Source organism: Mustela nigripes, chromosome 14, assembly GCF_022355385.1.
Source record: "Mustela nigripes isolate SB6536 chromosome 14, MUSNIG.SB6536, whole genome shotgun sequence".
Classification (NCBI taxonomy): Eukaryota; Metazoa; Chordata; class Mammalia; order Carnivora; family Mustelidae; genus Mustela; species Mustela nigripes.
In genome coordinates, this window is record NC_081570.1 from 102,592,674 (window position 1) to 102,698,141 (window position 105,468).

At 44.6% G+C, this 105,468-nt stretch overlaps 2 protein-coding genes across 3 annotated transcripts; one reads left to right on the forward strand and one right to left on the reverse strand.

Moving 5' to 3' along the window:
• Window positions 1-23,062: 23,062 nt before the first annotated feature.
• Window positions 23,063-32,287, forward strand: LOC132000700 (3 beta-hydroxysteroid dehydrogenase/Delta 5-->4-isomerase). Its single transcript, XM_059374393.1, has 4 exons — window positions 23,063-24,097; window positions 24,196-24,414; window positions 28,452-28,616; window positions 31,075-32,287. The coding sequence occupies exons 1-4, from the start codon at window positions 23,902-23,904 to the stop codon at window positions 31,884-31,886; spliced, it is 1,392 nt and encodes a 463-aa protein (XP_059230376.1). The 5' UTR covers window positions 23,063-23,901; the 3' UTR covers window positions 31,887-32,287.
• Window positions 32,288-48,375: 16,088 nt separating this feature from the next.
• On the reverse strand, window positions 48,376-77,433 carry ZNF697 (zinc finger protein 697). 2 transcript variants are annotated; one of them, XM_059374394.1, is made up of 3 exons: window positions 77,061-77,433; window positions 51,246-51,526; window positions 48,376-49,847 (listed from the first exon to the last, which is right to left on the reverse strand). In XM_059374394.1, exons 2-3 carry the CDS (start codon window positions 51,487-51,489, stop codon window positions 48,451-48,453), a joined length of 1,641 nt encoding a protein of 546 aa, XP_059230377.1. In that variant the 5' UTR covers window positions 51,490-51,526; window positions 77,061-77,433; the 3' UTR covers window positions 48,376-48,450. The 2 variants fall into 2 exon arrangements, with proteins under 2 accessions (XP_059230377.1, XP_059230378.1); XM_059374395.1 differs by lacking the exon at window positions 77,061-77,433 and adding an exon at window positions 57,531-57,606.
• Window positions 77,434-105,468: the final 28,035 nt, after the last annotated feature.

A 105,468-nucleotide genomic window follows, 5' to 3' on the forward strand; every position in this document is an offset into this window, starting at 1 on the left:
TTCTGCCTGCCTCTCCATCTACTTGTGATCTCTCTCTGTCAAATAAATAAATAAAATCTTAAAAAAAAAAAAAAAAAGATAACCATTTGAAGAGACAGAACAAGCATTAGAACAAGACTCAGATGTGGCAGGGATGTTGGAGCTATCAGACCAGGAACTTAAAACAACTATGGTTAATATACTAAGAGCTCTAATGGACAAAGTAGACAACATGCGAGAACAGAGGGGTTATTTAAACAGAGAGATGAAAATTCCAAGAAAGAATAAAAAAGAAATTGTAGAGCTCAAAAACACTAACATATCTGGAGAATGTCTTTGACAGGTTCATCAACAGACTGGACATGATAAATGTTTCAGGCTTTGTGGGCCATAACAGTCTTGTATTTACTTACGTCTGCTGCTGCAGCATGAAAGCAGCCATAGACAGCTCATACACAAATGGGTGTGGCTATGTGCCAATAAAACTTTACTCACAGAAGCAGATGGTGGTCTGGACTTAGCTTGCAGGTTATAGTTTGCAACCCAGTTTAGACCAATAACACAAATAATATAAAATATTAAGCATAATGCACAAAGCATTTGTTCTCATACTCTTTCTCCTCTTTGCCTATCTGGTATCCCTCTAATATGAATAATTGCTCCCATCCTCCTTATTATTATTATCATTTAGAGTATTAATACATGGGCATTGTGTTGAGCTATGGGTACTGCATTTTAAAAGGTTAGTGCATTCTTTTAAAGGCATTGTGCTGTTTACGGAAAGTTCTGGCTGATCGATTGATTGATTTGTTGATTTACAGTTCTTTCAACACGTGGGAGGAAGGGCTGCTTAGCTAGGCTAATTAAGCTTCCAAGTTTGGTAGGTTATTAAACAAGGGCTTATGTGGAACTAGTGAGCATTTCCCCTTACACTTGTAGCCTGCTGGCTGTCAACATTCCTCCCCCCACCGGTCATTTGCCATCTCCAGAAGGCAAAGTATACATATTGCGACATATCATACACTGTTTTTCTCCTGCCTCTTATGAAATCAGCTGAGCACCGGATAGAGTGTGAATTTGAACCAGAAAATTCTATTATAGCGAATATCATGGATTTTGGAGGCATCATACATTAGACAGTGGCTGTACTCAGATGGACCACGGTAGGTGTGCCTGGGATGTGGTCTGTAAAGAGGGCAATGTGATGTTTCCTTTTATTTCTCATGAGCCCCTTATCTTCCCTCCATTTCCATACTATGACTTGAATGAGAGTTACCAACCTTTCTTTTTTTTTTTTTTTTAAAGATTTTATTTATTTATTTGACAGACAAATCACAAGGAAGCAGAGAGGCAGGCAGAGAGAGAGGGGGAAGCAGGCTCCCTGCTGAGCAGAAGGCAGAGGCATTAACCCACTGAGCCACCCAGGCACCCCGAGAGTTACCAACCTTTCTATCAGATTTTCAACATCCTTTCTTAATAGGTTTCTCTGAGTCTTCTAATCTAATCTAATCTAATCTGTTCATCTGGTTCCCAGAGCGGTCTTTTAAAAATGCAATTCACATCATGCCACTGTGTGACTAAATTCCTTTTTGGGCCTCACTCTGTTCTTAGGAGAAAACCAAAGTCATTGCCATGAATTTCTCTCAAGTCTATGCATGTTCTGGCACCACTTCACCTCTGCAGTTTATCTAACTCCACTCTGCATGCTTTGGCATTTCAGCCACACTTGCACGGTTTACTTCTGTAAACAAATTCTTCATACTGGCTCCCACCTAGGAACCTTTATTTCTTTTGACATGCTATTGTACTATAGAACTTCTGTTTACAATTTTGATTTCTTAATCCTTTTTTTTTTAACCTGTTAATCCCTTCTTCCATTTCTCCTATCCCCACCTCTGGCAAACACTAGTCTGTTCTCTGTATCTATGAGCTTGGTTGTTTCATTTTTGTTTTTTAGATTCCACATATAAGAGAAATTGTACAATATTCGTCTCTCTCTATCTGACTTATTTCATTTAGATAATGCATTTGAGGTCCAGCCATGGTATTACAAATGGCAAGACTTCCTTCCTTTTTATGGCTGAATAATATTCAGTGTGTGTGTGTGTGTGTATGTGTGTATCACAGCGCCTTTATCCATTCTTCCATCAGTGGATGTTGAGGTTGTTTCCATATATTGACTTTTGCAAATAATACTGTGTTAACATGGGACACAGACAAAATGAGAGGACAGATATGCTCCAAATAATATATTCCAAAAGAATAGAATAAAACCACAGAAAAAGATAAATGAAATAGAGATAAGCAATCTGCCTGATAAAAAGTTCAAAGTAATGGTCATAAAGATGCTCACTGAACTTGACTGAAGAGCAGATAAAGTCTGTGACAACTTCAATAAAAAGACAATATAAAAAAAACTAGTTAGAGCTGAAGGATACAATAATTGAAATGAAAAAAATACACTAGAGGGAAACAAAAACAGAGGATGAAGAAGAATGGATCAATAATCTGGGATACAGGGTGAAAGAAAGCAACCAAGTTGAACAGCAAAATTTTTTAAAATGAGGATAGGTTAAGGGATTTCTGTAACAATAGCAAGCATACTAACATACATATTATAAAGTTTCCAGAGAAGAAGAGAGAGATAAAAGGGCAGAAAACTTATTTGAAGAAATAATAGCTGAAAACTTCTCTAACCTGGAAAAGGAAACAGAACAGGAAAGACAAGGAACCACAGAAACAAGATGAACCCAAAGAGGTCCACACCAAGATGCATAATTAAATTGTCAAACCCTTAAGACTGTCAGCTGATTTAGGAAACTTTGCAAGCCAGAAGGAAGTGCTGAAAGGAAAAAGTGCTGAAAGGAAAAAACCTACAACCAAGAATACCCTGCTTCATAAGGTTATTATTTAGAATTAAAAGAGAGATAAAGAATTTCCAAAACAAACAAAAGATAATGGAACTTATCACCAATAAAGCAGCCTTATAAGAAATATTAAATAGACTTCTTTAAGTAGAAAAGAAAAGGCCATAACTAGAAGCAAGAAAATTATGAAGGGAAAAAAAATTCACTAATAAAAGGAAACATATAATAATAGATTAATCATTTATAAAGCTAGTATGAAGATTAAAACACAAAAGTAGTAAAATCAATTATATCCACAAAAATTAGTCAAGAGATACACAAAATTAAAAAATGTAAAGTGTGACATCATATATATAAAACGGGGAGTGGAGAGTAAAAATGTGTCTTTAAATGCATTCGAGAACTTAAGCAAATATCAACTTAAAATAAACTGCCATAATCAGACAACAAAGAGAAATAAAAGGTATCCAAATTGGCAATGAAGAAGTCAAACTCTGTCTCTTCATAGATGACATGATACTTTATATGGAAAACCCAAAAGACTCCACCCCCAAACTACTAGAACTCATACAGCAATTCAGCAACGTGGCAGGATACAAAGTCAATGTACAGAAATCAGTGGCTTTCTTATACACTAACAATGAAAATACAGAAAGGGAAATTAGAGAATTGATTCCATTTATTATAGTACCAAGAACGATAAGATACCTGGGAATAAACCTAACCAAAGAGGTAAAGAATCTGTACTTGAGGAACTACAGAACACTCATGAAAGAAACTGAAGAAGACACAAAAAGATGGAAGACCATTCCATGCTCTTGGAGCGGAAGAATAAACATTGTTAAAGTGTCTATACTACCTAGAGCAATCTATACTTTTAATGCCATTCCGATCAAAATTCCACCAGTATTTTTCAAAGAGCTGGAGCAAATAATCCTAAAATTTGTATGGAATCAGAAGAGACCCCGAATTGCTAAGCAAATGTTGAAAAACAAAAGTAAAACTGGCAGCGTCACGTTACCTGATTTCAAGCTTTACTACAAAGCTGTGATCACCAAGACAGCTTGGTACTGGCATAAAAACAGACACATACATGAGTGGAACAGAGTAGAGAGCAACTCTATGGTCAAATAATCTTCGACAAAGCAGGAAAAAATATACAGTGGAAAAATGACAGTCCCTTCAATAAATGGTGCTGGGAAAATTGGACAGCTATATGTAGAAGAATGAAACTCGACCATTCTCTTACACCATACACAAAGATAAACTCGAAATGGATAAAAAACCTCAACATGAGACAGAAAACCATAAGAATCCTAGAGAAGAACATAGGCAGTACCCTCTTCAATATCAGCTGCAGCAACTTCTTTCAAGATAATGTCTCCAAAGGCAAAGGAAACAAAAGCGAAAATGAACTTTTGGGACTTCATCAAGATCAAAAACTTCGGCACAGCAAAGGAAACAGTCAAGGAAACAAAGAGGCAACCCATGGAATGGGAGAAGATATTTGCAAATGACAGTACACACAAAAGGTTGATATCCAGGATCTATAAAAAACCCCTCAAACTCAACACACACAAAACAGATAATCATATCAAAAAAATGGGCAGAAGATATGAACACACACTTCTCCAATGAAGACATGCAAATGGCTATCAGACACATGAAAAAGTGTTCATTATCACTAGCCATCAGGGAGATTCAAATTAAAACCACATTGAGATACCACCTTAACACCAGTTAGAATGACCAAAATTAGCAGAACGGGAAACAACATGTGTTGGAGGGGATGTGGAGAAAGGGGAAACCTCTTCCACTGTTGGTGAGAATGCAAGTTGGTGCAGCCTCTTTGGAGAACAGTGTGGAGATTCCTCAAGAAATTAAAAATAGAACTTCCCTATGACCCTGCAACTGCACTACTGGGTATTTACCCCAAAGATACAGATGTAGTGAAAAGAAGGGCCATCTGTACCCCAATGTTTATAGCAGCGATGGCCACGGTCGCCAAACTGTGGAAAGAACCAAGATGCCCTTCAACGGACGAATGGATAAGGAAGATGTGGTCCATATACAATATGGAGTCTTACGCCTCCATCAGAAAGGATGAATACCCAACTTTTGTAACAACATGGACGGGACTGGAAGAGATGATGCTGAGTGAAGTAAGTCAAGCAGAGAGAGTCAATTATCATATGGTTTCACTTATTTGTGGAACATAACAAATAACATGGAGGACATAGGGAGATGGAGAGTAGAAGGGAGCTGAGGGAAATTGGATGGGGAGATGAACCATGAGAGACTATGGACTCTGAAAAACAACCTGAGGGTTTTGAAGGGGCAGGGGAGTGGGAGGTTGGGGGAACCAGGTGGTGGGTATTGGGGAGGGCACGTATTGCATACACTGGGTCTGGTGTAAAAACAATGAATACTGTTATGCTGAAAAGAAATTGTAGAAAGAAAGAAAGAAGGAAAGAAAGAAAAGGAAGGAAGGAAGGAAGGAAGGAAGGAAGGAAGGAAGGAAGGAAACAGTGGCTTTGAATAATGATTTAGACCAGATGGACTTAACAGAGATATACAGAAAATTCCATCCAAAAATAGCAGAATACACATTCTTTTCAAATGCATGTGGAACATTGTACACGTTAGATAGATCACATGTCAGGCCACAAAACAAGTCTCAATAACCTTTAAAAGACTGAAATCATGCCAAGCATCTTTTCTAATCACAATGGAATAAAACTAGATATTAATTGTAAGAAAGAACTAATAGAAATATAAACACACAGAGGCCAAATATGTTATAAAACAAACCAATGGGTCAATAAAAAAATCAAAGAAAATTTTTAAAAAACCTTGAGACAAATGAAAGTGGAAACACAACATTCTAAAATCTTTGGGCACAGAGCAAGCAGTTCTAAGAGGGAAGTTTACAGTGATACAAGCCTAACTCATGAAACAAGAAAAATCTCAAACAATCTAAATTTACACCTAAAGGAAATAGAAAAAGAAGAGCAAACAATGCCCAAAGTTAGTAGAAAGAAGGAAATAATATATACAAGAGCAGAAACAAGTAGAATAGGGGTGCCTGGGTGGCTCACCTTTTAAGTATATGACTCTTGATTTCGGCTCAGGTCATGGTCTCAGGGTTGAGACCCATGTTGGGCTCCACAATGGATGTGGAGCCTGCTTGGGATTCTCTCTCTCCCTTGCACTCTGCCCCCTCCTCCCAAAAAAGAAATTGAAAAAAAAAAGGGGTGGGGGGAGAAAAGATGGATGAAACTAGGAGCTGGTTTTTTGAAAATATAAATAAAGTCAATAAAACTTTACTTCGACTTATCAAGAACAAAGAAAGAACCCAAATAAATAAAATCAGGAATGAAAGAGGGGAAGTTACAAAAAACACCACAGTAATATAAAGGATTAGAAGAGAACAGTATGAAAATTATATGCCAACAAATTGGAATACTTGGAAAAAATCTATAAATTCCAAGAAACATACATTCTTCCAAAATTGAATCAAGAAAAAATGGAAAATCAGAACAAACTGACTACTAACAACAAAATTGAATCAGGGATCAAAAAAACTGACATAGGAAAGTCCAGGATCAGATGGTTTCACAGGTAAATTCTATCAAACATTTAAAGAAGAGTTAATACCTATCCTTCTCAAAATATTTCAAAAAAGAAAGAGGAAGGAATACTTCCAAATTCATTTTATGAAGTCAGCGTTACTTTGATACCAAAAGCAGACGAAGACACTACAAAAAAGATTACAGACCAATATCCCTGATAAGCATAGATGCAAAAAATCTTCAAGAAATGTTAGCAAACTGAATTCAAAAATACATGAAGGGGCGCCTGGGTGGCTCAATGGGTTAAGCTCAATGGGTTAAGCCTCTGGCTTCAGCTCAGGTCATGATCCCAGGGTCCTGGGATTGAGCCCCACATTGGGCTCTCTGCTCAACAGGGAGCCTGCTTCCTCCTTTCTCTCTGCCTGCCTCTCCACCTACTTGTGATCTCTGTCTGTCAAATAAATAAATAAAATAAAATAAAAATACATGAAAAGAATCATCCACCATGATCAAGGGGGGTTTATTCCAAGAGTGGAAATATGGTTCAATATGCACAAATCAATCAAGGTGATATATCACATTAGTAAAATAGTAAAATAAAAGATAAAATCATGCTATTATCTCAATAGATGCATAAAAAGCATTTGAAAACATTCAACATCCACCTATGATAAAAACAACAAAGTAGGTATAAAAGAAACATAACTCAACATACAAAGGCCATACAGAGAAACCCATAGCTAACATCATACTCAATGTTGAAAAACTTTCAGTTTTTCCTCTAAGACAAGGAAAAAGATAAGGATGCCCACTTTCACCACTTTTATTCAACATAGTACTGGAAGTCCCAGCCACAGAAATCAGATAAGAAAAGACCAAAAGTCATCCAAAGTGGTAAGGAAGAAGTAAAACTGTCACTATTTGCAGATGACATGATAGTATATATAAAAAACTTTAAAGACTCTACAAAAAAAAAAAAACTATGACTAAAAAATGAATTCAGTAAAGTATCAGGATACAAAATCAATATACAGAAATCTTTTGCATTTTGATGCACTACAACAAAATAGCAGAAAGGGAAATTAAGAAAATAATCTTATTTACAATTGCATCAAAAAGTATAAAATATCTAGGAATAAATGTAAATCAAAGCCTTGTACTCTGAAAACTGTAAGACAATAATGAAAGAAATTGAAAGCAACACAAGTAAATGGCTACATATACCATGCTCATGGATTGGAAAAATTAATATTGTTTAAATGTCCATACTACCCAAAGTAATCTATAGATTCAATGCAATCCCTATCAAAATGCCAGTATTTTTCACAGCACTAAAGCAAAAAATCCTAAAATTTGTATGGAACCACGGAAGACCCCAAATGGCCAAAACAATCTTGAGAAACAAAAACAAGGCTGGAGGTATCACAATCCCATATTCCCAATTATACTACAAAGCTATAGTAATCAAAACATTATGGTACTGGCCTAAAAATAGACATATAGACCAATTGAACACAAATGAGAACCTAGAAATAAACACTTCTATGGTCAATTAATCTATGACAAAGAAGGCAAAAATATGCAATGAGAGAGCCTGTTCAATAAATAGTTCTGAGAAGACTATACACCTACATGTAAAAGAAGAAAATTGACCACTTTCTTACACAAAAATAAACTCAAAAGATTAAAGCAAAAGCAAAAATAACCAAATGGGACTACGTTAAGCTAAAAGTCATTTTGCACAGTGATGGAAAGCATCAACAAAACAAAAAGGCAACCTACAGAATGGGAAAAGGTATTTGCCAATGATGGATAAAACAATGGGTTAATAACCAAAATGTATAAAGAACTCAGAGAACCCAACATCAAAAAAGCAAATAATCAGATTTGAAGAATAGGCAGGGGACATGAATAGATATTTTTCCAAAGAAGACATATAGATGGTCAAAAAGAAAAAATGCTCAATAGCACCAGTCACCAGGGAAATGCAAATTAAAACCAAAATGAGATATTATCTCATACCAGTAAGAATGGCTAGTATCAAAAAGACAGGAAATAATAAGTATTGACAAGGATGTGGAAAAAGGAACCCATGTACACTGTTGGTGGAAATGTAAATTGGTACAGCCACTATGGAAAATGATATGGAGTTTCCTCAAAAAATTAAAAATAGAAGTACATTATCAAATAATCCCACTACTGAGTATTTACCCAAAGAAAATAAAAATACTAATTTGAGAAGATATGTGCATCTCTATGTTTACTGCAGCATTATTTACAGAAGCAAGCTATACGTATTTTGGTAGGTGAATGCATAAGGAAGATGTAGTATATATACAAAATGGAATATTACTCAGTGATAAAAAAAAGAAAAATCTTGCTATTCATAACATGGAAACCTAGAGGTTATTATGCTAAGTGGAATAAGTCAGACAAAGAAAGGCAAATACTGTATGATTCCACCTATACGTGGTATCTAAAAAACAAAACAAACAAACAGAAACAGAAACAGACTCATGAATACAGAGAACAAACTTGTGGTTGCCAGAGAGGAGGGAATAGGGGAATGGGTGTAATAGGTAAAGGAGAGTAAGTGGTGCAAACTTCCAGTTATAAAATAAATAAGTCACAGGGTGTAAAGTACAGCATAAGGAATATAGTCAATAATATTATAATAATTTTGTACAGTAACAGATGGTAACTACACTTACTGTGGTGACCATTACATAATGAAAAGAATTGTCAAATCACCATGTTATACACCTAATACTAATATAACATTGTATATCAACTACATGTCAATAAAAAAGGCAATGTGTCAAACCTCACACAAGAAGAAACAGACAATCTGAATAAGCTTATGTCTATTGAAGAAATTGAATCAATAATTAATAACCTGACAAAACAGATACTGCCTGGTCCAGAAGGGTTCACTGGTAATTCTACCAAACATTTAAGGACGAAATTAAACTAATTTTCTACAGTCTTTTCCAGAAGAGAGTTGCAAAAGGAATATGTCCTAAGTCAATCTGAGACCAGTATTACCCCAATAGCAGAACCAGACAAAGACATTAGAAGAAAAGGAAACTATAGACCAATATCTCTCAAAACATAGATGCAAAATCCTCAACAAAATATTAATATATCGAATTCAACAATATGTAAAAATTATTATGTACCACAACCAAGTGGGGTTTATCCCAGGTGTGCAAGGCTGGTTCAATATTCAAAAATCATTTAACATAATCCATCACATTTATAGGCTAAAGAAGAAAAATCACATGATTATGTCAATAGGTGCCAAAAAAAAAAAAATCATCTGATAATGTTGAATACCCATCCATAACCAAAAGTCTTTGCAAACTAGGAATAGAAGGGAAATTCCTCAACTTGATAAAAAAAACATCTACAAAGAACCTTCAACTATCATCATAATTAATGGTGAGAAATTCAAAGTTGTCTCACTAAGATGAGGGTCAGGGAAAGGATGTCCCCTTTCACCATCCCTTTTCAACATCATGTTGAAAGTCCTGACTAGTAAGACAAGAAAAGGAAATAAAACATGTACAGATTAGGAAGGAGTAAATAAAACTGTCTTTGTTTGCAAGTGACATGATTACCTAAGTAGAAAATCCAAAAAAAATACACCAAAAAAAAAAAAAATCTTCCTAGAACTAATAAGCAATTACAACAAGGCTTCTAGATATAAGGTTAACAACAAAAGTCAACCACCTTCTTATATACCAGTAATGAACAAGTGGAATTTGGAAATAAAACACAATTCCATTCATATTAGCATCCAAGAAAAGTAAATACTTAGGTATAAATCTAACAAAATGTGTACAGAACTATATGAGGAAAATTACAAGACTCTGAGTAAAGAAATCAGAGAGGAACTAAATAAATGGAGAGATGTTCCATCTTCTGGATAGAAAGACCCAACATGTCAAGATATCAGCTCTTTCCAACTTGATCTATAGACTGAATACAATCCTAGTAAAAATCGCAGCAAGTTATTTTGTGGATATTGACAAACTGATTCTAAAGTTTACATGGCTAGTCAAAAGACTTGGAATATCAATATAATATCAAAGGAGAAGAAAAAGTTGTAGGATTGTCACTGCCCAAGTTCAAGGCTTATTATAAGTCTACAATAATCAAGACAGTGTGTATGCGTGAAAGAAAAGATAAATAGATTATCATGGAACAGAATAGAGAGCCCAGAAATAAACCCATGTAAATATAGCCAACTGATCTTTGACAAAGGAGCAAAGGCAACACAATGGAGAAAAGATCATCTTTTAAACAAATCGTGCTAGAACAACTGAACACTCACATGCAAAAAAAAAAAAATCTGGACACTGATTTTACACCCTTCACAAAAATATTAACTCAAAATGGATCACAGACCTAAGTGTAAAATGCAAAACCAAATACTCTTAGAACATAATGGACGAGGAAATCTAAGCAGTCTTGGGTATGGCAATGACTTTTTAGATACAGCACCAAAGACACAATCCATAAAGAAATCATTGATAATGTGGACTTAATTAAAATGTAAAAATTCCCTGAGAGAGAAATTGTCAAGAGAATAAGAAGACAAGTCACAGACTGGGAGAAAAATTTGCAAAATCAATATCTAATAAGGAATGTTATCCAAAATTTACAAAGAACTCTTAAAACTCAACAATAAGAGAATAACCTAATTTTAAAATGAGTAAAAAACCTGAACAAACCTCTCACCAAAAAGGACACAGAGATAGTGAATAAGCATAAAAAATGATGCCCCACACCATAAGTCTTTAGGGAGCTACAAATTAAAATGACAAGATACTACTTCATACTAATTAGCTCAGCAAAAAATCCAAAACCTTGACAAGACCAAATGTTGATGAGGATGTAGAGCAACAGGAATGCTCCATGTTAGTAGTAGGAATGTGAAATTGTACAACCACTTTGGAAGAGAGTTTGGTAGTTTCTTATAAACCCAAACATATTCATACCATCAGATCCAACAATTGAATTCCTTGGTATTTACCCAAATAAGTAGAAAACTTTGTCCCCACAAAAACCTGCATGTGCAGGTCTGTAAGAGCTTTATTAATGATCAACAAAATTTGAGAGCAACCAACATTTAGTAGGTAAATGGATAAAATGGGGTACATCCCCTCAATGGAAATACTGTTCAGAGCTAAAAAGAAATGAGCTACCAAGCCATGAAAAGACATGGAGAAACCTTAAATGCATATTACTGAGTGAATGAAGCCAATCCAAAAAGGTGCATACTCTATTATTCCAATGGTATGACATTCTGAGAAAGGCAAAACTATAAACACCGTAGTAAAAAGATCAGTGGTTGTTAAGCATTAGGGGAGAGGAAAGGGTGACTAGGTGGAGCACAAAGAATTTTTAGGGCAGTAAAAGTCTTCTATATGATATTGTAATAGTAGAAGCATGTCATTTTGCATTTGCTATAAGCCATAGAATGGACAACACCAAGTGTGAACTCTAATATAAACTATAGACTTCCAGTGATAGCACAATATGCAGCTTAATTGATTGTAACAAATATACCACTCTGGTGTAGGATGTTGACAATGGGTTATGTGCATGTATACATGGGAATTCTTTGTCTTTCTACCTGATTTTGCTGTGAACTTAAATGTCCTAAAAATAAAATTTATTTTGAAAATGAAATAATACACGGAGGTTCCACATATAAGGGGCTTGGAAGTCACCACTCCATCCTAACAATAGGTGAAAACCTAAACATATTGAAAATTCAGTAACTCTTCTTGGATCTGTAAAAGAGGGGACATTACAGGGCAAATAGCTGCCCCCACAACTAGAGAGACAGGCAAATATGGAGAGTCCCATTAATATGGGAAGCTTTCTAGTACCCTTATTTCTGTGGTCTCTGTTCTCTTCTATTTCATTTTATGTATTAGTCCATAAGGTTTTAAAAAACGTTAAGACATTTTGAAGATCTTGATTTGATTGTCTATGTATCCTTTCATTCATTCATCATTCATTCATTCAGCAAACATTAATTAAGTGCCTATAATGTGTTGAATAGTGTGCTATTTCTTTTTTATTTTATAAACATATAATGTATTTTCATCCCCAGGGGTACAGGTCTGTGAATTGCCAGGTTTACACACTTCACAGCACTCACCATAACATACCCTCCCCAATGTCCATAACCACTCCCCCCTCTCTCAAACCCCCTCCCCCCAGCAACCCTCAGTTTGTTTTGTGAGATTAAGAGTCACTTATGGTTTGCCCCCCTCCTAATCCCATCTTGTTTCATTCATTCTTCTCTTACCCCCTTAACCGCCCATGTTGAATCTCCACTTCCTCATATGAGGGAGATCATATGATAGTTGTCTTTCTCCTATTGACTTATTTCGCTAAGCATGATACCCTCTAGTTCCATCCACGTCATCACAAACGGCAAGATTTCATTTATATTGATGGCTGCATAGTATTCCATTGTGTATATATACCACCTCTTCTTTATCCATTCATCCGTTGATGGACATCTAGGTTCTTTCCATAGTTCGGCTATTATGGACATTGCTGCTATAAACATTCGGGTGCACGTGCCCCTTCAGATCACTACCTTTGTATCTTTAGGGTAAATACCCAATAGTGCAATTGCTGGGTCATAGGGTAGTTCTATTTTCAACATTTTGAGGAATCTCCAAGCTGTTTTCCAGAGTGGTTGCACCAGCTTGCATTCCCACCAACAGTGTAGGAGGGTTCCCCTTTCTCCACATCCTCGCCAGCATCTGTCATTTCCTGACTTGTTAATTTTAGCCATTTTGACTGGTGTGAGGTGATATCTCATTATGGTTTTTATTTGTATTTCCCTGATGCCGAGTGATATGGAGCACTTTTTCATGTGTCTGTTGGCCATCTGGATGTCTTCTTTGCAGAAATGTCTGTTCATGTCCTCTGCCCATTTCTTGATTGGATTATTTGTTCTTTGGGTGTTGAGTTTGTGAAGTTCTTTATAGATTTTGGACACTAGTCCTTTATCTGATATGTTGTTTGCAAATATCTTCTCACATTCTGTCAGTTGTCTTTTGGTTTTGTTAACTGTTTCCTTTGCTGTGCAAAAGCTTTTGATCTTGATGAAATCCCAATAGTTCATTTTCATCCTTGCTTCCCTTGCCTTTGGCAATGTTCCTAGGAAGATGTTGCTGCGGCTGAGGTCGAAGAGGTTGCTGCCTGTGTTCTTCTCAAGGATTTTGATGGATTCCTTTCTCACTTTGAGGTTCCTTATCCATTTTGAGTCTATTTCCGTGTGTGGTATAAGGAAATGGTCCAATTTCATTTTTCTGCATGTGGCTGTCCAATTTTCCCAACTATTGACAAGGCTGTCTTTTTTCCATTGGACATTCTTTCCTGCTTTGTTGAAGATTAGTTGACCATAGAGTTGAGGGTCTATTTCTGGGCTCTCTATTCTGTTCCAATGATCTATGTGTTTGTTTTTGTGCCAGTACCATGCTGTCTTGATGATGACAGCTTTGTAATAGAGCTTGAAGTCCGGAATTGTGATCCCACCAACTTTGGCTTTCTTTTTCAATATCCCTTTGGCTATTCGAGGTCTTTTCTGGTTCCATATAAATTTTTAAATTATTTGTTCCATTTCTTTGAAAAAGATGGATGGTACTTTGATAGGAATTGCATTAAATGTGTAGATTGCTTTTGGTAGCATAGGCATTTTCACAATATTTGTTCTTCCAATCCAGGAGCATGGAACATTTTTCCATTTCTTTGTGTCTTCCTCAATTTCTTTCATGAATATTTTATAGCTTTCTGAGTATAGATTCTTCGCCTCTTTGGTTAGGTTTATTCCTAGGTATCTTATAGTTTTGGGTGCAATTGTAAATGGGATTGACTCCTTAATTTCTCTTTCTTCTGTCTTGTTGTTGGTGTAGAGAAATGCAACTGATTTCTGTGCATTGATTTTATATCCTGACACTTTACTGAATTCCTGTATAAGTTCTAGCAGTTTTAGAGTGGAGTCTTTTCGGTTTTCCACATATTGTATCATATCATCTGCAAAGAGTGATAATTTGACTTCTTCTTTGCCGATTTGGATGCCTTTAATTTCTTTTTGTTGTCTGATTGCTGAGGCTAGGACTTCTAGTACTATGTTGAATAGCAGTGGTGATAATGGACATCCCTGCCATGTTCCTGACTTTAGCAGAAAAGCTTTCACTTTTTCTCCATTGAGAATGATATTTGTGGTGGGTTTTTCATAGATGGCTTTGATGATATTGAGGTATGTGCCCTCTTTCCCTACACTTTGAAGAGTTTTGATCAGGAAGGGATGCTGTACTTTGTCAAATGCTTTTTCAGCATCTATTGAGAGTATCATATGGTTCTTGTTCTTTCTTTTATTAATGTATTGTATCACATTGAGTGATTTGCAGGTGTTGAACCAACCTTGCAGCCCTGGAATAAATCCCATTTGGTTGTGGTGAATAATCCTTTTAATGTACTGTTGAATCCTATTGGCTAGTATTTTGGTGAGAATTTTTGCATCTGTGTTCATCAAGGATATCAGTCTGTAGTTATCTTTTTTGATGGGATCCTTGTCTGGTTTTGGGATCAAGGTGATGCTGGCCTCATAAAATGAGTTTGGAAGTTTTCCTTCCATTTCTATTTTTTGGAACAGTTTCAGGAGAATAGGAATTAGTTCTTCTTTAAATGTTTGGTATAATTCCCCCAGGAAGCCATCTGGCCCTGGGCGTTTGTTTGTTTGGAGATTTTTGATGACTGTTTCAATCTCCTTACTGGCTATGGGTCTGTTCAGGTTTTCAATTTGTTCCTGGTTCAGTTGTGGTAGTTTATATGTCTCTAAAAATGTATCCATTTCTTCCAGATTGTCAAATTTGTTTGCATAGAGCTGCTCATAGTACGTTCTTATAATTCTTTGTATTTCTTTGGTGTTAGTTATGATCTCTCCTCTTTCATTCATGATTTTATTTATTTGGGTCCTTTCTCATTTCTTTTTGATAAGTCTGGCCAGGGTTTTATCAATCTTATTAATTCTTTCAAAGAACCAGCTCCTAGTTTCATTGATTTGTTCTATTGGGTTTTTCTGTTTCCATTTCATTGATTTCTGCTCTGATCTATATGATTTCTCTTCTTCTGCTGGGTTTAGGGTTTCTTTCTTGTTTTTCTCCAGCTCCTTTAGGTGTAGGGTTAGGTTGTGTACTTGAGACCTTTCTTGTTTCTTGAGAAAGGCTTGTACCACTATATATTTTCCTCTCAGGACTGCCTTTGCTGTGTCCCACAAATTTTGAACCATTGTGTTTCATTATCATTTGTTTCCATGAATTTTTTCAATTCCTCTTTAATTTCCTGGTTAACCCATTCATTCTTTAGAAGAATGCTGTTTAGTCTCCATGTATTTGGGTTCTTTCCAAATTTCCTCTTGTGATTGAGTTCTAGCTTCAGAGCATTGTGGTCTGAAAATATGCAGGGAATGATCCCAATCTTTTGATACCAGTTGAGACCTGATTTAGGACCCAGGATGTGATCTATTCTGGAGAATGTTCCATGTGCACCAGAGAAGAATGTGTATTCTGTTGTTTTAGGATGAAATGTTCTGAATATATCTGTGGTGTCCATCTGGTCAGGTGTGTCATTTAAGACCTTTATTTCCTTGTTGATCTTTTGCTTGGATGATCTGTCCATTTGAGTGAGGGGAGTGTTAAAGTCCCCTACTATTATTGTATTATCTCTCGAATTCTCCCCACGTGGTCTAGTAGCTGTTTGTCCATCTTTTGCTCAGCTTCTTTATTCTCTGTCATTTGGTATTCTATATCACTTATTCTTTCTTCTGCCTCATTTATCCTAGCAGTGAGAGCCTCCATTTTTTATTGCACCTCATTAATAGCTTTTTTAATTTCAACTTGGTTAGATTCTAGTTCTTTTATTTCTCCAGAAAGGGCTTTTATATCTCCTGAGAGAGTTTCTCTAATATCTTCCATGCCTTTTTCAAGCCGGCTAGAACCTTGAGAATCGTCATTCTGAACTCTAGATCTGACATATAACCAATATCTGTATTGATTAGTTCCCTAGCCTTTGGTACTGCCTCTTGTTCCTTTTTTTGTGGTGAATTTTTCCGCCTTGTTATTTTGTCCAGATAAGAGTATATGAAGGAGCAAGTAAAATGTTAAAAGGGTGGCAAAGACCCCAGGAAAATATGCTTTAACCAAATCAGAAGATACCCCAAATCATGGGGGGAGAAAGGTGATAAAAAGAGGTTCAGGAAAAAAAAAGAAACAATTAAAAAAAATGAATAAAGAAAAAATATAAAGAAAGAGGGGCACCTGGGTGGCTCAGTGGGTTAAGGCCTCTGCCTTCGGCTCAGGTCATGGTCCCAGGGTCCTAGGATCGAGCCCCGTATCGGGCTCTCTGCTCGGCAGAGAGCCTGCTTCCTCCTCTCTCTCTCTGCCTGCCTCTCCATGTACTTGTGATCTCTGCCTGTCAAATAAATAAATAAAATCTTTTTTAAAAAATTTAAAAATATATATATATAAAGAAATATATATATATAGATAGATAGATAGATAGATATAGATTAGATAAACTAATTAAAAAACGTTTAAAAAGAAATGGGGAAAAGTTAAAAAAAATTAGCAGTAGAAAAAAAATTTGAAAAAGAAAAAAAAGAAATAAAAGCAAGTTAAATTAACAGCAAGACTAATGAATCATGGGGAGAAAGCCATGAGTTCAGTGCTTTTCTTTCTCCTCCTCTGGAATTCCGTTGCTCTCTTTGGTATTGAACCTGCACTCCTTGGTAGGTGAACTTGGTCCTGGCTGGATTTCTTGTTGATCTTCTAGAGGAGGGGCCTGTTGTAGTGATTCTCAAGTTTCTTTGCCCCAGGCAGAATTGCACCGCCCTTACCAAGGGCCGGGCTGAGTAATCTGCTAGGGTTTGCTTTTGGGAGCTTTTGTTCCCTGAACGCTTTCCGTAGAGTTCCGGAGGACAGGAATGAAAATGACGGCCTCCCAGTCTCCAGCCCAGAGGAGCGAGAGCTCTGAGCCCCACTCCTCAGTGCGCCCTCAGAGAATAGCACCCAATAACTCCCAACTCCCTGCCCTCAGACCACGCTCCGAGCTCACCCAGGCTGCGACCAGTTCAAGGTAACCCCGAGCTGAGAGCTCACGCCTCAGCTCTGTCTCTGTAGCCGGCTTCCCCATTCTAATACCTGCAAGCTCTGCGACTCTCAGACATCCCTGATCTTTCTGTGACCCTGTGGGACTTGGGGCCATGCTGACCCCACGTGGGCTTCACCCCGGTTTAGCTTCTGGAGCGATGTCCCTCAGCATAACAGACTTTTTAAAGTCCCGATTTTGTGCTCCGTTGCTCCGCCGCTTTGGAGCCGGCCCCTCCCCCCGCGGTCTATCTTCCCATTGCTTTGGAGTCACTTCTCCACCAGTCCTACCTTTCAGAAAGTGGTTGATTTTCTGTTTCTGGAATTGCTGTTCTTCTTCTCTTCGATCTTCTGTTGGATTTGTGGGTGTTTGCAATGTTTAGATAAGCTATTTAGCTGATCTCCTGCTACCTGATGTAGCCTCAGCCTGCTACTTCTCCGCCATCTTCGTGTTCCTCTAGTGTGCTATTTCTTATGGGAATATAAAGGTGCATAGATATACACACTTCATTCAGTCAGACATTCAATGGTTTTTGAACATCTACTATGTGCCATGCACTGTGCTAAGTGTTAAGGATTCAGCAATAAAGGGAGCATCCCATTTCAAAAATGGTGTGACAACCACAACGACAAACTCTTGTCCCCACTGGCTTTAACACGTCTCTAGTGAGATCTTCTTGGTACAACTCCTTGAACAGGTGAGGGTTTTGTTTGTTTGTTGGGTTTTTTTGGTAGTCACTCTCTTAACTTCTTTTGGACTCAATGCACTCCAAACAGACTTTCAATCCAACATATTCCAGGAGGACTTGCAACACGACTTTTCATGGAAATTCCACTTATCAAGTTAATTATTAAGTCTATGTTGCCAAAATCGAAGGTCATTTTTTTTTTTTTTTTTTTGTCATTGCATCTGATGCCCCACCGCCATTCAACATGGTTGGCCACACTTCCCTTCTTGAAATACTTTCTTCACTTGACTCTCACAGTGGCACTCTTCCATTTCCCTTCTGTCCCACAATGTTCCTGCTCAGGCTCTTCAGCTGGACCCTTTTCCTCTGTTTGGCCCTTAAACGTTGTTATCTGTCACAGGATTTAGTCCTGAGGACTTTCCTTCTATTCCTGAATACTCTCATTCTCTATTTCATCTAATCCTGTGACTTTAAAAAATTATTGTATACTTCCATTTCTCAAACTTACTTCTCTAGATGGCATAAGGGCATAATTGTCCCAAAGTGATCCAGGAATTTAACAAGGTACCAAGAAGTGGGATCCACTCTCCCCAGCATGAAGGACCAGATCCTGAATGGCTCTCTGTGGAACCAGTGGCTTTCTTCCCCGAGGAGAGGGAAACAGTTCCCGTGAGCTCCACTGACTCCAGGTGTTGGACAATTGATTTTTCTTACAACTTTTATAAACAACTGGCTTTCCAAACCCAGACTGTCTGGCACGAACATCACATGCGTTGCTCCTTCGATAAAGCTGCTTTCTGTGGTTATACGATACAAATGTGATATACAGTATTAACTGTATACAGTATAACCTATGTAAATATAGCCAACTGATTTTTTATTGTCAAGAGAATGAGAAGACAAGTCACAGACTGGGAGAAAAACTTACAAAATCGGTATCCAATAAAGAATGTTATCCAAAATTTACAAAGAACACTTAAAACTGAACAATAAGAAAGTGAATAACCTAATTTTAAAATGGGTAAAAGACCTGAAAAGACTCCTCACCAAAGAAGACACAGACATAGAGATATTTTTATAATATAATAGTCTCCTTTATAATAAAGGAGGCTAGTGTCCCTACACTGGAATGTGGACCCACACTGGGCACCACTTAGGCATCAGTGTAGAATGAAAGGATGGGGAAATCATGCCTTCTGTTTATTCGCCAAGACTTGGCCTTTGTGAGTTTTCCTAATAACAGCATATTGATTAACCCATGCTATGGCATTTTGGGGAGTTCTTGGCAAACCCTGATGTCGAATGGTAAAGATGCAGATAGGCCACATCTTACATGACATGCCCTGATCTTCCTTGAACACCTGTCTCAGCACTATTTGTTTAAAAAAAAAATCCTCTTCTTCCATTGAATTTACTTGGTATCTTTGTCAAAATCAAGTGGCCATATGAATTTAAAGTATTAACTCATACCATAGGCAAAAATTCCCTCAAAATGGGTCATAGGCTTAAATGTAAAGGCTAAAACAATACACCCTTTGGAACAAAACATAGGTGAAAATCCTTATGACCTTGGGTTAGATAAAAACATGAGTGATAAAAGAGAAAAAATTTAGGGGCACCTGGGTGGCTCAGTGGGTTAAAGCCTCTGCTCTCAGCTCAGGTCTTGATAACAGGGTCCTGGGATCAAGCCCCACATCAGGCTCTCTGCTCAGCGGGGAGCCTGCTTCCTCCTCTCTTTCTCTCTGCCTCTCTGCGTACTTATGATCTCTGTCAAATAAATAAATAAAATTGTAAAAAAAAAATTTAAAGATTTATTTATCAATTTTAGAGAGAGAGAGTACCTGAGAGCAAGGAGAGGTGCATAGGGAGAGAACCTCCAAGTAGACCCCCTACTTCGGGTGAAGCCCCGTGCAGGGCTCAGTGTCACCACCCAGGATATCATGACCTCAGCCAAAACCAAAATCCCACGTTTAACTAACTAAGCCACCCAGACACCCCCAAAGAAAAGAATTTTTAAATGGGATTTCACCAAAATTAAAAATGTTTGTGCTTCAAAAGAAAGGAAATGAAAAAGATAAGTCATAGATTGGACAAAATGCTTTCAAATCATTTATCTGTGGAAATAAATAAAAAGAAATTTCATTTAGGATGGAGTCCGTAGGCCAGCAGGGGGAGGGCTTATGCCAACCACTCATTGTCAATTGCATACCAAACCAGGAGATGTACCTTGCAAGTAGATACCACTTTACTGCCCAAAAAGGCTTTCCTCCTCCCCCAGAAGGAGCCCAACCAAAGAGGCTGTCACAGCTCAATCAATGGAAAGTTACTATCCTTCAAAATGGCATTTCACCCCAATGGACCTTCCATTAAAGCATCCCAGCTTCCCCTTTTCCTCTATAAAAAAGGCATTCCTATTCTTTGTTTGGTGCACTAGTCTATGGTTCTGTCCTAGCTTGCTTATCTGGGACTGCAATTCTCTGCTTTTCCTGAATAAACCCATTTTTGCTGGTAAAATAACTGGCAGTTTTATTTTGTAGGTTAACTTACCTATTAAAGAACTTGTATCCAGAATATGAAGTACTCCTACAACCCACCAATAAGAATATAAATAACCCAATTGAAAATGGGCAAAATATTTCAATAGATATTTCACCTAAAAGGTACAGGTACATCCAATAAACACATGAGAAGCATCACTAGCCATTAAGGAAATGCAAATCAAAAGCGTGATGAGACACCACTTCTCACCCACTAGGACAGCTATAATTTTAAAAAGGTGTATAATGATGTCAGGAAACAATGTGGAAAAAAATTGAAACATTCACTCAATACTGGTGGGAAGGGTGGCCATTTTGAAAAAAGATTGGCACCTTCTTAAGTTAAAGATAAATTTACAATACGTCTCAGTGATTTCAATCCTACCAATCTACTTGGGAGAAATGAAAACATAGGTCTACACAAACACTTTATGTGGGTATTCACAGCAGCTTTATCTGTAATCGTCCAAAAAGTAGGGAAATCCCAATTATCCACCAACTGGCGAACCAATAAACCAAATATGGTGTATCCATACAATGGAAGAGTATTCAGCCCCTGAATGGAATGAAATACAGACACACGCTACAACAGAGATGAATCTCGGGAGTAAGAGTATGCTAAGCAAAATGAACCAGATACAAAAGACCAAATATAGTTTGACTTCAATCATATGATGTCCTGAAAAGGCAAGTTTGCCGAGTCAGAAAGGCAGTTGGAAGTTGCCTAGAGCTGAGGAGTGGAAATGAGTGGCCGCTAATGAGCACAAGAGAAACGTTCCAAAGCAAGATTGTGGTGATGGTTACACAAGCCTATAATTTTACTTAAAATGGTTGAATTACACACTTAAAACAAGTGGATTTTATGGCATGTAAATTATATCTCAATAAATTTATTTGGAAGTAAAAGAAATGTGATTTTGTGGCCCCCATCTGCCTTGCCCTTCATTTATTTCTCATTTTCTATAGAATTTATAGTTATTGGTTCCACTCAGAGACTCTAAACCCTTGTTCTTGCTCTTAGGCTGAAAGCGATTCCCAGAGGGACACTGGCCGAATTCTATCAGCCTCCAACACTCCCGACAGCTAGGGTAGTGAGTACCCTAGTGTTAAACCGGATGGGGGTTGTGTGTGGTTCACTGACAGCATGACTCTAGCAGGCAAAGCTGTATGACACACATTGGTGGCCCCAGCTTGGGCTCCACAGGTCTCAGCAAGACCGAGGGCCTTTAGCTAATGCTGACAGCTTCAGAGAACATGCTCCTACAATTCAGGGACTAAGCCAAAGTTCCCTAGGCAAGTGTGTTGGTAGCACGAGAAGTCAACTTTCAAGTGGGAAAAGGAGAATGTCCCCAACACAAGGAAAGGAGAAAGAGAGGCCCAGAGGAGGGTGTCAATCTTTGTAGGGCATTTCTCCCAAGAATTGAAGAAAACATTCTTCTTGAGTGCATGTCGTATTTTTGCCAGGACCTTAGGCTAGACTTCAAAACAGGTCTCCATAATTATCTAAGAGTCAAAAGCATACAGAGTGTATGTTCTGACCCCGAGTATTAAATTAGAAATCAATAACAACAGAATATTTATAAAATCCCCAATTTTAGAAATTAAACAACATATTTTGGGATAACTCATGTATTAAAAAGGAAATCACAGGTAAATTAGAAAACAGTTTTACCTGAATGATGATAAAATCCAATACACCAAAACTGTCTGATGTGGCCAACCCAGTGCTGAGAGAGACATTTATAGCTTTACATGTCAATAGTCACAAAAACAAAGGGATAAAAATCAATAATCTAAGCTTTAACCCTAAGAACCTTGAAAAGCAAGACTAAACTGAAGCCAAAGGAAATAAAAGGAAGCAGATAAGCAAAAGAAGCTGATGAAAGAGAAAAGGGACAAACAATGGAGAAATACAACTGTTAACTTTTCTGTAATCCACACAATTTAATTTCATATGTGTTCTATATTTAAATGTATATCTGGAACCATAAAGACTTTAGGAGGAAAAAAAAATCAAAGAGCATCTATTGGGACTAAAAATCAGAAAGTCATTGTTTCTGGGGTAGATTGGTGCGGGGAGGTGAGAATTGCCTGGAAAAGGGCAGGAAAGAGCTTTCTCAGGTGAAGGAAATGTTCCATATGTTGTCCTAGGTGGTAGTTACAATGATTATGTAATTTTTTTAAAAGATTTTTATTTATTTATTTATTTGACAGAGAGAGATCACAAGTAGGCAGAGAGGCAGGCGGAGAGAGAGGAGGAAGCAGGCTCCCTGCTGAGCAGAGAGCCCGATGCAGGACTCGATCCCAGGACCCTGAGATCATGACCCGAGCCGAAGGCAGTGGCTTAACCCACTGAACCACCCAGGCGCCCCAAATGATTATGTAATTGTAAAGGGTTATTGAACTAACACTTAAGAGTTGGATGTCTTAAAAAAAAAAAAAAAAAAAAAAGATTTGGATGTCTTCATGCATGTAAATCACACCTCGATTTTTTTAAAGTAGAAAAAAAAAGCTTATGGAGTTGGTATTTGGACAGCTCTGGAGCTCCCAAAGCATTCACAGCATCCTCTGAGATTCTGCTGAGAGTGGTTTTATAACCGAGACGTCATAAGATCTGCTGTGGCCACAACTCCTTATCCAAGCCATGGAGCTAAACAGTTACCACTGGAGATCTTCCCTTCAGTGGTAATCTTCCTCCCCAACTCTGGAGGTCTCCAAGGAGAAACGAAAATTGAGATTCTGGATATATAGTATTGGAAGGAAATTCACTGCCCGTAGAACTTCAAGGGTGACTGAAGCTGCCGCCAATGCAAATGTCTACACTTTGCAAGACAGTAATATTTCCAATGACACTCTGAGAGGGGAGCTAATGGAGTACACCGTGGATCTTCTCCCCAAATGTATTTACTTCACAAGGCAAACTTTCCCATTGTGCTGGCAGATTTTGTCTTTTCATTTAAATCCGCAGGTCTTGGCCTCCCAGACAGCTGGCACTGACTGCCGGATGTCTTGTTGCGAGGAGAACCAAACCTTTATCACACTGTGGCCCTGAAACTTGTTTCCTGTGCCTCAGAGGAATGAGAGATATATTAAAGGTCACTACTCATTGGGGGAGGAGGGAACCTGGAAAAGGCATGAGCAAAGAGTATGTGGTAAGAGTTCAAGGTGAAGAGGCTGAGCCAGAAACAAGAGTGGATAAAACTCCAGGCCTGCCTTGGGAAATAAGGAGACCAGAACCCAGGCTCTTCCAAGTGGCTTCCAACAGTCTAACAGGTTAGCACTTTTTAATTTTCTTTCAACTGGTCCTGGGCATGGGAGTTTTGCAAAAATGGAGCCTATAACCACCTGACTTCTCTTTCTGGCCATCCCAGGGTCACCCTGTAATCTAATCTGCTCACCAGTTTTTTCATTCCTGGAGAGTGCTTCTTGGCAACCCTATTTGACCATGGCTGGGTGGAGCTGTCTTGTGACAGGTGCAGGAGGGTTTCTGGGTCAGAGGATCGTTCGCTTGTTGGCAGAAGAAAAGGAACTGCAGGAGATCCGGGCACTGGACAAAGTCTTCAGACCAGAACAGCGGGAGGAATTTTCTAGTAAGTGAACTTGAGTTCATGGGTGGGTTGCTCCATCTTAACCTCTACACAGGTATGGGGAGGGGGTCTTGTCTAGCTGATCAAGGAAAGTTGTAGCCAAATCAAGGATGATTCCCTGTCCAAAGTCATCAGAAAGGAAATCAGAGGTGGTATAATGTAAGACATACACAGCTGTCAGGAGACCGGATCTGACCCTGATCCAGAACTCGAGATCTGGATTACTGCAGACCCACCACTCTGGCCTCTAGGTCTCTTTTCTTGTCATTTATAAAATCACGTATCTCTCCCTTGTCAACAACCCTAATGTTCTGAAGATTGTGGACTTGGCAATAGCTGTGCAACACCTCCAAAGGGCAGGCAAGCACCATTATCTGGAGATCCTACAAGTAGGTCCCTGCCCCTCTTAATTGCCCTGGTCTTTCTGTGGCTTCATTTAGCATTTCCAGTGAAGGTGAAGCTGAATGTGGTGTGTGTGTGTGTGTGTGTGCGTGCGTGTGTGCCTGTGTGAGTTCACACGTGTGTATGTGACAGGATGGAGGGAGGAAGGTGGAGAGGACACACAGCGAACAGCATGGGAGGGAGCCAGAGACAAACTGTGAGGCTCCAGAGCATGGGTTCCTCATGTGTAATTCCTATACATCTCTTCTCCACAAGAAAAGTGACAGCAGAGGGGCACCTGGGTGGCTCAGTGGGTTAAGCCTCTGCTTTCCGCTCAGGTCAAGATCTCAGGGTCGTGGGATCGAGCCCTGTATTGGGCTCTTTGCTCAGCAGGGAGCCTGCTTCCCTTCCTCTCTCTGCCTGTCTCTCTGCCTGCTTGTGACCTCTGTCTGTCGAATAAATAAATAACATTTAAAAAAAAAAAGTGACAGCAGAATCTGTTCACTGCTCTGCTGCTTTCCCCAGACTGCTGCCCCGGTGCTAATGCCAACCTAGACTTTTAAAAACCTGTTTCACCCCCAAATCCTTGAAACAGCCCTTTGAGGAAGGTAGGAAGGGGCTCTCCCCCAACAGGGTGTTGAGGAAATCAAGGTATATGAAGGTAAAGCAACTTGCCGAGGCACTCTGATTAATGGACTGCAGGGCTCAGAGTAGAGAGAGCCTCATCACGGATGTCCCCGTCATATGGCTCTAAGGCTGCCTCTTGGCAAAGGGAGTCTTCAGTCTCTCCCATTTCCCCACTGTGTATCCCCCAAAGCAGCCCCTCCCCTTCCCAGCCCCTGCGGACTGGGTGTCAACATGCAGGCCCAGGGTGCGCGGAAGACCCTACCTCTCCACACACAACCTCCCACACCCCCCGCTGCCCTCCAGGACTGTACCCGTCACTCTTCTCTTCCTCATTCCTGTGCTCTGAACATCTCACATGTCCTATTTCCTCTACCCTTTGCTTCAACGGGGCCTCTGATGAACACATATGAACATACACGATCAGCACCACTTGTTTGCGATCTTTTCTTCTCAGTAATACTCACAGTCTGACAGCCCATGCGGGGAAAGGCAAGGTTCAACCAGAAGACAGTTCCCCTGTGTGACCAGTCAGGCTGCATCCGGGGCGGGCAGGGGGCTCTCTACAGATCCCAATGGAGAATCCTCACAGCGGTCTGTCTACACTAGGCATTGCGCTCCGTGTTCTACGCAGGTCAATTCATTTGCTTCTGGTACCATCCCTGGAGGATAGGTAATGTTATCCTCCTCTTTTTAAACAAGAAAGCAGGCACAGAAGGGTGTCTTAGTCTGCTAAGGCTGCTACAAAAAGATCCCCCAGGCTGGGTGGCTTCAACCCGTTAGATATTTTATTTCTCACAGCTCTGGGGGCAGAAGTCCAAGAGCAAAGCAGAGTCATGTTCTGGTGAGAGCTCCCTCGGCGTTCAGAGCCTGTGTCTTCTTGCTATAGAGGGCTCTCTCTGGGATCTCTTTTCGATGACCCCCTCATGAGGTCAAACCCTCGAGACCCTTCTCGAGAGAAGGCCCCATCTCCTGACAGCATCACACCGGCATTAGGATTTCGACGCATGAATTTGGCAGGACACAAACTCGCAGACCATAGCAAAGGCTAACTTGTTCAAGGTCCCCCCGCTGAAAAATGGCAACGCTGGAACTGAACCCCGAAGGTCTAAGTGCAGCGGCTGTGCTCTTAGCCACTAATTCGTCTAGTAGCTTCTCTCAGGGCCTCCCTACAAGGCAGCCCACACCGTGTAAGCAAGGGAGAGTTCGGGCTGCGCAGAATGCAGGAGTCCGCAGAGCCTTGAGGAAGGCGGGAGCTGCGCCTCGACCACCCACACATCGGCAGCGCCCTCTTCTGGTCTCTCCGCACCCCTGCAAACTAATAGGTTGATCGGAGCCAGCCTGCGAAGTCAGCAGAGAAGGGACAAGGGAAGAAGGGAGCGGGGCAAGGGGCGGGGAGGCAGAGATGGGGACACAATCAGAGAAAATCCTACTGATTCCCCCTGCCTTTCTCCCCCTCCGGGGCCTTCTTGGAGCTGCCCAGCAGCGGGAACTTGCCCAGGGCGGAGCAAACTTGGCAGAAGCGTAGAGAGAAGCAGATGGTTCTTCCAAGTTGTAACCCAGGAAGGAAAATTCCCTGCACTGAATTTTTCACTCCAGTTTCTCTCTCACTGTTCTCGGGTCTCCATTGCCTATTTCCATGAAACTGTTACCCTTTAAATACATACATACATAACATGCCTACAATGTATGTATGCAGATTATCCTTAATCTGCCTCAGGGAAAGAAAAAGAGTCCTGCCCTTGGGTGACAGGGGAAAGAGAACCAGGCTTGAAGGCAAGGACAGGCCTGAGTCTTCCAAGGAACTGTGACTTAGACCTGCCCCTTAACCTGAATCTACCTCAGTTTCCTTGTCTGTATAGTGGAAATCGGAATACCTATGTCATGAGATAGCCATGAAAGAAAAATCAGGACACTGTGGTGGTGTGGGCAAAGCAGAAAGCACAAAATAAGTGGAGGGTATTTATCCAAACTATTCGTGGCACCCTGTTTAGTTCACCGGCCAGTGTGAAGTGAGGACGTTACCTGAAGTGCCCCTTCCTGTGAATTTCCAAGAAGGTGATGTCCCTGAGGTTGAATCCACTGCCCTTGGCTCAATGGCCAGAATGTTAGTCCCTTGGTGGCTGACTTATTTTCGGCACTGATACCTGCTTTAGATGATATCTAATCAGGTTTTGGTTTGGTTTTTTGTTTTTTGTTTTTTGTTTTTTCAGTTAAACCTCTCATTTGGGCCCATCCTAAATTCCCTGCTATTGGCTCCATTATCCTTCTGGTCACCTACGCAGGAAATACTTGGGTTGACATGGATTCTACCTCTTCCTCTCGGCCTCCCTCCAATAAGAACCAAGAGCTGGCTGGATAGGTTCTGAGAAGTCGAGCCTATGTATCCACCCCCTTGCCTGCTGCTGCTGGGGGAGCCACCCCCTTGCCTGCTGCTGCTGGGGGAGCCCAGGCTCTGTCCTCCTCCTCTGAACTCTGCTGCAGACATTCTCTCCATTTCTCTCTCAATTAATGTCTCCATTTCATGCCTCACACTGACCCATTTCACATAGTGCAGCCCGGGTTGGCTGCACCGACCCCACAACTGTGTTTATGTTTCTCTTCTTGTTCCAAATGCACGTGTGAGTCCTCATTCCCTCTAGGATTAAATTCAAATTCTTTCCTCTTATATCCACCCTCCATAATCACCCTAACTCTCCTTTATGAATTTTATGAACTTCCCATGAATCTCTTAAAGAATTTCCATCCTAGCCATACTTGACTCCTCACTGCACGAATTCCTTCCTTCTTTCCTTCCTTCCTTCCTTCCTTTAGAATAAACTGGGATGGAAACGGGTGTTCACTCTTCCCCCAATAAATGCTACACATTCTGACGTATGTGCCTCTGTTTAACTTGTTCCTTCCATGGATTTGTCCCCCATTCCCACCCTTTCCCCCCCATGTACCTGTCCTTGAAGACCTGGGAAAACGCCACCTTTATCAGGAAACTTCCAGATCCAGAAAACCTTCCAGTGACCTGCCTTGTGTTCACACAGAGCTCCAGAGCAAGACCAATTTGATGATGGTGGAAGGAGACATTCTGGATGAGCAGTGCCTGAAGAGAGCTTGCCAGGGCATCTCGGTTGTCATTCACACTGCCTCTGTCATTGACGTCATGAATGTCCTTCACCGAGAGACCATCATGAATGTCAATCTGAAGGGTATAGTATCCCAGGGAGGCTATGGAGTGAGGTGGGTGCATGAGGCTCAGAAAACAGAACAGGAAGGAAGGAGAGGCTCCCATCCCCAAACACCTGCTGAGTCTGCCCCAGCTGCTTTTTCTGATCACTCCTGAGAGATTCAAGGCTGCTATGCTCAGTTTTTTAGAGGAGGAAACTGGGGCTGAGCAAAGCTAAATAACTTGTTCAAGTAGGAAAGCTGGAATTTAAGCCCACACCTATGTGTCTCCAAAGGCCACAAAAGCTCTTTCTAACTGAAGCTCCAATCAAGGGTCGACTCCAATCCAACCTTGAACTCTGGCTATCCAACTCTCTTCTGCTTCTCCTGGGCAAGGACCAGACCTCACAAGTGCCTTTCTGGTCATCATATTAGCCTTTCTGTGCCCCTCTGAGTTGGTAGTCACGCAGTAAGGCCAAGAGCTAGGAACTCTGTGATAAGAAGGGTCCCCGTGTCCACTATGAGTGAAGGGCCAAAGCTCCCGGCCAGTTTCCTTGTAGCAGGACTCCTGTGGGAGATCCCCCAGCCTAATGAGAACATCTAGCTCCTTCCTGCTCACCTCAAAGAAGGATTCATCTCAAGAGACCTGCAAAGCTAGTTCACAGCCGTCTGGCAGGACAGAATTACCCAGGCCTGGCCTTCCCACGGTATCTTCTTAACAATAATAGCTTGCCCATATCCATAAGAGTACTTCTTCAGCTCGCTGCTGGGTCTTTTGTAAAAGGGGCCTTTCTAGCTAGATGCCCAAAGTAAAACCCCCTAGATCCTCATTGGTAAATGGCTGGTGGCTCTTTCTGGTTTGCAACTTTCGAATCTACTTTAAAAGGAGACACAGTTTTTTAAGGGATTAGCTTAAATCCCTTACTAGTTTCACATGCAAAGTCATCCTTCTGAGCGCTGGAGGCCAGTCCCTCTAGGACCACAGCGCCCCAACCCCCAGTCCCATCTGGTTTTCATGCCCTGCGCTACAAAGTTGGTCCTTAGAATGAGTCTTAGACAGAGGCTTCTTCTCTAAAGCAACTCGTTGCTTTAGGGTCTCCAGCGTAAAGTAGTACAACCTCAAGGAAGACCCTTTCTAATTTCTACTTACCCATACCCTCTCCACTCCCACACTGCAAGGAGGGTGCTAGATTAACTGAGTTTTCCTTTTTAGCCTCTTCTGCTAATTCCTGCTCTCCACGACTCCCAACAACAGGGCATTTGAAACCCCTGAGAAGTGGTAGAGGTATCAGTTAATTAAAACCAAGGTCAGTTCCAGGTTTAAAAGATACTTCAAATAACCAGGTGGTGGGTATTAGAGAGGGCACAGATTGCATGGAGCACTGGGTGTGGTGCAAAAATAATGAATACTGTCATACTGAAAAAAAATAAAGGCTTTTGGGAAATTTCAGATACTAGATACATATGAGGACATTTACTTTCATACATGGTAATATTAGATGAGTTAAATGAATATTTCTCTGATGTGCACATTTAATTTTAAATCATCAAATTTTAGCAAAGAATTAATATTTCAAATGTAGCTTCCATGGACAAATAAACTAGTCCATAACTCAATAAATTAATTTTAGGCAAAAAAAAAAAAAAAAAAAGATACTTCAAATAATGGTCATTTCCCTCTCTGCAGGTTGATTAGCCCCACATTTTCTCAGCCTCTAGATCTGATGTTTTTTTAATGAGTCTGTCTCTCTGAAAAATCAAATTGCACAGATAAAAAAGAGAGAGAGAGAGAAATAAAAATGAAACTTTGCGGGGGGCGGTATACTTAAGGGGAAGGTGCTCTGCTTGACCTCCCTCAGCTAAAAGGATTCTGCAAGATTATCCCATTATAGGTATCAACCACCAGAGGGCACACTCCCCCTACTGGTTCTCCAGCAAGCTCAGCCTAGAAGGTCAATGTCAGGCTCCAGAATAGTAAGTAAAAGGAAGGTTTCTCACCCCCACTCTTCAGACCGGGATAAAAGGAGTCACAGTCAGAATTAGGAGTGGCCTTTGTATGGAACACTCAATCAGGACTAGGTAAAATTCTAGTCCATATTCTGAGTATGGCCTCCTAATTATATTTTATTTAAAATAAACTGTTTTTAACGAGGTGGTAGGGATAAGTGAAAATTTTCTAATGTCTTCACTCAGCAAAACATAAAATGGTGATCCTCTGTCCTTTTCCAAAATTCAAAGTACACACACAGGTCCAGGAATTCCAAAAAAAAACCTAGAATTCTTGCTCTCCAGAACCCAAAGTTCGGTTTCTTCTCACTTTTGCCTTTTTGCATTTTTCCTATGGCTATAGCATGTTCAGATCTTAGCTGGAGACACAGAGGAATGCACTCCTCCTGATCTGCAGTAACCATCTCACTTGGGGAAGGGGGTAGACATGGTCTGCAGCCATGATAGGCCCTTTAGGTTATTTGTTGACGCTGATGTTGTACTCCCTATGGGCAGGTACTCAGCTCCTTTTGGAAGCCTGTGCCCAGGCTAGTGTGCCGATCTTCATCTATACCAGCACCATTGAGGTGGCTGGCCCCAACTCCTACAGGGAAATCATCCAGAATGGCCACGAAGAAGAGCATCTCGAATCAAGATGGTCTGCTCCATACCCCTACAGCAAAAAGCTTGCAGAGAAGGCGGTGCTAGCTGCTAATGGGTGGGCCCTTAAAAATGGTGGCACCTTGCACACCTGTGCCCTAAGGCCCATGTATATCTATGGGGAAGGAAGTGCATTCCTTTATGACTGTATATACAAGGCCCTGAGGAACGATGGGGTCCTGACACATCAGAGCAAGTTCTCCATCGCCAATCCTGTCTATGTTGGCAATGTGGCGTGGGCTCACATTCTGGCCTTGAGGGCCCTACGCGACCCCAAGAAAGCCCCAAGCGTCCAAGGACAGTTCTATTACATTTCTGATGACACACCTCACCAAAGCTATGATGACTTCAACTACACTTTGAGCAAGGAATGGGGCTTCTCCCTTGATTCCAGAATGAGCCTTCCCATATGTCTGAAGTACTGGCTTGCCTTCCTACTGGAAATAGTGAGCTTTCTGCTCCGTCCAATTTACAAATATCCACCCCCCTTCAACCGCCACACAGTGACATTGTTAAATAGTGTATTTACCTTCTCCTATAAGAAAGCTCAGCGGGATCTGGGGTATAAGCCGCTCTTCAGCTGGGAGGAAGCCAAGCAGAAAACCATGGAGTGGATTGGTTCCCTGGTGAAACAGCACAAAGAGACCCTAAAAACAAAGACTCACTAATCTGGGGGTGACAAGTAGATACAGAGGTTGTTGGGAGTCGTCTATCGAGCTCTCCCCCTCTGGCTTCATACAGGAAGAAACAAGGCCACAGGCCCAGGTCCTACTGCCTCCCTTTACAAGATGGCTGCCTTACTGTTTTCCTCCTACCACCGGAAACCTTCCCCGTCCCTGGCCCAACCGGAAGCTTTCTGTCCCGCCCACACTGCAGAGGACCGACAGGGAGATTTGCTGTAGCTGCTCATACGAAAGCCTCCACTCCTGGCTCTGAGCTATTCGGGCCTCTTCCGTGTAGAATGTTGCCTGTTAGTTCCATTTCCTTTGTTACATGCAAAGTATGTCTTATCTTTTACAAATTCCTAGTCCCACGCACAGCTCAGTGGAAAGAGTAATAAATGTTTTAATGCCTAATCTGGAAGACGCTGTGGTTGACGTGAATACATACCTTCCTCCTTCCCCCTCCATTTCTAGGGATCATTATCTCCTATTTAGAAAAGCAGCATGGAATGGAGGTGGGCAGAAGCGTTGCGGGGGTGGGGATTAAGACCGACGAAGCATTTGCTATGTTTCAGGCAAATATCACTTCATTTAACTCTCTCTAGAAACCTCTGAGAGGTTTAGAAACCTTACTAAGGTTTCTAGTAAGGTTTAGAAAGTAGGAAGTTCTTCCAGTACGGTCTAGAAACCTTACTGCCTTTTATGGCTAAGGAAACTTGATCATCAGATACCACTCACTAACTGCTAAGTGACCAGGACATTTAGACTGACTAGAAAGCCCCTATCTGTCCACTGAATCTTGCAACCTGAACTGCCTAAATTTATAACACAATGGGGGTGGGGTGGAGGGCTTGGTCAGCGGTGCAACAGAGCACAGAGAGGAGGAGTGTGCCCAAGCTGCTCCTTGGGAGAGGCCGGTTCCTTTGGGTCACCTCCTTCTTGCTCAGCCCTGGGTAGGAGACCCAGCAGAACCCCGGAGGGGTAGCTGGGAGGTCTTCAAGCCCTTGCCAGATGGCCTGGGCAGGGGAAGGAGAGGCAGAGATGCCACCAGCCTCTATCACCAATGTCAACATCCTTGAAGACCCCTAGGACATAGGATGCACTGGGGCCACCTTGGCAGTTCACAACCTCTATCTAAACTTTCAAATCACATCATGAAACCACACCATGGAAACCACACCAGGAAAGTAAAGGGAACAGGTGTGAAGGCCCCTAAAACTTTGTCTCCTACCTGGTTCAAGAGGTAGAGAAGTCTACTACCCCCACTGCCCCTGCAGAATCAACTGATCCCTACTGTTTTCTCCTCTCCCCATCTATCTCTCACACTCCCTGCTGGAATGAGGCTTTATCCCTCTACCTCCTTAGCCTCTGTCCTTTCCCTCCGTCTTCCCCTTCATCACTGGCCTTTGCAACGAGCATCCTTCTCTGTTGTCCTGAGGAGAGGAGGCCAACCAAGGCAGGTCTGGGGACTTGAATGATGACACGGTCCTCAGTTGAGTAGAGGACCAACAGTTGAAAGAAACACAGTCAGGGCCAGCAGAGACTGGTGAAGCAAAAGCAGAAGCTGGTGAGGAGGTGGCTGTTGGGCTCAGAGTATGGGAGGTGAGAGCTGCCTATCTCCAGACTGGGCTGTAGCCTGTCTCTACGAACCAGAGCCACGGAAGGGTCATACCAAGCATCCAGATGGCTTCTTTCTTACCCAGGGAATGTACAGATTATGAATTCAGTTGAGTCTGATTACCCCGAAGGAGACAGTTTATGCTTTCATTCTAAGGAGAAAGGGAAAAACTATTCTGGTGGGGACGAGGGTTTCTATCACTTTTAAAACCCCAAGGGCCAGAGGACCCACAGTGGGCATCGGTATCAGAGCAGGGTGGCCCCATCCTGTGGGGGTAGGGGAGAATGACACGTTCCCTCCTGCCTCCCTCCAGGGCACAGAACACAGGGGGCAGCGCCTGTCCCCTCCTGGGCAATGCACACACCTTGACACGTGCCAGGAAAGGGAAGGAGGGAGGTGAAATCCGGGACAAGGGCTCTTCAGCTGAGTTTTTAACCTGGTGAGATTCCCTATCTAGGAACCCGCCAGGGATTCTCACCAGGAAGACGAGGAGCTCTGTGGCCAGAGGGCAAGGGAGCAGAGACAGAGGAGAGGGGAAGGAATGAGCTGGCGGTCTAGCTGAATAAGCCCAAAAGCCTTGGAATGTTTGGGCCCATGGAACTGGCCCTTCTTACTCACCCTGGGCACAGCACTGAGGGCTGCAGACCTTTAGAGCTAATGCACAGAAGCCCTCTTCCCTCCTCCCCTCTCCTCCCTCCCCCTCTCCCCCTCCATTCTCCTCCCCTTTCCTTCCATCTCCATCTCCATCCCCACCCCCGCTCCTTTCCTTTCCCGGGCCCCTCCCCCCACCTGGAGTGGGGTGAATGAGTGAATGAAGATGCAGGGAAGGGCTCCTCGCCCAGTTAAGCCCTAAGGGTGAGTCCAGGGAACGGAGCTCACCGGATGTTGGGGGGGCAGTGAGGAAGCCCCACAGAGCAGTGGGGCCTCAGCGAGGCCTTTAGGGGGTGATGGGACTTGGGTAGAAGAGGGAGATATTCCAGACAGGTGAGGAGCCTGAGCAGCGGTGCCGCGGAGAGGGTGAAGTGTAGAGGTGGGAGGGCAGGAGGGTGAAGGGGAATGAGGAGGCTGGCCTGCGCAGTGGGAAGGGTTTAGCCCAGGGGAGATTAGACAGTTTAGGGTGTCAGAGGGGACAGTGAGGCTGGCCTGAGGGCAGAGGTGGGGCTGGCAGGCCGGTGAATGGCTGAATGAAGGGCCCACAGGAAGGTGGCAGGGGGCCTGAAGGCGTGAGAGGGGGTGAGGCAGACCCGAAGGCCAGCCAGACAAGCTGTTGTAGAAACCCAGAGCCCCTGTCTTTCACTCCACGTATAAAATTCTCAATTCATTAACATGCAAAGAGCAATACTGACCTCTCATCAGTAAGTCCAGATGTCCAAGAAAGAGCCGAATATAGTCTGGGATGAGGGCAGGGCAGCTCTGGGGTTGGGATGGGCCCCCTCATCGCTGGCACCCCGACAGCTCCAGGCCGTCTGTCCCACCCTGAAATGGATGACGCTATCAGGGAAGGTCATCCAAGAGATGTGACCCCCGACTGACCCTCGGGCAGGACCAGGGCTCTCAGAAGCTCTCCAGCCCCTCCCCTGTCCTTGGCATGCCGGCCCTTGCTTGCCTTTTCCATTCCCAGAGGCCAGGTCTTGAGATAACGATGTGGTGTTGAGAACACCCGCCCAGTATCCCTGACCGAACCCAGGGAAGGCCTCTATACAAACTTTTTAAGATCTGGCAGATGGACACAAGGATCCATTCATCTCGGGGCCACCCAAGATAAGCCTCGTTAGTAAGGTCCCTTGGCTTATTACAGCGTAGCTGCCGCCTACCAACCCGGAGCAGCCTCTTAAGTCTCTCCCTGCCCTCTGACTGTAGGAACCGGGTGCCGATTACACCTGGACACCTAGGAAGCTTCCATGAGGACAGCAAGCCAAGTCTGTATCACAGGTCATGTGAATATCCGTGCTTTTTTCCTGGAGATATTTCAATGTGTTGCAATTACGAAGTGCTGGCGCAGAGCCTCCTTGGGGTGTTACTTAATATATGATATTACCTTATTACCTCTTGAAAATCTGAAAGAAATCTGAATTTCAAAACACAGCTAGCCCCGAGAGTTTCAGACAAAAGTTCACGGACCACGGGCAGCAGAATTTCATACCAGGTATTCCCTTCCACATCTCATACAATGGTCCTAATTGGACTTCGGAGGAAGGGGCAGCACAGAGAGGTAAGTAATTTGCTCGAGGTCATTCAGTGAGTTCGAGGCTCAGGTCAAGTAATCAAAGGGCTTCCAAGGGCCTACCGGAAGAGGTGAAATTCCCACACCTGCAGAAGCCAGCCACCCAGACTGTAAGTGAGGTGGGCTAGAGCCGAGAGGCCTGGCGGGGAATGACGGGGGACTGTGGTGTCCAGGAGACCACACGCTCTGCTCCTGGGAGCTGGCGGCCGCCGAGCACCCCCAGTTCAGGCCTGGGATACACCCTAAGTTCCCAGAGCTTCGGACTCTCGGACGAAAGCAAAACGTTCCCACATTTTATATGAAATCTCTCTATTTCTAAATATTGGCACCTAATTCTAAATTTCAAAAACTGTGTGGGGATCAGCTCTGGGAACGTGTGGGCGGCTGCTGCAATCGTATGTGTAATATTTTATCTCTTAAAGAGTGGGCAGCCCACCGTGTTCACTCTTGGTGGTAGGTCCTGGGTAAAGGTTACAGCATATTCTGTACTTTTCTGTATGTTTGATATTGGTTGTAATTTTGTGAATAAATTAATTTCCGTTTAAGAAAAAAAAAAAAAGAGTAAAAACTAATGAAACACATCTGCAGGCCAGACCCACAGCTAAGGCTTCCAGGGTTCCATCTCTGTTCCCAGGCGGCAGGTACCGTACACAATAAAATGTACGAAGGCCGTTAGAAAGAGGATCCCATCAGGGTAGGGGACTCAATAAAGCGCTGGCATTTGGGCTGAATACTGACAGATGGGTAGGATTTCAACAGGCAGATGTGGCAGGGGGGATGTATCCCAGGCAAAGGCAAGGAAGTCTGCCAAGAAACAGAGGTGGGAGAGGGGCGTCCCTTTTAGGTGGTGTGGACAGATCAGAGAGCATAGGTGTCAGGAGAATGGAAGACACACCTGGAAAGACATGATGGGAAAAGACCAGGGTCACCTGGGGTCACCGCTAGGAGATACTCTGCCTCCTTCCTTCTTTCCCCTCAGAGTACAACTCGGTTGCCCTTCTAAAGACCTTTTGACATTTAGTTACTTTACATGTAATATACCTTAGTGGAAAACTATACTTGTTAAGGGCAAAGAGCACGTCTCCATGTCCCCACTAGCAACGAATCTTAACAGTCAGGCTAAAGAACCTGGAGATTATTCAATATGCAGTCAGCAACCTGTTCAGCTGTCCCTGGAAGGTTACTCTGGCACTGGTGTGTAGGATGGATTGGAAGAGATTAAGAGGATACTTCAAGAATCTCAGCAAGAAATAAAGGCCTCATTTATGTAGTGTTAGCAAAAACGGGACACAGAGGGCAACTGGGGCCAGACTGAGGCAGAACGAACACACTACTACGTCAGGAAATGCCCGAATAGGGTCACAGCACCCCCTATGCCCCCATTCTCCCAAGCCAGGAACCTGGGAAGTCCTTCGCCCACTCTCCCTCCAGCCTATCAATCAGTCCCACCCATTTCCCCTCCAAAGTGCCTGCTGTGGGCGTCCCCTCTCTCCCTAGGAACACGGCATTGTTCAGGCCATCGTCGTCTCTTGCCCGGCCTCCCTGCCTCAGAGAGTCACCACGAAATCCCCTCGCATCCTTGTTGCCGGAGTTGTCGACCCAACGTCAAATCTGACCACGTCTGTGTCCTACCGAGAAACCATCCAGGACCCTCAGGAGAGCCCGGAGTGTCTTAGGATACCAGATAAGGCCCTTGGAGAGTTAGTGCCTGCCCACCTCTCTGGACTATATTGCCGCCAGTTCCTACCCTATCTCCGGATTCCCCAACTTTATGCTCTACTCCAGGAATAGGCCAGGGTTTGGCACTTCCAGCAAACAGGACGCTTTTACATATGGCTGCGCTTAAGCACTGTGTCCCTCCTGCTCAGGCCTTGCCCACCGCTCCTGTCAGCACATCCCTCCCAAGCGCTTATCCACCACCCAAAGCTTCCATCTGATCATCTGCGTGCCATGTGCACGTCTAATTGCACAGGGATTATTCTGCCCTCCCACGCCATGCTGTCTTGTTCTTGAGGGCAGCAATTAGCTGTTTCATCTCTGTGTCTCTAGTGCCTGGGCCGGTGCCTGACACAAAGCAGGCACACAGATGGACAGCGGACTGACAGGCAGACGGATGGATGGGTGGTGGGTTGGACAGAAGACTGGATGGATAGATAGGCAGACAAAATGCAAACAAATGGAATTGCTGAGATGGGGAAGGAAGGGAGTCGGGGAGGCTGAAGGAATGACAAAGCAAGAAGGAATTTAACGATAAGGTCAGGAAATTAATGAACCTGAAGAAGGGGGGGGGGGGGGGCGGAGCAATCCATCCGCACTGCATGAAGAGTGAGCGCTTGAAGGAAATGTGAGAGGGAAAGACATTTATGAAGGCAGAACGCAACTGGTAAGATTGTTAAGGGGTTTGGAAATGAGATGTACAGTCTGAAACAATGTAATGCCCAGAGAGTTTTCAAAATGCAAACATAAGGATGTTCTAGGTTTAAAAACTGAATTCAGAGAAAATCTCATTAGAAGAAAAAGAAGATGCTTCTGAAAGCATCAAGGACTCTGAGGGAAGTTTGTAGGGAGTCCTCCTTTATCAAGAGATCCCACACAAGGGTATTGAGTGGGGGGAGTGGGAGCTGGTGTTTCCAGGCATGAAAGAGACTCATTATGATGGAGTGGAGGGGGAGGGGAGGACTAACAAAACGTGGACTGGCCACTCTGTCCCCAAGGGCAGGCGACCCTGGGGTCAGTTGCAAACTCTGGAACAGTCACCAGTCTGTTCTAGAAACCTGAAGCTCCCCAGTAATTAAGAGTGCAGTCTTTCCTCAAGAAACAAAAGAACTTGCGCGAGCAAAGTCAGTCCTTCTCCCAAAATAGGGGCCGGCCACAGATAGGGCTGGCACATGGGCTCCTGGCTCTGTCGTCCTCTGAGCATGGTCTCTGCCCTTATCGAGGCAGGAATATCCTTTACACGAGGCAGGACGAAACGCCCCCTTGCACCAGCTGGAATCTGTAAAGTCGTGGGCTGAGTTACAAAGAAGCAGGGACGATGTGTGGGTATGGGGCTGGTGTAGACCTGGCCGGGCCCCACATTTGATTTTTCCCTAAGCTTTGGGAACTAAGTGACTAGTCTTGATTATGAGCATTTCTTTCATCAGTAGGTAAAACAACTCCCTCCTAATCACAGGTAAACCAGGGAGTCTCCCTATCCCCTCCAGGACAGATCAAATTGTTTGTGGGGTTCACATTTTAGAGTTAAAATGAACCCTAAAATAAACTCTAAATTTTTAGACTTAAAATAAGCTGATCTAGGGCCATAGGCCCATAGCCCATTTAGCTATGGGTTCCTTCCCTTCCTCTTTTCACAAACAAGGAAACTGAGGCCTGAGATGTAAAGTGACTTTCCCAAGGTCACCCATAAATCAGGAGCAGAGCTGGCCTAGGATGCAGTCCCTTGAGAACACACTAGAATCCCTGTGGTAAAGGAAAGAGGAATGTTTATAGCAGGGGCACCTGGGGCCAGGCAAAATAGGGTTTGAGCAGCATTGAATATGGGGGGGGGGGGATTATTATAGCTTCTGACACCTCTCAACCCGCCACCTGAACACACTACAGCCACACACACCACGCTCCCACCATGGCCTCTCCCGCCTGCAACACATGCCTATTTCCTGGCTCCCGTCCCTCAGCCAACTTGTCCTCATGCTTCAGGCTGTGCCTCCCCTAGAGAGTCTCCAGCCTTCCAGGGAAGGGTAAAGCATGTCTCTCCACTAGGCACTAGTCACAGTCCAGGTGGCTGCTTATGAACTCATCTGTCTCCCTAACTAGACTGTGGACTCTGGAAGGCACCGCGAGGAGCCTGTGCTGGCAACCTGTGCCCAGCTGTATTCCCACATCTGGCCCCGAGTGAGCACCCATTGAATATGTAAGGAGTGAAGGAAGGAAGACAATGTTTTTAAAGAAGGAGATTCTGGGAGTGCCTGGGTAGCTCAGTTGGTTAAGCCACTGGCTCTTGATTTTAGCTCAGGTCATAAGCTCTGGGTCCTGGGATCAAGGATCCCCCAATTCACCATCCCCCACCCCTGGCCATGTCCGGCTCCATGCATGGAATCTGCTTAGGATCTCTCTCCCTCTCCCTCTGTCCCTCCCCCTGCTCGCACACACACACACTCTCTCTCTCTGTCTCTCTAAAATAAATAAAGAAATCTTTAGGGACACCTGAGTGACTCAGTCATTAAGTGTCTGCCCTCAGCTCAGCTCATGATCCCAGGGTCCTGGGATCGAGCCCCGCATTGGGCTCCCTGCTCAGTGGGAAGCCTGCTTCTCCCTCTCGCACTCCCCCTGCCTGTGTTCCCTCTCTCGCGGTGTCTCTCTCTGTCAATAAATAAACAAAATCTTTAAATAAATAAATAAATACCTCTTTAAAGAAAGGCAAATAAGTGAAAGGTAAAGAAAGGGGAAGGGAAGGAAAAAGACTCTGGACCAGAATAGACGGGATTGGAGGGAGTAGAGTGAAGATTGTCCAAGACAAGTCTAGAGATTTTACCCACCTGGACTGGTGACCTTGTATTTGCTGCCCTGAGTTTGGCCTGAGAGTACAGTGCTCAGAATAGGCAGGAGAGGCACAGCCTCCTGGAGGCCAAGAAGGCGCAGGGCCAGCATAGTTGCTAAGGAAAAAGAGATAGGGATAAGAGAGACTACTTGGAAAGAGGGCAGGGGGCAGGCTTAACCGGCACCCCAACTGCCTGATCCTTCTGTGGAGCCCATGCAGCCCGACCCAGCTTGTGGAATGCTGGTCTGGCAAGAACAGAGACAAGCAGGGGCTTCCCGGGACAGGAACAAAAGTAGCCAGGGCCAGGGAGGGCTGGGGAAGACCAGTGCAAAAGAGAAGAGACTCTTCTGTCTCTGCAAACAAGAGTGAACACCTGGGCTCTCTTTCAATTTGGCCCTTTTCAGAGTGACTCAACTCTCTTTATTCTCCTGGGTCTGTGCCCTTACCGGCACACTGGAGCCCGTGGCCCACTTCTAGGTCCAGTCCCAATGATACTGGACACTGGTGAGTGGTCGCCCCCCGCTACCCCCCCAGCACCACTGTGCTTCTGCAGCGACCTGCCCCCATAACACCATTCTCTAGCCGTACGTTTGCGCAGAGCCAAAGCTGACCGAGTGGCTCCCTAGCCCTTCCCCAGCTCTGTTGGGGTCTGGCTTCTCATCTGTACAGGGCACAACACCCCTCCCGATTGTGGACGACCAAGGCCAGACCAAGCAGGAGCCCACCAGAGTGTTCCCTCCCTCCTTGGCAGTGCAGTCACAGCTGGGCCCCCAAAACTAACCCGGACTTAGACGAGCTTTCGTGTCATTCTTGTATTGAGATATGGATGCCTCCCAAGTTTTAAGCTCTGTGACCACCACCAGACACTCGAGTGGGGAGGGTCCATAGAGATGGTGTCACTTGAAGAGGAAAACAGGCCCAGAGAAATCCGAGCCTTGCTCAAGAACACAGCCAGTGAATGCCAGAGCTCTGTCCTGCACTCTTCCCTCCAAGGACGGCAGGACCGACTCCTCCATTCTTCCTCTGTCCCCGGGAAAGGAGTGAAGGCCATGGTCTCCCATCCTCTCATTCCCCTCTGTCCCCTCCACCCCCCTGCCTCAGGAGCTGGAAGTTGGAAAGGGTGCAGTCCCACAGGCAAGCAACTGCTTTTCTTCTCCTTCTAGGCCCCCATGAGCCAGGCTATGAGACAACGGTGTGCAACTGCCTTGTTTCCTAATCTTTGCACAGCCCCTACACCTTCCAGATCTTCTCCCCACACCTCACACCGACATCTTTCCATTGGACCAACAAGGCCAAGACTGAGCCCACCCGAGGTGCCCAGCTTAGGCTGCGGCAGCACTAGGCAGTGGCTCCCTTGGTCCAGCAGCTGTCAGGCTGTGAAGTCATGTCCATGACCTCTACTGTGTCCATCGATGTTAACCCAGAGAGCAGTAGAGCTGCTTCAGTGGAAACCTGGAGGTGGTCCTTGTGCATCAAAGTCCTGGCTTTACTCAGTCACCTTCGAACACTAGACCTGACAACGTGTCTAGCCGGGTCCCTAAGCAGCCCCTTGCTTCATTAACTCCTCCAAGGTCACACTGCCTCTTTCCCCTACCCTCCAAAGCCAGATAAAACGGACACTGCCTGATTTGCTGCAGCAGTGACCCTGGCACACGTCCTCCGCAGAGTCTGCTTTTCCCCGAGCCTTTGCCGGAGGCCTCATCTTACCCAGGCATTAACACCCACCGCCTTGGTATTAGAGTTCTTCCTTCTCCCACCAGGGGCCAAATCCAAAAAGTCACAACTTGCAGTTTGCAAACCGATTCACCACCGGGAACCTGGGTTTGATGTTAGGCAGAGAGCAAAACCAGCCTTCCCCTGCCCTGTTCTGGAGCCTTTGAACATGTGAAAATCTCTCTCTCTCTCTCTCTCTAACCCCTGGCAGCAAGCACCACCCAGCCCAGCGGCACTCCGCATCCTTATGGAGTGACCCTCTCTGGGTCTCTGCTTTCAATGAGCCAGCACCTCAGGGCACCTGCTCATCATACACAGGAGCTGTGTCTGGGACGTTCTGGGAACATCTCGGCAGAAGAAACCTTCCAGTCCTCGTGGGTCAGGGGAGGCATCTCTGGGGAGACTCTTCTGTGAATAAATGACGTCAAGTCACTTCCAGGGAGTCCCTAGTTTCCAGCAGCTGTGAGGCCTGGGGCCATTCAGTCCTTTCACTTAGCACAAAACCCCTGGAAATATAGACGTGTGGAAGCCAGCTAGGTTCATGAAACACCTTGCCATCCAACTCTTTGGTTGCGGTGAAGCAGGTCACCAACGGGATGCAGACGAGTCTGGGAACAGTCGCCTGGATCCCACTGGGGCCGCTAGAGACTGAAAACCATGGGAATGGGCTTTGGGTGAGCCAGGGTGACCTTGGAAACACAGGCGGGCAGCAGGGAAATGTAATCTGCAGACACTTGCGGCTCTGGCCAGGAAAGAACGGAACCCAGGGCTAGTGTGTTCAAGCTGGAGACCTGAAGCGTGAGCTCCTCCCCTTTCCCTCCAGGAGCAAAATTCAGAAAACAACTCTATTGCCAAGGGCAGCTCAGGAAGGGAGAAATGCATGGAATTTTGCTTTGTTAAGTGAGCTGAGTTGGAATGAAGATCAGAAAGAAGGAAAGGCAGGAAGTCTATGATTGGCAGAGGAAGGCCAGCAGCAGCCCGTGAGGCCCATCTGGCATTATCTGATGAATGGCGAAAACAGGCACTTCTCCTGGCCCTTACTTATTATCTACGTGGGGAAGGTGTACGTAAAAAGTAGGCCTAGCAGGCGTGGGCAGGCTGCAAAGCCTGACTTGCTGCAGCAGTGACCCTGGCATTGTCTGGCTTTGCTGTCTGCCCACACCCTTTGCCTCTATACTCTTAGCAGGGGAGAGGATGTGAGGCTTATTAGTTTTACTTACTGTAATCGCCAAGAGAGCACGAAGGCGCCTGATTGGTCCTATAGAATTCTCATTCCAGGTTGCACATAAAAGTTGCCTAGGAGGTCTATATGTAAAATTACTGTTACTTGGACTTCACCCCAAACCAACCAACCACCATTTGGTAGAATTTTTTGGTTGTTGTCAGATTTTGTTGGTGGAGGTGGTGTTAGTGGGGTGGTGTTTAGGGGCAGAAAGGGGAAGAGGAAGAGGGAGAGAATCTTACGCAGGCTTCACTCACACCGTGGAACTGATGTGGGGCCTAATCTCATCATCCTGAGACCATGACCTGTGCTGAAATCAAGATTTGGATGCTTGGGGAGCCTGGGTGGCTCTGGAGCCTGGGTTGAACCTCTGCCTTCAGCTCAGGTCATGATCTCAGGGTCCTGGGATTGGGCCCACATCGGGCTCTCTACTCGGTGGGGAGTCGGTTTCCCCCTCTCTCTGCCTACTTGTGATCTGTCAAGTGGATAAATAAAACCTTTAAAAAAAAAAAAGTGTTGGATGCTTAACTGACTGACACACCCAGGTGCCCCGGGTTTTTTTGGGGGGGTAGGGCTTGTTTGTTTTTAAAGCACCTGAGTGGCTCAGTTGGTTGGGCGACTGCCTTCGGCTCAGGTCACGACCTCAGAGTCCCAGGATCGAATCCCACATCAGGCTCCCAGCTCCATGGGGAGTCCGCTTCTCCCTCTCATGCTCTCTCTCACTCTCAATAAATAAATAAAATCTTTAGAAAAGAAAAGAAAAAAAAAAAGCTCTCCAGGTAATTCTACCATATATAGTTAAGTTAGATTAATGAAATCTTGATCTCAAACTAATTCAGCCCCCAAAATTCCAAGTTGACCAGATACATCCTCTCTACCTGGAAGGCAGACAGAGCCCTGCTCCAACAGCATGTTCAGGACCAGCATCCTCTCATGACAGAGCCCAGAAGTCCAGGTTCACTGCCATGTCTCCACAGAGCACTGAACAAATACTTCAAATACTTGATTCAGTAGTTTTCCTAGGGACCAGGAGCTAGACTGGTGGTTGCTTCAGACCTGAATAGTTAGGTTAGGGAGGAATGTTGATAAATCCTGGACTGAGTGCATGACCAGGACCCCAAATCCACCGGCCCTGCCAGGCAAGACAGGGTGGGTGGACACTCACACAAGGAGGTGGTTGTGATCATCACAAGAACATAAAGTGCCTTTCGCACTGCGTTTTTTCTATTTCTTGTGAATCCCTTCCTTACAAACTGCCTGTCTCATTGTTTCCCTGAGGTTGGGCACAGAGCAACTAAAAAACATTTTAAGTAAAAGGCCAGTCTAGCTGGTTAAGTTCCATCCAGTATTATCAACAGCCATTAAGTTACCTTTCTGAGAGCTGAGGGAAGGAAAATACTTTGTGATGTTATTCAGGAATACATTTTTTTTTTAATAGATTAGGGGGTGAGACCTAAGACTGCCTCTCTTCCCCATATCGGCTTTCCCCACTTCCTGTCAAAATGCCCCACAGAAAGGTTCCTCCAAGGAAGGAAGAAATTGATACCAGTGGCATAGCATTCACACATTTCCCAACATCCCAAAGCTACAAGAATACGGAAGTGCCCTGCTGAATTACTGGTTAAAATAGGCAGATTATGTAGACATCAACCAGTTCCAGGATGATCCAGGATCTTCCAGAACACTCAAACACAGGAGTCAGCAACCTTTGTTTGTAAATATCCAGAGAGTAAACATTTTAGGACTGTGGGCCATGTAGCCTCTGTCACAAAGACTCAGCCTTGCTGTGGTAGAGCAAAACCAACCACAGACAACATGTAAGCAAGGTTGTATGGAGAGGACCACAGCCCAGAACATTTTACTTGCAAAGGGAGATAGGCTAGACTCAGTAGTTTGCTGACCCCTGTTCTACCAGACAGTAAGCTTCTGTATATGGATCTCAGTGCCATTTAATGGATGACAAAGAAGAATGAAATGGAAAAAGACTGATATGGATTTAATGACAAATGTTCCATATGGGTTGCTGAACACCAGAACGCTGTCCGAGGAACCATCATTAAATAAAACCACCTGAAAATAAAGCAATTCTCACATATACAAGCACACACTCACACAAAACCTGTTACATTTAGGATCATTAAATTATTCACTATTTTAACAAACAGCTGTAAAATAACATTATACTGAAGGGAAATGTGCGCAAACTTCAGAAACACAGTCCAGATTGTCTATGAACACAGATTCTTCATCTGTACTTTCTCACATTTGTAGAGCCTCTTGATCCTGAAGAAACCACATGGCTCAAGGGGTTAACTTCTCATCTTCTCTTTCCAACTCAGAGCTCAAGATTGAATCAAGCCATTTAACTTACCGAAACTGCTCCAGCTTCTGCTAAGCCAAGAGCAGCCTGCACTTGACCAAACTCCCTGGGAAACAAATGATACACTTGCCTCCACCAGCATGAATGAGTTGATGGAAGGAATCTTCAAAGTAGCATTTTTAAGGGTGCATCACAGTGGGGCTTGCTGAAGAAAAACTATTATTCTTGAACTAGATACAAGAACCAGCCTCCTGACTGCATTTAAATTCACTTAATGCAGCTATGATCCCTGAAGAAGTGTAGGAAAAATGGAATCACATTTTAAATGCACCATGCGAGTGGGGATTTTGGTGGTTGGGCTGTTTTCTTCTGCTGAGGGATCTGCTCCTCAAAGGGATACTGAAGTGGTAGCTGACTCTCTTACCCATGGTACTTGAAAGAAGAGAGGTCAATGAAACCCAAACATTTCCACTGCCACCAAATTATTTCATATGAACTTCAATGCCCCTTCCCTCTTGAACCTTCTTGAAAGCTGCCCATATATAACATAGCTGATGCAGACAAGACCATACAGAGTACAATGGCAGTCAAAGGCCAAATAACCCATAAAGTGGAGAATCAAAATTTGCATGAGATTTCATAGGCACAGATTTGAGAGAACATAAAATGGCTGGAAGAGGTAGATGTGCATAAAAAAACACACAAAGGAGTAAGGTTACCTACAAATTGGCTATATTATTTTCAAAGGAGTCCTATACACTTAGTATTCCGGGTAAAGAGTCAGAATAAATAATGGACATTGATTTTGCTCAGATTAATCAACTAAAAGAAAATAAAGAATTAGTGTCTTGCAAAATTATCTATCTTTTGAAAATCGATTTGCATTTGTAAATAACAAAAAACTGATTAAGAGGGCAAGATCAACAGGCATTGTACAAGCCCAGAATTCTCAGGATTTTTTCTTTTTGGGGGAAGGTGTTTTTATAAGGACAAAAACATGCTTCCCTACAGTCCCCAAGGAGGTTCTTTGTTAAAATACAATTGATCAAGTATAAATTACCAGCATCCACAGAAAGTTTGCTATAACTGTAAAAACAATCTTGCTTTCAAGTGTGTCCAACAGTTTGTGAAGATGCTTCCATGAAAAGTACAGAACAACTAACAATCACTAGTGAAGAAAACAAGACTGCTTTCCACAACTCTAATTCCTAAAGGCTAACCTGGGGGAGGAATTTTCCGTACAGGTAACCGAAATCTGTACAAGAGTCATCTAACTACAGCCCCCTACTAGAAATGGAACAATCCTAAGATACCCTAATTATGTGACAAAGACCAGCTTTGTCAATAAGGACATCTTTGGCCCTTCTAGACTAGCCTTAAGTTTTCCATGAAGCATTAAGAATTTTCAGTGTCTTCATTTTATTATATAAATCATGACAGGTTAAGTCTTTCTAGCAGCTGACAGGAGAACACAAAAGGTTTGACCATACCTATCCCCACGGTCGTCAGCCTGTCTTCCAAACAGCCTGCTGTACTCCTGTCCTCGGGTCTTCCCTACGACAGGGGTCATAATACTGATCTACCTCACAAAGGTGTGAGAAACAATTAACGGTCGTTAAAAAGCATAAAGCACTTTAGAAATAAAAAAGTGCTATTTTGGCATTTATATAACAACCAGAAAACATTCATTGCTTGTGCTATTTGGCAATTTTGCACTTAACACCTTTCCCTGCTTGGGCCTTCCTTGTGTAAAACCTTGAGCTTTCTACTATGCCTCCCTGTGTACATAAAAGATATCTCTATTCAGACCAAAAGCCCATATCAATATGGATGGAGGTGACTGTTCGATTTTCTCCCCCATTACTACCAAGAGGGAGGGGGGCACTGGATACAGAGCAAAGGCAAATGAGACAAAGAAGCTCTGCACTCCAACATGTGAACATCTGCTCTCCTGGATTTCTCACATAAGGCCAGCAAAACTCTGAGCTAGATGACTTTTGTAGTAGGTCACTGGGGCAATAGTTGCTGATCTGAGATTCACTTCAAACAAGCAACATGCTGACCTGGAAAAGGGAAAGCCACACATAGCTGGGACTGTTTCATTCCCCTGCACTTCGAAGATCACAAGTGAGACGTGAAATACCAGGCTTGGCACACACCGAACACCTCCCATCCACACAGACCACCTTGACCCAGCATGAAGCTAGACTACTTTAAAGGAAGTGGCAAAGAACCAGGGGGAGCAGAACCAAGATTTCCCAGGTGATCTTAAAGCCTATTATGAACGGATTTCCAAACTTCAATTTTGTCCTTGCAATCAGAGTGCATAAGCTTTCCTGCCCAGTTTCCCCTGGATGCCTCAAAATAGCAGCTAACTGTGGCTCAGAGAAATGAAGGGGAATATATACTAAATATCTTCTCCCATAGCATCGACAAGGTTCCTCTACTTTTCATGAGACTACGGCTGATGTGGGGCGACAGGGCAAACAGTGTTAACCTAACACCTGGTGAGCCCAGGACAGAATGATTCATACCCGCCTTTTATTTTACCCCATAAGCCTCTCCCAACGCCCATAGGCCCCCACGGCCCGACCTACTCTACTGCCTGCCATCCTGTTCACTCCCCTAACCCCCCTTCTTCAACGTCCTCAAAGTGCCTGCTCTTCCGTGCTCTTCAACCCCTACCGCGTGTATCTGAAGACGTCATGGCTCAAGCACATCTCCCAAACACGTCCCGTTGGGGAGGCAGGCAAAAAAGAACACCCCAAAAAAACCACAGACTCGACCCTCCCCTTCAAGACCCCCTAACACCAAGACTCCCCGGTCACTCAGATTGTCCCTCCCGCCCCTTCCCCATTTCTCTCCACAAGCTCTATCCGCAGAACTGCTCCTCGCCGCATGCTCCCCACCAGGGCAGCCTCCCCGAGGCCCGGCCCCTAGCACAGGTGCAGCTTCTGGTGCTGCGCCAGGTGCGTTTTGTAGCGGAAGCCCTTGCCACAGCCCGCACACTTGTGCGGCTTGTTGCCGGTGTGGATGCGGCGGTGGCGGATCAGGTGCGAGCTCTGGATGAAACTCTTGCCGCACTCGATGCACGTGTAGGGCTTCTCGCCCGTGTGCGTGCGCTGGTGCTGCGTGAGCGTCGAGAAGTCGCTGAAGCGCTTCTCGCACTGGCCGCAGCAGAAGGGCTTCTCGCCCGTGTGCACGCGCAGGTGGTTCACCAGGTGCGAGTTGCGCCCGAAGCCCTTGCCGCACTCGCGACACACGTAGGGCCGCTCGCCCGAGTGCGTGCGCTTGTGCGTGAAGAGGTGTGAGCTGACGCTGAAGGTCTCCCCACACTCGGAGCACATGTAGGGCTTCTCGCCCGTGTGCACGCGCTGGTGCTTCACCAGGTCCGAGCGCCAGCTGAAGCGCTTGCCACACTCGCCGCAGCCGTGCGGCTTCTCGCCCGTGTGGATGCGCTGGTGGTTGGCCAGGTGCGAGCGGCGCACAAAACCCTTGCCGCACTCGCCGCAGGCGAAGGGCCGCAGCGCCGCCGCCCCCGCGCCGCTGGCTGCCGCGTGCGCCCGCCTGTGGCTCAGCAGGTGCGAGCTGAGGCTGAAGGCCTCGCCGCACTCGGGGCACGGGTAGGGCTTCTCGCCCGTGTGCAGGCGCCGGTGCTTAAGCAGGTCCGCGCGCCAGCTGAAGCTCTTGCCGCAGTCCGCGCACAGGTTGGGCCGCTCGCCCGTGTGCAAGCGCAAGTGGTTGGTCAGGTAGGTGTTGCGGCTGAAGCCCTTGCCGCACTCCCCGCAGCGGAAGGGCTTCTCGCGCGGGGGCCGGGCCAGCGCGGGCCCCGCCCCGAAGCCCCCCGCCACGCCCACCACGGCGCCGCACTCGCCCGCAAAGCCGAAGGGCTCCAGGCTGGCTGCGGCGGCGGCCTCCGCCAGGCGGTGGATGCGCTGGTGCTGCAGGAAGGCGGCGCCGGGGCTGAAGCTCTCCCCACAGTCCGGGCAGATGGTGGGCGCGTCCATGATGCTGGCCATCAGGCTGTCGAGCTCCCCGAGGTCCATGGCCATGGGGTGATGGAGCCGGCGGAAGCGGCGGTGGGCGGGCTTGTCGCCCCGGTGCCGACTCCCCAGGGAGAGATGCCGCCTCCAGGGGAGCATGGGAGGGGGCGGCTGCTCCTCTTCGTCCAGCCGGTTCTCCCCAGCGCTCTCCTCCTCCTCCTCTTCCCGGGGGCTCCGGGAAATGCTGTCGGACTCCGACAGTCCCGGGAACATGGCCATCTCGGCTACGCCGGACTGGTAATCATCATCTTCGCGGAGAGCAGCCCCTTCTTCCTCGCTCAGCAGTTCCTCTGCAACAGAAAAGGTGGCAGTGGTCGTGACTATACTTGGCGCTCGAGAGGCAAACCCGGAGGGCACGTCTCGGTAAAAGTGCAGGCCACCCTCCTGAGAGTATTCTCAACCCCTCCCCCAAGACCCCCGCGATTTCAGCCTTCTTCCCACCTGGTGCCTCCTGAGGAAGGCCTACAACAGGAGAGTGTGCTCTGAAACCCAGGCAAAGGTCACTCAACTGCCCCTTGGCTGGCCAGTTCTAACAGCAACTGTCTCTGGGGTCCAGGCCCCACCCAGGGCACCCGAGGCTCCACTCAGCAGAGTCATCTGAAGGCTTGACAGTCTGCTTGAAATGGGCTGGGTAGGACTCTGTGGGATCTCAGGAGACATTAGCTTACTCTCATAGCTCCTAATGCCTTTCAGGGCCCTGGCCTCAAAAGACAAGGCCACTCCAGCCAACCACAAGAAAAGATCACCCGTCCTAACGAGGTAATGGGCTGATTTTTAAAACAAAACTTGTTAGGGGTGGAACAACAAACCCAAACACACCCCACCTTAAGGGCTTTACTATGTAAGCCAGGCAGGAAGAATGAGCACAGGACCTAGAGCTGGGGATCCCAGCTTAGAGACTTCCAGAACACACACCTCTCTCTGGCTGCTTAACACAGAACAGAGGGCACTCCAGAAAGTTACTAAGATAATAAAGACTAGGTGTTGTGTACACTGCAGGGGAGAGCAGGAGAAGTCTGGGATGTGTCACAGGGGAGGGAATGTAACCTCATTAGTCTTGACCGCAAGGTATTTCAGTTCATTTCTGTCCCCAAGGCATGCACAGAGCAGTATAAAGCAACAAATGCCCAGAGATAGGACCAAGGATGTGGATGGAGGCAGAGGGCCAGCGCTTCCTCTTTCCAGGTCAGGAATACCAAGGGATTTGGCAGAGGCCTTGAGCACTTTGGGTGTTAGCCATATAAACCCGGTCACTTACCACTGAGTTTCCTTATCTGCGAACAAAGATGATGATGACTATAACTGCAAACATCTGGACACTTTATTAGCTCAATGCTGTGATAAGTCTTCAAATGCAGCAACTTATCTAAACTCCCCCAACAACCTGATGAGGTAGGTTCTGATATTAGCTGTGCTCCCTCTCATGTTATTGCAAGTGTTAATTTATAGCAGTGTTCTGTACACTGTAGTGCGACACCAGTGAGTTACCTTCTTCATCCACGTTTACCAGAACAGCCCCCCTCAGACTGGACTGAAGAAAAGAAGGTTCCTCAGGCTTATGGTTCTGCATAATGGTCTCCGCTAGAGGGCTCTCCCACAAAGAATGCTGCCCTGGGTTCTAACTCTAGAGGAGCTAGAAATAACTGTGAGTGGGGGCAACTTCCATGGAAATGCCAGCTTTTCCTCACCTGGGCAGATGTCAGATACCAGTTCCCTCTCTTCTGGGTCCCCTCCCAGAGCTTCATCATGTGGGTTGGAGTCCAGCTCCTGCTCTGGGGGGCCTTCTCTCTTGTTGGCATCCTGTGGGTGAGAGCCCATTCCTCTTTCTTCTGGGTCCCGTTCTCTGTCTTCAGAGTTCTCAAAATCAGAGCCCATCCCTTTGTCTGCTGAGTCCTTAGCTTCACACACACCCTGTTTATTTTCTTGTTCCATCCAGGAAGAACAGCACAAGGGAGGTGACCGGGGACCCCTGTTCCAGAAAAAACACAGATATAGGTCAGGTCAGTCTGGCCTCACCCCCTCACCATATCTGGCTTTGATTTCCATGGAAATCAGTGGCTCAGTCCAAGAAAATGTGTAGAGGTTCAAGACCTAGATAACAAATTTCTGCTCCACGTCACATTTTAAGATGCAGAGAACCAAGCACAAAAGATGCTGGGCTGGGTGGCATGGGAACAGTGGCAACTCCATCTGAGATCACATGCCAACTCCCACTGGATTGGATGCTGAGTCATCTCCTCCCATCTCCAAAGTGGATTCTCCATTAACCTGGCTTTTTAGCCTTAACAGTAGTTGTTCCCATTTTTCGGCTGAGAAAACATGAAGTTCAAAAAGAAGGACCCCGTCAGCCTTTGACTAACCTATAAGCAGTAAGGTGGGGATTAAACCAGCAAGGGCCTGCTGCTTTCCTGCACCCAGTGAGTCAAGAGATTGAAGCTCTAGCAAGTCTGCTGGGGTGTGGAAGAGGATGCAGGGGGCCTTCTGTATTAGAAGCCATCTCTACAGGGAGCCCCAAACAAGAACGTGACCCTCACGTAACAGATAACCCCATCTACAGCACAGGCCAACATGTGAATTGTAGGAAAAAAATGACATCAGATTCCAAAACCCTTTGTAGATATCAGTTTTACATGTAAAGGCCCCTTGCCAAGACGGACCAGCCGAGCCAAAAATAATCGACTTCTGCCATCCATCACTCTGAGGGCTTAGCTCAAGGCAGCAAAGCAGATTAACGGTCAAGGATCTTGAACTGTGACACTGAAGTGTCCAGCACTCTCTGGCTCAGCAGCCCCCAGACAGGACATACATGAATACCGCTGAGCAAAATGCTCTTTCCTTGCCTGGGAGCTTTTCCTGCCTTTGCAAGCTCTTGTCAGCCTGATTTCAGGGTCCAAGGCAAGGAAATTCACCTGTTCTTGTCTCCACCTCCTCTTGGGTAGCGCAAGCAGGACAATGCTACTTAACCTTTCTCCCAGGGAGGGTATCAGAAGGAAACATTAAAATGGGCTTTAGAAAACACTGTAGCGAGAAACTGATACTTGGAGCATTACAAATGTGGAATACACAGGCCATTTCTCTGTCCAATATGGAATATGAATTATTTCTCTTTTTAAGTCCTGATGCCATTCCAGCACACCTCAGACATACAATCACCACCATAATTTTCACAGACCCGTTGCCCTAACATATTCTACCCTCTCTCAGAGATGAGGATATACTCCCTAGATTACAGTGAAAAGCCAAGCCTGGCCCTTAACCATCATCAGAAAATGGCCATGTCAGGGCGCCTGCGTGGCTCAGCGGGTTAAGCCTCTGCCTTCGGCTCAGGTCATGATCTCAGGATCCTGGGATCGAGCCCCACATCAGGCTCTCTGCTTGGCGGGGAGCCTGCTCCCCCGTCCTCTTTCTGCCTACCTCTCTGCCTACTTGTGATCTCTCTCAAATAAATAAATAAAATCTTAAAAAAAAAAAATAAAAATAAAGAAAGAAAAGCAAAAAAAGAAAATGGCTGTGTCTGAAGCTGTTTAGTCATCAGTGTCCTGGAATGTAGCTAAGTTTCTTGAGACTCAATACAGTTTAAAATGACAGGTTCCAAACACCCAGGATTAAGCTCTAGGAGAAAATCTCAGTAAAGCCATAAACTTTGAAAAAGGAATATTACATGAGATACTACTGACCCCAAGTCACTTCCATCCGTAACTCTCTTTGTCTTCTGGAGCTCAGACTCTACAGACAAATACATCCCTAGAGTCTGCATATATGACATACCCCGAAGGCTAGGGGTGGAGAGGGCAGAGCAGGATTTTCAAAACATGTGACTTATTGGTTTGCTAGAGGCTAAAAGCAGAGAAGGGGTGCGGCCACTTCCAGGGAAACAATCTCAGACCAGCAAGTAGAATTCTACATCAATAGAATCATCAAATAAGCATGTTGCCAGAAATATAAAACTAAGATGGCAGGGACACCTGAGGGGCTCAGTCAGTTAAGTGGCTACCTAAGGCTCAGGTCATGATCCCAAGGTCCTGGGATTGAGGCCCACATCAGGCTCCTTGCTCAGCAGGGAGCCTGCTTCTTCCTCTACCTCCACCTGCCACTCCCCTGCTTGTTCTTTCCCTCTCAGACAAATAAAGTTAAAATAAAATAAAATAAACACTAAAATGGCAAGGCATGGTGCCTGGAATGATACAGAAGTGACTACAGCTCACCCAGAAGGGCAGGCATTGGGGGTCCACCCTGGAAAACAGAGATGCTTAGGGTTTCTCCTTTTTTTCCTTTTAAAAAGGACACCACTTTCTGATGTGATTTCTCAGGAACCAAGAGATACCAGATACCAGAAATATTAAACAAAGAAACACAGCTTTTATAGATTTAAGGGAGAGGAAGGAAAAGAGGCAGAGCCCGAGTTCCCTGGATAGGGCTAGAATACAGAAGTTCACAGGTGCCACACTCAGAAGCTTCTGAGCTCCCAAAGGGAAATGCTCAGATCCTCATTCACACCAGGAGAGGGAAGATTAGGTATGCCCTACAAAAAGTGGGGAGCTCCTGTCACCTAGAGGAACACCATGCATGGTGCAACATCTACTGAGATTTCTTTAAGAGTGTACTATGTTAGAGCAGACCTGGAAACCTTCATGACCCACAATAATGGATTCAGTTCCATTCACACCAACCCATCAGTAGGTTCCAGGCAGCTACCAAGTACTAAAGACTATTTAGAAGTAAGGAAAGGCAGTCATGATATATCGTTAGATGAAAACTAGCTGGCTTAAAAAAAAATCTCATTTATTAGTATATGCATACAATATAATATATATACACACACACATATATATTTACACATGTATATACATATTCAGAGAGGAAAATTAGAACATTATTGAGGTATTAATCAAACATCTCTTGGTCACATCTAAGGGTTTTGTACCATTTAATCTAAACAACTCAATGATGCAGGGTCTAATTTTCTTTCTTTTTCTTTCTTTTTTTTTTTTTAAAGATTTTATTTATTTATCAGAGAGAGAGAGAGAGAGAGGGAGAGAGAGAGCGAGAGAGAGACCGAGCACAGGCAGACAGAATGGCAGGCAGAGGCAGAGGGAGAAGCAGGCTCCCTGCCAAGCAAGGAGCCCGACTCGGACTCGATCCCATGATGCTGGGATCACGACCTGAGCTGAAGGCAGCTGCCCAACCAACTGAGCCACTCAGGTGTCCCGCAGGGTCTAATTTTCAACTTCAGAGACACATGAAGGAATAAGCAAAGAAGCTGTGACTAGCTCAAAGTCACACATATTGCCAGTGGCACAGCGGGGATTCAAACCCCTACAGGATAGTTCCAGTGCTCACAGTCTTAGCCAAGAGCTGGTGTATTGCTTGGGATCGCTTTTCCTTTTTGTGAACATCTCTACTTTCTACAATAAAGATATATATTTTTTTTATCAGGAGAAAAGCCAACTTTGTTTTTAATGCGATAAAGCACAATGAAGGAATAGCTACATTATTTTAGAAACAAGAAGACAAGGGCAGACGTTGTGCTTATCTCAATCTATGGAAGACAATTTTCAGAAACTTATCTAAACACTGTGGTATAACTGACGTGTCAGTCAGTAGATCTGTAAGCACATTTTGTTCCAACTCCTTTCCCATTCATTCTCAAAACAAAAACTAGCAACATGCCTTCTTGGGCAAGGCCAGGGGTGGATAATGAATGGGTGGCCAGGCACTGTGGTAGATGTGCGGCTACACTGACCTAGGTTCAAATCCTGTCAGCTACGTGACCTTGTGCAAGTTACTTAACCTTGCTCATCTTTAGAGCTTGCATGGAAAAAAACAACTATACTGCCACCTATGAGATATATATATTTTTTAACGTTTTACTCATGCATATACAAATACAGGGACTTAAGGAATCCCTAAGAGACCTTTGACCTCCTTGCCAGATTTTCAAAACTGTACCTAATCTTTTTTTTTTTTTTGAAAGATCATCACTTTCTTTTTTTCAGCATAACAGTATTCCTTGTTTTTACACCACACCCAGTGCTCCATGCAATCCGTGCCCTCTCTAATACCCACCACCTGGTTCCCCCAACCTCCCACCCCGTGCTGCTTCAAACCCCTCAGATTGTTGCTTATATCCTATAAGATTAGGAAAAGCAGTAGGCATAGTGACAGTAAATAGTAGTTATAATGTTAGGAAACTTACGCGAACTTCTTGATATAAAAAATTATATGCACACACATACCCCTCCTAAACTGAAGCTCACGGCTATTCACCAAGAAGAGCCTTTGGCAAGTACATCGCAATTTCCTGTGGCCTCACTACTCAAGACTTTATAATGAACAGCCCACCTTGCGGACACAAGAGCCAGCAGAGGGTGAGGGAAGAAGGTGCAGTCCCATAGTGGTTTGGAGATGTGGATAATACAACCTGCATTCAGAAAGTACAAGCGAGCTGAATGAGGTGTTCCATAAACCCAGACTCCACTGTAGGGGATATCCTGTCCACCCCTGCAGAAGAGACAGAAATTTAAGGGGGTGGAGGCAGTGAGGCAGACCCGATGAATCCTGCATCTAACGCTAATCATTGAACTAGCAGCAATGGGGAGGAAGGAGCCCCTGTTTCTGACTAGCACAGCCCCTGGGCTGTGTGACTTTGAGTATTTGCCCCCTCTGGGCTTCTGTTCCATGAGGAGGCTCGGTCTGAATGGACCCAAGGCCTCTTCTGGCTTGTCATATGACATGCAGGAGAGAGGTAATCTAAGGGGACATCACTGTCAGTGTCATTAGACATCTTCATGTTTACTCAACTAGCACAGCAGAGCTATGAACGCCCCGAGTGTCCACCCCCATTTCCCTGCCCCCCCCCCACCACACCTTTCTCCTTGGGTACAGATCACTCCAGGGTGGGATCAGTTATCTCTGCAAAGACTGCTTAAATCCTAGTTTCTAGAATTTGCAATATTTTCATGTCTCCTCTTTCCACCCCATGTCTCCCAACTCAAAGAAGAGTCATGTTCATTACCCTAGAAAGTTACTAGGAAAATGCTTAAGTGCCTTCTAGACAAATTCAACCCCAATGGAACGATTAATCAGATCAATGTGAAGACAATGCCATAGAAGTAAACGGGATAAAGTATGCTGGAAGGAGGTACTGAGGCAATGAGGTGGGGGGAAAGGAAGTGAAGCCAGGAGCAGGGCCAGAACTAGCATTTAACCACAGTGTACCAGTACATTTTCACAGTGGCCCCCTTTGCAGCTATGTGCAAAACCTAGCTCTTTTCCAAAAGCGAGGGCCCCACCAATTTATGGAGTCAACCGCACTTCTGGGAGCAGGCTGGGGCAGACAAACCCAGGTCATTCCCCCACCTTCTGGAAAGAAAGAGTGCTGGCCATGGTTCTCCAGGGCCTCTGGCGCAGGACCCCACATGGTCATGCCACCTCTGGCCAGGGTAGGTGGAGTAGCACGAGGTGCTCCCAGGCCCCTGCTGTGAGACGGTCTCCCCCTGGGCGCTGCAGCTCATTTGACTCCAATAATCCAGTAAATCAGGGAAGTAAACACGGAGTGCCATCTACCCAGGTCTACACATAACGAACACCACAGCTCACAGAGCTCGGCAGATGAGCTCCCAGTGACACAGCTCCTAGGTACCCTAAGGATTCCGGCCAGCGTGTCCAGGCCCCTTGCCTTGGCACTGCTGCCCGGGAAGGGCACGCTGAGCTCTGGGGGCCGGGGGAGCGGAGCATGGCCCACCTAGGGCCCTGGCAGGTGGAGGGGTTGGCCTGCGCACAGCCCTCTGCCGACAGACTCCTGGCCGGTCCAGTGGGGGAGTCATGTGCCACGGCCACTGCCAGGTGGCCAGGAGCCAGGCCGATGGGGAAGGAAGCAGCTGGGCAGAGGGCCAGGAGCAGCTCCCACTCCGCCTCCTCCAGGCTGCAGTGCCTTTCCTGTCTCCCTATCCTCTCCAGAGTGCTTTCCTTACCTCAGCTAGGGCTAGGCAGCCTCCCCGCCTACCCCGCAGCAGCCGACTGAGGCCTCCAGCCTTCACTTCCCACGCCCCCCAGGCGCACCACTTGCTCCCTGGGGAGGGTTTCCATAGCAGAGGCTGGGCAGGAACGGGCAGGGACGCCAACTGGGGAGAATGCTGGAAAAACAATTTTAGTCTGCAGTTCAAAAGGCTGAACTCATGACCATAACTGGGGTCTAACCAGGGATTCCATGGGGTTAATCATTTGTCAGTCCTCAGCACCAACTGAGTAAACAGTCAACCAGCACTAGCCTCTCTGGGGAGATGCCCATCAGGGTCCTGCCTCCTCATGATGAGCCTGTGGTTGGAAAGAACCCCAGAGGCAAAGAAATCCACCTCACCATTATTTGCCTGCATGCCTCCAGTGATCAAGGAGAGTGTGTCCACATCCAAAGGGGGCAGCTGATTTCCCCAGTCACACACCCAGACTGTCCAACCCAAAATGCCAACCTGACCAGTGGCAGACTGCCACATGAGGTGAACATTAATTTCTTACAGAAAGCCAAAAGATTACTGCAGCTAAATACTGAGTACTCACCAGACAGGAGAAGCTAAAATAATACGGTTTCCTCCTTGTGGTTACCGCTTTTTTACCTGGAGGGGAAAGCCCAAGTTGAAAAAGAGAGACAGGCTCAAACCAAGGCAACAGAGAAATCAATAGACAATCCCACTGGCCAGAGCTAGTCTGAGACGCCTTCCAATCTCTTGGGTCAAGAATAGCACAGATGTCCTTGGGGTCAGGCATTTCCTGTCTGTTGGTTGTGCTAGGGGCCCCTCAGTTTGGCCGGAGGGCCTCAGAGCTTGTCACAGCTGTCAAGACTTCACCACCACCCTACTCTGCTGCAAAAAAAAAAAAAAAAAAAAAAGCATTCCTCCAATTCAGAGATGGATTCTGGGTGCCCTCAAAGTGAGACCATCTGCCCTTCGAGGAGAAGGCACAGAAGCTACAGGTTCTCATGCGGACATTTACTCCTCCATGTTTTACAACGAACCAATTGGAATGTCCTACTTGATGTGCAGCGCATCCTTTCTTGTCATGGTTTTTTCATCACTGTGCTTGGCCTTGTACCACCACCACTACTGTATATATCCATCCTTGGCTTTTTTTTCTGATGTAGTCCTTGGGCAGTCCTCGGGAGAACTGCCTTCAGATGCCTCCTCGGTAGCTCGCTCAAATGTTCAACATTTGTTATCTCATGGAATCATCGAGCTGGAAATCCCTTAGCTCAAACTCCTACAGACGGGAAAGTGAGGCTCGGAAAGGGAAAATGACAGGGTCAGGAACCAAAAGACAGCTTGCTAGAAGACGTCAGGTCAAAATCTCAATTTTCTCATGGCCTCTCCAATGATCTTTCCATCTCTTTAATAGAAAACACCACTTCAAAAAGAGGCAGCCAGGGCACCTGGGTGGCGCAGTTGGTTAAGCGACTGCCTTCAGCTCAGGTGATGATCCTGGAATCCCTTGATCAAGTCCCGTATTCAGTTCCCTGCTTGGCAGGGAGTCTGCTTCTCCCTCTGACCTTCTCCCCTCTCATGCTCTCAATCTCTCATTCTCTCTCTCACATAAATAAAATCTTAACAAAACAAACAAACAAAAAACAGCCAGCGAGATAAATCCAGGACATATACTGACTTGCTTTTTTTCCCCCTCCACACCATTTGTCAGCATTCTCTAGAGAAACAAAACCAACAGGATGTGCATATAGAAAGAGAGTCACTATTAAGAGACTGGCCCATGGGATTATGGAGACTGACAAGTCCAAAATCTACACAGAGGGCCAGTAGGCTGGAGAGCCATAAAAACTAATACTTTGAGGCCCTTCTGCTGGAGAATTCCTCCTTACTTAGGGAAATCAATCTTCTTGTTCTAGTCAGGCCTTCAACTGATTGGATGAGGCCCACTCATATTATGGAGAGCAATCTGCTTTACTCAAACCTACCAATTTTAATGTTAATCCCATCCCAAAACTCTGTTGCAGGAACACCCAGAATGTTAGATCAAGAATCTGTGTACCTAGTGGCTCAGCATAAAATTGTTGATGCATAAAATTAATCATTACACACAATAAATCCACAATAATGCCATCATAAGTCAAAATTTACTTACTAAAAACATCTTCCTTTTTATAAAAACTATTCCTATATATAGTTGAACTGGGTGTGTATGCACTGTACAAACAGTAGGAAAGAATCAAAATTAATCTTACCCAAAGAGCTACAATGACACATATATGGGTACAAACAACACTCCCACTGCAGAGACACACACACACCATCTAATGATCTGTTTCACTGGAGGACAAGGCAGAGAGCCCACCTAGAATGTACAGCAGCTGTATGTGGGATAAGGAAGTTGTTAACAAACAGCCTCCTTCTGAAGAGTTGATGCTAGAATTCTTGTTAAGGTTACCAGATGGGGCCAGGTGACCTCAGCAAGTCTTTTCCACCCTAAATGATTCTGTGATCATATTTCCTCTGGAATGAACAGTCCTCAAGGGAATGCCTACCACACCTTCAAAGGGAGAGAGGAGGATTGGGACCAAAGGGTTTGATGCATACGTTCAATCACCCACGTTTTCCTCTACAAATTCAACAGGCAAAACTGCTCTTCCATTTCTCTGCCCAAAATATCTGTTTGGTGTTGTTGATGAAGGATGGCTGGCGTTTCCGCCCAGTTCATTTCAGCAGTGGGTAAGTAACACCTCTGTATATAATCGGCCAAGGTGTCTTCCAACAGAGAGAAAGGAAAAATAAAAATGTAGAGACATCTCCCGATGCTTCCATTTCCCTGCCTAGTTAAACTGTAAACTCTTTAGAGCTAGGCTGTTTTTCAGCACAAAGTGAAACATTTACATACACGAAAAACCACCTTTTTAAAAATTACATACTTGTGTTATTCTTATTTCCTTGAAAATAACGTTATCAGCAAAACCCAGATCACAGAACTACAGGAGAACCATAGGAGACACATCAACAGTGATGAGAAAAGGAGCAAGAAACATAAAGGAAGGAAAACTGTATGTCAAAATACTTGAGATGTATCCACCAACATCAACGCAGAGTATTTGAATCCCAGTTCGACTGAAGTACAAAAACAAATTATAAGGCAGTCAGGAAATTGCAAATGTCGATTGGATATTGGATAGTAAGAAACTTGTTCATTTTTTTAAGGTGTTGGTGTTGGGAATCAATTTACAAAGGTAAAGGTATACGTAATGAAATTTACAGGTGAAATGGCATGTCTGGAACTTGCCTTATTTGAAACGAAATGTCTGGAATTCTAGGACAAAGGAGAGTGAGCAGGGATGCGGAAGAAACAAGATGGCCAGCCACTGATTACTGTTGAAGCTGATCGGTGTTCGTGGTTGTCCTCTACTCCTGTGATTGCTAGAAAAGCTACTAATAAATTTTAAAATAGAAAACATACATTCTTGTTTCTGAAACTGAGGTTGATCAGATTCACTTAATTTCTGAACAGGCTGTGATCGATGGTCAGTGACTTCCACCAAAGAACTAGCTCGCTTTTAGAGTACACCGAATCAGGACTGATGACAATGCTCGATACTGAGTTGAGCCCAGGAGAACTGGGGGCAGAGACAGTGGGGTGAAGAGATTAAAGACCTTAACTTCAATGCTTTTGAGACATTTTTTCTTTTTATGAGACAGAACAATAGCCGCTACATGCAAAAAAGAATGAGAAAACAGTTTCCACTTTCACCTACTTTTGTATTCCCAAAGAACTCAAAAGAGGATCGCGCCATAGCTGGTGCTTATTTATTTCCACCATTAGTTCGGCAACTTTATACCCAAGACAAAAGGGGGAAATAAACCTGGCTAGGGGTTGAGGTCCTGACCAGTCTGTAAGAGGAATGCTTTATCCCCAGGAGTCACACCGACGAAATAACGTGAGGTATCCAACAGATTGAATACATTGATAATCGGTCATCCGCAGAATGATCTTCTAAAGGCATGAACAATGTTAGGGTGTGTGTTGGTGAACAGGAAGTTAATACAGTAACTAGTGATTTATGAAAACTAGTGATTTATGAAAACAGTAATTAGTGATCTCCATGCGATGAACATGAATTACTTTACTAGCCCAAACTGACAACTTTTAAATTTAGAGAGTGTCCTTCTCAGAGAAATGCCACCCAAATCTACTCACCCCACATTACAAAGAGAGCGGCAAGAAGGTAGCATGTTTCCACTTTAGGTTGGAAACCGGAAGTTCACAGATACCATCTGTTTTAGCAAAGGACACAGAGAACTCGTCACGGGTCACAGCTTCATCCAGGAAGTGGCACACTTGTCTCAAGGAGACTCTGGTGTCCAGGCCTCATCCGCTGCTCGAATACCATAGTTCCTAAGTCATTCGTGAGGCGCAGGCCCTTTGGGTTCCTTACGTCCCCTTTACCTCCAGCGCCTAGGATTCCCTGGAGAGAGCAGCAGTCCTGTACAAGCTCAGAAACAGAATAATGATATCTTCCTTGTGCGTGGGTTCTTAGCCTGAGGGCGTTCAGAGTCCACGAACTCTCTGAAACCTTACATGAAGGTGTCTGTAGAAACTGTCTTCTGAATAGAAGACCCACAGCTTTCTTTCCTTTGGACTCTGAAAGGATTCATGGCATACAAACAAAACAAAAACCCGGCAATTCCCCCGTTGCTACAGAGGACTCACAATACATTCCCTAGCACAGTATTTCAGAAATCCACAGTGACTTTCAGGAAGAGGGATAAGAGCCCAATGCACCACTATATGCCAAGAAATCTTCTGGTGGGTTGGTAGAGAAGAGAAGATACTGACAGTAAATCCCAAATGAGGTGGTAGCAGAGACAAAAACAGCAGTTAATTTCAAATAGGGGCTACAGCAGAATGAGGGGAGCAGCAACCTGCCTGATGGGTTTGTCTCATCCAGGACCCTATTTCATAGATGCATCAGGCAACGGAGACTCAGAAAGATTCAGTGAATTACCCATGAATGTGCCAGTTAAGGGCAGACTCGAGCTGAAATCACTGACATCGAGAACCTTCTGTCCCAATCCCCTTTCTCTTCAACCCCACGCAGCTCTGGTGCTTGGCTGAAGCACTCCTGCTTGCCCCCACGGCCGAGCATTACCTCACCTGCCTTTCACTTCCTAATCACCTGTGTCACATGGCAGGGGCACTAAGAGGCCTTAAGAAGCTCTTCAAGCTTCTAACACACTGTGTCTCTGGGATGAAGCTAATTTATACAAGTTTGACCCTGGGTTTATGGCTCCCATCAGCTGCTTACTTGGGCAGTGAGTCAAAGCACATTAATCAAGCTGTTACCTTCCCAGGACACAAAATGCTTTGTTAGCTAACCCTCCTTTTCTCAAAGGAAAAAGAACTAAAATCTGGCCGAAGTCACCAACTCATTCCTAACCAATCTTCAAAGTGTTCGCGCAGTCATCCAACCTACAAATAATAACTTGGAAATTCCCAGGTGAGAAAGGGGATTCTGGGAGTATAAAAAAAAAAACCAACGTAAGGAGCCCTGGTTCACACCTAATGGCAAGTAAAAAAACCTAGCCCGCCATACACCTTCACCATGACCCATTACAATGAATACAGTTGCTCCGATTCACCCTTTTTTCTATTACATCTTTTTGCTCCTGCATAGCTCTGCATTCCCTGTGTGGGAGGTGAGCAGAAGCAAGCCAGGTGGTGGAAGCAGGCCAACCACAAGCTAAATTTTGCTGAAGAGACAATATCCACAGATCCTGAGACAATCTCACGGTATTTTTTTGAATAAAAAATTGAAAATGTCTTTAAAGGATTCCCTCAGTTTCTGTTTTAAAGATTTTTTTACTTATTTATTTGACAGAGAGACCAAGAGAGCACAAGCAGGGGGAGCGAGAGAGGGAGAAGCAGGCTGGGAGCCCAGTGTGGGGCTCAATCCCAGGACCCTGAGATCATGACCGGAGTCAAAGGCAGAGCCCAATGGACTGAGCCACTCAGACACCCCCCCCCTTTTTTAAAGATCTTATTTATTTATTCAACAGTGGGGGCGGGGAGGGAATAAGCAGGGGAATGGCAGGCGGAGGAAGAAGAAGAAGCAGGGTCCCCACCGAGCAGAGCTCGATCCCAGGACCCTGCGATCATGACCTGGACCAAAGGCAGACACTCAACCAACTGAGCCACCCAGGCACCCCTAAAGGATCCCTCATTTCACCAGTAAGGAAAAAGAGGTCTAGGGGAAAATCAGTAGCTTGTTTGAATTCACAAAAGTAGTCAGTCAGCTGGTGGGAGAACTGTGACTACCATCCAGGTTATGTGATTCTGTGGAAGTTCAATCTCCGCTGCACAGAAGTCTGCCAGCCAGCTCTGTCATATTTATGGGTTTAGTGCTCTGGATTTACCGATGTAACATTTCAAGGACGCTACCCTCTTTCTTCCTATTTTCCTGTTCCCTCCCAGACTCCTAGTTTTTCTTTCTATTTTAATTATCTTTCCTCTCAAAAAACACAGAAAATGTTCTTCAAACTTATCTTCATGGGATGCTTTGAAATGGTCTCAGATTTAACTGTTTTTCTTCGACAAAACAGACATCTTTTTGGCCAGAACAAAGCAGTCATTTGAATTAGCTTTGACTTAATGGAGTTAAGTTATGGTAAACAGTTAATAAGTCCACATCCTTGGTACAGCCTCTGAAAGAAAAGTCTTCATGAGAGAGAGGGTTAGAGAGAAAAGAAAGCCCAGGAAGCCATCAACCGGAAGAATTAGTATTGGTTATGCCATTTTAAAAGAATTTTAAAAGACATTTTTCCATCAAACTATGAAACTCTAAGAAGGGACACTTTTCCCTCACAATATCATCTTTTAAATGCCCCAAACCAATGATCAAACTCTATTACATTCCCTTCTGCAGTGCCATTTTTTTGGCCAACAAGCCTCACAGTCTCCTGGGAAAAGGAGGGATCAATGCCACTGAGCCCTGATAAACTGCTTCAGCATCACCACACCTAGCAGTTTCCCAGTTAACTGTGGGCTTCCCAGGTGTTCGCCGTCTCAGCACACAGTACTCATCGCTAACATTTCCGGAGTCAGGCTCACATCAGTACCGGCTATAATTTTCAAACTTCCAAATCCACCCAGTTTCTTCTCCTCTGATCTTGCCATTGTGAAAATTAGTAAAGGGAAACCTCGCTAAAGTCTAGTCTGGAGGGCAGGCTCAAAGAGACAGCCATGCTACTCAGGTCAGTCAAAGGAAGCACTGTCAATTTCAGACCCAGACAGAGAAAGACTTACATTGTATCTCCTGCAAGAAATCAACTACCCTAGCATCCCCTTACCTGATTTCAAGCTTTACTACAAAGCTGTGATCACCAAGACAGCATGGTACTGGCATAAAAACAGACACATAGACCAGTGGAACAGAGTAGAGAGCCCAGATATGGACCATCAACTCTAAGGTCAAATAATCTTCGACAAAACAGGAAAAAATATACAATGGAAAAAAGACAGTCTCTCTTAAATGGTGCTGGGAAAACTGGGCAGCTATATGTAGAAGAATGAAACTCGACCATTCTCTTACACCGTACACAAAGATAAACTCAAAATGGGTAAAAGATCTCAACGTGAGACAGGAATCCATCAGAATCCTAGAGGAGAACATAGGCAGTAATCTCTTTGATATCAGCCACAGCAACTTCTTTCAAGATAATGTCTCCAAAGGCAAAGGAAACAAAAGCGAAAATGAACTTTTGGGACTTCATCAAAATCAAAAGCTTCTGTACAGCAAAGGAAACAGTCAACAAAACAAAGAGGCAACCCATGGAATGGGAGAAGATATTTGCAAATGACAGTACAGACAAAAGGTTGATATCCAGGATCTATAAAGAACTCCTCAAACTCAACACACACAAAACAGATAATCATATCAAAAAATGAGCAGAAGATGTGGACACACACTTCTCCAATGAAGACATACTAATGGCTATCAGACACATGAAAAAGTGTTCATCATCACTAGCCATCAGGGAGATTCAAATAAAAACCACATTGAGATACCACCTTAACACCAGTTAGAATGGCCAAAATTAGCAGAACGGGGAAACAACATGTGTTGGAGGGGATGTGGAGAAAGGGGAACCCTCTTCCACTGTTGGTGGGAATGCAAGTTGGTGCAGCCTCTTTAGAGAACAGTGTGGAGGTTCCTCAAGAAATTAAAAATAGAATTTCCCTATAACCCTGCAATTGCACTACTGGGTATTTACCCCAAAGATACAGATGTAGTGAAAAGAAGGGCCATCTATACCCCAATGTTTATAGCAGCAATGGCCACGGTCGCCAAACTGTGGAAAAAACCACGATGCCCTTCAACGGATAAGGAAGATGTGGTCCATATACATTATGGAGTCTTATGCCTCCATCAGAAAGGATGAATACCCAACTTTTGTAACAACATGGACGGGACTGGAAGAGATTATGCTGAGTAAAGTAAGTCAAGCAGAGAGAGTCAATTATCATATGGCTTCACTTATTTGTGGAGCATAACAAATAGCATGGACGACATGGGGAGATAGAGAGGAGAAGGGAGTTGGGGGAAATTGGAAGGGGAGGTGAACCATGAGAGACTATGGACTCTGAAAAATAATCTGAGGGTTTTGAAGGGGTGGGGGGTGGGAGGTCAGGGTACCAGGTGGTGGGTATTATAGAGGGCACAGATTGCATGGAACACTGGGTGTGGTGCAAAAATAATGAATACTGTTATGCTGAAAATAAAAAATAAATTTAAATAAATAAACTGGTTAAAAAAAAAAAAAGAAATCAACTACCCTGTAACTCAGCCAATAAGAAACAGTCATCACCCTCGACTTGGGCTTTTCTGCTGCTGATGGCATTCAAAACGACCTTTCTCCACTTCCTTTTTCTCTGTAAAATAATGTTCCTCTCCCTTGTTGCTTGGACTTGCCTATGGTTTTGCCATAGCTTTCAGGTCTCAAATTACATTTCTCTACTTTTCCCAAATAAACACATTTTGCTAGTGAAATAAGTGACTTTCATTTTTAAAGTTAACACCATCAACACTATAAAGTGCTTGGCATACAAAACAGGGGATTCGGTAAGTGACGGCAGAAATCCTGTTGAGACACTTTCCTTGGAAATTCTCTCCTTCCTGAGCATCCACGTTATTACACGGTGCCAGTCCTTCTCGTGATCACCTACCACTTTGCCTTCTCTTAACTCCTAAAATAAGTCAACCCCCAAGATTCTTGTTTACATTTTCTTCTTTCTCACCCTACAATCGTCCAGCCACTTTCCCTAGTTTTGAATAAACACCTCTATCCAGAGACCTCGATAATTTGAACCTCTTGCCCCCAGCCCCAATATGCACCCCATGTCCCTGTTTCTAATGATGCACCAAGCACCACAATGAGGAGCTTTAATACCCCTCCTCATCCCTGCACAACACATGGGACACATGTCAGGAGGCATCAACAGACCCGGGTTCAAGCAGAAGTTTACCACCTACATGTCATATGCCCCAGGACAGTTATTTAGCTCTTTAGCTAGTTTTAGCTAAATTAATAGCTAATTTAGCTCTTTAGGCATAGTTTTCTCATCTATGTGATGAGAAAAACAAGTGACATTCAAAGGCCATTGTGAAGACTAAATGAATTTCCATTTGTCATTTCCAATTGTAATCTGACCCGTATCACACCAAAAAAACCCAGTAGTTCTTTTCTGAATCTTTATTACAAATCAGCTCCTCACAGTGCCCATTTCTGTTAATGCCTCTTTGTCTTTACTTGTGGGGAGGCTCAAAACCCTTGAGTCTGACTGACCCTTCCTCACCCTTTTCAATCAAATCAACTGCCCAGGCCTTCCTTTTACTTTCTTTTTCTGTAGCCACTATCACTGCCACAGACACTCTTGCCAGTTACAGGCATCTACTCAACCACCGTTGGATCCATGTTAAAACACAGCTGCCCCTCCATTAATTCCTCTTGTTCAGAAACCTCTGACTGACAGCCTTCAAAGAAGCACAAACTCCAATTCCTCAACAATGTAGCCCAAGACTCTCTTACCTCTCCCTAACCTCTAATCAGCTAACCTCAGGCCAAAGGGACTGCTTTATGACCCCCAAGAAAGTTCCCAGGGTTTTTCCTCTCTAGCCATGCTCTTCCTTCTCAGAACGGCATGAGGCAGTCTGTCCTTTCCTGGAGGGAAGCAACACCCGGAGTGGTAAAAACTTGGATTCTGGAGCCACACCACCTGCATGAATCCAGCCTCTAACTCTACAATCTTAAGCAAGTTCCTCAATCTCTTCGAGCCTTGGTGGGGTTTTTTCATCTGTAAAATGGGTCACAACTGTATCTACTCTATAAAGATTACTGTTAGGTGCTCAGAGAGAATTATTACTGTTTCACTTTGTATGATTTCTTTGAGGTACTTTTCCTTATCTTGTTCTGTCTGATATTAGTTTTTAAAATATAATCAGAGTTACAATAATTTGCATCTTGTTTGTCCTCTCTCTGTCCCACCTCCCAACTGTCAGCTCCTGTTGGGAACAGACTTATTTACTCACTTTGGTTATCCCCCACATAATGAGCCCTCAATTATTCCTTGAAATGGGTAAAATTAGGTGTACTTATTTCTCTCCCTCGGTCTCAACAGGAAGAGCTAATAAGATCAGGAAATGTAGTGATGTGGCCAAGATCACGCCAGGTAAGGCAGAGCCCTGGAAACAACCTAGCTCTCCTAAAAGGATCCAATAACCTGTCAGCACCAAGAGCCAAGCATGCTTAATTATCCTGCTAAATAAGTAGACATGATAGAAAGTGGTGATTAGCTTCAGAAGTTAAGACAGAATGTTCTTGAAAAAGAATCCTGCATCCCTTGGCCCAACGCCAGCACCCCTTATTTGCATCCAATTGTTCTGTGGGTATCTTCCCCTCCACTCGAAGATTTTAACATCCAGTTCAGCTCTGCAGAGAACAGAGGTGGCACAAAGCTGTGTTTGTATTTAAGGTAGGAAACGCCACTAGACTCTGCCAGCCTGACAGGACAGCTGCTTCTCTCTCATCCCTGGAGGAAAGACAGGACTAGAACTAACATAAATTAAGCCATGAACGAAAAAGAGACTAATAACTTGAGAAGTTGTGTGGTTGGGGTGGGAAGGTAGAACAGCAAGCACCATCAAACACAGGAGAACCTGATACTCAACACTGAAAGTGTCCACTCAGACCAAAGCTTACCCTCTGGCAGTTTTCAAGAGTTTTGTGTTTTGGCTTGGTTTTCTTACTAGTATAATAGGAAGGGCATGCATGTCTTGATTTCTCTTCTGACCTACAAGCAATCAGCCTAAAAAACCCTTTTCCTAAGGGTCCAGCATTAAGCTCTGAGACACACATAAGCTCTTGAAGGAATTTGTAAAAAGGGTACATGCTCTACAGAAAATAGGTGACCAGAAATAGTCACCAAACCACCAATTCAATCAATACACACAATACCTAGTAGCGAATAGGGAAACAGAAATTAAAGAGTTCCTCATAGCAAGTGCCCCCAAGCTAATCCAGACTGAGGCCACAGTTTTGTAGAATTCAACTGACATTTACCTTATTTTAAAAAAAAGAAAAAAAGCAGGGGAGCATTTCTTCAGGTTTATTTCACATGTGATTTCTCATTTCTGGGGTAGGCTGGTTTTACATTAAAACAGATCTGGCAGGGATCCCTGGGTGGCTCAGTGGGTTAAGGCCTCTGCCTTCGACTCAGGTCATGATCCCGGGGTCCTGGGATCAAGCCCCACATCGGGCTCTCTGCTCAGCGGGAGCCTGCTTCCCCCTCTCTCTGCCTGCCTCTCTGCCTACTTCTGATCTCTGTGTGTCAAATAAATGAATGAAAATCTTAAAAAAAAAAAAAGAACTGGCATCATACACTCATCAAAAAGAAAAAAAAGGGAAAATTTCATATATATATTAAAAAAAAAGTATCAAGAGAATGAGAAGACAAACCACAGACTGTGAGAAAATATAAAGACACATCCGATACAGAACTGTTATCCAAAATATGTTAAGAACCCTTAACATTTAACAGTAAGAAAATGAATGACTTGACTTAAAAAAGGGCAACAGATCTAAACAGACAGCTCACCAAAGATCGATAGATGGCAAAAAAGCCTTATGAAAAACTGTTCAATGTTATATGTCATTAGGGATCTACGCATTAAAACAACAATGACATACCACCACACAGTTATCAGAATAGCAAAAAAACTTAGAACATTGGCAATACCAGATGCTGGTGAGGATGCGAAGGAACAGGAACTCTCTCTTACTGCTGCTGAGAACGCAAAATGGGACAGCCACTTCGGAAGAGAGATTGGCAGTTTCTTACAAAACTAAATAAGCATTTTACCCCCTATAATCCAATATTCTCACTCCTTGATATTTATAGAAATGAGCTGAAAACTTCTGTCTACACTTAAAACCAGCATGTGGAGGTTTACAGCAGCTTGATGCATCATCACCAATATTTGGAAACAACCCAGATGTCCTTCAAGAGATCAATGGACAAATTGCCGTACCTCTAGAAAACAGAATATTATTCAGAGTTAATTAATAAGAAATGAGCTAGCAAGTCATGACAAGCCATGGGAGGACCTTAATGTCTCTTACTAAGTGAAAGAAGCCTATCTGAAAAGGCTACATCTACATAACACTATGATTCCAACTATATGACCTTCTGGAAAAGGCCAACTATGGAGATGGTAAAAAAGAACAGTGTTTGCCAGGAGTTAGAGGGGAGAGAAGGATGAACAGGTGGAGCACAGAGGATGTTTTAGGGCCATGAAACTATTCCGTATGATACTAGGGTGGTGGATGCATGTCATTACATATTTGTCAAAACCGTCATGGAATGTACAACCCCAAAATGCACTAAAATGCACTACGGACTTTGGGTGATAATGATGTGTCAATATGGGTTCATGGATTTAACACACCACTCTGATATGGGAGGTTGATAAAGGGGCAGGCTGTACATTTTTACGGCCATAGACCACACTGGGACTCTCTGTACTTTGTGCCCAATCTTGCTGTGAACCTAAAACTGCTCTACTAATAAAGGCTACCTTTTACAAAATTGTATCTATTTCCTCTGCTTATAGAGCACATAAGCACCCACCCTGTGCCACAACTCACTGTAGAAAACTGGCAATGACGCACTATTGGGAAAAAATCAAAATGAAATATTTTTAAAATATAACATTCATTCGCTCAACAGTTACTGAACATTTACCATGTGTTACTACCCATTATTCTGGGTTCTGTTCTGTGGAGGTTACATTCTAATGAAATAATCTTAAAAATCCACTTTTTTTTTTTTAAGATTTTATTTATTTATTTGACGGAGAGAGAGTACAAGTAGGCAGAGAGGCAGGCAGAGAGAGGAAGGGAAGCAGGCTCCCCACTGAGCAGAGAGCCCAATGTGGGACTCGATCCCAGGACCCTGAGATCATGACCTGAGCCGAAGGCAGGGGCTTAACCCACTGAGCCACCCAGGTGCCCCCAAAATCCACTTATTAAAAAACATTTTATTTATTTATTTGAGAGAAAGAGAGCATGAGCAGGCAGAGGGACAAAGAGAGAGGGAGAAGCGGGCTCCCCACTGAGCAGGGAGCCCCACTGGGCCCTTGATCCCAGGACTCTGAGAGCATGACCTGAGCCAAAGGCAGATGCTTAACTGAGCCACCCAGGTACCCCCAAAATCTACTGCTCTCAAAACCACCTACTGCTAACAGAAATCACTGCTGATACTTGCCTAAGAGATTATCAAAAAAAGAGAAAAAAGACTATGAAAGAAAATAACAGTGATTATTTGAAATATACAAAGGTTCCCAGGTTGCGGGGGGCAGGGGGGCCAGGGGGCAACAAAGGGCAGTATGTTCTTCCAGTGGTGCCCTGCCTAACTGTTATCAGGCATCAAAGGTGTGCTAACCACTTGAATATGCACAGCACCGAAACGATGAAAGTGACACATTTATTATTAATAAGACCCAGGTAGAATGGTTCCTGTTTTCTAACTTAGGATATGACCCTAAGAAAAGTTCTTGGAAGGCAATACATATCTAAAATGCCTCTCAGGGGGCGCCTGGATAGCTCAGTGGGTTAGAGCCTCTGCCTTGGGCTCAGGTCATGATCCCAGGGTCCTGGGACAGAGCCCCACATCGGGCTCTCTGCTTGTCAGGGAGCCTGCTTCCCCCTCTCTCTGCCTACCTCTCTGCCTACTTGAGATCTCTTGTCTCTCAAATAAATAAATAAAATCTTTAAAATGCCTCTCAGAATACAAGTACGCCCTTCCTCCCTAACTACATACGTTTTAGCAAATTAAAGCTGCACCTATAGGGATATATATAAGATGCACACTTCACCCTTTGCAGGAAGGGACACGAAGACTTGCACATGTCCTTCCCCACACCTAGCTGTAACACTGTTGCCAGGCTATAGATACACAGTGAATGGCTGAACAAATGCAGGAATGGCAACTACTATCCCATTTGCCGTTAAAATGGCTCATGTGCTTAAGGACAACCCACAGCACACTGTGTTTGTATGCAGGCTTCCAAAGTGCTGTGTTGCCTTGAGGTTAGGGGAAAAGGTGGCACAGTCAGCCTCTGGAGTTGGATTCAGCCTCTTGTGGTGGGTAAGCACCTTTCTACCAGAAAGGAGAAGCCGGCTGACCTTTCTACCTTCCCCATTAATACATGATACAATAACGCCCAAACCCATATCCCACCCAAGTGATGCTACTCCCCCAGAGGTAAAAAAAGGAATTAATTCCTTCCTCACCTTAGCCTTACCTCTTGCCTCCCCAAACTGTTTCTGCAGAAGGAAACTTCTGATTTTCTCAGATGTGCAACAAAAGGCCCTTCCTACAAGATTATGGAGAGGTGGGCACGACATCAAGGGGGCAGGCATTGAGGCCAGCCCCCCCCCCATACTATCTCAATAAAACACCATAAGCACTTAACAGTGATGTCTGAGTCAACCTCAAGCTCGGGAAACTCAGCAACACACAGGTCTGCTTTGGCATATTTCCAGAAGGTGCTTTTTATTTGTTTGTTTGTTTGTTTATTTATTTATTTTTAATTTTTTAAATTGGGCATGGAGTCGAACATGGGGCTTGAACCACGACCCCAAGACCAAGACCTGAGCTGAGATCAAGAGTTGGACGCTCAACTGACTAAGCCACCCAGGCTCCCAGAAGGTGCTTATTTCTTGTGGCAGTCACATGAAAATTAACTAAGAAAACGATCCCTCTGACCTGTCTCCCAAACTGTCAACATGCAAATGATGTTTCATGTCTACATTTCTGCACTGTCAGTCATTACCAATTTATAGTCAACTCAACTCAGTTCCTGAAGGTCCACTGTATGCCAGGCTGCGTTCTGCACATACGGTTCCTGCCATGAGCAGGGAATATGCAAATGTTCCCATATGGGGTGCGGGCTTATTCAGGTTTGTGTTCATTGGGAAGACACTGAGCTCCAGGTATTTCAGACAACGCAAAAAATTCGAGAGGCTGCATGTGACCTGGAGTGTCAAGAAAGGCGGCTTATGCTCAAAGATCTTATTCCAGGCAAACAGTTCTGTGCTCAAAGATCTTATTCCAGGCAAACAGTTCTGTGCTCAAAGATCTTATTAGGGGTTCTGAACCTGAGCTTTCGAACTGACACCCATGGGAGCTTAAGGGCATAAGAAGAACGAATTTATGAAAAACCAGTGCCTTTAAGAATGAGATCTAGTAGGATGAATTTAAAAACCCAACAATGTTCCCGGTAGGAAATTTGGAAAGTGAAAGATCTCAGAGGAAAAAGGAAGGGAGACCTGGCAATATTCTCCCAGGGTAAACAAAGATCCACCTATTCTGAACAGGATTGGGAGTCAACAGACCCAAATTTCCAGCCTATTTCCAGATCAGAAACTGGGACTTAGAGCAAATTTCTTAACTTCCCTCTGACCCTCCATTTCCTCAATTTTTCAATGGAGAGAATACTACATAAGTCATCAGATTAGGGCAATGTATGGAAATTACCCAGTTCAATAGTCGATACATAGATGTTCAATAAACAGTTAACTGCTGCTGTCATCAAGTGCAAAAAGCAGCACAAAAAGCTGTCCAGTGAGGGTTAAGTGAGGGATTACAGAACAGCAGCACCTTTGGGGAAAATCTGAGAGTCTGATCTGCCTTGCACTTTTACATACAACATTTTAATCCTGGTAGATGGCTTGGACTATAAAAATCAAAGCAACATGACAGATGTCAGTGGTTTCATGGCCAAATACCAGGGCAGCCTTTGTTGGTGCTGCTTTCTAGAAAGTACATCTCACCTGCACAACTGAGAGAGAATAGTCACCTTCTTCAGTCCAGGAGCCAGGCGGAAACTCACTAATTACCCACCTGGGATTAATCGATTCCGTACCCTGTCTATAAGAGTTCGAAAACATAGGCTGGCAAAGAACTTATTCAACAAACTTTTAATGAGTGTCGTTGTATTAGACACTGTGATGGATCCTTTTAGGGCCTCTTAATCCAGGAGCACACAGAAAAGCACCAGAGACTCTCATGACCCAGATGACTTCGATTCACAACTGCGAGGAATCCTCACAGGTCTGAGAAAGGCTTCACCCCTTTTTTTATAGAAAAGGAAAGAGATAAATTAAGACATATGCATTCTTTCACTCATTCCTCATTTACTCATGCATTTCAAAGAAACATCTGTTCTGCACTGCTAGGTATAAAACACCAGGTCGAGAAAGCCATTACCCTCAAGGGGTTTACAGTCCCAAGGGCATAAAATTAACATCTAGCTATCACAAGGAGGAACAGAGGTAGGAGGCATCCCAAGCATACAAAGTACCATGGGGATGGGATGAACTCTCACTGGGAGGTCTGGGAAGCCTTCTAGATGGGTGCTACATCAGATAGGCAAGGATTTGCAGAAACTAATCAGAGGTTGCGCAGGGATGCCAAACAAGCATGGAATTCAACGCGGTGGAGACACTGGGGGAAGTCTATCTGTGGCGTCTGGAAATGGGGAGCTGTTTGTTGCAAGAATGGGTAGGTATTTTGGGGTACCCTGGATCCAATGGAAATAGGTGGGCCCAGAACCGTGAAAGGTTTTATATGCCCAGCTAAGGAGGTAACTATACTGAGTACATTAACATTACATAGTGCTAAGAAACCTGTTCAGGAGTGGGGGTGGGGGGGAGAAGGAAAAGAAATCGGATCTTAGATCCAAAGAAAAGCCCACATAGCACTGGCAGAGCTTCAGGCTCCAGACCTCTTAAAACGGCTCTGCAGTTTTGGGGGAAGGGGTTCCCACCCTCCATGAGCAGGCAATATCTTTCTTGTCTTAATTTATCCTCCTTACCATCAATTTTTGCCCTTTCTCTTTCCCTTAGCCAGATGCTAGAAATGAGGCAAACACGTAGATTCTGAGGAAATCCAAGGAGCTTTTTGGGGGGTGGGGTGGGGGAGGAAATGTGGTGCAACTCCATCGGCCTTAGTCATACAACCTTCAGTGAGGTCAGCTTCATACCACCGCCTCACGCCAGCTGCACCAGCTCGTTTGCCCCAGTCTGATTTGTTTCCATTCACCTCCTTAATCTCAATGGTTTTTGAAGGCCATCAATGTTTCCCTTTGTGTGTAATGTAAAGGGTGGCCTGACTTCCCTTTTATGATTCTGCTTCACTCTGGTGCCATCTTATTCTCTTTGGGGGCCCAGCTGGAATTCTGACATCAAATTCTCCCCCAACAACAACCTCCACCTCCAACATTTGCACACGCACACACAGCCAAGATGTTCCAACTCGAAATCATCTTCCAAACTGACAGAGCTTTCCCCCTTTATTTTGCCATCTTCAGGCCCTCAGCCTGGACACCTGGGTTTCTCCCTCAACCCCCCATTCTTACCTTACCTTCAGAAGTTTCATTTCTCCTACAGAAATCAGTGTAAACAGTGTGTTTCTCCCTACAAACCCTTTATACAAGGTGTAGGGCTCTGCCCTACCACCTCCTCCTTAACCATGAGCCTTGGGTGCTCCTGCCTCACCACCAAGTGTCATTTTTAAAGGTCCATCTGGCTCTTAAAATAAATTCCACATTAACTAATATCCATGTATTGTCTTGTTAAGAGAAAGAGGTAACCATCTGGGTATGGCATTAAAAAAAAAAAAAAAAAAAGACGGGAAGGGGAAAAGGAGAACCAGAGGCCTTGGTCAAGTGAGTTCAGATACAGCAATAACACTTGGGCCGTGTTCAAAGTTGCCCACTCATCCATCACAGCTCCTCAAAGACTATTAACTTGCTAGCCATTATCCAACCACCTTCACCACACCCTCAGTCCCCCAGGGAAGAGCATAAGGCCAGAGGGGATGCGGCGTATTCATGTCACCCCCAACCCCAGGTAAGAGACAAATAAGTCCGCTATAAAAGCGGGAATACAACAAGCCCAAATTGAACCCAGCCTACCGCTCCTTGCAGCAAGGGATGAGTGATTCACTCCTGGGGTGGGGGGGACAGTGAGGAAAAAGGAAAATCGTGGAAAGTCCCAGAGGAAGTGGTAACCCTATTCTCGAAGCCTGGCCAGAATGTACACTGGCTCATAGGTACACTCAGCGCCCCTGCGGCCGCTGCTCTCCCACCTCAACCTCTTCTCACTCGCCCTCTCCTCCCAACACGCGTCTCACCCCCATGCCTCCACTCACAGCATTATCCTTGGGTGAATGTATCAGCTTTGTCCCGCTACCCGCCACCGGCAGACATGGACATCTGGGGTTGGGAAGTCCACCACAGATCAACGGGGCGACGAGCTGCTGCCCATCTTCCCACCCACTCATCCTTATTGTGCCATTTGCCCAGTCTGATGGCAGCCCAAGCCGCTGATGTGAGTCGGCTAGAATGCAGCGGAGAGGGCAGAGGAGGAACACATAGCACAGGGGCCCAAGAGGACCCGCTGCCCCTCCTTGAAGTGCCCCACCCCCACCCCTCCAGCCTCGAGTCGGGCTGGGGGCGCAGACAGACAAGGGAAGGGAAGCACACTCGGTCCCTGTCCGCAGCTGCACACAAAGCCCTTCACCTTCTCCTTGCCTTCCAAGCTCCTCCCTGGGCTTCGTTTTTCCGAGGGTCTCGGATGCCCCCTTCGGTGGTCGGCGGGACGGTCCCACCCGCCTTCGCCGTTCTGCCCCCTCCTCCCTAGCGTCTCAGCCGCCTCTTCCCCGCCCCTCGCCACAGACCCCGGAGGGAGCTCAGCCCGGGTTCGGGGCCGCAAGAGCACCCCCCGCGCGCGGGGCCCCTGCGCCCCGGGGGAGCGGACAGCGGTCCAGCGCGCGCCGCACAACTTCGCCCAGCCTCTCCGCCACCCGCTCGCGGGCGCACAGTCCATCCCCGCAGCGGTCGGGTCGGGTGCCCGACCAATCCCAGCCGCTCGAGAGCCCCGCCGCAGCCACGCTCCTACCTGCGCGGCGGCGAGAAGCGAGTGCAGCACGCGCCCCGGCCGGAGTCCCGCGCCGCGTCTGCCCTTGTGCTGCTGCTGCGGCGGCGGAGTCTGCAGCGGCCGCGGGCTGGCTGGCTGGCTGGCTGCCCGGCTGACTCCTCACTGGGGCTTCCTGTAGGGCTGGACAAAGGACATTTCCTGGGAGGAGCAGGGGAATGTTCCCAGCATGCCTCGATTTGTAGTTCCCGGGGACTTCCTGCCACCAGGGCAGAGGGCGCGGAGGCTTCCCCAGCCACACGCGCACTCCGCACGCGAGGACACGCGCTCGCTCCTTCTCTCGCGCTCCAGGACTGGGAGCCGCAGGGGCGTCTAGCCCTGGGCCCGGCCCCGCCCCACGGCCCCGCCCCGCAGCCCCGCCCCGCCCCGCGGCCCCGCCCCGCGGCCCCGCCGAGCGCGACTCCGCTCTCCCGAACACGGCCGCCCCCGCAGCTGGTGGCCTGTAGCTGAGCTGTCGCGGGGTGCCGGAGGACTCCGCGGTGAGAGCTGCCATTTCTTCGGATGGGGGAAGTTTGGGGTGGGTTCTTTTTGAGTTGACTTGTTTTTTCAATAGATTTTCTTTTTCTTTTTCCTTGTCTTTTTTAAACCGCCGGAATCCTGCTGGGGGCGGTATAAAGAACTTGACTGCTCACCAGGAATTCAGGTTCCTTAAGATTTGGGTGCTCATCCTTAAAACCTTAAGACCTGTTTTGTTTCCAGATCCTGACCCCGTGACATTGCTCTCTCCCATGTTGGCCTTGTCCCAGGCGTGTTTTCAAGAAAAGTAATTAAATTAAGAGATTGAAGACAAATTGCATGAATTAACTCCAAGACAGGTAAAACAACAACAACAACAAAACAACCTGTGCTGCAGCCTTAGGAGCATGCTGGAATTTCTGTTTCTCTTTCTCTTGTTCGCCTTTAGGATTTGGTTTCGTCCGCCTTACAAACAGACGCGATGGTCATCTGTATCAGGGGTTTAGGAACATTGGGCATTGGCTATAAGAGAGAACTCCACTTCCAGCCCAGCCTATCTCAGGAGTCCTCCTCAAATTCCTATCTAATTCTGGAATTGCATACCCAGGACACTCATGGGAAAAATCAGGGAAGGGCCACATGGAGACTTAGGAAAAGCAGTGCTCTCTCCTTAGGGAGGGTGATCAGAATGTAATGAACGGAGCTAGGAAAGGAAGAGTTCCAACATGCTCTAAAATGTGTTTGAAATGTAACCAGAAAGAGGGTCATAATGACCGTGCTTATCCATTCGGTCTCTCACATTTCAAATGCGCATGTGCACATTCAATGTGCACTTAAGAAAAGTGCATCCACGTTGCGGTTCTAGTTCTTTCTCTTGAGATACTTAACCACAGGGATAAGATGGGCTGGATCCATTTAAGGTGTAGCGATGGTGAGAAGTGTGCAGATGTCACCAGCTACCTCCCCGAAGTTCCCATTGCATGTCTCCCTGTTGACTGTCCACCTAAATTAATTTTTGTGTCATCTTTGCATTTGGGGGACCCTGCAAATCACTGCTTCCTAAGGGTTTGCAGTCTGGTAACATTCTTTTTTTTTTTTTTTTTTTCTTTTTTTTTTTTTTTTAAGATTTTATTTATTTATTTGACAGAGATCACAAGTAGGCAGAGAGGCAGGCAGAGAGAGAGGGAAGCAGGCTCCCTGCTGAGCAGAGAGCCCAATGTGGGGCTCCATCCCAGGACCCTGGGATCATGACCTGAGCTTTAACCCACTGAGCCACCCAGGTGCCCCAGTCTGGTAACATTCTAATAAAACTGTCCCTTCCTCCACCACCACCAAGAAAAAGAAAAAAGATAATTGATAATCATTTGGCAAACCCAGCGACCTCTTGTAGTGTTCAGCTTGAAAAGAGGAAACACTTGCTATAGCATTTAACATGGCCTGCTATGCCCTCAGCAGAGCTATTTTCTGCCTTCCAATATAGCACACTCTTCTCATTCTCCTCCTACGTTTCTAAGTTAGCTCAAGATGCCTAAAATTTCACTCACCTCCCTCCCATACCAAAACCGTCTCTCTCTTTTGTTGCCAACCCCGGTTAACTGGTGACTTCAGTAGGGATCTGTTTAACACTTACTACACATTAGTCACCATGCCCAGAGTAGACATATGTTAACGTTCCACTGTAAGACATTTACTGAGTAAGCTCTGTCTTAACCCTCAAGAAGTTCATACTCCTGGGCCCCATGCTGGGTGTAGGGCCTACTTTAAAAAAAAGTTCCTACTCCAGCTGACATCACACAGACAATTACCACATAACATTTAAGTGCTATAAAAGAGCCGTACATAGAGGTTTGTGTTCTCAGAGGGTCTCACTCTTTGCATAAACTCTTTTGTTCAGGCGAAATCAGGAATGGGAACAAGAGAGGCCCGGAAACACAAGTAGTAAATAGGGACACTCCGTGTGTGAAATTTGGTTGCGAAGGGGGTGGTAACTGGGAAGGAAGTAAGGTCTAAGGGGAAGACGATTTCTGTTTGTGGGCTTTCTGTTTGTTTAGTTTTTAAGATGAGAGCTCCTTGGGGATGCTTGAAAGCTGATGGGAAAGGTCTAGGAGAGAGGCAGAGGGTGAAGGCAGAGGAGAGAGAAAGGAGAAGAAATCAGGCATTCAACAAATACTTGTTGAATTAACTAATTCCTGTGACATATCATTGCTGAAGATGCTCAGATCGACATTAATAAATTGCACATTCCCAGCTAATATGGGCAGAGCCTGAGACCAGACAGAAATGACATTCCTTTCCTTGTCGTCATGCATCCTCCCCCGCCCTTCAAGCCCTCAGGGAGGGAGTAGGGAGTGAGGGGAGGGACACAGGGCTCCCTGATGTTCCAGGATGGAGGTCAAGATTTCCAATTCTACAGCAGATTCCAAGGCACACAGCAACTTCAGAAAAGCCTTAACTTCCCAGCCTATGTGTTTAATTTTTTAATTAAGTGAATATTTGGGATGCCTGGGTAGCTCAGTCAGTTAAGTAGCTGCCTTTGGCTCAGGTCATGATCCCAGCATCCTGGGATCCAGCCCCACACTGGGCTCCCTGCTCAGTGGGAAGCCTGCTTCTCCCTCTCCTGCTGCTCCCACTGCTCTTTCTCTCTCTGTCAAATAAATAAATAAATAAATAAAAATTTTTTGAAAAAAATAAGAAAATATTTTACCCTTGCCTTTTTTTCCCTTCACTTTGAGATAGAATAGGTAACTATACTCATCCTTACTTTTCAAAATGGGAATTGAACCTGGAGAGATTTGCCTCCATGTTTTAACAAGCATGAGGTGGACACCTGTTGTTTCCTTACCTATACAAGCATCCATCCTCCCCCGCCCTCCCGCTTTTGTGGTAACAACACCTTTGGGGAAACAATCCCCTTTCCAGCTTAGCCCTTACCGTTTTGAGAGGGGCTCTGCTTCAGTGGTGGGTGCATAATCATCACCTACCAACTACCTTGTTCCATTGCTGTACAAAGGATCAGCTACTAAAAGAAGCAAAGCTGAGAAAGGTGGGCGTGTGCGCACACACACGCACACACGTGCACACACACGCACATGCAACGTACAGACATACAGAGACGGAGGTGGAGAACACCACGCACCAGCAAATCCTTACGTTATTGTTTGATCACTCCTGAAGGCAAGGTAACCCTAGATATTTTGTTAGATGAGCCAGAACATTCCCTTTTGGACTTAAGCTATTTTGACTTCGGTTCCATGTCTTGCAGCCAAGAGGGTTCTCTACAGCGGAGTATGGGGTGTTAGAGTGCAGATCCTCCAATGGGCAGCTAGTGAAGCTGAAGAAGGGTGAGAGGTGGAAGGATCCCTCTGTCCCAGGCTGGGGAATTAGAAATCTTGGTGATGCAGGTCATCAAAAACACCGAATAAAACGTCTCCAGGTCCCAGCATTTCAAAGGTGGAGTTTTAGAGGTCTTGACGGACAAATGTCAGCCCTTGGACTGCTTGCAGTGTTTATAAATATTCCAAAGAAAGAGACAGGCTCATGTTGAAACCGGCCTCTTCAGAAGCAGGAAGGAACAAATTACAGCCTGGCTAAAAGATGCTCCTTTTTGACTCTAGCCAGCAAACCCAAATGGTCAAGAGTCAGATATATTGAGCCATGCCAGGATGAAAAAAGGAAATTCTGCGCCCTTTCCAGAGTAACAGCAAAGGCAGGAAGGTTAAAAAAAACAAAAAACAAAAAACAAAAAAAACACCTCATCATGGAAAGACCGTCGCCAGGGTCTGCATCAGACTCCTGCTGTGCTATCCCTGTCCGAGAAAGGGAAGAATTAACCCCATTTTAAGTAGGGTGACCATATAATTTATAATCCCAAATGGGACAATTTGGAGTGTGGGGAGGGGTGCTATTAATAATTACACCTGAATGACAGCTCTAAAGCAGGTCACCCTAATTAAAAGAGCTCACCACTAGGATACAGCCTTGCATCAAGAGGCCAATCTGGGGACACCTGGGTGGCTCAGTTCGTTAAGCAGTTGCCTTGTGCTCAGGTCATGATCTCAGCGTCCCGGGATCGAGTCCCGCATGGGGCTCCTTGCTCGGCGGGGAGCCTGCTTCTCCCTCTGCCTCTGCCTGCCATTCTGTCTGCCTGTGCTCGCTCTCTCTCTGACAAATAAATTTTAAAAAAAGAAAAAGAAAGAAAGAAAAAAAGGCCAATCTGTCTGTCCTCCTCTGTCCCAGTTCATTGTTCTGGTTGCCCCCAGGCAGAGGTCAGGATGGTGGCCATTAAACTGAAGACTGGAAAGGAAATCAACCATAAGGCTTTTCCTTAACAGACAGAAAGCTCAGGGCCTGGGTCTAGAGTGTAGATGAACCCCAACACTGCTGAGTTACAAGAGCAAGTGGGTGGGAAAGCAGTTCAGTCCTGAGAACAGAAACCCTCCCCAGTCCCCACTGAGGTTGTGCTCAGCGATGAAAATAATGAATAAGAATCTTTCTCAAGAGTTCAAGTGGAAACAGCTCCGTTGGCTGTCATTGACAACTCAGTTCTTTCCGCGGCGGGTAATTCTTGCTATTTCTAATTAGCAGAGTTGAACGCATCCTATAGGATAGCCTCGCAGCTGATTATTTTCCCTTTTCTTTGCTACAAGTTGATTTGCCCTATTTTTTCTTCTACCACTTTACACGGACTGTGCGGGGGCATCATCAGATCTGTAGTTTAGCCATGAGCTATCAGAACAGAAATCACTTAACGGTCAAGGACCAGGAACTAGACCCAAAGTAAAGTTCTCTCCCTTTGGAGTGTGCGTGAGTAGCTTTTCGTGTATGCTTAGAATCATCACAGGCTATTAGGTGGGGACATGTTTTAAATCAAGTGTATGGAAGAAAGCGAGCAAGAGATACACTGTAGGACCCAGCTCTTATTTTTGGCTAGCTCAGCTTGCATTTCCCTTCTTAGAATAAATGCCCTAATTTTCCTTCAGAGAAACTGTCTCTCAGCTTTAGTCTTGTCTAGAAGAGCCTTTCACCTTCCCCACCTCTACCTCTTAATCATGCAACTCCAGGGCTAGGTCTGTAACCCAGCCAGGCAGTCGGCACTCCCATAGACCAGGGAGGGATCCAGAAGGGGCAACTGACCCAGAAGCTAAGGTTAAAGAAACCCTTTTTCGGGGCACCTGGGTGGCTCAGTGGGTTAAGCCTCTGCCTTCAGCTCAGGTCATGATCTCAGGGTCCTGGGATCGAGTCCCGCATCGGGCTCTCTGCTCAGCGGGGAGCCTGCTTCCTCCTCTCTCTGCCTGCTTCTCTGCCTACTTGTGATCTCTGTCTGTCCAATGAATAAATAAAATATTAAAAAAAAAAAAAAAAGAAACCCTTTTTCTCTGTTGGAGCTGCTAATGGAAAAGACCGCAAAAACCTGAAGATGCTAGAGAAGGGAGGCTAGAGGTTGGAACCTGAATGCGGCATCAAAACAGAAAAGAGTGGAGAAGAGGGAAAGACAGAGAAAGAAAGAGAAGTTTATTTGAGGTCTTCAACTCACTCTATCCCTGTACTTGTCAGTTACATGAGCGATTAAATATCCCTAACCATTACAGTGTTTATTTACCTCTCTAATTGAATTGGATGTCTACCCACTTCAACAGAAATAGTTCTAACTCAAGTCCTCCGAGAATGTGTTTTGGTGTTGATTCTCATGGTGAAAATTCTCAGGCAAGGCGGAGGAGAGTGGGAGGCAAGAATGAGCTCACCTGGGCAGCTTATCAGTGAAATGTTCTTTTTCTCAGTAGACACCTGTACCGGCTCCCTAATTCCATCATCCAGGCTGGTTAGGACTGTGTGTGGGAAACTGACCGACCGCCTTCTAGGGTTGGATTGACACAGCACACAAGGATCAGTCAGTGCCCAACTTGGAAGAGACATGTTCTCATCCTTGTCTTGATATGTTTGCTGAAAAATAAATAACAAAAACAAAAGATTTTCAGCCCTTGCAGTTATTGTGTAACTTGGTTTGTTTATTATTAGATAACATACAGCTCTGCTTTGTTTTGTTTTCTGGTGGCATTTATCTTCTTCTTCTCAAGCCCCAACGAAAACTTGCATTCCCACAGCCAGGCCTTTCTTTCTCCTCTGCCCAGAGCTGGCTGGATCTCCACTGTCAGTCCCTATGTTTTTGTGGATAACTACTTCCCACCCTAAACCTAACTGTCCCTTCCTTATCGAGACCTCCTCAGACCACTCTGTCTACAGTAGACTCCCCTTCTTTTTCTCAGTCCTTTGTTTTCTTCATGTTTGAAACACTTTAATAAACTTTGTTTTCCTGTGTTTTGTCTCTCTCCTGCAGCTAGCATGGAAACTCCCAGAGTGTGGTCTCTGTCTCTCTGATTCATACTTTTGTCCCAAGAGCCTAGCACAGTGCTCAGCTCCTACAATAGGAACTCAAAATGTATTTGGTGAATGCATTTAATGAAGAAATATTTTTTAAGCACCTGTGAGTAGTATTATTGTTCACTGTGGGCAACTTCTCTTAGATCCATTTATTTATTATTTATTTATTTTAAAAGATTTTATCCATTTATTTGTCAGAGAGAGGGGGAGAGAGCACAAGCAGTGGGAGCAGCAGACAGAGGAAGAAGCAGGCCCCCCACTGAATAGGGAGCTCAATGTGGGACTTGATCCCAGGACCCCAGGATTGTGACCTGAGCTGAAGGCAGGTTCTTGACCGACTGAGTCACCCAGGCATTCCCAGATCCATTTTTTTTTAAAGTAAACTTTTTACTAAAGTATAATGTATTAAAAAATGAAGAGTTCATTAAAGTAAAGTATGCAGATATCAAAGACTATATTGTTTCCTAGAGCAGAATTTGGGGATGGTATAAGCGAAAGTATTTTCCATCTGATCAAAGGAAATAGAGGGAGGAGAAGGAGATGTTTTTGCTGGGATTTACTTGGCTGAGGGTTAGGTCTTGAACAATCTGCTTCCTACATATGTTTCTCCCAGCATGAGCCCAAGACTTTGTTTCCTTGCTGGGCTCCAAATAGCCTAGAACCTCTTATCCCTCATGGATGGGGAGGTGAGGAAAATAAATTGTGAGTACTGGGAAAAATTAGGTTAAGGTAGGCTAAGGTATATCTTTCAGTCCCCTCTGTACTTCAGAAACTAGAAAGTTATTTAGTTCACTAAGTTTTTAAAGATTTTTTTAAAAAATTTATTTATTTGACCGACAGAGATCACAAGGAGGCAGAGAGGCGGGCAGAAGGCTCCCCGCTGAGCAGAGAGCCTGATGCGGGGCTCAATCCCAGGGTCCTGGGATCATGACCTGAGCTGAAGCAGAGGCTTTAACTCACTGAGCCACCCAGACACCCCAAGTTCACTAAGTTCTTAAAACAAATCTGTATCTGATTTGATGGAGAAACTTTAGATGCCCCTTCCCTAAGATTAGAAGCTGGATAAGAATGGCCAGTATCACTGCTACTCTTCAAAATGGTACTGGAAATCTATCCCAACACAAATGACAAGAAAATCAAAGGCATAAACGTTAAAGAAGCAGCAGCAAAGCTGTTATTTGCAGATGATCTGATCATCTACATGGAATTCATCATAAACAAGAAACCATCTATTTATTTAACATTCACAAATAGGCTCTATTTCACAAATAAGGAGGCTCCGGGTGGCTACATTAGACCGAGGTTATTCAGAAGTAAGCCTCAGAGGCTGAATTTTTTTTTTTTTTTAAAGATTTTATTTATTTATTTGACAGAGAGAAATCACAAGTAGATGGAGAGGCAGGCAGAGAGAGAGAGAGGGAAGCAGGCTCTCTGAGCCTGATGTGGGACTCGATCCCAGGACCCTGAGATCATGACCTGAGCCGAAGGCAGCGGCCTAACCCACTGAGCCACCCAGGCGCCCCTCAGAGGCTGAATTTAAGCCCGTGAGGCAAGCATGAGAACATCCAGTGTGGGAGTGTAAAGGGCAGAGCCGGGAAGCTCCACCCAGCAGAGCTCCAGCCATGCCTGCACCCTCTGTGCCCAGCGCTCCACATCGGGGACACCAAAATGGCAGCCACAGGTAGTAATGGCGAATCTGGTGAAGGAACAATAACCACACGGGGAGAGAACTCTGTGACTGGGCTTACGTGGCAAGCAATCGGGGCCCAGAAGAGACTGGGCTTGTCAGAGGTTGCTTTCCCAGGGGTGACACCACCGCTGAGTCTTGGAGAAGAGAAGTAGGATTTGGGGGGCGCTCCCAGCAAGGACAAACACCGAGGTGCCGTACGGGAGAGGGTGGGGCAGGATGGTCCTGCAGGGAGTCAGAGGCTAGAGAATCAGTCACGGGCCTGGCTCCTGAATGTCACTGTGGGTCATGTGTTAGAGTGTGGACAGTGGATGCAGCACTGGGGTAATGAGACAAACTAAAAAAGAAGCATCTCTAAGGGCAGACAGACTGGAAAGAACATGGCTCAGCCCTCACAGGTTGAAGGAGGAAGTGGGGTTACTGTCTTTGTGTCTGCCAACTCCACAGCCAGCAATGATCACTTCCATTGTCGTGTTCTTTTTCCAGTCCTTTACTACCAGTCACAGCTTTTTAAAGGGTGTTACCAAAACTTTATCCTATGCTGAATAAGGTTGCGTTAAACCTCCTGCCCACTTGGCTAGTACCCCCCGCCCCCACTCATCGTCTTTTCTCTTCGATCCTTGTGGCTTCATCTCCAGTCAAGCAAGAGGGTCCCCCAAAATAGCTTCAATAAAAGAAAAATCCATTCATTCAACAAATGTTTACGGAGTGTTTATGGCACGGGGATACCACAGTAAATAAAATATGGTCTCTGCTCTGAAGGAGCTTATGGGCTTGAGTTGACCAAACAGATAATAACACCAGAATCGGAAAACATTATATGATACTCTGTGTCAACTTGTGTTCTCCCACACAGGAATCTGTCAAGTCATTTAATTCTCTGGACAACGCTATAAGGCAGGTTGTACGAGGTATCCCTGCCATCTTACCTGACTAGTGGGCTTGGGACACCCAACAGCATAGCTCTAGTGTCTGTGACTTCTCCCCTTCACTTTAACAGCTTAACAACAATCTAGTGTGATAAATGACATGATGTAGACATGTTGCATTAGAGAAGCATTCAGGGTACTACGGTACCTAACCCAGCCTTCGGGGTCAGGAGCCATTTTCTGGAAAACTTTCCAGCCAAACCTGAAAGGGACAGTAGGAGCTAGCCAGGTGACAAAGAAAAGGAGGGAGGTGACTCTGGGTCAAAGAAATCATAAGTGTAAAGTCTCAGGGTCCAGAAACAGCTTGGCACCCATCACAAAGCATCCTGAAAGGCCAAATGAGGCCTGGATGAGAGAGTGACAGTGGTGGCAGGGAGGAATAAAAGTTCAGTTGATTGACCTAGATCTTAACATTTGGTGCTAGAAGAAAACATGTAGTCAAGACATCGGAACAGATTATGGACAAGGTCCAGAAAATCCCGAGTTCATATATCATATCCCTTTCAAGACAGGATGACTTTTTTTTCGAAGCCAAAATTCAAATCATGTTTTTGGATTTGTGGATTCATTTAATGTCTTAGAAAAATATTTCTTACTGACCACATGGAGTTATATATTTAAACTTTCATCTTTGTTGAGAGGAATAGAATTGCATTAAAATACATGTAAACTTACCCCCTACAAGTCAGTTACTACCGTGGCTGAACCATCATTCTTAAATTCAACATGAATTTATTGAGTACCTACTAGATGTCAGGCCTAGTATATAACACCAGAGGACACCTCAGTGTAGAAGACAGGTCCGTGACCTTGCACTATGCATACTTCAGCATATCATGAATATCTTAGAAGTCTGGAACCATGGTTTTCATATTTGTAGAATATATAAAGTTTTTGGTCCAGGCATCTCATCTTACAGAAAAAGAAACTAAAGAGGTTAAGTGATTTACACACATTCATACAACTCAGTATAGTGCAGTGTTGGGGACTTAACCCAGAATCACATACTTCCCAGTCAGTGCTCTTTTCAATAGCACCCCACTCGCTTAGGTCTCCTGAATCACAGGTTCAAGCAGAGTGTTTGTCGAGAAGCCAAGCGGAGCTGTAAGTCAGGATTCTCACTGGACCATTTCATGAGCAATCTAATATTCTCCCCCTCTCACGAGATAACAGCCTAGAAAAAGCCAACACTGTCCAATTTACAAAAATGTTTTCATGTTCATTATCTCATCCAAGCTTCAAGTGGCCCTATGAGGTAGACTCTGTAGATATTAATCTCCACACCGATGAGGAAATGGAGCTTTAGCATTTCAGTGACATGAGCATGGTGACAAACAGCCAGGAGGGCATGGCCAGTGGCCCCAGCCACAATCCACAGAGGCACTGAAACTACCCGGGAATTAACCAGAGATTCCATGCCATTTAACTCAGATTTCCACCAACACTCTCAACACAAGTGATGAGATGTGAATTGTTTCTATTCTCACTCAAGGAGTAAGTGTCCTTGGATAAAAATATAAAAACACTCTCAGGTCTGTGGATATACCTTAGTGGAGATTTTCTGTGCTACACATATGCATATTTCTTGGTGTAACTAGAGTCTTGTCCCAACCCCAAGAAAACCTGAGGCTGGCAGCTGAATTCTAAAGCCAGTGTATGACAAAGCATAGGGAATGAGAGCTTTTTTTAAGTATAAATTTAAATCCTTTCTTTATACCTCCCATGGAGTCATGTAATTGGAAATGGAAATGGAAGAGAAAACAAAGATTGCAGAAATGCGGTAAGTGTTTCATGAGTGTTGAAGTCAATGAATAAGTAATAGAAAGGAAATGTACAAAAATATGTTTGGGTTATAGATGATACAAGAGAAGTGTGAATCCATCCTTGCTATTAAGGAATTAGAACAATAAGGTATTCAGATGAAAAATGAAAAGTCACTCTTCACATACCACGGGCGGTCTTGCTACTCCCACAGTGATTTGAGAAAAATATTTTTTTAGGAACTATATCTTGAACAAGACTGTGCAGTTATATCCAACTAAGATATCTCTGCCTTTGGTGAGTGTGAGTGACTAATGATTTCCAGTTACGGATGCTGGGAAAACTGCTCCACAAAAGATAATTCCAAACAAGTAAAATAGTCTGCTGTAGTTTGCACATATAATAAATCCCTTTATTTGAGCATAAAGAGAGATTTGGTTTTTCTAAACGTAACTAACCATCAGGGTTCACCAGCCCGCCCTATTAAAGACTCCAAATTTGAAGGGATGCCAGATAATCAGGGTCTAGATCGGCCTTCCAGGCCTCAAGTCTGTAGGCTGAGGCTCCATTCTTTAACCCTTACCATCTGTTTTTTCCTTGAAATTCTTTGCTCCTTCCCTTCCCATATTTCCCACCCCAGATGCCCAGAGACCTGATAGACGGAGCCGCAGAACACTCACGCTCTATGGCATTCAGATTTTTAAAACTGAAATACAATCAGTATACAATGTTATATTAGCTTCAGGTGTACAACATGTTGGTTCGACAATTCTGTACGCTACTCAATGTCCACCTCGATGAGTGTTGTCACCGTCTGTCACCATATCACACTATTACAAATTTTAGACTATGTTCCCAGGGCTGTACTCTTCCTCCTTCTTTGTTTATAACTGAAAGTTTGTACCTCTCAATCCACCCCACTCATTTTGCCCATCAGCCCACCCACTTCCCCTCCAGTAACAGCCCATTTGTTCTCTGTGTTTTAGACTCTGGATTTTTGTTGTTGTCGTTTTTCATTTGTTTCGCTTCTTAGGTGCCACGTATAAGTGAAATTATATGGTATTTGTCTTTCTCAGGCTGACGTATTTTACAGAGCCTCACACCCTCTAAGTCCATCCACGTTGCTGCCGACTGCAAGCTCTCATTCCTTTTATGGCTGAGTGACATTCCAACGTGTGCACACATGCCACATCTTGATTATCCATTCATCTACTGATAGACTGCAGTCTATTTCACGCTGTTTCCATTGGTTCGTGAGATGTTTCGTGCAAGTTCTTGATTCTGTCTCCCAGGCTAGCCTTGAAGCTTCTTGGGGGAGGAATCTCGCCTTGTTCTTATCCTCACCTACCTCCCCCACTGAATGCCAGCACTGCCCTGTGCACAGAGTAGGTTCAGAAGCACAAGGACTTGTGTAACCGCCCCCCTCCCTTTCACAGAACTCAGAGTAACTGGTCAGCGGCGACACGGACACCGCCCAGAGCAGATGGAGAGCTCATGTCTTCCCAGCATGGCAGTCAGTCTCGGTCGGCTCTCGGCCCTGTGGGCTTTCTTCTGTAAACTCACTCCTCTTTCCTGGTGCTGCTTCCCTAAGTAGACTTTCCTTGGTCCGATAGTCAGTACTCCAGCTGCACTTAGTTCCTGGCTTAACTTTCTGGTCACTCTCAAGCCAGAAATCCTTTGTGCAGGACTTCAAAGACAGTCTTCTCTCTTATTTCGCTAACTTTGTTTCCTCTTTCTACTCCGGGATTCGCTGTATGACCTTCTGTTTCTTCTGGCTGCTCCCGGAGGCCCTTAATCTGTTACGAATGGACTCTTGAATAGTTGCTGTAATCATTAACACTTATAATTATTTATACCAATTACCCACACCAGCCCACGGGGAAGAATGGGAAATTCTTTCCTGGCATGGCTGTGCCTTACGTGTTTTGATTACACCTGCGTGTTCTCCTGCCTGGAAGAGAATCTGTAACTCTAGAGATAAAATAGTGCACTCCCCCCCCGCCCCCCCGCCGTGAGATTTTTACTCATGGTTGTTTGCTTTGGCTGTTGGATATAAACAAACCAGTTTAACAGCTCTAAAAGGTCAGCTGAAAAAGGGCGCAGTCCATCTGTGGACTCATTAAAAATGAATGGAAGAGTTATGGAGAGTTATTATATCTTATGTCAAGACCTTTTTTTTTTTTTTTTTTTTTTTGGAGGGCGAGTGGAAGGCAGTGCCAGGTGGGAGGTGGATAGTTCATTGGGATTGTGCCCTGAGACATTATCTGTTGGGATATTTGGGTTGATTCCATTTGGAGATGCCAGAAAATCAGAACAAGGGTGTGTTCCAGGCTGGGGTCTCAAAGTTAAGGATTATATGAAAGATTTTGAAGGCACAGAAACCAGAGGAATAACTATTCTTTTTTGTTTTTTAAAGATTTTATTTCTTTATTTATTTGACAGAGGGACAGAGACAGTGAGAGAGGGAACACAAGCAGGGGGAGTGGGAGAGGAAGAAGCAGGCTTCCTGCTGAGCAGGGAGCCCGATGTGGGGCTCGATTCCAGGACCCCAGGATCATGACCTGAAACAAGGCAGACACTGAACGACTGAGCCACCCAGGCGCCCCGGGAATAACTATCTAAGAATTCAGACAGCAACCTGTAGAATGCAGTCTTCACTAGAAGCCAGGGATAAAACCTCACAGTCACCAGAAAACACCAGATGGTTCCAAGGGCCATATTGAATTGTCTCACCAAATACAGAGGGAAAAGAGACAGGAGCTGTGAACCCAGAGTTCAGCGAACCAGCCTGGATTAAATGCCCATGGTTAATACCAGTAAACTTCTCTACCTGTATGTTGTTCACATCAACCCAATTGCTCATTCTGCAGTAGAGTCAGTTTTTAAATCTGAAATCTCAGGTGTGTTCTGGAAGAATAAAGAGCTGCGGAAGTATGGAGAAAAAAGGAATAGCTGGGAGGGACTAACCTCCAGCCCCAAGGTAACCATACCATAGATTAAAAATGAGTTGCAGTTTCTCTTGGAGATAGCAGATGAAGGAACCTATTGTTAACCAAGAGAGTTTCCTACCCAAGAGACCCAAAGGCATTACACCAGCAGACTAGGACTCAGGATTGTTTCTCAACTCTGTCTCCAGTTTGAAACCACATGTCTGCTGTAAATGGTGTCTGGAGAGAAGGGAATGAGAAGAAATATCTGTTTTTTCTGCTTCATGCGTTGCTATTAAAATACAGGTGCTGTGGGCAGGGTATCCATCATCTACTTTCTTGGTAACCCCTCAGATCACCGTGGGCCACTTTGTGGTATTGATGACACAGTCAGGAAGGATGGTTCATGCACAGCAGTGGGAGGACAGGGTCCAGTCAGTCCTAAATGTTTAGAGCTGGTGCCCTAAACGTTTCCCTCTGGTACCTAGGGACAGAGCTTTGGAAAAATAATAGCTGGTGATTGTTATGAGCTTCCTATTCGCCAGAGACTGAGCTAAGATGTATCTTTAAATGTATCTCCTCATTTACTCCTCACAGCAAACCAACTAGGCATGACGACTTTTTCTATTGTAAATTCGAGGACACAGAAGCTCAGAGAGGCTCAGTAACTTGCCCAAGGTCACAGAGCTGGTAAGTGATAAAGTTAGATTTCAAAACTGGGTCTGACTCTAGATCTCAGGCTGTTAATCACTGTGTTGTCCTAGGAAAAGCACCTGAAGGGAAATCTAATAATGCAGTCCTCGATTTAAAAAATAAGGGAAGGATGCTTATTTCTTTGCAGCTTTTCCCCAGTTTTCTTCATCTGATCCCATTTTACACCCCATATCCAGATGGGCCAGGATTGTGCTTTCAGTGACGTGCTGAGTTGTGGAGAAGGGTGAACAGAGTTTCTTTCCATGCAAGAATGCTCATCAGCCAAATGGACCTGCCATTACATAGTACCAACGTGGATGACACAGTCTCCCCGCAACCCTCCCTGGTGTGGAGCGGGGTGTGGACAGTCCTAGAGCTCAGAGCTCAGGAAGTTTATAACCTCCCATAGAAGATAAGACGTGCATATCTAAAAGATCGTCCAAGGCAGCATATGATAAATACTAAATCAACAGGAAAGAGAACTGCTCTCCAGGATGGAAGAGGGAGAGATCATGCCTGAATGTGCAGTCCAGCCAGGATTCCTGGAGACAGTAGCTGAAGGCGGGGGAGGGTATTTACCTGGAGGCAGTGGAATCAAAAAAGAGGCCTGGCGTGAAGAAGCGAAGGGTGTGTTTGGAAGCAGTGGGAGCACCTGCTCCACTCTCGTGACACTCCCCAGGGTAGGAGCAGGAGGGAGACAGGAATGGCAAGCTGAAATTAGATTGTGCAGTCCCAGAAACACTGCAAAGTAGTCTGGGTTTATGATAAGAAATGAGATCCACAAGATAAAACACCAAGCCCATGTGGGCACTGGATAAACTGGGAGGTTGTTGTACACTTAGGGCAGTAAAAGCAAGGGATCTGGAAAGAAAGTTGCCTCTGAGTCAAGGTCTAGGTGTGCCATTTACTAACAGGAGACTTTGGCTAGTTACTTAATTCTTCTGAGTTTCCATTTATTCATCAGTGTAATGCAAATAGTTCCCATCTCACATGGTTATAGAGCAGGAGTCAGCAAACCCTTTCTGTTGTGAGCCAGACTGTAAATCCCTGAGACAACATACGCCATATGGTCACCGCTGATGTCTGGTGAAGGCACATAGCAATACGTAGACAAATGACTGTGGCCATATTCCAGTAAAATTTTACTTACAAAAACAGTCAATCAAATCTGACATGTGGGTCATAGTTTGCCAGCCGGTTATTGAGGACAAGTGAAGTAATATCTGTAAAACATCTAGAACAAGATAGACTTTAAATAACCGTTCCCGCATCTACCAATGACTTTGCCCCCCAAAGTATCTCTCCCTCCATTACCACACTCTGATGTAGTTGATGCATATGCATATATTCTTTACCATTTCTTTTTCTGCAGTGCTGACCATAAAATTTTCCCATAAAAATGGACTTCAAAACTAATCGATTATTTAGGGCATTATTTGCTAAGAGCATAAAGGAAAGGGATCTTTCTGGCCCTAATCATAAATGATAGCCGTATCCAGTCTCAAATCTGAGAGGGCATGAGGCAGTACCCTCCCTTTCCTTGCCACTTAAGGCTAAGAAAAAAAGCACGGGCATTCCACCTGCTGAATCCAGACTAGAATGGCATGGAGAATTTGGAATGAACGGGTGCCCCCTGGTGGAGATTTACAGAACTTGGTGGATTCTGTTTGACTATTCCAACCAGGATTAACCAAGATGAAAGTACTTTGTAAACTGTCTACTTTTTTAAAAAGATTTTATTTCTTTATTTGACAGAGAGAGAGAGATCACAAGTAGGCAGAGAGGCAGGCAGAGAGAGGGGGTGAGCAGGGTCCCCGCTGAGCAGAGAGCCCGATGCGGGGCTTAATCCCAGGACCCTGAGATCATGACCTGAGCGGAAGGAAGAGGCTTAACCTACTGAGCCACCCAGGTGCCCCATAAAGTGTCTACTCTTAACATGTCCCCTCACATAGGACCTCATCTGATCAGCAACTGTGTTGTGGGATGATTCTGCTCTGGAGGAAACTGAAAAAACAAAACAAAACAAAACAAAACAAAACAAAAAACCAAAAAAAAAAAAAAAACAAAACGGTTAAGGACTGAGTTAAGGTCACACTCCATGAGGTGAAACAGTAGAGAGAGAGGATAGGTGCTGCGGATGGACCCAGAAGAGGCTTACCAGAGCACATAGTGGGAGATTTGCCCACCCCCACAGTTGTACCAAGGGCCAACACCGTGACAAATTAAACTACAGTTAGAAACCATCAGCCCACCTCTGTGAAGCCCATCCCAGCGCAGAAGAGTTCTAATCAAGCTTGATAGGCTCTAGGCTAAGGGGCCGTGCAGCTGATAAGTGCAACTACACCACAGGGATGACCTTGTGGTTCTTTACCTAAGTCATTGGAGTCAAGAGACACTCTTTTGCAGCTGGCTCATTATACCCTTCCCTCCTTGATGATAAGTCACTTGCTTAGTGGTGAATGAGTTTTGTTGACTATGGAACTACGTTCAGGCATTGTAGAGTATACCTGGCCAGTCCCAAGTCTTCAGGTTGTCACCTAGGAAAGAACCAGAAGCACAAGGGGCAAGAAGTAAGCAGGACAATGCGAAAGGGAGAGAAACCAGCTCTGTTCCCTGCAGTAAAATCTCAACAAATTGCACATCTGATTCATCTTTGAACTGTTTGAATAACAGGATTTGCAAGGTAAATGAAGAGCATGACCAAGATCGTGATAGGAAATGTTTAACTTAAGGGGTCTGGAACAAAAACAAGAAAAAGATAACAGGTCTGTAGCAAGCTGAGTACAAATCCCAGAGTTTTACTCGTTCCTTAAGGTAGTGGTTCTCAAATTCAGCTCCTACTTTTTCCATAAACAGGAAGGTTTTTTGAACTGACTTTGAACCAAATGGTGTCATTTCCCCAGAAGAAGACTAATGGTAAAATTCTCAATTCTATCCATAAGTGTTTATCTTTCACTTATACTAAACTCTAGGATCAGCACAAAAGTATTACAGGAGCAAATATTTCCTATGGCAGTATTTTATGTTTTTTGTTTGTTTGTTTGTTTTTATGGGGAGAGGGTGGTTTTTCACTGCTATTGGCTTTGTTCGTTCGTTTTGATGAGGAGTATTTTGACTTCAGGCTGTTCCTTGTCTGGATTTATTTAAGGATCACTGCTTAAAATCAACATGCTCCCAGTGTGTTATCTGAGAACAATGAGCTAGTTACTGTTTTATTAATCTTTAGCTTTGTCTAACGACAAGGAGTCTCCCAATTGAATGCACTTTAGCCAATTCAACCTCTTGTTTACCTCACCCTGCAGCTAATGGAAGGAGAATTTTCAACGCTTCATTGATACCCGTTGTAAATTGGGTCTTCCATCTGATGCCAAGATCTTTCCCTATGGATCGTCAGGAAGCTCAAGCTGTCCATAGCCAATATCCAATCACCTCTCTTTGGTGATGGCCTGTGGCTCACTTTCTGATCATCTGGATCACTTCCTGTGAGTCTTGCCTTTATGAATGTGACCCGGTGTGGAAAGTCAACTGACTCTCCGGCTTTGGACTCTTCAAGAGCTGGCTAGCTGTGTTTCCTGTTGGCCGGGAAGAATTAGGTCTGCCAGGTTTAAGACAGGCTTTTCAGTTGACTGTGGGTCCAAGTTTCTTTTAAGTCTCCATTTCTCAATTTTCTTGTCAAGCTGTAGCCAATAGGCTTGCTCGTAGTGATAAGCAAAAGTGTTCTCTAAAGGTCCTGTGTGTGCTCTGGGTGGATCATCTTCATAACTGCCATGGAAAATTGGGGGAAAATTAAAACGGATGTCCAGCTTTCTCTGGTGGAGCCTATTCTGGATCCCTGAAGCCAGGTTGGTAGGGTGATCAATCATCCTGGTTTGTCTGGGACTGAGGAGGCTTTGGGGACGTGGGACTTTCTGTGCTAAAACTGGGAAAATCTTGGGCACATTGAGATGAGTTGGTTACCTTACCGGTTGGAAGGAACTGGAAGCTTGTCTGTAACTGGGGTTCAGAAACAAACACGCTATCTAGTGAACTGGACAACCCTAAGGGAGGCAGAACAGTGGGAACTCTCAACCAGCCCCTAGAGAACAAATGACCTAGAATAAGGAAGTATGTCTAGGATAGGGTCTGAGCAGTAGCATCTGGAGTTAGAAGGAGCAGCTGTTCCATCCATCATGTAGCACAGTTATTTCTACCTCTCCTCCCAGTCCTTCATCATTCCCGGGTACCTGTGAGTCCTAGGAGGGTGGACACGCTAGAGTGCAACTGTGGGGGTCTTCCTAAAAGGACTAGACGTGTGGATGTCCTGGCCAAAGAAACAAGAGCATAGAAGAATGGGAGAGAGAGAGAGACTCTGATGTCCAGAGAAGGACAGCAGTGGCAAGACCAGGACGCAAAGGTGATCAAAGTGACATTAGACAACAGAGGAGAGGATTGGCAGGGGCTCTGATGATATATGAGGTGATGGTCTGACTTCTGGAGATCTCAGAGGGATCAGCCACCAAAACCTGGTGATTCCACTGAAGTTCTACATTTCTGGGGAATTCTCAGAAAGAGCTGGAGAAATGAACAGTGAGAAAAACAAAAGACTTCCAGCTAGTCAGCAGTGGTGGGCATGAAGGATCAAGATTTTGATTATGCTTATAAAGGGGACCATGGGCTATAATTACATAAAACTGCCTAATAAAGCTTGGGGGATACAGACTATAATTACATTATATTTCTTTTTAAAGTAAACTTTCCACTGAAGTGCACGTACTTATGGAAAACACGCTAATCACAGGGGTACAAGCCCTGTGAAGTTTCCCGGAGAGAACATATCTGTGCAGTCAAAATCCAGATTCCGAACAAAATGTTATGATCATCCCAGAAGCCCACTTGCGCCCCCTCCCGGTCACTGCCCCCTTCCTAAGAGTAATTGCCATCTTGACTTCGAACACCTTACGTTAATTCTGGGTGTCCTTCCTTGAATGTTTTTGTAATTGGAAGTGCCCTTAACTCTCTGGTTTTCCTTCTTCCAACCAATGTTACATTTACGAAGTCCACCCATGTTTTGTGTAGGTTGTAATTTACGTATTGTCATGGCTGTGTAGAATTTCGTTACCAATATACCGCTATTTATTTATCCCTTTTACCTCTGTTGGGCATCTGGGTTATTCCCAGTTTGAGGCTGTTATGAATAGGGCTGCCATGGTCTTTCGACCTCATGCGTTTCGGTAAATACGTGATGCATTTCCCCTGAGCATTCACCTTAGAGGGGCTGCTAGGTCATAGGGCGTATATGTACGCTCAGCCTTCCACAATAGTCTCAAAACAGTTTCCCAAAGTGGTCATGCCACTGATACTCTCCCAAGCAATGTTTGAGAGCTCTAGTCGGTTTATATACTTGGCCTCCCCTTATTTGTTCTTTCTTTTTGTTTTGTTTCATTTTGGCCATTCTGGTGGGTGTAAAATATACATAAAACTCTGGCAGGTTCCCTGGACTGCGCCTCCCAAGTATCAAGATTTTTTTCTGGAATTTGGCCAATTGAAGTCCTCGCTATAAATATCCAAATGAATCTCTGAGATAAATTCTCTTTCTGCGTATGTTTGTAAAAAGATTTATAGCTTGTAGGAAACGCACGCCCTTGTTTTCAAGGCTCTTGGTCCTTTCACTTTCTGAATGCGAGAGCAAAACCCGAAGAGAACAAAACGAAGGGCAGATGGAAGGCGGTCTTGGAAGAACTTTTCCTGTTCTTCCTGAGCTGGTTTTTTAATAAGACACCTGCAGGAAGACTCCATGCTAATAGCTTCACTGGAGTACGCATCATCTTTTTAGATGTTTGGCTACTGTGACATAACATATGGGCCTTTCATTTAGTCTACACATCTCAGAGAGGAGAAGATTGCTGCTGGAGACCTACAGCCAGTATGAATAGAAGAGTTGCAGGTTTTCCTTGTAATTGATCTTGAAAGGGAAGACTGTTTTCTCATAGACCTTTTCTCTAAGGGCAGCTGTGTTAATTTAAGTGGAACGCATCTGTTAGAACCAAATTACAGACAACAAAACAAGTCTGGGGCAGCCTGGGGGTTTCACGAGTCTCTACTTTAGAGATCAATATATAAAATGTGGATGTTTGGCTTTCTGTGTTTGTTTCCACCTTTGGCCTAGGGAGCTTGAATTCTGCCAAACAGTTTCCCCCTTTACATTAATCATTGACTGAGTTTGCTCTAAAATATTAGCGTACTTGGGCTTGTATATCAGAGCATGGACAAGACTGAAAGGGAATGTGACCTAAAAATAACATGTTGGGTTTTTTAATAAACTGAAAACAGATTTATGTGTTTGTGCAAAACAGCCTTCACTCTTCCAGGCTAGTAACAGGGACAGTTAAGAAACTATAAGCGAGGGGGTGTCTGGGTGGCTCAGTTGGTTAAGTGGCTGGCTCTTGATTTTGTCTCAGGTCATGATCTCTGGGTCATGAGATCAAGCCCGACATCAGGCCCCTGCCTGCTTAAGATTCTCTCTCTCTCTCCCTGTCCCTCCCCCGATTTAAAAAAAAAAATGCAAGCAAGAATAAGTGTTAGAGAGGATGTGGAGAAAGGGGAACCCTCTTGCACTTTTGGGAATGCAAATGGGTATTGAGGTTCCTCAAAAAGTTAAAAATAGATCCACCCTCTGCCGAGGGTAATTCCAGTACCAGCAGTTTCACTACTAGGTGTTTACCCCCAAAACACAAAAACAGTAATTCAGAGGGATGGATACATGCGCCCTGATGTTTATAGCAGCATTATCTACAATAGCCAAATTCTGGAAGTGGCCCAAAGATCCATCCACAGATGATTGGATGAAGGAGATGTGGTATATATGCTCAATGCAATATTATTCGCCCATTAAAAAAAAAAATGAAATCTTGCCATTTGTAACAACATGGATGGAGCTAGAGAGTATAATGCTAAATGAAATAAGTCAGCCGGAGAAAAATAAATACTATATGATATTTCACTCATATGTGGAATTTAAGAAATAAAACTAACCAGCTAAGGGGGGGAAAAAGAGAGAAAGGGTCAAATCAAGACACAGACTCTTCACTCTAGAGAACATACAGATGGTCACCAGCAGGGAGCCGGGTAGGAGGGATGGCTGACGTCGATGATGGCTGAAGTCGATGATGAGGACACTTGTGATGAGCGCTGGGTGGGGCATGGGAGCGGTGAATCACCATATTGTACACCTGGAATGAATACAGTATTGTACATTAATATACTGGAATTAAAATTTTAAAAAAAGAAACTGTAAGCAAAAACCCATGAGCATTTAATGAGGAAGCACGGGAAATGACATGGGAAAGAGGTTAGCTGAAAAACATTTACGGGTTATGTTGTCTTTAGGATTTTCCTCAGGATCACTTAGGTATCATAAAGTCTGTTGGGAAAGTCTGCGTTTGGCTGCAGGGAGCAAACTAGGGACACGGTTCCGCAGTGGTCATCCGAGGGACTGCCTCTTCCCACATGTTAATGTTACAGATTATGTATGATTGACCCCAGTCAGACTACATGCCTCTGGAAGGCAGGGACTAGTTATTCATTCAGAAAAACACACTAAGCACCTGTCAGATGCTGGGAATGGCAAGAGGCTTCCCACTATCAGACCTTCCCAGTAACCTTTGTGGGAATACTTGACAAGTCCCACTCTCAGACCCCTGGCAACTCTTCTCCCTTGGAGACACCTTATACTTTCTGCTGAGGCCTCATGTTGTCCATCATGGATAGATGTGTGGGGTACACCCCCAGTGGGGCACCAAGGAGTAGCTGATCAGTACTTCATGAGGTTAAGGGTAGGTAGGCAAGATTTCCAAGGGCAAGCGTTAGGTCTATTACTTTAACCAGACTTCTGCTCCTACAACAGTTCTTGACATTCTGTCCTGACCAGATTGTACATCTGGTCATATCTCTGTCCATGGTGGGCCGAAGGGAGGGCAAATAGATATTACCTAAAGGTGCACCAGCCTCGTATCCCAGGGAATCCTAGGTCATGGTGTGTAATTATTCTTACATATTCTAGATTCAACTCGCTAGTATTTCATTGAGGGTTTTTGTGTCTAGATTCGTAAAGGATATTGGCCTCCAGTTTTTTATGTCTTTGGTTTTGGTATTGGGGGTATTACCCCATAGAAAGATGTGGGAAGTACTCCCTCCTCTCCCCTTGTCATTGTTATTATTGTTGTTGTTCTGGAAGAATTGTAAGTAATTGTATCAATTCTTTTTTTTTTTTTTTCAATGTTTGCCAGAACCATATTCTTTGAACCTGAAAGGGACAAACTAATTGTTCGTCAGAAAAAGAATTTTTTAATAGAAAGGAGACTGGCTCAAATTAAGAGTGGCTCAGATGTTTGGAAGGGTTTTTCATGATCTGATGAGACAGAACACAATAAAAATTTATAGTCCGATCCATTTTATGAACTTTCATATGAAAATCTTCACCAAAAATACCAATGAATCAAATGTGACACTACCACTAATTGAAAAATCATGAGAACAAAACAGTTTAATTACCAAGGAGGTAAGGAAAAAGTATTATGAAAAAGTCCGTTAATGTCAATAGTAAGTCAAAAATAAAAACCATACCAACTCAGTTGAGGCTAAAACAACACTTGATAAAATGTCCATTCTCGATAAAGACCTTAAAGAAAGATGTCATTCAAAGGTGGTACAACAGTTTAATGTGAACCAAGGACTTCGTGTGATAATGATGTGCCAGTGTAGGTCCAAAGATTGTCACCAATAATCCACTTTGGTGCGGGTTGTGGGGTGTTGATAGTGGGAGAGGTTGTGTGTGCTGGGGGGCAGGGTCTATGGGAACTCTTTGTACTTTCTGCTCAGTTTTTCTGTGAATCTAAAAACTTTCACAAAAAATAAAATGTATTTCAAAAAGGAGCTACACATAAAAGAATGCTTCTTTAAAAATGATTTTTAAAAAATCTAACTTCAGACCAAAAGTCAACAATGTATTCACTGGTGAATTACTGAAGGTCATCCCCTTGTAATATCTACTATCTCCTGGATTACTGTCATCATTTTAAAGGTTCTGGCCAACACAGAACACAAAAATAAATTTCCTTTTAGAAAGGAGAACACAAAGAATTACTATTTACAAATGATAATATCCATTAAAGAGCTCAGAGAAATAAACTGGGAAAAAAAAAAGAAGTCAAAATGAGTAAGAAAACAGAAAATACAATGGCCAAACTTAAGGTAAATAGAATTCAATAATTTCTTTTGATAATAATCATAATACCTATATTAGGTGAATGCATGTTACATAGTAGGTACTGTGTAAGTGCTTCTCAATCTTCTTAAAACCCTTCAGCCATTAGTTAATTACATCTCATAACTTTTATGAGGCATGTACTATGATTATCTTCATCGTATAGAGGAGGGAGCCAGGACTTAGAAAGCAAATTAACTTGCCCAAGGTCACAAATCTAGTCTGAAGCAAAGATATAATCAATTAAGCTTCACTCTGTATCAGTATTGTTATTATGATGATTATTAAAGAATGTAAGAAATCAGATATTCCAAAATGGAAAGGTGACTAAGATTGTGCTTATTAAGTTTTTTTTTTGTTTTAAAGATTTTATTTATTTATTTGACAGAGAGACAGCAAGAGAGGGAACACAAGCAGGGGGAGTGGGAGAGGGAGAAGCAGCCTTCCCCACCCCCTAGTACGGAGCCAGGCACAATCCAGGACCCTGGAGCATGACCTGAGTTGAAGGCAAACACTTCACGACTGAGGCACCCCGGCGTCGCTACCCACCCCACTTTTTAAAAGCAAGTTGCATGGGGAGTTAGAGAGAAGGGAGTTGACGGAAATTGGAAGGGGAGGTGAACCATGAGAGACTATGGACTCTGAAAAACAATCTGAGGGTTTTGAAGGGGGGGTGTGGTTGGGGGAACCAAGTGGTGGGTATTGGAGAGGGCACGGATTGCATGGAGCCCTGGGTGTGGTGCAAAAACAATGAATACTGCTACGCTGAAAATAAATTTTAAAAATTTTTAAAAAAAGTTAAAAAAAGTAAAAAATTTAAAAATTGATATTTCTGGGAAAAAAAAAAAAGCAACTTGCATGTATAGTATGAAACCATGTTGCAACGACTGGATATATTTGGTGGGGGGCGGGATTCACTCCTGGCATCCAGTGATTAGAAGCCAGGGATGCTGCTGAATGTGCTACAATGCACAGAGCAATCCTCCCAACAAAGAATTTCCCGGCCCCAAATACCAGTAGTGCCAAGGTTAAGAAACCCTGTTCTAGACAAATATATGCCAAACTCTTCACAGTGAGTATCTCCAAGAGTTTAATTATGTGTACTGGAATTATACCCTTTCTAAATCATTCATTTCTCTCTTTGCCTTTCTTTTAATGAACTTATTATCATCAGAAAAAGTGTTTTGAAAAGCAGTTAGAATAGATGACACATTCAAAATATCAATATATTTAATCCAATGACATAGCAGATGAACAGCCAGGAACCAAGACCAGAACAGCTATGAGAAGAGAGACCTGGCTTGTTCCCAAAGGACGCTGCCGAACTGTTTAAAGAACTCAGGTAAGAAACAGCCTTCTATCCAAAAGGAGGTGTTTGCGCCGGAAAGCACACCTCCCGAAGGGGCAGTTCTCTCCTAAACTCACTTGGCAGGGCTCCCCTTTCAGAATAGGGTTGACAGGGCACCGGGCGGTGTGGGAGCTGGAGCTCCTCCCTGTCAAACATCTCACCTAGAGTCCTGGAGGTTGGGGAAGGCCACAGCTGGAGGTTTGATAGGATATAAGCGTACATGTGAAATAGAAGTCACGGTGCAATGTCCTTCCGCGTGATACATTTTGCTCCTTCTCCCTCCCCCCACCCCGCCCATTCGCGTTGTGGTTTTTGTTACACTGGACTCTCCTGAGCGCCATCTGGCGGACAGATGTCTATTAACACGTCAAACGTGGCTCCCGTTTTCCCTACAAAGATTTCCAGTTCCATTAGCCACGGGTCTACACTTTAAGCTCCTCTCGCAGTGGCATTCCGTCTTGTCTTCAATTCCTCAGCACCTCGCGCAACTGACAGATTATAGGCAACCAGAAATTGTTGAAAGAGTATATTCTGTTGCAGTATAAACTGAGAGTGGATACTGTAGTCAAGTTGGAACCGTTGGTGGAAGAAGCAGCTGCAAATCAGGAAGGAGGCGATTGGGTTGTAAAGGGTGAGTATGTTGCCTGCCACAGAGGAATAAAACAAACCAGGCCCGGGAGTCTCTGCGGCCCACACAGGGAGCCCAGCCGAGTTCTCAGGGACTCTAGGCAACTTCTGAGAGAGGGGACTCAGGCCCACCCCGGGTAAGAGGTCACGAGGGGCTCAGCTGTACTGTGTGTGATTTAACTCACCCCTGCTTTTTCAGCTCTGCCCTGCACCACCACCACCCCCCCCCCCCCCCCCGACAGTGGGCCCCAGGGAAACCAATGGGCATGTTCCCTTGTATCAGGGACAGCTGCCAATAGTGGACCCAGGAGGTATGCATGGCCAGTGATGCAACATTTTCAGATTTCTCAAAAGAAATGCAAATCTTGATTATCACACGAAATCTCCGAATTGTCCAACACTGGCTCAAGTTACTTTTGAAACACTCCACGGGCCAAAAAACAAATGTGTTTTTGGCCAGTGTTAGTGACCCATCAACTAGAAGATCTCTAAGCTTCTCTCCACTCTTTTGACTCGCCGTGCCCACATAGATGCATGGCTGGTTTTTAAATAGTGTCAGTTGATAATCCTAGCTCAGTGTGAACCTCAAGGTTAGAAGTGCTCTTTCTTTGAAGTCTCAGGACGATGAACTTCTCTTTAAGGAAAACAACAGGTCCTTTCTCTTTGGGTAGGATATTTCCCAGAGCAACCCTTCCCTAACCCTTAACACCACCCTATCCAAACCCAGCTGTCTCTTGTGCTTCTTTCTGCTGCACATCTCTGCAATATGTTGCGCTGTGTATCTGAACTAGATCCAGCCTCTGCATTCTCATCTTTTTCCCAGGGTGCGGTCTTTCAAATTTTCTGTTTTCATTTACTTAGAAGCCTATGATGCTGTCAAATTAATCAAATTAATTTCAATCAAGCACTGTGTGCTAAGGCTATTGCATCATTTTGCCAGTTGGTCTTTAAAAAGAGCAGGGTTGGGGCACCTGGGTGGGTCAGTGGGTTGGGCCTCAGCCTTCGGCCCAGGTTATGATCTCAGGGTCCTGGGATCGAGTCCCACGTGGGGCTCTCTGCTCAGTGGGGATCCTGCTTCCCCCCTTCTCTCTCTGCCTGCCTACTTGTGATCTCTCTCTCTCTCTGTGTCAAATAAATAAATAAATAAATAATCTTTTAAAAATGGAATAAAAAGTGCAGGGTTGAATGTAGACCCCAAGACACACACACACACACACACACACGTAATATAATACACATATAATTATATATGCATGCACATTATAGATTACATGTAATGAATGTATATAATTGTTTCTGTTTTATTTAAACTACATGTTTTCACCTTATTCACAGCTTGAAAGTTCTAGAGAACTCAATGTGGAAGGAAAAAGTTGATGAAAAATGTCTGACCCTGACCCCTAACTCACAATTACATTGCTGATAACTGTGGGAATGTTTCTCGAGTTTTCAGGCACAAGTCCCTAAGAGAATCTGACCAAAGCAACTGAGTCTTCCCTCAAAAAAAAAAAACACTCATAGGCATACATTTCCCAATGCCTGCACATAGATCACTAGGAATACATATTCCCCAGGTCAAGAACTCCAGCTAGATGAATGAGGAGTAAGGCAACTGCACAGAGCCTGTAGATCTAATTTGAAACCTGTTGACCATAAACTCTCCAAAAGTACATCCCACCTTCCAGCAAAACTGAAGCAGGATTCCAAGACACACTTTTTATACTGTCTTAAGAACTTGGGGTCCTGTACCATACAAAGCTTCCCTGTGCCTTTATAGCCTATTAAGATCTTATCTGACCACTAAGAACTCCTATTTCTAACTTTATGCTTGGGTCCTATCTCCTCCAATTACTGTATCTCTCTTCCCTCCACTGGATTAGGATGGGGTTGGGTCAGAACCAGGGATCTGTTAGCATCAGTGTTGGGCTAACCATGAGAAGGCTGATACCCCCAAACCTGACCATTCTACCATGCTGTGATAGGCTTCAGTAATAGGGTAATGTGAGGATATCCTGGAGCTAGTATCAGGAAAGTAACCAGGCAGGTGAGCGGTGACTTGAGAAAGCCTCAGGATATCTGGCGGGATCAGGAACCTAGCCAGGGAACGAAGGGTCTGACCAGGTGTCGGAGGCAGGCCCCTGGCCAGGGCGGCCTCCGCCATTAAAAGATGGCGCCTGGCTAGTTGCCAGGTTAGGAGTGCCTCGTGAGACTAAGCGGAACGCCCAAAGAGGAAGTAAACAGCATTGGTTGCTAGCGAAGTTGTTCGTTTAGGTGCACAGCCTGATTCGCTCCCTCCTGTACCCTGCTCGCTGATTGGTCATGTCA

What these genes read in the sequence shown, in the direction of transcription:
- LOC132000700 (XM_059374393.1), top strand. Translation starts at nt 23,902, where the DNA reads ATGAGAGATATATTAAAGGTCACTACTCATTGGGGGAGGAGGGAACCT. An exon ending in GGCTTCCAACAGTCTAACAG is followed by an intron (nt 24,098 to 24,195) that starts GTTAGCACTTTT and finishes TGGCCATCCCAG; the next exon opens with GGTCACCCTGTAATCTAATC. An exon ending in ACAGCGGGAGGAATTTTCTA is followed by an intron (nt 24,415 to 28,451) that starts GTAAGTGAACTT and finishes GTGTTCACACAG; the next exon opens with AGCTCCAGAGCAAGACCAAT.
- ZNF697 (XM_059374394.1), bottom strand. Translation starts at nt 51,489, where the DNA reads ATGGAACAAGAAAATAAACAGGGTGTGTGTGAAGCTAAGGACTCAGCA. An exon ending in GGTATCTGACATCTGCCCAG is followed by an intron (nt 49,848 to 51,245) that starts GTGAGGAAAAGC and finishes TTTCTGTTGCAG; the next exon opens with AGGAACTGCTGAGCGAGGAA.